The sequence below is a fragment of the Scardinius erythrophthalmus genome, assembly GCF_964197995.2.
Source record: "Scardinius erythrophthalmus genome assembly, chromosome: 16".
Lineage (NCBI taxonomy): Eukaryota > Metazoa > Chordata > Actinopteri > Cypriniformes > Leuciscidae > Scardinius > Scardinius erythrophthalmus.
Window position 1 is genome coordinate 27,602,684 of NC_138236.1, and position 132,500 is coordinate 27,735,183.

Below are 132,500 nucleotides of genomic sequence, written 5' to 3' on the forward strand. Positions count from 1 at the left end.
ATACTTATGTCACAGTTGAGCTGCACACGAAGGTGAAGATGAACGATGAATGCTATATTGGTAATAATTAAGTGTTGTTTAATTGCTCAGCTGGTAACTGCTCTTTCAGCCTTTATATTGTCTGTATTTTATATTTTTGTATTCTGTTCACTAAAAGCACATTATTAGGGGCCAAGCCCTGAAAGGGACAGAAAATCATAAATGTGGTATCTATGGATTCCTTGTGTCATGCCAAATCCGTGGATACCGATTTTGCCAGGATTGGATGTACCACATGTCCACCATTTTTAATTTTGTCATAAATTGCCATATCTTTTAAACTATTTGACATATATCTTCACAAAATTTGGTATGGATCATCAACAGCATGTCCTGAAGGTACATGAGAAATCTGAACAGAGCGCCACCTAGTGTGTTATAACTTTTGAAAACAGTGTTAGAAATTTGATGGCTTTATGTCATTATGTTCCTTGGTTTATGCCATTTCTGACGATATCTCATTTGTAATTTTCCAACAATGTGACTGTCCGCCATATTGAAGCAAATGAAAAACTTTTTTTTTTCGCTACTCCTCCTTCAAATTTTGCTCGATTGTGTCATGATCTTAATAAATAACTGAACGGATTTGTGATATTCGCTACCATTCCCGAGATATTCTTCTCCAAATATGACCTAGCCTGTATTTGTAGCCTTATGCTAGTTAGCTTGGCATATAATTTGTTAGCATGCAAACCAGATGCCATTCTTTCTAATGTGGCTCTTCAGCTATCAGGCTAATTATAAGCTACATTAGCATTAAGATAGTTTAGCATGCTAATAATTTTGTGTACTCATTCTTACACAGAAGCCTCTCCTCTGGAGCTTTGTAATTCAACGTCCTCTGAGTGGAGCAAGCTGCTAAACCACATGCCACGAATCCTGAACAAATTCTGGTCGTGGATTTGAATCCTGTGTGGCACATGCCCAGACCACAAGAGGTACTGTGGCCAGAAGTATTGCAGCAAATTACATAAAAATTCTTCATTTTGACTTGATTCTTGGGTTCCACCTAAAATTCTGGGCCGAAACAGAAAATTCTGGATGCATGGAAATTACTTTTTTTGTTAAAAATTATTAATTAGTCGTTTTAAATTATTTTTGTATAATTGTATTATTATTATTAAACTTTTTTTATTAAATTAAAAACAATTAAGCCATATATTGTAAAAATAAAATAACCACACTTTTAATTCAAGTAACACAAAAATTGGACAGAAAATAGGCCTATATTAAAATAATATTAAATGTAAATATATTAATATCAATATATTATTCTTCATCCAGTTCTATGTAGCAGATTTATTTTTTGACCTATTATCAAAATAAAGAATTCTTACAAAGCTATTATTATCAGAGCATGTGTATGGGATCAAATTCCCGCCAAATATATAGCGGTCGCGTATAAAAAAATAATAAGCGTGAATCAAAAATTTAAAAACACATGTAAAAATATATTGCACAAACTGAAAAAAAGAATGCAAAATGATCAGAATAGCAAACAACGTGGTCACGGATCAAAATATAATAAGCGTGAATAAAGAAATAACAAGCATGAATAAAAACTTTAAACACATTAAAAGTTATTTTGCACAAAACTTAAACTTATGGTCATGCTTTGTTAAAAAGTATGGTTTTATTACTGTGTACTTTGTGCTTTCTTGCATTTTCTGCTCATATTTTACTCTTTTGTACGCTTGTGATGTTTTTCTCTTCGCTCTTCTTTCTATGTTCTGCGCTTGCTCTTCCAAATGTTGCAGTTCGAGTTTCATGTAAATTAGGGCGGGCTTAAGCGTCACCATTGGTCCACTAGTTCTAGATTGACAGATACTCCTCTAGCCAATCAATCGAAGAGGGGAGTTGACGTCACACCAATGCGACTCGTGGCTACTGATGCTTACTTGTTATACAGGGGAAGACGACCATCAACAGGACACCTTTAAACTGCATGTGTGCCTGCAACTCAAACTGTTGCCGGTATACGTATACCTGGCAATATGGTATAGTTAAATTCGTCATCCTAACAACGACCTGTTACATTAATGCCTGTCTGATGATCCATCATTCACCTCTAATGCACTTGACCTGGCACCGCGAGCGTCGATCTTCTCCGAGCAGCCACCACCTACTGGCCGTTTTACTTTCATATTTAATCAATAACAAGGATGTGTAATGTCAGTCCTGGGTGCAGAGTTTAGCTCCTTCAACCCTAATCAAACACACCTGAACCAGCTAATCATCGTCTTTAGGATATTTAAGACAGGTGAGGTTTTTAATCGGAGTTGACGCTAAACTCTGCAGGACAGCGGCACTAGAGAAACAATGTTACCTATCGCTGATGGAGATGTTGCTGTATTCAAATTTTAAGCTATATTTAAAACATTAATTCTAAACAGAGACAATTTATATGAGACATGCCACTTCCTCAATCCTCAATACAACTATATAAGGAAAACCCGTAACGGCAAAGATGGCGGTTGTATGCACATGTCCCGCCCCTCCCGCTGGAAAGCCAATCATCTGCTTTTAACAGTCAGCAGCTGACCACTAAGGAGCGAATGTACAGTGACGTGACATAACTGCCATATTCAACCTGTGCTTTCGCGCTGTGGCTGGCGCTGAGCCAAAGACGGACGCGCTCAGCGCTTGTCATCTCTATCACAACTGTTCAGTGTTTTAACCACATAATGTTTATTTTAGGTTTCAGACATTTAAATACATATAATTGTTTAAGTGCTTGGCACAACACCGGCATTCTGGATAGAGACATAAATGAAGTTTGGTGTCCTGAACGTGAACCCTTGCGCATGCGTAGTAAAGGTATAACCTGTGGGGAAAAAGGCATTTTAAACCTTATTTTGGGGCAAAGTCATCAAACTTTTTCAGCGATTTTTATCATATTTTACTGCTGTTTCTATACATGCAGTTTTTATGTCCCAGTGACCAGTGAAAGTAAAGTTCTGACTCTCTGCCCATTCATTTAGATAGGAGCCTGGTCTTGTTAGTCCGAAATAGCTGCCCGCCAAGATGGCGGCCGAGTGGCACGACTTGCCTAAAAGGACTTTGATTCTAAAGTAATATGCAATTATGTAGCTATGTAAGTAAACACAGTAAGTTTGTAATAAATCACTGTATTAAATTCAACTGGTTTCTCTATATCTTCTCTGTAACACAATCATTTTAAATAATCTTGTCAAATTTGGCGAGGTTAATAAAAAAAAGGTAGGCAATGCGTAGCAGCGACAGGTCAAAGTCCTAAAGTCTTCAGACAATGGCCGTTTTTAACTTAGTTTTTGCAACGAATTGTAGTGTTTCATAATTGCAGGATGTTTCGCTTACAGCAGCCTTAACATATTGACATCATGAGCCAAGTAATATTGTTTAACACCAATTACCAGTGTGCACATTAACATTCTCATGTATCTAAAAAAAAAATGAATTTAATTATTTATGTCCAGAGTTCAGATAGCTTTACTGCTTGAAAGTCTTTGTAAAGTTAAATTGAACTGCCGTCTTCCCTTGTAAGTGTAGCACTCCTGAAAAGGAGTATAATGATTAAAGAAAAATGAAATAAAAAAGAGTGCAGCAGTGCTTCTTTGTTGTTATATTTACTCAGAATGAAGTGCTTCACGGGCGTGCACCACCCACTGAAGTGTGCGGTGACCTATTTTTTTACAGTCTATGGCGGTGACGCAATCACGCTGGTATGCCAAGCGAAAATAATTAATTTAATAAATGCACATATCAAAGCACAAATAAGAAATTGAACAGTATATAAAAGTATTAGAAAAATAACATTTTAAACATAAACAGCTTGTACCACGAGTCGCATTAGTGTGACGTCAACTCCCCTCTTCGATTGATTGGCTAGAGGAGTATCTGTCAATCTAGAACTAGTGGACCAATGGTGACGCTTAAGCCCGCCCTAATTTACATGAAACTCGAACTGCAACATTTGGAAGAGCAAGCGCAGAACATAGAAAGAAGAGCGAAGAGAAAAACATCACAAGCGTACAAAAGAGTAAAATATGAGCAGAAAATGCAAGAAAGCACAAAGTACACAGTAATAAAACCATACTTTTTAACAAAGCATGACCATAAGTTTAAGTTTTGTGCAAAATAACTTTTAATGTGTTTAAAGTTTTTATTCATGCTTGTTATTTCTTTATTCACGCTTATTATATTTTGATCCGTGACCACGTTGTTTGCTATTCTGATCATTTTGCATTCTTTTTTTCAGTTTGTGCAATATATTTTTACATGTGTTTTTAAATTTTTGATTCACGCTTATTATTTTTTTATACGCGACCGCTATATATTTGGCGGGAATTTGATCCCATACCCATGTGAGCAGATAGCAGGGAGAGGACCAGTGAACAAGAGGATAGCGTCATTTTATCAGTGTTGCCCAGCACAGCTATACACACCATGTTACAGCTCAGTAGAGCTATTGCAAACAGAAATAAGTCCAGAGAAATTTCATGTCAGCACTTTTCTTAGCTGAATTTGCCTTTCAGGTGAGCATGAACGGTACATGCATTTGGGCTGTGAGGGACTGAGCAGAGCGCGCAACACACAGCGGAACACGCTGCGAACACGGAAAGGAGAGCACAGCACACACAGACAGCGGAACACGCTTCAAAGTTGTGCATCTTCGAAAGTGGAGCGGCTCGCAAAGTCACAAAACATGCTGAGCCAGAGTCAAACCTGATCGCTGAACACGAAGGGGAGGGCCAGGGAGAGTTCATTCTGAAGCAGCTGTTTTTTCATGTACTGTATGTTCAATTTCTGATGTTTTTACTCTTCCTGCTCTTCACTGCTATTGCTGCTGCTTCAGGCGCTTGTCCCCGTATCACTGCTGGCAGCTATATTTTTTGTATTGTGTTTGATAGTTTCACTCTCATTTGAATATTGGAGTAAACATCAGGAGTTTTGGAAACTAGACCCTGGCTTCAGTCTTTATTTGAATGGAGTTTGGCTTGCTGCTGAATTGTGTTCATACATATGGAAACCCACAAGGAGAGCAGTACAGTGAAATTACATAAACTCAGCTGGATAAACATCCTGGCAGAAGCATACAGCAGCAAGTAGAGAGCATCATGGCTGAAAGGTCTCCAAAAGACACCACACCAGGAAAGATACAAAGTAAAAGTAACAGAACATCTGACACATCCTCTAATAGTTCCATAATAACTTCAAGATCTTCAAGATGTTCAGTTGGTGTTGCTGCAGCACTTGCTAGAGCTAAGGCAGAGGCTGCACGAGCACAAACTACTTTTGCAGAGAGAGAAATTGCAATTAGGGCGGACAAAACCAGACTAGAAGCTAACTTGGTCTTGGAAGACTTGCATCTAGAAAAAGAGGCTGCAGCTGCTAACGCAGAAGCAGATATATCAGAAGCAGCAGCAGAGCTTGCGGATAACGGATCAGAAAAAAACAGATCTTCTTTAGACGATGCCAACAAAAAGTTATGGAACTTAAGTCGATTCATCAAACTGTTCTCGAATACCGTGTACAAATGTCGAATACAATTTTCCCATATCGGCCATTTTCTGCTAAACCACATGCCATGAATCCTGAACCATTCTGGTCGTGGGTTCGAATCCTGTGTGGCACATGCCCAGACCACAAGAGGTACTGTGGTCAGAGGTGGTGCAAAAGTTGCTTCATTTCCAGAGTTGGTGTCTATCTGAGAAGGAACTCAATAAATAAGATATCAACTAGAAATATACTTGTAATAGTAATGTTTCAATACTACTTGGGACTAAATTGACAAACTTTTTAGTTTATAAAAGTATAGTTTTAGGTATACTTTAAGTGTAAAAGTAGTAAACTATTACTACTAAGGAGTACACAACAAGTTTGCAACTAAGTAATTTACTGCAGATTACTAAAATACTTATAGCACATTTTTATGAAAGTATACTTTTAAGTATGCTCTATGTAAACTAGCTTAGTAGTTTTAAACTGCAACTATAATTTTTCTTTAAGTGAACATTACACTATCATATTTCACTATTTATAAATTATTTTTGCCCTTTAGCAAAACCTTATTTTGCCAACATGTTCCTGGAACAACATTCCATTCAACCAATCAGATTTGAGGATCACTTTTACAGTTTATGTCAAGTTTAGGCTTACAAACAGGGTTAGGTGCTTCTACATCAGTATTATTCACCTTTCATTTACCTCTAATTTTAGACATAAGTTATGGTTAAGGTTAGATTTAGGGGTAGGGTTAAGATTACATTTTTGGTCAGGAATGTTGGTCCAGGATCAACAAAACATGTTGACACAGGAAAACGTTTAACTCGGCAAAATCATGGAAGGGGAAAAGGGATGGTAGTCAGGTTGATCTGGGCGTCTGGTGTTGGCGGCCAGGAGACTCAGAGTGGGGGCGTCATCTCAGTTAAATGTAGGCCAAGTGATTAGGAGCCCCAGATACAACCTGGAAGGGAAGAGAAGAGGGGATGATATGGATGGTTGAATGATTTAGAGAGGGTTGAGAAGGGAGGGTTCGAGAGAACGAGCCAATCAGCACCGAAAGGGGTGGCCCGATATAAGAAGGTTTTGAGAAGTCAGGTGACTGGTTAAGGCGTGGCCCTGCTCCCAAACCTTAGTTAACTGGTCAACTCCATATATACAACTATAAGACAGGTCGAGCTAAATAAAATAAAACGATGACATGATTATTAGATCCAATACTAAAAGATTTGTTACCTGTAGCAGAAGAGCCTCTTCTCAATATTAAATTAAAGAGAGAGAGAGAGAGAGAAAAAAAAGATATCTATGAAAAATGTCAATCAGGATTCAGACCCAAAGCACATAAACTGTGCTTGTTAAAATTATAAATAAATTAATAGTTTCTGACTTAGGCTGAACCATACTAGAAAACTCAAAGGGAAAAAAACAAAACACAACATACATAATCCAAGTTAACTTCAGTAAATTATGGAGTATGGTAAGGGTTGTCTGTTTTAGGCCCTCTGCTATTTTCAATATATGCTGCCCCTTGGTAATACACTGTAAAAACTAAAGGAGCCTCAAATACCCTGTCGGATACTCAAGGAACTTCAAAATGTAATTTTGGTGCCTCAAAGCTCTTTCTCCTATAGTAGGGTTACTGGAGGAGCATTGACAATCTTTGAGGTTCTTGCTGGAACTTATGGGATCCTTTAAGCACTTTGTATTTAGTTCAGAGGTTCTGGAGTCACCTTTTCATTACCATGAGACCTCGAAGTGCTTTGGGGGAAAATAGAGGAACTTAAATGCGATAAAAGGGTTATTGGAAGATCTTTTAACATTTAAGTGGTTCCTGGAAGATCTCTTATGTTAAAGCCAGCATCTGGAGGAACCCAATGGTTCAGTGAGGCCCGAATTAGATTATTATTCTATTATTATTATTATTATCCTATTATTATTTGATTCAGTTTGATTCAGTATACATACCCAGGTGAAAAAGACGTACTATTAAATGTATTAAAAATGTACTTGAGTGTGTTTTTAGTAGACCTACAATACAAATATACTTTAATGCATTTTTATTATTATTATTATTATAGGCAAGTTTGATTCAGTATACATACCCAGGTGAAAAAGATGTACTATTAAATGTATTTAAAATGTACTTGAGTGTGTTTTTAGTAGACCTACAATACAAATATTTAATGCATTTTTAATACATTTAACAGTAACCTAGTCTTTTTCACTTGGGTAGCTTACATATATTTAGTATAGGCCTATTTTATTAAGTAATTTAAACCTTAAACAACAACACTAAATAATAATAATATTATATGAAGAAGAAGAAGCAGGAGGAGAAAAGTATTATTCAGTCACGAAACTGCTGCTATCCCTCTGCTGTCGTCGCTTCAGTGATCCTCGCGCTGCTCGCGCGCAACAAAGCTCAGCTGATCGTCATCAGGAAACTAACGGCTCCTCTCATCAAAGCTTCCGCCGTTTATTCGGCTCTCCATTACAAGGTTTGTAAACTCGCCAAATAAATATAAATACAGAGTCTACTCACTATATATTTAAACACACACATATATAAACTAAATTTATTATACATTACTACGTTTTTACAGCGTTTACCACTCGTTTATTGCACAGTATCTGGTATGAAGGTTTTAGCCCCGATGCTAACTTCGTTGATCTAATGAACAAATGGAAATGATTGACTTATTGTCTTAGATAGATTTAGTCATTCAATTTAACATATTTTGTACAACTGTCTTCAAATTGCTGATATAGCCTAACTAATTTAGAAAATTCTCCGATTCTTGCGTTTGTTATGAATAACAAAAACAGGTTATAGTTTGGTCTTTTTTTGTTTAGCCTAACTTTACTTAACTACAGGTGCCCTCATTCTCTCAAATACCATTTTAAAGCCATTTACTGGTCAATAAATATTATGTTGTGAATAATCAGCTTTGTTCTTTTGTTTCCCCAGAACAACCATTACATTTCTAAAATAATCTGAACATTTCAGAGGCAACATTGAATTACAGTAAGTTACCTGCACCACATGCTGTACTTTATTACTATGAACTTTCTCTGTGTGCAATTGTATTGTTTGACTGTGTAGCAGCTACTTGTGTTTTTAATCAGTTATTCTCTGAAAATATTTTCTCATGATCTCAAATCTCATTCATGTTACTCAGAAAAATAATATCACAGGTTTGGTTCACAAATAATGCTATGCATTTTTTTCTGATATCTTTATCATTTGCATTTGAATATAAGACATTTTTAACTCTGAATTATAACTTCAAGTTTAGTCTTTTTCGACAAAAAAAAAAAAAAAAAGGAAAAAGCTATTATATGGCCTCAGAAGACTTACAACACAACCCAATCTTTTCTGGGACATTTTTGGAGCTTAACCATTTTTACATAAATTGTTGCATTGAATTGAACTAGACAAGTGTACATAAGAATGGTTTCATGAATGATTTACACATTTGTTTTCTGCTTGTGTTTCATGCAGTGAAATTGAATGGTGACTTGGGTTGCATTATGCCTGAGATCTGCTTTTGGGTTCCACAGACAGAAAGTCAAACAGGTTTGGAACGTCACAAGTCTGAGGAAATTATTTAAATTTCACAACTATCACTTTAATAACATTACTAACTGTAAATTTTGTACTTTGTAGGGATCTCGGTAAGCTGAAATACAAGTTTGAACAAGAATAAAAATCCTCCTGTAGACCTGAAAATCACTGAAGTGCCTGGACCATCCACCAGAGAAGAGGAAAAACAAACGGAAAACGATGCTGTACCTTTTCACTTTTCTAACTCTTTAAGTACCTCACACCAACTTGGTCCCATAGTGACATTTTTGACCACAAACGAAATTGCTGATCGTGTGGATTCTTATTGAAATGACTGGAATTCACCAGTGAACATTCACAGAACAACAGATAATTTTACTGCACCTTAATACTGTTTCCGGGTCGAAGCCTCTACTGCTACTTCCTCTATCTTGTTTCATGAGAATACTCAACAACCATTTATGAACACTGTTGATTCAAATCACACATTTAAGCTTTTCAAAAGCCATAGTATACATTACAGTCTCCAGTCTAACAGCATCCCAGACTTCAACATTTTATGATTCAAAATAGCTGAATATCTAACCATCTGAGATTTCTGTATAGAGATAAAGGTTACAGCACAATGAGTGTATATTAGCACTTGTTTGTTTTTGGCATCTGATCAGCTTTTGGACTTGGAAACAGTGATGTCAGACTCACCATCGGACTGAAACACAAATGTTTAAAGTTAAGTAAAGATGGACATTTTTAATTAGTTCAAATGTAATTTTTTTACATTGATTTATTTCGTGGAACATATGTGTTTCCATGCATTTTGTTGAGATGTCTTTTCTTGTTTATCTATTGTATATACATGGTTGATTATTCATGTTGCTTATGTATTATACTATTTTTTTGTGTATTCATTGATATTAAGCTATAGTTAGCTTTTTTCCCCATGTGCATGGAAGTGTATGTATAAAAATGAATATCAAATATGTAATAAACAATTCTTATTTTGTATTTGGTTCAATTTGTTTATTATAATAGAAGTCAAAGGTAACCATAGTAACAACATGAAATTAAATATTTAAAAAAAATGAAATTTGGTTCCTGGAGGCACCCAAAGTGGTTCCACACAGTGCCTAATATAAGAGTTCCTCAGGAAACTTGTGTGGTTCCTCAGAGAACCGGCCCTTTTTAAAGGGTGCCTAGAGGATCTACAGACGGTTCCGCCGGTGTGGCAAAGTGAAGAACCCCAAAAGGTTCCTCCAGGCACCTTTAATTTTTACAGTGTATTATTAGAAAATGCTGATAATACTAATAAATGCTGATAATACTAATAGTTCTTTATTTGGGCTAATCCCGACCAGATGTCCACCAGCCTCTAGAAATTCATATAACAAACCTTATATATATTGGCACTGTTCACAACCTAGTTTAAACATATTTTTCTTAATACGACGTGATTGACATTATTCAGTGGCATGGAGGTTAAATCCATATGCAACCAATGTTACTTCAGTCCTATAAAAAAAAAAACATCTCCTAACAACATCTATACATTACCTGCAGGTTGACTTCCACAACCCCTCTCATGGCACAGTGGACAGTGATGGAGCAATTGAACTTCTTTGATACTATCGGCATCTAGTGGTTTCTACAAGAATTTCAGAAAGGTTCAGACTCTCCATCCATTTCAATGCTCATAACAGGTGTTGTCTGTTTTTTTGTTTTTTTTTTGTTTTTTTGCTTAAATGGTGTTCGTCATTTGGTGCCACTCAGATTGCAAATTAGAATCATTAGATTGGATGCTACTAAGTAGAACTATGATTGTTCCTTAAAATAATAACGAGTCTTCTTTGAATAGAAGCATGACGCTGTGACACAATGCAAATAAACTTCTAACAGTTATATAGTGCATCTTAAAACTATACATAAATAATACTTTGCCTGTTTAAAAGCAAAGAGACAACATTGTTCATATAAGTCATAATATCATGTTGAAAAGTTAAGTTCTTTGTAAAGAAAAGTCAGTCTCAGTTTAACCATTAGCCAAACATTATACTGTGCTGCACTGATCGCATCATTTTGTCAGCTCGCCCTGGTTCCCTCCATTGGTTTTTTGATTATTGCAGAAAACACTCTGTTCTGTACACATTTTGTAGCCTACATCACTATAATATTCACAAATGAACAGCACTTTTTGAAGTCTAAATACAATTGCCTAAAGTAATCAGCTAAATAGGTTATAAATGAACTACACGACAGTTGCATTACTTCAGCATCACCACCATTTAGTATTTGACAACTCTTTCAGTCTAGATTTAAAAAACATTTTCCCTGTAAGTCTGAGTTAAAATAGTTTGCAAGAGCACAATTTTAAACACAATGATGCTGTGAAAGTGGACTCGTCGAGGTTATCTGTTTGGTGTGAGGGCGTTTATGTCCCCAACAACCTCTAGTATTATTTAGCCACTTTTTCAAGATAAGTAAAAGTGTTTTTTATATATATAAACACATGTATTTAATATATTTTATGGCAGAATAAAACATGAAAATATTTTGAGTAAAATATTTTAAATACTTTATATTTTAGTATAAACTACAGACCGTATTTCAGGCATTTAACGAAAACCCCATAGAAACCCATGACTTCAAGGCCTTACTGGACCGTAAGTGCTAAATTCTGGGTTTTGGCCTGCAAAAATATGTCATCCCTGCAGTCATCCTGCACAGTATTATGCTGACAGAACATAAATGAAGCGTGCATTAGGGATAAACATAACAGTATCGTCCGTTGTTGTTGTGAATGCTAGTTATCGTCATAGTTTTTAGTCTTGGTTAGAACGAGAGTAGAGATACAGACCTTTGGTTGTGCATAAATCCAAATTGCTATTCTAAAATCCCATAGGGAACTTACTGATGGAACTCATGGCAAAATATCCTAAAGCTACACTGCACATTTTTGATGTCTCTCTTCTAACACACATCTTTGAGGTCTTGGAATCAATAGCCTAGGCCTACTAGTGAGATGATGAGTTGAATCAGGTGTGTTTGGATTGGGGAGACATCTAAAATTATGTCTGGCCTGTAGCTTACTGACCTCAACATTGAACAAAAGCAATTCGGGTCTGAAATGGTTAAGCAACAATTAGCTTCAGTTCATCCTCCAAAACGATAGGTGGCGATAGCGTACATAAAACGCTGGTTTAAAAAAAAACCTCGCGCGGTGGTTGTGGGTAATATTCATGGCGGAGTTCTGAATCTGCTCTGGAGAGACACACCTTCCACTTTTTCTTTCTATATATTTAAATAGTGGATTTAACTTACATCTCTACCCGTTGTAAACGCGCATTAGCGTCCATACATTTGAAGTAATGGCTGAAACAGGCTCAGGTGAGCGGCGTTTATAATATTCAGTCAGTCTGATAAACACTGCAGCTGTTCTTGAGCGCTGTCCGGAATGTAAACAGATCTTTTTTTTTAGAAACAAATTCTTATTTTTATATTCTTATACATTTAGCGTAGTAGGTTTCAAATTTATAATTAGTGTTATAACGAGACCTAAACAGATAGTTAACTGCGTCATTGAACTGGCCTAATACTGTTTCTTCATGAAATGCAATGTTAATTATGCTTGTATAAGTAGTTTATTGTATGGAAATGATTTTAAGCATATTAACATTATGGTTTTCTGACAGTTAGGCTTTTGAATTTACCTTGTTTTGATAGCTTGCATTACGAAGATCAAATTATTTTTGTCTTAAAGGTTTAAATGGTAGTTTGCAGTCATATAACAGCAGTGAATGTTGTCAGTAGGAATTGCACGAGTTGATTCAATCATCTGTCACTTAACTGCATCTGTTTCCTCTCAAGATCAAGCTGGTGACATGAAACATGACAACATTTCATCCCCTGGGATCTCGGATCAAGAGAAAGAGATGGCAACCAATGCTTTTGAGGCTTTTAACGTAAATAACTATAATACAGTTGTCTGACCAAGTGGTTGTATGCATGGAAATTAGTTGATGTTATATTGTGATGGTGTCTCTTTAGGCTGGAAGCTATGATGAGTCCCTGAAAAACCTTGACAACCTTCAGGAGCTGAACAAAGATGACTACAAGATTACAATGAATAAAGCAATCACTGAGTTTTATAAAAGCGGGCAGACAACAACCAGCACCCTGAAGCAGATGTTAACGACCTTGAAAAATCAGGTATGGTATTACTTTAGTCTCTGTTTTATTGTCAAATGTTACTAAACAAATGTCATAAAAATGACCAGCAAATATTGTCAGGGCTTGACATTCACTTTTTTACTCTGGCTAGTGATTTTCCAAACTTACTAGCCACTCAGCAGTTTCACTGGCCACAATTTTGACATTGATACCATGGGAAAAACTGCTGTATAGATATTATTAATATTATCTAATATTAATAATAGCTGCTGTCATTTTAAGATCTGATACACAAATCCATTGTACTGTTACTGCGGTGGCTCTGAATCCACTTGTTGACAAGAATGGAGGAAAAAGCCACATTTGGAAATATTTTCGATTAGGCTAATGTCACGTTGCCATAAGGGGCCGTTCACATAGCGCAGTTTTTTGCGCGTGCAAATTCGCAACGATCATTTGTTGTTAAATTAGGGGCCGCTAAGACGACACCATTCCCTCTACACAGACTTTAAACACGAATCTGTGAGAAACGCTGATGGCGTTCACATGCGCATTAAGAATTGGTTCTATAGTTATGTGCGTTTGAATATATGTGCGCAGGTTTGAAATTCCCTACAAACCAAGCCTAAACAAAGTACTGGTGTTTCCTTATAATTTTTGATACAGAATTTTATTTTATTTTATCAATTCGGGGTAGGTACGCAAATTGAGTTTTCCCGGTGACGCTTTATCTGTAGAGTGGTAAAGGGATCCTCCATAGGGAGAGACTAGTTGGCACTTCAGCACTGCGTTGTCATCGGGTCCAGAGAGCAAGCTAGTGGAAAGGAAAAAGCAGTACGAACTGCGAAATTGGTACCGAGAACCGTGGATTTTCACTGGTATTGGTACCGAATACAGACATTTTTTAGTGAAAAAAAAAGTCCCTGAAAAAAACTTTTCAGAATAGGAAAAGGCTACAAGGACAGCATCTGGCCACGTGCATGCGTGTCCCCCCACTAAAGCTTTCAATTACCAAAGAGTCTTAGAGATCTTCTATGAAAAGCCCAGAAAAATTAAGTGCTCACAGATTGGGTGTGGCCTTTTCCATTAAGATAAAATTTTCAATAAATTGTAGCCTAAATAATCTTTTTCTGGGTTGTGCCATTTCATTTTTCCCCTATCAATTTCTACTTTATAGCTGAAAATTAACACAAACGAAAAACATGAATAATCCTGTCTAAAATTATAAAATGAAGGTTTCTGTTTGTGACCAGTTCAAGGTACGTGCTGCAATAATCATGCCTTGAATCTGTTGATGGTATGTCATATTTGTATGTCTCAATGTCCATTTCTATCCACAAAACTTGCCAGAAGTCATGGTTTAAGGGGTTATTTAAAAAAATTATATTCCGGAGGTGCATGCTCCCGGACCCCCCGTGCGCGGCTTGGTAACATCCTCTGGCATGTAACAGCACCGCTGCTGGAAAAATTTCTAGTGGAAACACTGAATACGCACAATCCCACACCGAAATTCAAGCCCTGTATCACCAACTATATTTATCCAGAGCAAAAGCAATGAGTGAGTGAAGGGAGGCGGGTTTGTGTGTCAACTCGCTGTTGGAGAGATGAGAGAGAGAGAGAAAGCGCAACTGGTATCGTGTATCTACTCTGCTGAACATGAGTATTGGGAGCATTTCAGATATTTCAGTATTGATCGAAAAATTTGTATTTTTGACACTACATTGCACATAGATTTATATTTCAGATGCCTTTTTAAAAGACTACAATTGAAAAATGTATATATTATATATAAAATTCAACCTGCCAAAGTGGCCAGCTGGAGTGACTGCGCTAGGACTGCACAATATATCGAAGTATCACAAATTTATATATCGCGATATGCATATCGCAACGGCTTGCAATAACTAGAGTCATGAACAAAAGACAAAGAGAAAATCACTCGCTGCTCTTGGCTGAATAACCTTTAGCTTTAATAAGAATCATACAGTACCAGTCAAAAGTTTGGAAATGTTACTATTTTTTATGTTTTTGAAAGAAGTCTCTTATGCTCATCAAGCCTGCAGTTAAAAAAAAAAAAAAAAAAAAAAAAAAAACTAATATTATGAAATATTATTACAATTTAAAATAATGGTTCTCTTTTTTAAAGGTCCCGTTCTTCGTGATCCCATGTTTCAAACTTTAGTTAGTGTGTAATGTTGTTGTTAGAGTATAAATAATATCTGTAAAATTATAAAGCTCAAAGTTCAATGCCAAGCGAGATATTTTATTTAACAGAAGTCGCCTACATCGAACGGCCCGTTTGGACTACATCCCTCTACTTCCTTCTTTAATGACGTCACTAGAACAGTTTTTTGACTAACCTCCGCCCACAGGAATGCTCCCTCAACTCTACCGAAATTCGTTTATGTACTTGCGCACTTCTTATAACTTACTGTGTTTACTCAGCTCTTACGGTGATTTTCTGAAGTAAAACTGACGCTTCATCTTTTGTGTGATGTACAATAAACTTTATTAAACTCATCAGTATATGTTTGATCATCATTCAGACAGCAGACTTGTAGGCTATTAATAAATAATGGATACATACAAGCAGATGACAAATATTCGTTATAATAACCGTAATTAAACTACTAAACTATACCTGTTTCATCTCTATAAAGCACTATGACTCTGTAGGCATTATTGTCCGACTCGAACTGAACACGTTACTGAGAGTTTCTGATATTATCATTATTCCGTGAGATGAAATTGTCATGAGAGACTGAGCACGAGCTCATGAAGCTCCGCCCCCTGGGTCGTCCAGCAGCAGCTCATTTGCATTTAAAGGGCACACACTAAAACAGCGCGTTTTTCTGAGCCCCAAAAAATGACAATTTAAACATGCTGTAAAAAATGATCTTTTGGGTATTTTGAGCTGAAACTTCACATACACACTCTGGGGACATCAGAGACTTATTTTACATCTTGTGAAAAGGGGCATAATACGGGACCTTTAATATACTTTAAAATTAGAGGTGGGCATAGATTAATTTTTTTAATCTAGATTAATCTAGATTAATTTTGAAATTAATCTAGATTAAAATGGCTCATTTGAATTCTGCCGAAGGCATTCAGAATATGTGTGCTACCCAAATAATGACTATAAAAGTAAGTCTTTGAGAACAGGTTTCTCAAGCCAGGTGGCGCATTAGACCAGGGGCTCATCTCCTGTTTCCACAATGCATCACAAACTGCTTGAGAAAGCTGTTCTACTCATAGACTTTAAAAGGTTACTACTGTACTGTTACTGTCCGTAGGCAACATTAGGTAGGCCCATGTTATTATCAACCACTATAGGCTATCAATTAGGGATGGGCGATATGGCCTAAAATCCATATTGTGATATACATTGCAGCCTCTTGCGATAACGATATATATTATAATAAAACCATTTTAGAACAGGTTACACAGACCCTGCTAAACAACAGCTAAATGTTTTTTTTTTGTTTTTGTTTTTTTTGAAAGGGTGTATGTAGTTTTGAGAACATATATTGTGCAAAACTGTAAGTATACAATATAATTTTGCAGATAAATAAAATTTAAGTACACTATAGCTGCAGAGACTTAAGTAGGTCTAATGTTTAATGTGGCTTGGAGCTTATGAAACCCCAACTTTAAAATTAGAATATTGTCTAACTGATGTCTTTTCAGTTAAAAAGAAACACAACAACGATTCTTAAAATCGGGCGCTTTTAATAAAAAGAGATTATGTTCTACACCACTCACTCAGATATATTGGGAATGATACGCGCGCGCTGGTATTCAGTGATATGTTTCGTTTTGAATTTGAGGTGGTAGAACGGATTAGTCAGGTGTTAATTTACCGAACTGTTACACCACACAGTCTACGTCGGACGGCTTAAATCCGAACCAAGTCCAAATAATGGATGTTGCACGGATCTTTTACACCAGCTTTCACTTTCAGCCGTGTTTACTTAAGATGACGACGAATATGATGCGTTGCAGCCGGGTGTTCCTCGCGGCCGCGGGTAGATTGCGTCATCATAGCTTGTGTAGCTTGAGCCAGCTCCCAACCCAACTTGGAGAATAGATTAACGGCGATATTTTTTTTATCGCGCGATAAGAGTCTCGCGTTAACGCCGATAACGGCCCACCACTATTTAAAATGTAATTTATTTTTGTGATGCAAAGCTGAATTTTCATCAGCAAGTACTCCAGTCTTTGGTGTCTTATGATCCTTCAGAAATCATTCTAATATGCTGATTTTAGATCAATGTTGGAAACAGTTGTGCTGCTTAATAATTTTTTTTTTATAACCTGAGATACTTTTTTCAGGATTATTTGATGAATAAAAAGTTAAAAAGAACTGTATTTATTTAGAATAGAAATCTTTGGTAACAATCTACACTACCGTTCAAACGTTTGGGAACAATAACTATTTTTTTTTTAAGAAATTAGTACTTTAATTCAACAAGGATGCGTTAAATTGATAAAAGGTGATGGTAACGATTTATATTGTTAGAAATGTTTTTATTTTGAATAAATGCTGTTTTTATGAATAAATGCTGTTAACGTTTTACTCATCAATGAATCCTGAAAAAAGTATTCCAAAAAATATATTAAACAGCACAACTGTTTCCATCATTGATAATAACTGAGTATCAAATCATCATATTATAATGATTTCTGAAGGATCATAAGACACCAAAGACTGGAGTACTTGCTGATGAAAATTCAGCTTTGCATCACAAAAATAAATTACATTTTAAAATATATTAAAAAAGAGAACCATTATTTTAAATTGTAATAATATTTCATAATATTACTGTTTTTTTTTTTTTTATTTATTTATTTTTTTTAACTGCAGGCTTGATGAGCATAAGAGACTTCTTTCAAAAACATTAAAAAATAGTAATGTTTCCAAACTTTTGACTGGTACTGTATATTTAATTCATACTGTGAAAACTAAGCAGTGTTTTAGTTTTTACATTTGATTATTCAGTTTCTGTTGTTAAATAAACCTAATGTACGCCTACCTGAAACCCTAAACCCAGTGGTTTACACTGATGTTAAAATACTGCTTATGCTACAGTAAAACACTGCTGTTCACTTTCAGAAGTTGTAGGGATGTTTTCTTGTCACAAAAAGAATGTAAAACACTTATGTAGGTTATATAATTTTGAATATATTTTAAAGATAATCTAAATTTATTTTACTAGGGGTGGGAATCTCTAGGCACCTCACGATTCGATTATGATTAAGGGGGCTGCGATGCTAAAACGATTATCGATGCATCTTTTTTTGTGTGTGTGTGACTATTTGGTACTTTTAAGGCAAAGTATTTATAATGACTCATAAAGAATTTACTTCCAATATCTTTTATTAATAAAACAAATGCTGATTTGGCAAGTCAACTGTAAGGTTACATTTGCCAGCATATGCCCCAACATTGCAAAGAACCAACAGGAAAAATAAATGAATACAAACTTCAGAATATTCTGAATCTCTAACATAAAATAGTAAACTTCTAACCAACATCCTCCTGCTTCAGACAAAAAATAAAAAAAATAAAACCCGAATTCACACAGAAAGCACAAACAGCTTTCGTACAAAAATATAGAATTATGTATTGCTTGTGTATTGTGTATTGCAAAAATAATGCTTGTGGACTTGCGCATATTCTGAATAATTAGTGACATACAAAGCTGCCCAATAAAAAAAAGAGTCTTAAGACTTATGACTTGACATTGTTGCTGTATACCACAATCAAAAAAAAAAAGTTTTTGAACATCTGCAGAGAGCACAGTCAAAATGTAACTTTTGTGACTGGCATTGCACTAATACACACTGTGACTGTGGAGGGCAGTACAGTAAACCTATGAATAACAGATATTTTTACAGCATGTTGATGTGAAAACTAGACAATAAAGAAAGCAGCTCTTATACAAAAATACAAAATGGGCCACTTCCGCGCTTCAGAGTTCCACCTTTTACGCTCCGTCAATATTAAGTTTTTTTTTTTTTTTTTTTTAGAAAATCGATTTTTGACTTTTGTGAATCGATTCAGGATCATCCACGTCCGCATCGCGATGCATCTAAAAATTCTACCCCCACCCCACCCCAGTAATTTACACACTTTACATTATCGTATCAAATCAAATATCACATTATTTAATGAGTTATCGCATATCGCATTTTTCTTCAATATTGGCAGCCCTAGACTGTGTTACATGCCACTGCTGAAATCCACCCGCATTTGGCGGTTTGGTGGGTGTTGTTATAGTTATTAGTTATTGTTATTATTATTGATAATTAATCGTTGTTTGCAGATGCATACAGCTGTGGAAGATATTGATGGTTTGGATGACGTCGAGAACAGTATCCTCTACTACAATCAAGCAGTGATCCATTACCACATGCGACAGTATTCAGAAGCTATATCCATTGGGGAGAAGCTCTACCAGTTTCTTGAACCGTTTGGTATGTTTCAGAATGCAAATAAAAACTGTTATGTAACTGCAGAGAGAGTTGAGTGGTACAGCAGTGAGTTCTTGCACCAGCACCAGAAGTGTTGGTATTTTAGCTGGTGCAGTAGTGTGGCATTGCTTGATGGGTCTCTCTGTCCTAGTAGAAAAGTTTGCTCAGGCCGTTTGTTTCCTGTTGGTGGATCTGTACCTGCTCACCTTCCAGCCAGAGAAGGCACTGCACCTGCTGGCTGTGCTGGAGAAACTCACCGTGAAGGAAGGGAACAGCAAAAATGGCAAAGGAGAGGTGAGAGATGTACGCCTCCTTCCAAATAATTTTGAGTTTTTGATAGTTTCTTCCTGTCTTACTAGTTCTTGTTGTTATATTTAAAGCGATAACATCTGTAAGAAAAACTTCCATTCTTCAAATAACATTACTGATAAACCAATGTTGGGTTCTGATGGCACAGGTTGTGCTACAAAATAATCATTATTTGTTGCTTTGACGGGCTTGTATATTTTCTGTCATGCTGTATTTTTGTCCATCATTTTTTTATTTTTTTTTTATTTATAAGCTTGAATGATCTTTTTTGGCATTGTTTACAATGAGAATGCTACTGTATGTAATAGACCAAATGCACTTCCTTTCAAAGTTTTTTTTTTTTAAATACAATTTAAAAAATATCCATTTTTTATATGTTATATTTAATATATTTTAAAATGTATTTATTTTCCTTTGATGGCAAATAAAAAAATAAAAACAACAGCACTTATTTGAAATAAAAGTAACACTTTAAAGGTTACAATAAGTTTCTATTTGTTAAGATTAGTTAACTATATTAATTAACATGAAATAATGATGAAAAAGTACTTTTAAAGCATTTATTAATTTCAATTGTTAATTTTAACATTTACTAATACATATTTAAAATCAAAAGTTGTATCTGTTAATATTATTTAATGGACCTTAGATAACATGAATAAGCAATGAACAATTGTAATTTTTATTAACTAATTAAAACAAAGATTAATACATATGAATGTATTGCTCATTGTCAATTAATCATAGTAAATGCATTAAATACTATTAACTAAGGAGAACTTATTGTAAAGTATTACCAAAATAAAAATGTAATACGTCTTTACTGTCACTTTTGATAAATTGAATGTGTCCTTAGTGAATAGAAGTATTCATTTATTTCAAAAATAAACCTTACTGCCCCCTAACTTTTGAACAGTAGTGTGCCTTATTATATTTATATCTGCCAAAGTGACAGAAAGCATTTTAAATGATTAATGTTTGTAAAATTTATTTGATGGAAGGAATGATGGAACGAATTTTCGCTTAACCAAACCTTTGACTGTAGCTCACCGGTTCCTGCCCTAGAAAATGAAGAATGGGTTAAAAACAGTGGCACTTTGTGAGATGCTAAATTTGTTGATCCAGATTCTGTCATCTCAACTTAAACTTTTTGGATCACGTGTCATTTCCAGAGCGCCAACAGCATGAATAAGGAATCTGCCGCTCTGAAAGCAGAGTTCACAGCTATGATTGAGGCAGCTAAATCAAAGATGCACCAGGTGAGAGCAGATTAATAATGAATGTTACAGCACTCCCATTAAACATAACCTGAAATGATAAAGGTTTGCAATAGAGTTGCACTGTTAATTAGTTCTAAACTAATATATAAAACAATATATGCTGATCAGCTTGCAACATTGTCTAAAAATCAAGTTGTTTTGGAAATGTTTGTGTGTGCAGTATAAAGTACGAGCCTATATCCAGATGAAGTCTCTGAAGGCCTGCAAACGGGAAATCAAATCTGTAATGAACACATCTGGAAATGTGAGGATTCACAGTCAACAGTTTCACACAATACATGTACTATACTGTAAATGTTGGTCAGGTACACCTGCACATGTTTCGTAATGCACTTGTAATGTTACTTTTGTTGATTGTCTGTATTTACACATTCATCCCTCAGTCTGCGCCCTCACTCTTCTTGAAGAGTAATTTTGAGTATTTGAGGGGAAATTATCGTAAAGCTGTGAAACTCCTCAACAGTTCAAATATTGCGGAGCATCCAGGACCCTTAAAAACAGGTACATGACTTCTGTAATGTGCACCATAGTTAAAAACCACCCATATGTGCTTTAAAAAATAAATAAAAAAGGATCCCATTCCATTCTCTTCCATTAAATCTGAGACGTGTACACCATAATCATTTAAATCTGTTTATTCCAAGAAGTGGTGTCAGACATGTAAAATACACTTTAGAAATTTCAGTAAATGTTCCAGTCAAAAGTTTTCTCTTCTGCAATGTTTTGGCTCAGATTTGTCCTTTTTTTCTCCCCATTGAAGGTGAATGTGTGAGGTGTATGTTCTGGAATAATCTTGGTTGTATCCATTTTGCCATGGGGAAGCACAACCTGGGTCTGTTTTACTTTAAAAAAGCACTTCAAGAAAATGACAATACATGCGCCCAGCTTGGTGATGGCGGTAATGGGCAGGGTAAGACAAAAATGAAAACCTTCTACATGCCTGATCATAATAGATTTAAATTTCATAATAGGAAAAAAAAATGTGTTGCCTTGTTAAATTAACGTTGTTTTATTATTATTTTTCCACAGCAGCTAAGATGTTCACGGGCATCCCCATGTGTGCTCTATTAGCTAATAAGCGCTATGAGTTGCTGTATAACTGTGGGATTCAGTTACTTCATATCGGGCGACCGCTGGCAGCGTTTGAGTGTCTGATGGAGGCGGTGCAGGTGTATCACTCCAGCCCTCGACTCTGGCTCAGGCTCGCAGAGTGTTGCATCACAGCTAATAAAGGGGTACATTAACACACACATTTTTTAAATGTAAAATGAAAGAACCCCTTGCTTTTCAACATGTGGCGGGAATATGTGTATACTTAAACTACCATTCAGAAGTTTGGGGTTGGTAAGATTGACAGAGATGTAAAGAGTACCTGAAAACTATACCCAAGTAAAAGTACAGAGTACAGTAAAAGTACAGTGGAAATGACTCGGTTACAAGTTAGGAGTCACTAATTCCAATACCACTTTTGAGTAAAAGTCTACCTGATTTTAACCGTATTTAGGTATTTTACTCACACTGAATGTAGGCTCAAAGATGCACTAGGCCTCAACAACGAGACATGCCAGTGAAAAAACAACCACAAAAAAAAACAGTTGATTTGTGAGGAGAGCAATCATGTTTATTTTCTAAAATTGAAATAAAACTGAACACCTCAAAATGGCAATCAATCAAGGTCGACACAACAGCTTCTTAAACGTCTGCACACACTCAATTGTCAGTTAAGCTCAAGTGCTTAGAAATGGCATAAGTAAACCAAAATCCTTCAATAGGGTCTCTTCAGTATAACAGATACATAAAATAATGTTTAGTCAAATGAAATAGTCAAAGCCTACTTTCACTGGACATGCTGGTTTCAGCCCCATCACCGGCTGCAGCCATGTCCTCATCTCACGTGAAACTTCCTTCTAATGCACTCATATTCACGTAAAGTAGCCTTGTTGACAAGTTTGGGCAAAACTCACAATATATAATACCTTTAATGCCCTGTAGATGGCGATATCACGTCTTTTGTAGCAGAAAAAGTTAGGTGCTATGCAAAATGTGACTAGTAATTGCATTACTCATCACAAATGTAATGTATTAAAATGTATTAAAGTAAAGATTACATAAACTTATTCAAAAATTGTATTATAATTACATTATAATTATCTTTGATACTTAAAGTACAAAGTAGCCAAAAAAGATTCTTGAATACAGGAACTTTAGTTAGTCAAATAAATGCTATTCATAAAAGAATCCTGAGGAAGAAAAAATGTATGTGTTTCGGTTTTCACACAAAATATTAAGCAGCACAATTATTTTGGTTGTGAAGTAATGACTGCTGAAAATACGGTTTTGCCATCACAGGAAAAAAATACATTGTAAATATAGTAGAAATCTGTTATTTCAAATGGTAAAAAAAACCTATTTCAAAATGTGCCTTTTTTATTGTATTTTCGATCAGATAAATGCAACTTTGTGAGCTTAATCTCTCAAAAACTTTTGAATGAAAAAAAAGTTACCAACCCCAAACTTTTGAACAGTACGGTACATTTGGTTTGCCTCGTTTAAAGGTCTGTTCACACCCAAATACTTGAATGACACCAAAGTATAATTTATATGCAAACAATATTTTCCACACTAAATTGCAGTTTAAGTATTTTATAGATGGTGATTTTTTTTTTTTTTTTTTCAGTTAACATCTTTTGCACACTGAAAACTAGTGTGGTCTCTAAAACTAGTGTGGTCTCCTAGGTCACTGGCATGACCAAGGCTGCGCAAAAGCATTGTAATCTAAGTAGATTGCAGAACCATTACCCACAATGGTCTCTAAGATCAACTTAGATCATGAGGCTTTTGAGAAACGCAGCCCAAGTCTGTAATTTAATTTTAAGTAAGAAGTTTGGTTAATGAGTAGAGGATTTTGAGAATCATTTGTGGTTTTATAACATCCAAGCCATTTTGAAGTTGTTACTTTGATAATAAACTTTTTGTTGTTTCCTTCAGAGCACGGAGCAGGAAACAAAAGGTTTACCCAGTAAAAAGGGGATTGTGCAGGCTGTTGTTGGGCAGGGCTACCATCGCAAGATTGTTCTAGCATCACAGTCCACACAAAACACCATCTACAGGTGAGGAAGATTGACTTAACTTAATGGGCCATGACATGTTCTAGTTATTAATGGTGTTAGAAAAGTAGCTTTGTGAGATTGTGTGCCTGATGTGTAACTAGATTTCAAATTGGCTGTAATGTCAGAGTCTCTCCAGAAGATGTCATCCTGTTGCACATCTTCACAAAAGTAGCATTCAAAGATATCAAGTGACTCCGTACAAATGTGTATCACACCTTTTAGGTTTCCATCTAATTAAAGTTCTTCCTGATGCACTTCCATGCTAAAATGTATTTGCAAACCTGTGTTTGTGTGCAGTGAAGGCCAGTCAGCAGCAATCCCAGTGGCCAGTATGGAGTTTGCTGCAATCTGTCTGCGTAACGCTTTGCTCCTTCTGCCTGAGCACCAGCAGCACGACAGCAAACCAGACAACGGCTCCAAGAGTTGCAGTCAGCCGGGCAGCACAGAGAGCGGCAGCGAGACCAGCGATGCCTGCAGGTACATGTACATGCATGCATGCAAACCCATTGCTGGCAAAAAAAACAGATCCCAGACTAGATTGAATACAGTTGAAGATTGGATTTGCTGAACGCATTTCAGAACTTGTCAGATACCCTCTTCTCACCCTTTGATGATAGAGATGATCTGGTGACTTGGATTTTTTCTTTGACTGACAGTGGGAAGACCCAAGAGGGAGACAAGTTCATTCCTGCTGCTCCCTCATCACCCTTGAGAAAGCAGGAGGTGGAGAATCTAAGGTGAGGTTACAGGAGACTTTTCTGGAATTCATTTCTCACTTCATATAAAAAGAGCCTGAAGATGATTTGAAAGACTGCTTTAACACAATTGATTTGGCTCAGCCCATTGTGTGACGAATGTTGTTAGCCAGTGCAAAAGAGATTTTCTTGCTCTGTTTTCCAGTACAAATATCTTAAATTCTTAAGTCAAGAAGCATTTACTTAAGCAAAATTACATCAGATATTAAGTCTTATGTTAAATCAAAATGAAGAGAGTTTATGCTTCTAAGTAAACATGAACATTGGCAGATTTCTTTTCTTGTTTTAAGCTTAAAACACTTAATTTTGATACTTTTTTCAGAAAACAATACTTAATATCTTATGTAATTTTGTTTTTCTGGTAAATGTTTCTTCATTTATGAGTGTTAAAGGTACATTATGTACGATTTTTGCATTAAAACATCCAAAAACCTTTAGAACAATTATGTTTGTTTGAATTGTGTTCTTATATTATCCCATATGTTCCCAACAATGTTTAAATCCAGTGAAATCCACAATTTTAACCAGTGACCTCTGACCTGGCCCATGACCTCTGACCTGGCCCATGCCATTGCTTCGCCTGTCCCTACCCTCAGCTGTCAGTAGAAACACAGTGCGCTTCCTGACAAAATGCAGAAAGTGGTAATTGTCGCGTCAAAGCCGGCGATCTCTGGTAGCTTCTAGCAAGCCACAGTTGTTTGTTTTGCACATTTGTGATGGACCACAATTATTCATTATCGTTTGCTGCTGGTTCTGTCGCCAAAGATAAACCATATAAAACGAAAACGGTTGTGGAGGTGAACACAACAACTCCCATGACTCCACTCTCTGTCACTGCGTCATCAAACTAAGTATTTTTTGATTGTTTTGAATTAGCGACGGTTTCACTAGCGGTGAACTTGTACTGGAAAACAAGACAGAAATAAGAATACACAAAGACGTCTTCCTCTAGGGCACTTGCCAGCACAGAAAGCCAAATCCTTCATTGGGCTGAATTTAAATCTCTCAATGTTTTTGTCATATTTACACACATTGTGCATCATTATGACCGCCGCTAGCGTAGCTAGCGAAAGCGGTCATATAGGGATTGTCAAAGTTTTTTTTTATTTTTTTTTTTCGTCACCTTACTGAATTTTTCGTCAACGATACCAGGGACACCGAAGCACCGGGGAACATGAAATTTGGTGGGCATGTAGCCCCACTAGACTTCTAAGGAAAAATTTCGTTTGGTCCCCGGGGGCCACTCCCCCCCCGCGCTGGGCCCCCCCAAACCCCAAAAAAGGCAGTTTTTCCTAAATAACTACCTGAACCGTGGCACCGAGGATGAAGAAATTTTTATGGTATGTTGGTCTACTAGACTTTTACGGAAAAATTTCGTTTGGTCCCCGGGGGCCACTTCCCCCCCCGCGCTGGGGCCCCCGTAAATTTTTCGTCAACGATACCAGGGACACCGAAACACCGGGGAACATGAAATTTGGTGGGCATGTAGCCCCACTAGACTTCTAAGGAAAAATTTCGTTTGGTCCCCGGGGGCCACTCCCCCCCCCCCCCGTGCTGGGCCCCCCCAAACCCCAAAAAATGCAGTTTTTCCTAAATAACTACCTGAACCGTGGCACCGAGGATGAAGAAATTTTTATGGTATGTTGGTCTACTAGACTTTTACGGAAAAATTTCGTTTGGTCCCCGGGGGCCACTTCCCCCCCCGCGCTGGGGCCCCCGTAAATTTTCCGTCAACGATACCAGGGACACCGAAGCACCGGGGAACATGAAATTTGGTGGGCATGTAGCCCCACTAGACTTCTAAGGAAAAATTTCGTTTGGTCCCCGGGGGCCACTCCCCCCCCGCGCTGGGCCCCCCCAAACCCCAAAAAATGCAGTTTTTCCTAAATAACTACCTGAACCGTGGCACCGAGGATGAAGAAATTTTTATGGTATGTTGGTCTACTAGACTTTTACGGAAAAATTTCGTTTGGTCCCCGGGGGCCACTTCCCCCCCCGCGCTGGGGCCCCCGTAAATTTTCCGTCAACGATACCAGGGACACCGAAGCACCGGGGAACATGAAATTTGGTGGGCATGTAGCCCCACTACACTTCTACGGAAAAATTTCTACGAATTTTCATGTGTGTCAAAATTCATTTATGTGCACATTTAGTGACTGTACACTCATCGGCCTGTAGATGGTGCTGTTGAGCGAAGGGTTGCTGGTTTAGGATGATACTGTCACACACACACATGCAGGAATACAAACAAATGCAAGCACGCACACACACTGACATCCACACGCACAGACACACACCCATACACACACATACAAATCCACATGCACAGACACACAAACACACACGCGCACACATACATACACGCACAGACACACACACATACACACACATACACAAACACACACACACACACACACACACACACACACACACACACACACACACACACACACACACACACACACACACAGACAGACATGCACATACTATTACTTTTTATAGGTATATACATAAACACGCAATACAGCCAAATTACTCCACGTCATTTATTTTTGTGGAAAGCCAGTGCAGGCCTGAGCGGCGGTCATATTTTGTACCGCGATGCGGTACATCTAGTTAGAAACATGTTCAGTATTTATTATATATAAAAATGAGTTTGTGAATGTTTCAAGCAATAGTATCCTACTACATTTTTGCCACATTACCTCAACGTGTTGCATGTTTAATTCTGTTACTTGGTTTCTGAAGGCCTTAAGTCTTAATTTGCCCTTACACAAATGAAGGCCTTATAAAAAGGCCTTAAATGAGAACAGAAAGTTCTTAAATTCATAAAGCCATGGCATTACATTTTGCTTGGATTGCACAAAAAAAGGTTCTTTTGTATTTCCCTGTTTTCCAAAACAGATATATAAACATCTTTAAATGAAGATGCATTTACTTGAGACTCAAATGTAAAATAAAATCTTGAAAAATTAAACAAAAGTATGTGAGTTCATGCTTAAAAGATGAACAAAAATGATGATGATAAATGATGATAAATTCCCTTTAAATTAAGGTGATTTTTCTGAGCCTATTGGTAGATATGTTTTTCTTGTTTTAATCAAACTTACTTCATTCTGATTTCATATTTTATGTCATTTTGTATCTCCAGTAAATACATCCTGATAAGACACAAAAAGTTCAAGCTTTTTTGTGAAATAAATTAAAGTAATTGATATCTGTTGGAAGTTGTATTCTCAAACTCAAACTGTTGCAAATACAACTCATTGTGTTTCCCCCTAAACATTTACATTTAGACGACATATTGACGTATTGAGTTCCCTTTTATTCCTTAAATTTTCTTTACTTAGTCTTAAAGGTGTTTCAAAAAGCCTTAAATTTTCCTTGATATAACCTGCAGAAACCCTTATAAACGGTTATATTTTACATCCAATTTTGAGGAACAACATCTTAAAGGATTAGTTCATCCCAAAATGAAAATTTCCTAATAATTTACTCACCCCAATGCCATCCAAGATATCCATGTCTTTCTTTCCTCAGTGGGAGAGAAATTATGTTTTTTGAGGAAAACATTTCTGGATTTTTCTTCTAACAATGGACTTCATTGGTTACTATCGTTTTTAAGTCCAAATCAATGCAGTTTCAAAAGTCTTTGAAGTGTTTAAACGGGCTGTACGCGATCACAGCTGAAGAAGAGGTTGTTATCTAGCGAAACGATAGATCATTTAAAAATATATATATATAATTTATAGACTTTTTACCTTCAATATTTCGGATTGAGCTGATCAACAAACGGACAGGGAACTACGTCATCACATTGAAAGGTCACGCCGGCGCTGGCAGAAGTACCGCCCCACTGTTTACAATGCGACCGTACGTAGGAGGATAGTTCAAATAGTATTGTTTGCTATTATATATATAGTAATAGTATTCAGTGAAAATGAATATGAATAGTATATGAATAACATTCAAATAGTATTGCCGGCGCCGGCGTGACCTTGTGGGATACATTATTCCAGGCAGATTTTATTCCGAAACGGTAGTATGCTATTTCAAACATGGCTAACATTAGCTCCCCTCATTTTGAATCGTTTAAAACCAAACGTTACATATTAATTAATTGTTTTATTGTTGTCTTCCATAGTGTTTTCACAATGGTTTAGAATTCTTTCGTTCACAGATGACATAAAATGCAACAATTGCTAGTTACATTAGTAATTGCAGTAAAGCCAGTTAACCTCAATTATTTTAACCAACTCTGTTAGACTCCTCTGGCAGCAAGCTTTGCTTCAGGCAGCGTACTTTTTTATACTTATAATTGTGAATACCCCTCCCCCGGCTAGCCCACAATACACCTCTCTTATTTTACACCCCCACTTCACAGTTCACTCTCGCATTACTCTGTCTTTTTGCCTCGGGAATTGATTAGATCCTCAACCCCACCTCCATCCCACTCTCTCCCCTTCCCCCTCATCTTTGATCCAGCGGGACAGTCTGCTCCAGAGGGCTGTCCGGACGTGGTTCGCTGTGAAGGGAAGGGGTGTGATGTGTGGATTGTGTTGACCCTGCACTGACACCCTGATACACTGACACTTTTATGAGCCCGAGCACCATTTACTCAAAGGGCTCTTCCTGGAATCCTGCTGGCTATTGTGTCACAGGCAGCCACTCAGTGCTTTGAGCATTTCTCTGTTTCCCCCTGTCAGCGAAGCTTGCCATTTAGGAAGCTAAGCAAAAATTATATTCAAATCATTTTTCATTAAAGTAAGTTTTAACGTACAGTAGTTCATGTGTGTCACAATTTTGTGGCCTGTTCACATTAAGACTTGCAAACAAAAGGACTTTTATGGAAAATAAAACTCTTCTATAAGGAAAATGGCCTAAAACTCACCAGGCAGTAAAGATTTCACTCACTTTAATTCAAAAGTTGATATAAATTTTACCTGTTTTAATGCACAGTTAATGTAAGTCATAATAGGACAGCTGTTAAAATGTAATAAATGAGTGCTGGATATAGTTAGGATGGCCTTTAGTGGAGCGCCTGGTCACCCCTAGGTACTAAAGAAATATATTTCCATCTGTAAACAATTGCATTCCTGTCATTGTATGCATTTTTAGTCCTTACTTTTTGGAATGCATTGTTTTAGTGCAAATTATTTTGTTCACAGCAAATATTGATCATTAGCTATGTTTGCATTCAATGAAATAGTAATAATTGCATTGATGGCTCAATCAGATTGAAAAGCCTTCATGTAAACACTGCAATTGATCCGATTTAGCTCAATCCAAATTAAATGTGATTGTGATTCTCAACAAGTCTTATATATTTAACGTGAAACTGAAACTACCAGTGTTGGAAATGCACTAAACAAATAAAATTGGGCTTACGCACCTCTTTCAATTAAACACAAATCCAAATGTGAGCGCTTGTTGCATGTTTCACATTGATTTGCGTTAATTGCATGGCATATTTCGCTTTCGAATATAAGTCACAGCATGTTTCGGTTGATAAAACAAAATGCAAGATATTCTGGAAAATGCGTTAAGTAGAGCTGCACGATTTATCGTTTAAAGCTTGATTCACCCATGCAATCTCATTCCTAAATGACGATTCTTTTGAAAGTAACTTGATGCTTCAAATAAATTTTTTATCAATTACATAGTTTCACCAGTAGGTGGCAACAAGGGACGGTTAAAAAAAAAAATCAGTCGTTGAATCATTAATTCATGAGATTCATTCAAAAGACGCTGATCCATCCAGTAATGAAACAAGTTGAAGTCTTTAAGTCATTGAATCATTCATTCAAATATATTTTTTTCCCCCCAAAATAATTCAAAATCATGAAATATTTTTTAAAGACTGCAGCAATTGTCATTTTGTCAGAACCTCTATTATATAGCATGTTATTGTTTAGTTACCTTTTCAGATTAGTGAGAGAATCAGAAAAAAATTGTGATTCTTCATTTATCCAAAATCATGCAGCTCTAGCGTCAAATACACTTATATGTTACAGATGCATAAGTTATTTTCAGATTGTATGTTTTTTTTTTTCTTCCCCTGTATGGACATATAGTATTTTATTTAAGTTTTAAAGTCTGATAAACTGACTACCTGGATGTGTTTTACTCACCTCATCACTAAATGAGATGACACATTGGTTGGTTAGTGTTTTTTTTTTTTTTTTTTTCTATCTGCTTACTTCTCTTTGGCCTGTCTCTCTTCACAGGTGCTCAATTCTAGCCTGCAGTGCATATGTGGCTCTTGCTCTTGGGGACAACTTAATGGCTCTTAACCACGCAGAAAAGCTCTTGCATCAGACGAAGCTGTCAGGATCGCTCAAGTGAGTGTCTCTCTTCTTCTGGCTGATCTTTTATGGGTCCTATACTCACAGCATTCAGCAAATATTTACCCTCCTAAAATGACCAGTCCTGAGTAATGGGATGTTTGTTGTGTGGTACAACCAGTTTTTTTATTTTATTTTATGTTTTTACTTGTAAAAAAAGTTACAAAATGCCTTATTCTTTTGCAGTGTTATTTTAGTATCATAGACTTTTTTTTTTAATAAGGTTTTTGTAAATTAGTAATTAAATTTTTATTCTGTTTTAATTTGAGTTAGTTTCAATAATTTTATGTTTTGTCATTTGTATATAGTTTTTATTAATTATTAAATCTTACGTTTAAATAAACGTTTAAAAGTTTTAGTTCAACTTCATCAACTTCATCTAAATTAAGATGAGATGTTTCCTCGGCAACTGATTACATTTTTAATTTGTTTGATTTTCTTTCTTTTTTTTAAAGATTTTTTTATGGTTTTATTTTTAGGGTGCTTTTACACTAGCACTTTTGGTGTGCACGCGGGTTCAATTGACGTCAGAGCTCGGTTATTTTGGATGATGTGAACTCTGTTTTCCAAACTTTCCAAAGTTCGCTAAAAATGGTGGTCTGGGGCACAATTCATGTGAAATCGCACTAAAACTCTGAAATGAACCACTGTTTATAACATGATTCGAAACAAAACCAAAGGCTCAAAAAACAAAATCGAAAAGTGAGGTGAGCAACGCTATGCATTTTGTCGCCTTCTCCTGTGTCGCCTTCAAAACAGCTGCTGCTTTGATGATGCAAACACACCGTGATTTGAACCCAAGTAATATTATTTAGCACAATCCAGCAGGGGCAAGGGGAGGGGGGAGCAATCAAACTCTGTTCTGGACCTGACATTTGAAGTGTGAACGTACCCTTAGTTAACTATATTAACCCTGCTCTTTTGCAGACCCTTTTTTCCCTATTTTTGTCCCCCTAAATTGACGCGCTGTTTTGTAAATGTCCCGGAATGTCCAGATTATGATATCGTAATCAGGTCAGGTTTGGTTTATTCCAGCTAGATTTCTCAGACACAGATGAAGCTAAGTGGGGAATCAGCACTCGCAATGTAAAGCAGTCAGTTTAGCATTAGTCTTTGTCTTGAGAAGTGGCTTTAAATTATGTATTTAGCTGATCAATAATACATTTTTGATGAGTTGTGTGGTGCGTGTGTTCTCAGGTTCCTGGGTCACCTATATGCTGCTGAAGCCCTGATCTCTCTGGACAGAATCTCTGACGCCATTGCACATCTCAATCCAGAGAACGTTACTGACGTTTCGTTAGGTGTGTCATCCACTGAACAAGACCAAGGTATGAAAATGAGCGCATGATCAAAACATACAAATGTCAAAGGATGTGATGTGTGGTTACTGACATGTTACCTGTGCTGTTAATGACAGGTTCTGATAAAGGAGATCTGGAGCCTGTGGAGTCCTGTAAGTGTTGTTTTTTATGTGTATTAATTTATTTAACAAAAATAATCCATACCTCTTGTTGTATGATAAATATTTTTTGAATTTCTGAATTAAAAATAATTTAGATATTTTGGGGGTGGTATAAAGTAAAATGTATCTGTGTTCTACAGTTGTCCTGGTATCATTAAAAAAGAAAGAAAAGCCTAATTTAAAAAGATATAATTCTTTAAAAGACAGCCTTAAGTAGTTTGGTAGTAGGGCTGCACGATATTGAAGAAAAATGCGATATGCGATAACTCATTAAATAATGTGATATTCGATATGCAATACGATAATGCTTAAAGTGTGTAAAATAAACGTAAATTATCTTTAAAATATATTTAAAGTTATATTCACATTCTTTTTGTGACAAGAAAACATCCCTACAACTTCTGAAAGTGAACAGCAGTGTTTTACTATAGCATAAGAAGTAAGTCAGTGTAAACCACTGGGTTTAGGGTTTCAGGTAGGCGTACATTCAGTTTATTTAACAGAAACTGAATAATCAAATGTAAAAATAAAACACTGCTTAGTTTTCACAATATGAATTAAATATATAATGATTCTTATTAAAGCTACAAAAGTTATTCAGTTATTCAGCAGTGAGTGATTTTCTCTGTCTTTTGTTCATGACTCCAGCTATTGCAAGCCGTTGCGATATACATTTCGATGATTTTGATATATTGTGCAGCCCTATTTGGTAGTAGATCTTTCATTATTCCAAAAAAAAATAAAAATAAAATTCTATTCATGGTAAATCATTGAAACAAATTTGTAAAAACATTATAAATATTTGATAAAACATTTCACCATGAAAAGTATATTTAAAGACATTTTGAAGCTAAATAATAAAGTGTGTACGCTCAATATATTGTTACCGTCTTTCAAAAACAGAAATATTAGAAATCTAAACTTTTTGTAATATTAGAAATCTAAACTTTTTGTAATCTATTAAACTAGATTTTTAGAAAACAATTCAGTAACACTTTATTTTAAGGTGTCCTTGTTACAGTGTAATTATACATTTAAGTGTAGAGTAATAATATTAATTAACAACATGTGCTTAATACATAATTAGTGTTTGCTTTAGGGTTAGTTGCATGTAATTATGCATAATTTCCTGTTATTACTACAGTAAGTACATGTAACAGGGACACTAAAATAGTGTTACCAATAATTCCTTTGAAAAGTGTAAAATAAGTTCTACAAAAGTGCACACAAGCAGAGAAAAATAACAATTTAACCGCATACTATCATTTGAATTATTTAGTTGTTAGTTTAGTTAAATATGATTATAAAATGTCATTTCAATCAGAATAACATGCACTGAATAATTGTCCTCAATTATACCCGAGATCATTAAGACAAAGGGTCAGAAAGTGTATAGTCTGGTTTGTTATGCATGCATTTATTTATTTTTGGTGTTCTGCAGCAGGGAAACAGACGCCTTTATGTTACCCCAGCTCAGTAAGTTCTGCCCGGGCCACAATGCTCTTCAACCTGGGCAGTGCGTATTGCTTGAGAAGCGAGTACGAGAAAGCTCGCAAGTGCCTCCATCAGGTAAACATTCATCTCATGTGAAGCACTCACATTTATGTATAGTTTACCACTGAAAACCCACAATAATGCAATTATCTATCTGGACACTACGTACATACAGTTTAAACACTCTCCAACCCATTTGTTTTCTGATTCCCGGTTATATAGGCTGCTTCAATGGTGAACACTAAGGAGATTCCTCCGGAAGCCATTTTACTTGGCGTCTACTTAGAACTGCAGAACGGTGAGTCACGCACACAGATTTTAATCACACAGTTCCTGCTGAGAAATGTCTCTATATTTCCAGAGGGGTGGCTGGTCACCTTTCCTTTCCTGGAATCATGTCACCTTTTTTTTTTTTTTTTTTTTTTTTTTTTGATTAATGGTTTAAAACTGTGATTGTTGCTTCCACAGGAAACACACAGCTGGCCCTACAGATCATCAAACGGAACCAGCTCCTCCCCTCCGTCATGCCCATCTCCTCCCCTGACCTCCGTAAGAAACCACTACCCTTCCAGTCATCACAGCCAGTACAGCCCATACAGACCCCCTCCTCCTTTACACAAGTACAGCGCAAGTGACACCACTGACACAAACCCCAAAAAACATGCACAAACACATCTTTTTTTGATGATTTTATTTATGATGCTGCAGCAACCAAGATGGCTGATGGAGGAAAAAAACAAGCAAGAGAGTTGTTAGACTGGTTGTCTGTTGCAGTCGGTTAGAAATATGTATGTGTTTTGGGGTCTATGAAATTATAAATAAATTTTATTTACACTTGTTAGTGGTGTGACATTAATGGGGTCAGTGACGAACTGCCATATATGAAATTATACAGATTATGAGTAAATTATTTCTGGAAAATCTGCATGGAGCCCTTATATTGCGATAACCGAGATCACGTGGATGTTAAAAATCGATGGACCAAAGGTCACTGTTAAGATGTAACTAGCATAAAATCATGGACACTTGTCTGACATCAGTCATGGCAAATAAAAAAAAAAAAAACAGTCCTTTAAAATGTAGAAGCTTTTAAATATCTCAATTGTATAACTTGATTCCTTCTCTACTGGTGCATATAAGACTCAAATAAATGTCCTGATTTCTAAAAGCTCGTCCCTGGCGTGGGTGGACAGATGTCGGCTTTCTTTCATGTGTGGTCTCTCCTTTTTTGCCTTTTTCCTTAGGGTGGCCCATCACCTTTCTCATGCAGGGTCTTTCTTATGCTAAATCCCTCTGCCCCCACACCCCCTCTTTTTCCACCCACATCTCTCCCCATTGTTTCTCTGATCTGACGTCCTGTCAATGATGCTTTGGGCTCGAGAAAGAGCTCTTCTTTAAGCCTTTATGGGTTTTTTCCAGCCAGATGCTAGTGCCAAAACGCAGCTCAATAGATTGGTCCCCAAGAGGCTTTTTCATGTTCGTAAAAACACATTTTGACTATTTTTACTGCATCATGGATAATGCAGGCACATTTCAGAGGTCAACTGTTGGTTTCTTATAATAAATACAGCCGAGGAAGTGTTCTTATTTATAGCCATGCTGTTTTATGCATCCTTAAAGGATAAACTGGGATTTGTAGGTGGGTGACCCCTTGGAGCGTCCGAAGATGAATGATATAGATGTGAAGCGTGAATCTGAGCTATGTGTACGGGTGTGGCAACATGTGCTGCCCAAAAAAAAAAAAAAAAATTTGACACGTTCCCGAGTTGGGCGAGCCATAAACTTTAAACATAGCGGAGGGGAGAAATATTGCTGCTGTGACTTGTATTTATTCGTTTATTCCACACCAGCTACATCGCCTTGTCTCGCTGTTAAAGTAGAGCATATTTACAAATATAAATAATCCTCTGAAGTGTATTGTATGTTTTTATACACAGCGAAAATAGCCTGTATTTGACCGAAATTCAAGAATCGTCAGCAAGCTGACTATAGATAGCGATTGAATGTTTATATGATTGTAAATGAATGGGACGCTTAATCTTATTTTGGCTTTAATAAGATTTTCCCAATAAATATGCAAGAATTAACCTGGTGTCCTCCATTCCTGTTCTTTCCAGCAACAAAGCACTTGAATGTGACGAGCTCGTAATCGCAGCTTCAGAAACAGGAAGTAGACATGTTCAGATTGCACGTAAAGGCAGCATTAGTGAGTGAGTGTCGCCTTTAGCATATGACAAGATTGCAAGCTGATGGGGAGTGTATTTTATATATACATAAAAATACATGTGCGAATGAAATACTTCAGCTGACAAAAAAGTTCAGGAACCCCTGCCCTTGGCAAACGCCTGTTGGTTATCCGTGGTCTGTGGCTGGCTAGAGGGAAGAAGAAGAATTTGCGAACTTAAGCTGTTCATAAGCGGTTTCACTCACTAAAAGCAGCCAGAATGTTTGTGAATGGATCTGAATCATGCAAATGGACTGATAACAAACTCCAAAAACTTTGAATTAAACATTCCAGCCCAATTGAACCCCTTATCGTTATTAATACACCTGGAATGGTCCCATCTGCCAGACGACAAACATTTTCCTGCAGGCTCAAGCTGACCTTCTGGGCTGCCCCGTTCTGACCTTTGACCTGTTGGTATGCAGGGACGCCCATTTCTCAAACAGCATTGGTGGCCTTAAGAGGCTTTTGTTAAGTAATTTAGACAAAACAAAGACTCCTTGTGATAGTACTCTTTAAACAAGATGACAAATATTTCACAGAGTGATTTAGAGTGCAGTTACCATTACCTTGTCTTTAAAGGCTATCAGAGAAAAGATCTTTTTCCGTAGTCTCTTTCATTTAAGGTAAACGAATGAAAGCTCAGATATGGGCTAAAATACCTCCCTTCCAGTCGTCAAATGTCGTATACAGCATCCTGGGGTTGCTTGCATCAATCACGAGCAAGAGGGGTGTTCCTTTGCTGTCAGCGAAATGCTCCACCGTCATTCAGAACAAAGAAAGCTCCTCAGACTGCACATTTCTAGACGACGTTGAAAAAGGTTTATTTGATTCGTCACTATATTTACAATAACAGTATATCTGCAGGAATAGAGTTTAATTGTTCACCTAATCAGTTTATTGCTTTGTTCAAAAACCGGTCTCCCTTTTGACACCCGTTTTTAAGGCCTGAGTAAACTTTATTTTCCACGTTCAAAGGCTGCAACCTTCGAAGGACTCGGACTTCAATGAATGTATGAATCGTTACCGGAAGGCAAGCCACTGTTTATAATTTATAAAGTGGATAATATGGATATTTTTCTTACTTCAGAAGGCTTTATTAACCTCCTGGAGCCATATGGATTACTTTTATGATGGATTTTTGGGCTTCAAAATCTAAAGTACTGTTCACTCCCATTTTAAAACTAGGAAGAGCCAAGATATTTTCTTAAATGACTCTGACTGTGTTTGGCTGAAATAAAGTCATATACACTTAGGATGGCTTGAGGGCGAGTAAATTATGGGATAATTTACATTGTTTGGTGAACTATCCCTTTAAGTGCACATCCAAAGGGCACTTTACTATCCCATAAGGTCTCAGGAGAGTATTTGTAAATGGCGGAGATACATCGCAACTGACACATGCTTTTCCCCAGTGCTGACTGCCTACACAAAACACTGAAATAAATACTAAATCCTAACCTTAACTATAGTAAACCATTGGTAGAACATCCAGACAGATGCATTTCTCTTTGTCGTGATCAGATCCATTCATAATTGAGTCCATGAAATCTGACCTTTTATTGACAGGAAGCTGCTTAATGAAGTTGACCAATGAAAGCAGTTGTAGGGCAGGGTTTGTGCTAAAATCTCACTCAATATGTCACATGACAATGCCAACCTGTGGATGTATTGGGCCTGTCCAAACACCCACTTTTATGTTTGTTTTTGCACTTGTCTAATCGTATTTCTGGAGTTTTTCCAAAGTGTTTAGGTGGGTGTGAAGACGATTTTTGTTTACTTCAATGCCTCTCACCACTGCACATTTTGTATGCCTCCATCTAACACACAACTCAGCTCATTAACACAGAACGCAAGACTTTAATTGTGTGTGTCTGATAAGGGAGACTTCAAAAATGTGTAATGGTGGGGGTTCCCCAGGACAGGTTTGAGAAGCACTGCTTTACTCAATGGGACACACTTCATCACTGCGTGATTGTGGTGCTTCATTTTCAAACGTAGTTTTACACTACATATAATCTCTCAGTTTCAAGGCACAATATGTAACTTTTTTGCTTTAAAAATAGCAAAAATCACTATATCTATGTTATATATTTTTTTTTTAGTTGTGTACTTACATTATCCCGACTGTTTCCAACAACTTTCAAACCAGGAGAAATTTGTAATTTAATTCGAAGACACGTCCCGTTTCTTTATTTCCGTTTTGTTGCCGTCAATGGCATCATATCCGCGTTGTCCCTGGTTTCCGCTCGTACTGCCATAGCAACCAGAGCTATGAACCAGAGCCCTCTGATAGTAACCAAAGCGACAGACGTGGACCACTGTGTAGTTCGTAATGTCTATCTGCACGCCGTTGTTTTTTCGTTCAAACGTTATGGACCATGGCAAGCAGACTTTGGATAAAAAAGGGGAACTAAAACGAGAATCAATATCAGCGCGGTGTTTTCGAGATGCCGAGAGCTCCCATAGACAGTATATAAACGAGAGCTCCACGTCCGAGACTTCGACTGCTCCTACATGTACTTTATTAAACAGGTGAGCACATTTACATAAAACTAATCAATGTTATATAGTTCAACAATGATAAAATGTCAGAATATGATCTGTATGTTATTCTAATGTTGATCTAGCTGCTAGTCTTATACAGACAAACTAACATACATTTCACATTCAAATGCAGTTTAGTGTGATAGTGTAATGTTGGACCAAGTGAAACAGCGCTGCGTTACCTCACAAGTTTAATTTGTCTAATAAACTGACCTGTCAGAAGTAATTCTGCATGTAGATCGGTAGAATGAAATGTCCATATTCCTTTTATATCCGCGGGACTCGCGTCGCGTGTGGAGCTGATAGCTGTCTCTTAGCAATCCCGAACTGCTTCATATCACAGTCATGATAAAAGCATCGATGTATTCAGTCATCCATAAACATTATTAGATCGGTCGGCTTGACGTTGACGACAAGATCCATAATTCTTAGCAAATGTTGCATCATCAAACTACGCCTTTGTTATTGTTAATAGGTTAGAGACCCCTAGTGGCGAAAAATTCCATACTGTACGTTTAAGCCTAGTAGTCCCTGAACAAAATACACGTTTGAGCTGTTTTAACTGAAAACAACTCGCACTGACGCATCTTAAAATATGTCAGTGCCATGGTTTTGTCGCAAGATGCACACCAGTAAATTAATGTTTTGTTTTTTCAAAGACATGTTTATGAAAGCTATTTAATAAAACGTTTATAAAGCTACTTTAGGCTGGTGTTATTGTACGATCCTCCACTCCAGTAAGGGTGGAAAGACAGTGGGTTGACTGTGCAAGTGTAAATCACAAACCAAGGCTCTCTGACTCTTTCATTCAGATAGGGGTACCCCGAACTTAGTCATTTTTTCTCTGTGTATTTCTCTTCTGTAAAACACTGTTTTAAAAGGTGCTATATAAATAAAGATTTACTTACTTAAATGCCATAAGCCTGGCTTAATCTAAGCCCTGTCTGTGAAACTGGGCCTAAATGTAACATCTAATTAAACTTACAATGAAAAGTTTTCATAGACGTGATGCAAAATCAGGCCCTGTAAATGAATGTGGATCTTTGGGGTTAAGCTTATCCTGTCATTCATCAAAGTGGATTTAGTGTGTGTTAAGTGCACTGTACTGCGCTTTGGCATTTCTCAGACCTGGGACAGTTTTGCACACGCACTTCCTGTTGCATGCATGCATGCGCTCTCAAGTGGCAAAGACCGCAAGTATTTGGAAAGGCCCATTATGTCCGGATTGTATTCATACTACGCTTACAGAATGTAATTCATGAATGGTCACCAAGTAAGCACTTCATCAAATGTAGCACCTACAAACTCTGGAGTTGAATCAACTGTCTAAGGAGACATACAAAATATGCAGAGTTAAGGCCCTTATATTCTTAAAGTGAATTTGGAAAACGAACTGGTGTGATGTCATTTTTAACAAAATCTGGCCAAAACGAAGTTTATTTTGGTGGTTTGAAACCTCTCACCAATGTGAAAATGAAATTGTTTGCTAGTAACAAATCAACATGATCTTTATAACAGTATAACAGATACTTAATGCATATAAATATAATTGTCACTCTGTATCACCCAATAAAATGTCTTAGTAAGGTGACATTTAAATGCTTAGTTGTCTAATCAAAGCGTGGGCAATGAAATAAGATAGTGAATACGATGTAAAGATAATAACTTATCTAAATTAGCATGGTTTTCATAAAGTAGGGTTTATGGGATTTAAAAAGCAGAGTTTAATGTTCATTAGCTTTGTTGTTCTTCCACTTTAATAAAAAAGTAAAAACACTCACCACAAATACAGGATCCAAAGTAGTACAACTTTATTCGTAAACAACCAAACATTTATAATAATAATAATAAAAAGGAAAGAAAAAAAACTGCATAGGAAATGTTTAAAGTCCACAAAGACAAAAGATCAAGACCGCAGACCACTAAATATTTCATATAGTCTCATCAGCCTTATTCAGAGTAATAAATGAATGTTCTGTTGCTTTGGTTGAGAGGGTGACCGATGGTGGGATGGCGAGTTATGAAACAGAAAGAGAAAGAGATGGAGAGAGTGGTGGGCCTCTTAGAGGGCTCCTAAGCCAATATCATCCAGGACAACTGACCTGGAATCAGCATTTGCTACTTTGATTCTACCCTAATCGTTGTATTTTAAAAGGCAAAACTGATTCCAGTTGAGAGCTTTGGGGCAGAATCTCCCTACACCTCTTTGCTTAGCCTGTCTCACAGCCAAGCCTCTTAAAAGCACTGTGACTTAAGGGAGTTTAGAAGGTCTTGATGTACATATCAAATTTCAGTGCCGGGAACACAGGGTCTAAATGTCTCCAGAGACAGACTGTTGCCCTCAAAGTTCTTGAAAACGAAATTTTCCAAGCCTTAAGGCATTTCTGATCATCTCAAGGCAATGAATTTTGTAGCAGCCTTTGAATGCAAACACATTTAATCATAGTATATCCATCCATCGTGGGGTTATATAGTTATAAAATCAAGATAGGACTGTGTAAAGAACACAAAATCAAGACATGCTAGTATTAAGGTTATGAATTGTTCACCCCCTCATTGACTTAACTGTGACATGGTTGAAAAGGATCCCATGGAATTCAATAACAGCATTTTTACCATCAAAACAACATACAAAAAGCTCATGAGGTACTAACAAAGGATTCACTATCAAACTGTAAGAAACAAATATTGAATTTTTAATCAAATCTCAAATCTCTACAAAGCTACCTGAGTTGTTTTAATGTGTATACACATCTCTCTTTTTTCCATAAGATAATACAATCATAAAAGGGTCTATGACCACACAATTCTGAACTTACATTTTCTGTTTTTCCCCAGTAAGGAAGAAGTCATAAGCTGGAATACACCAGAAATGGTGACAAAACCCGTACAATTAGAGACCAGAGGTCCAAAGAAAAAAAAAAAAAAAACCTGCAATGATCTGAAATTCAAAGACACCGACTGAGTTTGATAACAGCGACTCCTGTCCATTGAGGCAGAAAGTAGATGACAAACAGTATCAGTCATACAAAAGTGAATTGTATCTCCAAGTAGAACTTACACTTTCAATAGTATCCTAATCACTGCTAAAGGGGTTTTAAATAGTGGCTTACTGATCTCGCTTCCATCATGACAACCCACAAAATGGCTGCCTGATTCCTTCGCCAAATATAACGCTACCACCACACAGATGGAGATCAGTTTATCGGGAACTGTGGGAGATGGATTCAAACATTTTCCCATCTTTGGTCCTGTAGGGCACCTGCTCAAAAACTCGTGTTACACACAAAAGCCAACATCCAGGGACGTGTTCTGCGAGCGGTTCGCCTCCATGTTAAGATATTGACAGCGTGTTGAAATACAAGATTGATCGATGCCAAACATATTAATCTTTGGGCAAACGTGAAAAATCGATTTATAAATACATCCACACACTGAGGTTTCATTTGAACGAGGTCTTTGGCAGTTTTCCAGTTCTGATGCTAAAGCTAAGAAGCTGTGGTAAGGCATCTGAATGGAGCTCAATGAGGTACCTTACTCTGTAAAGCTATCTAGAAATAGTACAATCATATAGTCAACCATTCACCACGACCAAACAAATGATATTCACGTAATTTTTTTTTCTTTTCTTTTTCGGTACATTATAAAAGTGGCCATGTTTTCTTCCTCCCTCCCCTTGTTTTCCAACATCCACCTGTCTTCAAGGACCTTTACAGCATGCAAAAAAAAAGTTCCCTCTTAAAGAGAGAAGGGATTCAGGGAGAAAACTTTGCAGCTAAATACTAATCAGATCAAATGTGATAATACTGTAAGACAGGGAAGATCTGTGTTGGTGGAAGCAGCAAATCTTTCATTATTGCATAAGCTTCTTACATCCATCAAATGGGTTTCCGTTACCCACGCTGGTCCTTTTATTCCTTTATTATGGTCTAATGTGCAGATGTCCATCAATTTTCATAAATCGAACTGACTGCTTTCCACTCTTACCATGTGTAAAAAGCAACATCACCATAAAATTCACATCTCTCGTTTAAGCTGCAACAAATATGCCTGATGATTCACAATTTGAAGGTAATATTAAGTTCATAATGAGGTAAAATACATAAAGAAAAGACCAGTAAAGAAAGATCCACTTTATAAATGAAAAGCAAACGCTTAATGCTATCGTGACTTTCAGAATCATTTTTGGCACTTGCCTATTTCCTATAGTCACCCTTTGGCAAAGACATTCGATTTCGAATTATCTAGCATCACGAAAGGCACGGGCAACTACATGCAAGCACGTTAATACTTATGACAGGACACAAGATAACTGCAACCTACAGGAAAACACTGGGGCAAAACATCACGACCACTTTCCAATAGGTCATCCAGCTCTCCCACAATTTCTGATTTTAAATGTTACCTCAAGTGTAAAACAAAGCATCATGCAAATTAACCCCAAAGGTTCAAAAGGGTTGGTTCTGTAAGTGGACCTGCCATGCACGTACAGTCCAGACAACAAGTTGGTACCACACACACTCTTACAGTTCACTCACTTTCAAAATATCCAACACGCGCACATGATGCCCACGAGAACAGAAACATACAAATTACCAAGGAAACACTCTGAATTTAGTGGTTAATGATTCTCATTGCCTCTTTGCATAACTTCATATAACTTGCAATAACTGAGGTATGACAACATTGGTGAGAGATACTTTCCTGTCGTCATAAACTTTGATAAGTTCGGGCAGACTATAATGGGAGAGCCATGTGCTTTTGTTCCGCTGTATACCAGTGCTAAATATTTATATATTATTTTTCTTTCCTCCTAATGCTTTGCTTCCTCTTTTTTTCCTTTTAATCAATTGAACACAGAAGCAAACAACACTTTAAAGTGGTTACCCACAAGTCCTACTATCCGATTTCAAACTGGGTTCAATTGATTCTAAGTGTTTTCAAATGATGTTACACTGACAAAGTGAATGGTCTCCTTGGAGATCTTTCTCTAAACTGGCACAGGAAGCACTGTAGGCCATGTTGTAATCAATAGAACAACAAAAACCAACTTGTGATCTAATGCAGCTGTTTGTAATGAGACTTACGAACTCGGCCTCCAACATTGAAAAAACACAAAAAAGTTTCCCCAAGTATGAGAGGAACTGGATTATATCCTTGTTAGCCAGTTATGTCAATCATGTGCCTCTATTTGAACAAATTTTACCTTGCCTAAATTGTTCATATGAAGAGACAAAAATATATATATTAATAATAGAAACACAAAGATAAGGGCTAGGCCATTTTTACACTTAGATATTCCACTTAGTGTCTACATTCTTTCAATTTGTCCCACCCCCAAAATAAAATAGATCTGAAAATATTCTTTAAAGAACATCCTCCATTTCATTCTTTTTTTTTTTTTAATCATAACACATTTAAAATAATCATGGGTATCTGTTCTTCTGCAGTTGCATTTCTCTTGTTGCAAACTCTTGATTACATCATGAGGGTCCTATTAAATTACTAAATTCAGATAATTTGCCTAGTTTAGCAGTCTCTTTCATTAGTTATACAAAATACATTTTTGGTAACTGCTTGCATAATTTTCAAATGGAAAAGACCGTAAAGTGAGGTAAATGTGTAATGAGGCTCATGGACCCAGAGGTATAATACAGTAAATGAGGTAAGAGGTTTAGATGAGGTACAAGATAAAGAAGTCTGATTTAAAATGTACACGAAAATTCAAAAAAAGAAAACATAGCAGTAGATATATCAAAGTTATCCTTATGTTTCTGCCAAAACATGCAGCTCTGTTTTTGTCCATCGCTATGAGAAACATTCAGGGATATAACTTGCGTTCTTTGCACAGTAACAATCAGCAAAAAAATTGTGCGAACTGTGCAAATATCCAAACATTGCTTCATTTTTGTTTTTTTTGTTGTTTTTTTCCTCACATTTTACAAACAAAAAAAAACAAAACACTGAGGTAGACGTTTCTTTATAAAACTTCACGGACTAGGTCTCTGCACAAACGTGAGTACATTCATACATAAGCTAGATGAGGTAGGTGGGATGCAGAGAGAAAATATTTCAAGAATGCAAGAAATTCCCTGAGAAAAAAAAAAAGAAACAGGATTTGAAGACACATACCAAGAGCAAAACACTCTCAGCTTGCAGCAGTCAAACTGTGCTGTAACGGCAAGCATTTGGTGTTAAACAATCACTGAGAATCGTACAAAACTATCCACAACTGTTGTCACCTTGCAAAGACTCTCCAACTGCATTTGCTCATGATAGATGTGCAAAATCTCCTTTTCCATTTGTCCAAAACTACAGTTTCATATTTCAAACAATAAAAGGTCAGAACACGAGGATTCGGTTGTTTCCAAAGTCCACAGCCACAATCATTCCATCAGGGGTAACCGCTATACCAGAGGGGCGATCCATTTGGCCGAAGCCGCTCCCTTGTGTCCCAAACTTGCATAAAAAGTTGCCATTGGGTTCGAACACCTGAATGCGATGGTTGCGGGAGTCAGCAACGATAATACGATCCTCCTGGTCCACGGCTACGCCTTGTGGGCGCAAGAACTGGCCATTTCCGGTTCCCTCGGACCCAAGGAAGCGTGCTGACTGGCAATCGGGCCTGATGACAAGCAGCCGATGATTGTTGAAGTCGGTCACGACGAGGTGGCCTTCCTGATTAAAAGCTACACCGCGAGGTGAGTCAAAATGTTTCCAGAGGGCACCTTCGAATCCGTATTTGTTAAGGAAAGTCCCGTCAGGCCCGAAAAGTTGCACGCGGTGGTTGCGTGTATCCGAAACCAGGATCTTCCCCTCAGAGTTGACGGCAACATCCCATGGGTAGTTGAATTGCCCATTTTTGGTTCCCTTCTCGCCAAATTTGACAAGAAAATGGCCATCGAATGTGAAAATCTGGATGCGGTGATTGTCCTTATCTGCTACAATGATTCTCCTATGGCTGTCGCAGGCGACCCCAGCCGGGCGGTCAAACTGGCCTGGTCGTGAGCCCAAAGTGCCAAACCTGTGGTGGAACGTGCCACAAGGCTTGAAGATCTGCACACGGTTGTTGCTTCGGTCAGCGACCACCACGTAGCCCTCCTTATCTACGCAGATGCCCCAAGGCCGACACAGTTGCCCATCCCCATCGCCCTCTCCTCCGAAGGTTGCAATGGGCAAGCCAACACCGCCGTAACTGCGACCGGACTTGACCATCACTTTGAATGGACTTCCCTCAATGTGCTGATTGCATACAAGCACCGAGAGCAAATGCTCACCCTCGCTCTTGGGCAGATAGCTGACTGTGTACGTTCCATCTTGGTGATCAGAAACATCTGCGCTGGACAAATTACCATCCGGACTCATAAGCACAACTGAGACGCTGTCACCACCGGACAACCGAGGTTCACCATCATGATCATACCCTACAACAGTAAAGGAAGCTAGCTTTCCTTGCAGTGCTCTCTTGAGGCCTTCACCATGAGCTTTGGAAGCTGTGGCAAAGGCTCCACTGCTGATGAGGCCCATGGACTTGATGGCAATGAGAAGAGCCTGGTCTGGAGGGGTGAACATGATGCGATCGTCTTCTTGGGGCTGTAGGAAGCAGCGGAGGGATTTAAGCTCCTGTAGCTGATTTAACATGTGCTCGCGTACCAGCAGGACATCTATGCTACGGCCTTCTTCTAAAACCTGCGTCACTGTGGCTATAGTGCTGTCCAGCTTGGTGAGATTCTGGTGTAGTTTCTCAACCTGCAGGTAAAGGGATTTTGCCTTCACCTGGCGGATCTTCTCCACCTGTGCAGGAAACAAATTTGGTTGCTGATGCTTCAAAAAGTATTTCAAAGCAGAGTCAGGACTATATTTTATACTTAAATATGAAGACAGACTTTCAAAAGGTAGTTATTATACTCATTCACCTTCCAGAGCAGCTCACACTCGCGTTCCTCCAGAGCTTTCTTATGACGTAGAGTGATCGTTTTCACTTCTGACTGCACAACCTTAGCCTTCAGCTCCACCTGTTCAGCAATGGCTTGGGCTTTCTCGATGCTCAGCTGAAAGAATTGAAAAGAAAGGGATTAGATGCATGCACCCTTGTGGGGACATTACAATTCACTGAAAAACAGGAGTTATTCCATTCATGAGAAAAATATTAAGTACTAATATATTATATATAATAATATAATTATATATGATACTAATATATAAAATGTATTAAGTTTATGTAAAATTATTGTACTGATTGTACAATATCACTGCTTCTATAAATAGCTCGAGGACCACAGACTGTAACTAACTTTTCGGGAAGGGCAAAGTTACAAATTTGCAATAATTTAACAGTAAGAAGTGAACCCAAAAACTTGATGATTCATGGATTCATTAAATTTCTTCAGGTAATTAGCTGTTAGTTGATTACATCTTTAGAATGTCGATCTTCAACAGTCTTCGACAAAAAGCACACAGAGACAAAGGAACTATGAAGAAAGACCTATGCTGGACGATGGTGAACCTTAATGTCTAAATCAGGTGTTCTCAACTCTGACCCCCTTTCCTGCAGAGTTTAGCTCCAACCTGGATTAAACTCACCTGCCTGTACCTTTCTAGTAAGACCTTGATTAGCTTGTTCATGTGTGTTTCATTAGGGTTGGAGCAAAACTCCGCAGGAAAGTAGATATTGATGGCCTGGTCTAAATCAATGAATGAATTAATCCATCAACGTATTTGAACGGCATTTCAGAAGTTTGGGTTCTTTAGGTTGTCATGGTTTACAAACTGCAACATTTGAATTTGGATCTTGACAACTGAAGTCATTTCACTTCTAGAGCATAGTTTTAGGAGCCAATAGCTCCCAAGTAATTTCTTTTTTCTGCAATTTAATTTACCACCTAAAAGAACAACATGAAAATAGATATAAAATGACTGCAAAAAGGAATCAAAATTACAAACTCTCCTCCACCAAACAAAACAGCTAAAATGTCTTCATTTGAAAGGCTCCAAGAAAGAATAAAGGTGTCCTTTGTGATAAACACAAAATTGGATAAAAACTCTATCCCGCAGTGTTGGTCTCTTTTCACACTCACTTGATTCCATCGAACCCTGGCACGTGTTCAATCTTACGTAATCACAAACGTGCATGGCGGATGATTGAAAACAGAACGCAGGTGAATGTACTGAGTTGTTTTTGTTTATTAATTTGTGAACGACAGCGTTCACTGTATGTGCATCACATGAAGGCTTGCAAACGGTCTCTTTTGAGGAGAAAGCTGGTTCCGAGCCATTCATTTGATTGCACTCTCTACACTCACTCGCTGGCATCTGAGGCAAATCATCGCCACTGTCATGCCCTACATGATTTTTGAGTGCCTTACATGCTCTAAAACATCCCCTAAAACAACTGCGCACCCAAGTCCAAGTTGCTTTCACATTCATGCAAATAGAGCTACAGTTCCATTGCAGCCACATAACAGCTTTTACGTTACGTTTTCATGTAAACGTCGTCCTGTTTCAAACTAAACTGCCAGTGTGAAAGCACCACTTTATCTTTTTGGTCACTATCAACTCTCAAGCAGTGTCATTTCAAAGATTATGGATGACTGATCATACAAAATCCAATCTATAGCTGCGTTTCCACCGCATGAACTTTCCCCAGGAACTAGAAACTTTGGGGTGGTACTCGGTGTGTTTACACCGCAGGAACCAGGGTCTAAATGAAGTTCCGGGTAAATATGTCCCCGCTCTGTGAGTCCCTGCTCACGAGGTAGTACTTTTTCCAAGTTCAGGAACTTTCAGGGGTGGGACTTGGGCGCTTAACATGCTGATTGGTTGGGTTCATGCCGCATTTTGATTGGTTGACTCCAGTCCAAACAGCATTTTTTTTTTCAACCACCATCTGTTGCGGTGCGTGCAGTAACAGTCGTCTGCTATTCGAATCAACAATGGAGTTTAAAAAATACTACCGATGGACAGATGACGAGGTTCAGGCTTTATTAAGGTTAAATTCAGAGGATAAAATCCAGTGGGAACTGTAAAGTCGCACGCAGTCCTACGTCACCGGACTATTTGCCAAATCTTCACGGTACTTTAGACCGTAGTGGAAACGCGGCTAGCAACAGGTCTGTGAGAAAGATTTTAATTTACTGTGGAGCAGAAGACCAGATTACCTAATCTGAACCAAACCAAAAGGTTCAAAGAGGGTCCGGGGGATCTAATACATACCGCAAAACCATAACAGCTTTAAATTCAAATCAATTTCAGGCTTTCTGCACACAAATGTAACAATAATGCTGCTCCTTGCACTGAAATATTCGTCTGGCATTATACCTCTTTTGTGTTGCAAAAATATTCGGCAGCGTCAGAGAGAGAGAGATAGAGAGATAGATAGAGAGATAGATAGTTAGATAGATAGAGAATATATATTATATTATATTATATATAGAATATATATTATATATAGAATATATATTATATTATATATAGAATATATATATATATATATATATATATATATATATATATATATATATATATATATATATATATATATATATATCCCCCATTCCATATTTGCAATTGTCTTCCAAGATATCCCATTTTCTAAGATTGAGCTGTCAAATCGTAGAATGCAAACCAATCAAGGGTCAGATACGGAATGGGGGCAAAGGAATAAGCAGCTGCAAAATAACAGGCTAAAATCCAGTAAATGAGATTATACAGCGCTAAGGAAGACTAAGCTGTCAAGGGTCGGTTATGGAGCGGGCCCTTCATGGGCAGCGTGCTCCCAGAATAGAGATTACGACCCTCGGGCCGAAGCCATTGTTAAACTCTGCATGCGCTTTCAAACCTATAAACGTTTAGAGGCTTCCTATTTAACACCATCCAGTAACAGGATTAGAGGCACACTAGAACAAGCAGCCAATCAAGTGCATGAACACACAGGTCAGGCTCTTTCAGCTGATGCTATAAGGCTGAGCCTGATAAAGCTTTAGGAGAGGTTTAGGTAATTGTAAAAGCATGGGCTATCTTCAGAATGGAATACTAGCTTACTACTTTCCAAATATACTACTAGGGATGGACAATATGACAATACAATCCTTGATCTTATCACGATTCTTTTTCACGTTGGTTTTGAAGACTATTTTGCAACTCACTGAGCAGTTAAACTAATTTCCCCATTTTAAAAATTTTGCCTTACAATGTAACAAAAGAAAAAAAGAGCGACAGACCATTTAGTTCAAAGAAGGGGTGGGCGATACAACCAAAATTGTATTATTTTAACTTACGAAATAAGACAAATGAAATAGTGCATTAATATTTGCATCTACAGTTGGTGTATTTACTGTAAATAACATTCAAGTAAGACATTTTAAAACGTAAAAATAAAACACTACATCGACGTCACTGTACGAATTAAATATACACTGATTCTTATTAAAGCTTAAGTTAAGTCATGAGCAGTGAGTGATTTTCTCGTTTGAGTTGTTTGAATAACATTATGACACGGACAGCAGCAGGTTTATTAGGCTGCTTTCCCTTTAAGACCAAATACATGGATTCAATATACTGACACACATCCGAATGGTTTACATTCACTGAAGATATGACCGTGTTGATGTAAACCTTGTGTGTATCTAAGTTTAAGTGCAATAAAATGTGAAAAGAAATTAATTTCAGTACTCACTTGGTGTGACAGGCTTTTATTGCGCTTCAGGTGTACTCACTGAGAAAGCTTATGTCAGAACAGCGTGCGAATAAAAAGTTGAACAGGCAAGGCTTTATAACTCAAAGTTATAAAAATAAATATAGAAGTATTATTCGAGATGGCGAAGAACTGCAAGCGTGACCCTACCGCTTGATGTGAATATCCGTGATGTGAATATCCGTCATGTGAATATCCATCATAGTATGTTGGGATGTAAGCACCAGAACTGCAAATGATAGGTCGTAGTGTCTTGCTACAGAGCACATCCTCTCTTAAAAGGCAGATCATGGAAACATTTTATTCACTCACGATTCTGAAATCATAACACACCCTATACTACTTGCACTACGCACTAATTCAAAAACAAAATGGTAATACAACCGAATACAATATCCCGCGATAAACGCTTAGACCTTTACTATGCTACATTGTCACAGTCCATATTAAAGCGATCATTCCCCCAAAAATGTAATTTCTTTAATAATTGATTCAATCTCATGTCATTTAACCCTTAAAGACTGAGACATCTGTCTGCGGCTAAAAATAACTATTGTTTTTAAATGTTTAATAACTTTTGAACCACAAATCCAATTTGTATGCCTTGAAAATGATTTTTCTGGCTTTTCAGTTGTATCACATTTGTCTCGGTTGGATCGAATCAGAGGCTCCGTAGTGAACGTGATTATGTCATCAAATTTTGATCAGCATTGATACGTCAAAGAAACCCATGCAGTTTTTTTTTTCTCTCTTGACCAAACAGGAACGATTATTGATGCTTAGTCCCACCCCTGGGCCCAATTGGTTGAACAGTCATCTACTCAACCAATAAACATAGGTTTTGGTCTTTTGAACCACCAATTAGCATGTTTCTTTGGAAATTGGAACTAACGCAAAGTGAAAGTATTTGCGTGCGTGCGTATTTGCATGCATGCATAAAAAAAAAAAAAAAAAAAATTTGCATGAGAGCACTCTCTGACATAGCATAACTTTGGCAAAACACAAACCAAAAACAACCAGCGGTAAACATCGGATAAGGCATTGAAATTTATGTTTTCAAATGAGTCGCTACACAATTTCCACATGGAATCGATTTCAACAGAGATAACTGCCACAGCCAAGAGATCAGTTGTGTTTTTGTAATTACTTGTAAAGCTTGTGAAAATCATTTGCACTATTTGTATTTGTTGCACAATTTTCACAATTGTTTTTACTACCTGCTGCACTATGTGTTTGTTGTTTGTGTTCAGACTGAATGTATGTGTGTGTGTGTGTGTGTGTGTGTGTGTGTGTGTGCGTGTGCGTGTGCGTGTGCGTGTGCGTGTGTGTGTGTGTGTGTGTGTGTGTGTGTGTTTTTATGTTGCATGTGATTGGCAACCAGTTATCACTGAAATCAAGAAAATGTATTTTGCATTTTAAAATAACATTGTGTCAAAATGTACTGCATTAAATGATGTAATATCAGCTGGACACAGGACATGGGGAATATTTCCCAACTGCCCGTCCACAACTTAAAGGACCCAAAGTAAAGCTGTGGTCACACTAAGGCTTTAAACATTCTCTGCAGCGTATTTTTTATAAACATGAATTCAACATATGGTAATGCACTCAAAATGTAAAAAAAAAATAAAAATACAATCTATTCTTCTGCAAAAAAAAGATACGCCGTGACGTATCGATCTGCTACTGGTCACACGTGTTCACGTGATGTGAATTCGCAGCTCAAAATTCACCAAACTTGAAATTTGGAACGCAGCAAAATGCTAAACTTTTTGCATTAGCTTGCGTTTCCGATCTGACACATTCGCATTCGTTTGAATGGAAGTCAATGAAACGAAAAGTGTAGTGCGACCGCCCCTTTAGTGATATTTTGTATAAACTAGATAAAGGGGAAAAAGTCAAGTATAGGTAAACTGTCGGGGGAAGTATTCAAATGTAAATGGCACGTTTGAAAAGCAGAAACTGCCATTGGAATTCATTCTCTTTAGTGCCTTTAACTGAAACCCATCTCTTCTGCCTTTCACTTTCAAATTCACTTTAGGTTTCCTTGCCAACCGACTCCATGTCCCTGGAGAGGGATGGGTTTGAACAGTCCTAATGGGTGCCGTTCTCTCCCCCACCCGCAGCGCTACTTTTGAGAGAAATGGAAACATTTCCTCTGTGTGCGACTAATGATCCGCCCTGTAAGGGCCATCAGGGTGTGAATAGAGGCAGTGACCGAGCACTGGGCCAGTGTCCCTCCCTCGCGCTCTTCTATTCTCTTCATTCAGGCCGAGTGGGGGTGACGCGCACAGTGATGCTAATAGAAAGTCAGCTTGATTCTACAGCCTCTTTTTAAAAACAGGGAAGGACCCTCACTCACGGTCATGTAGATGCAAGTGTGTTTGTGTGTATCCAAAAACCACACAGTGACATGACCACTACCACTGAAAATAATTAACATCGAAAGGAAAATTAGAGACTAAATACCACTTTAATCAAATAAAAATGGACAATTTTACATTTACAATAGTACATTTACTGTTGACATCTATAGGGAAGTTACACAAGAAGCTTTTAAAGCAGAATTAATAACTTGCATTACTATTAAAGCACTTAAATGAAATCAATTTAAAAATAAAAAGTTTATTGGTCAGTAAATTTAACAAAATATTTTTAGGTATTGGTACAACTTTTCTAGATAGATGAATTATATGATTAAGCTATATTTTCAGCATCATAACTCCAGTCTTCAGTGTCACATGATCCTTCAGAATTTGGGGCTCAAGAAACATTTCTTATTCTTATCATCAATATCGAAAGCATTTGTGCTGCTTAATATTTTTGTGAGAACCATGATCAGGATTTATTTATTTATTTTTTAATGTCAAGTAAAAAATAAATGCGAAAGAAAATTTGTAACAATGCAAAATACGTTACTGACACTTTTAATCAATTTAATGATTGTGAATAAAAATGTTACCTTCTTACAAAAAAAAAATCTTACTGACCCCACATTAATGTAAATTGTACCAAAGACAACAGCTCAACATGACACTGAAGCAATCACAATGACAGCGAACTGTAAAGGCACCACACTAAACAACACTCAATGCATTCTATTTGTCAATCTATTTATTGCCCTTTTTTATTACTTTTGGTAATCAGAGTAAAGAAAGAAAAGCGAGTGGAAGTCTTGTTGCACCTGGTAAAAAGACACTGAGGTTCAAGTAAAACAGCAGGAATGATAAACAAAGGAAAAAAACACCCAGCAGGTTTGTGCTGATGTCCGTTTACTAGAGACTGTTGGTCCACTGACCTGTATGGCCTGTCTGCCCTGCTGTGCGTCTGCGAGCAGCTGGATTGTCAGTGCTCTGGAGTCCTGCAGTGCTTCCTGAAGGTAGGTGAAACTGTGACCTGCGTGTCTGCCCAAGCTGCACTCCCTACAGATCGGCACAGAGCAGCTGTCGCAGAAAAAACGCAGCACCTGTGAAAGGAAACAATACAAATGGTGTGAAATGAACGAATTTGCAGCACAATTTATTGAGTGTTCGACTGCAGGGAATGAATTTCTTTCGAAGACTCGAGCAATGATAATGACGACAATAATCCTTTAATGTGTTTTTTGGCAGGAGACTGACTGGATACAAACATCCTGACGTTTATGAATCTTGTTTTAAGATCACTTTTTAGAAAATCTTTCATTTCCATATTACATGTAAACTTTATAACCTGTATGTTGATGAAAACGTAACGCGATGCACTTACTGCCGTTCTAATGACAAAACACTTTTGTCCAAATATAACACACCAAGTGTCTCACATCAACTTTGATTATGCAGTGTTTAATAAAAAAAAAAAAACATTTCCTGAAAAATAACATTTTTAGAGATGCAAGGTTTCTGCCTAACAGCAACAACATTTAAATATGTTTCCATATTATAATACTACTTTTAAGGATGCTGGAATTTTTCTAATTACTAAAATGGGAATAAAAAATAAAAAAAAAATCGACTTGCTCGGAAGACTTTCATTTGAATCCAAAACGGTCAGCAATGTATTCCGCAGGCAAGACTGACATGCAGTGTGATCCAAATTGTATATGTGTTCCTCTAGGTTTTATAGTACAAATAAAAAAAGTAAAGGTTAATTCCACAAGTGTGAAAAGCAAGCAGGCAGATTGTGAGATGTCAGTGTATGTGAAAGCAAAGGCCATGCTTACACTAAAACCACTCTATAATATAGAGCTCATAAACAGTTACATTGGTCAACTGCCAAGACTATAAATGTTTACATGTAACAGGGAGATGTGTTTATCACATATATGGTTATAGAAGCACACTCAAACCAGCACATTTAACTCAAGAGCAAAAAAAAAATTTTTTTTTTTATAAACTTACGTTCATTACCATGCATTAAATGTATTTTATATCTACTAGGGATAAGTCACAATCGTCCAACAACCAACTAGTCAATTACTGGTAACTAGTTTACCTAGAGTTCTTTTTAGATAAAAAAAAAGGAGTGTATATATTTTAATCTAAAATTAGCCTGTTGACATGCTGTACTTTAGCTGTTGTGTTTTGTAAAGGTTTTGCCATCTAATCGTTCAGAGAGCTTGTCAATAAATAGGTTTCATATAAAATATGTTGAGAATCTCGCAAAATGCTACTTCCATTAATGCATAGTTACAATAACCAAGACTACTTTAATTCTGCCACAAACTTAACATTTTATTTAAACAGAAAGAATGCCATGACAAGCAACAAAGAATCTGAAGTCTCAAATAACTTGACAAAGTAAAAGATCTCCCCCAAAACAGGAACTCAGCCCTGCTTTGGGTTTCCTGTGTTCCGACAGCCTGCTGATGGATTGCTTGAAGTCTATTGTTCTGTCAATCCTCTTATCCATTTGGGAGTCACTTCATTGTTGTTTTAAGATATTTGACACATTAAATAAACAAGACTTTCAATCAAAAGACGAACCTTCTAATTACCTTTAGGAAAATAAATGAATAAAAATAATCTCAAATCCAAATTAAAAAAATAATCTAAAAAAATGTAATATAGTATGTTTAAGATAATGCATTGGATAATCAATTCAGGATAATTTTCCTGAGGTTAACAACTAAAAGCCAAAACCGTGTAATTGACCTGAACTCCATCTCACCCAAACAAATTCTTCACCTTCCTTAGGGTCAAGCTCGGTGTCAGGTACAGTATTCCTTTTCAAACCCCACTAGACCGCCTTCCTGCAACCCAATGACTTTACCAAAGACCAGATCAAACGCTAATTATATCTCACTTGGCTATACGGCTGCAGCAGCTGCATGTAAATCTAGAGTCGTGATTCCACTCGAGTTACCTGCCCGTAAAAAGCGGGTCCCCTCTCTGTGGACCAGATGCTACAACTGCACTAGTGCGCACAGAGGGCACATGGAAGCACTTTTTGGGAAGAGGCTTTTCAGAGTGACTGGAATTAGCAGGAAGCAACAGAGAGGTGGTGGGAGGAAACCTAGCACCCAGGATTCCCATGTTCCAATGTCTTTTCTCACAGGCACAATGTGTAGCATAACTATATTAGCAGCAGCTGATGGATCCAGCGACTTTGCATTAAGGCCCCAATATAGTCACAGGGAAGTTCTACTACTATTTCTACTATAAAGCAGCTCTCCAGTGTGTTCATATTTTACTTGCGTCTGACCTCGACGGACTGAATAAAAAAAAAAAATGAACCTGAGAAGATTTCCATGTCAAAGAATGTGGAGCCGCAGAGCACACCTACCTACTACACAATCGGCACGGACCAAATGGTAGTTTGAAAGTTTACTTTGGAAAGCAGTTTCGAACTCCAAAAATGACTCCACACAAACTCTGTTTTGGCCTGATTTTGTTCAAAATAACTTCACACCAACTGTTAAGTCCAAAGTATAAAATATAAACAGTTTTAATGGCGACCGTTTAGCGTGGCATGATACTTTTTTTGCCATATTAACTTATTTGCATCTTTAAAGGGAAATTGTTGTCCCCGGTGATGTGGAAAACAGCATGAGGGAATGGGATTTTCAATGGCTATGTGGCTGATGCATTTTTTCCTCTGGTGTTCAAAATCCACTGTAAAACACGGCTTCGAGGGGCTTATTGTTTTTTATAAAACGGTTACTCCACAAAAATACTAATTTTAATATTTATTTTATTCATAAAATACACCAGCAACAAAAAATATAATGTTGTAACACATTTATTCCTCCGCCAAGCAATGTAGTTCCAAAGAGGTTGCTAAGCAACATGCAGCAACAAAGAATCACAAACGGCAGTTGCGCAGTAATACTAATGTAATGCGGTCGGTCACGGTGTATGTTTGTTGAGTAATTTACAACAGCTTTGAACGCGGCTCAACCAATCAGAATCAAGGACCGCAACTATCTGTGTTATAAGTAAGGGATAATGTATAGCGAGGCGGTTGTTATAGTGAATAACAACCCCGACAGGCTGAACTGGACTGGTCTTGAATCAGCCTGAAGGGGTTGTAATAATAAAACAGTATAATAAAACTGTAAGGACTGGTGAATCTTTGACAAAGTACTCATGCTTCTTTTCCTGCCTATGCATTGACATCTATTATCTTCCATACTGGAACTCAACTTTTTATCTTCCCCACCCCCATTGACTCTCTCTCAGGATTGGGGCCTCTTGTTGTGCCTGTGGCAACCACCAGTTTTCCTTTAAAACAGGTGTGGAAAGATAGAGTTTCCCTTCTCTGAGGTAAAAAAAAAAGAGCAAGTTAATTCCTCAGAAACAGAGAAGTGTCCTGCTGAATGTAGGCTCTGATGAAGCTCCAATTTTGGTGAGCTTCATACATAAAACATACATAATACATGAATTGTCTTTTTTTCTCCCTCAATAACTACTGTTTTTGTTGAGGAACAAAGAATCAGGATCCCCTGACATCGTAAATAAATCAAATTTTGACAACAAGGTGGGGGGTAATCTCAACACAAAGATTATGTTGGATATTGGGTGGGCCTTCAGGTCAAAAAGGTTCACCACCAAATCTCCAGTTTTGACATTCTAGTCCTGTGATATGGCTTCGGTCCCTCTTTAAATGTAATTTGTCTCCATTTTATTGCACACGAAGACAAAATAAAAAAATAAAAATCACAAGTCAGAATCTCTTATGTAATACAACAGTCGCAATGCTGTAAGACAAAGTATCTGCTGAATAGTGACCTTTTTTTTTTCTATGACTAAGATCATAAGAGGAGAACGATGAGACTACACTAAAGTCACTAAATAATAACTGTGACTATCAATATGCAATATCGTTGACAAAAAAGACAAGCCTTAAAATGTAGTTAAAAAATAAAAACTTACTACCAAAAACTCTTAGTTTTGCTGTATGCTGTATATTTGCAACTACGAGCTTTCATTTATTCTTTTTCTGCCTGGTGTTTTACTTAATCTTTGCGATCTGGCAACCATGTGCTCGCGCTCTCTCTACAATGCGGAAGCGCCATTGATATTCTGAAAACAAAGACAAACAAGTGAGCTGGAGTTTAGCTTCATTTAAAGTGTCATTCAGTCAGTCTGCATGTTCGTGACTAAATCTGCAAACAAACCTTTAACCATTTTAAGGAAAAAAAAAACTGAAGGCGCATCTTTTGTAAAAATACATCTCAAAAAGAGTTGAAAATGACAGTTGTGATTATAATTTGAGCAAAATAATCTTGATTATCAATTTAACCATTATGCAACAATGTTTTAATTGACTAAAACTAGGCTAAAATACTCATTTAGGCCCGGTTTCACAGACAGGGTTTAGACTAAGCCAGGATTAGACCTTAGTTTAATTAGGACATTTAAGTAGATTTTATAAACGTGCCTTAGAAAAAAAAAACATTACTGGTCTACTGGTCAATTGTAATCATGATGCATGCATTAGAAACTACAAAAGTAAACAGTTGCAAAATGCATAAAGATCCCTATGAAGAAAATAAATGTATCTGACCAGATTCGCAATGCCTTGACCACATTGGAGCACACATGTGGGTTCACTTTAGCTTTATGGCATAACAGAGAACATGCCTGATCTGATTTTTTTTTAAGTGATGCCACGTTACTGCAGTATAATAAAAGACATTTATTGAGGTGTATCTTAATACTTTATGCATCACAAAATAAAAATACTATGTAGCAGATCATGGTCCAAGTATCATAATTTTGGATTGTGAATCTTAGTGATTTACACCCTCATCATGACCGAGCAACGTTCTTCGGTTGCAAAAAAGGTTTGCAAGAAACTAAATCCAATTTTCCTTTGTTCATCACCATGACAAAGTCCAGCTAAGGAAGAGGGATTACCCATGACGGACCTGTTTGACAGAACTACCATCATATCAAAAGCTAAAAACAAAGAAAAGCAGATGCATATGCTGTAAGAATGACAATATAACTTTCAAGATCAACAATTTCATAATAATGCATTTTCAAATTATAACCACAATGTTTCCCATCTAAATATTTTTAGTTAAATTATATACACCAGCATTAAATCTAGAATGACAGGCAATGGTAGGTTTAAAGTCAAGGCTAAAGGGCAAAACTTTTGTTTAAAGCCCACAGAGGACCACTCTAATTCAAGCACTATGAAGTAACCGTCAGGCAAACTTAAACTGCCCTCTGCTTTCCAATCTTTTTTTCTGGGAAGTCACACATCCCCTTTGAGGTTCTCTCTTTTCCCAAAACACACGGACAAAATTTTCTCTCTCTCTCTACACACACAGAACCACATGGCCCTCCACCCTTCCACCCGCTGTGGGAGGTGTCTGCCCATTTAAATGACCTTACTCGCTGCTCATGAGGGGCAAAAACAAAATCAGCTGGGCCTCTGGCACATTGGATTCCGGAGTACGCGTGTGAAGTGTTTTAGTGAAGCGTGAATGAGTTTGTACAGACATGCCGTGCAGGTGGCTGAGGCATGGTCTGGTTTTACTAAATGAAGAGTTGTATTTCCTTTGCACTTTTAGTTGCCCATAAGAGAGACTGGCACAACAATATATACCATTAGCATTGGCTGCGTCAACAGTTGAGCTTTGCTAACACGCAACCTCACATATAAACTAAATAATGAAAGCACTGTATCAGGAATAGTGGTCACGCTATAATGGCACTGGAATTGGATTACATCAATGAGATTATACTTTGAGTGACAAGCCTCAATCCTTTGTTGATGTTGGCCTTTCCACTTGTTTAGGTTTTAAGAGTGGAAGCATTAAACTGAAAATAACTTGCTAGCAGCTGATCTCCAAAACAAAACTGATTTGAACAGTGGGTCTCATGTAAAAAAAAAAAAACTGCATTCAAACATAGTCTGTATAAAAGGTGTATTGTGTTTGAACTGCTTTTGAGGATGGCTCAGGTACATGATGCTGTCTGTTCCTGTCACAATTGTCAGCTCAACGACAAAACTGTTAAGTCACACACATCCTGCTCCTCTCTAGCCGGTGCCGCTGCCAGATGGACCATGGCCATTTGACACTTCTACATCCACATGCAGGTTTGCTATAACCTGAACTATTACAGCAAATAGCCTGAGGTCTCCTTTACTCACTCTGCCACTACAGATTCTGTGGTTTAGTTTCGGTCATCAGTGTTCAGCTGCTATGGAAATCCTTTGAGTATTGTTACTGATAACGGTGTTAAGTTTACATCTGCTTTTCTGGAAGGAATATTTGTCACCTGTAAGGTTTCCATGGCTTGCATACCACAGGTTACTGAATTCTTCCAGGTGTACCGTGCATGCACTCCTTGTTTTCAGGAGGAGGATAAAGGTAAGGAACACCTTGAATGTTCCTAAGGGACACAGAATGTTTACTGATCCACTCAAGGTTGCCAAAAGACATACGTTCTAAGTGATGGAAAGACATGGCCTGCTTCTATCACACTGCATTTCCATGCACAACAACAACTCCGGCTGAGAACACTGCTCACTAACACATACACGCACTCATATCATAGACCTAAACGTGATGTCCGGAAGCTAGTTGGTTAAAATAACCCTGTAGTCAATAACTTATTCATGCCTTAGAATAGCTTGAATGTAACTCTTACTCTTGCTTCATTTCGTATATATGGGGATACATGAATATGCAAATTAGCTCCGCCTCCACTCGGTCAACTTTATAGTAAACGCTGCACAATGGCAAGTGGAAATACTGGTTTAAATCAGCCATATATGTTTGAATCAGAAACTGATTCAGAAGAAGAGGAGGAAGAGTGAATTATACAGGCTCGTATACAAGTCGATGTGTCAGAAGGGTAATGCCTTTTATGTATCGCTTTCTACAACGTTGGACACATAATAGTAATTAATATGAGGCTTTTGCTTGTTGCTATTGTGTTGCTAATAATACACACACCATGTTCCCGTTCGCCATCTCAGAGGCTGCCTTCTAAAAATCATCAGAAACACATTGAACAACTCAAAGTCAGTGGAGAAAGGCATATAGTTCATTATAACATAATATATACATAATCCAACCCCTATATTGCTAAATGTACCTGATTTTTCATATTTTCATAACCTGGCATCTCTTGAGACTCCCCTGCTTCAGAGCATAGTAATGATGATATGCTAAAGCTCGCCCGCACGTTGACCTGATTGGTTACAAGGTAGTTTGTGACGTAAGAAACTCCAGCAATTTCAAACAGCGTTTTTGAGACCGTCTTTGGTTCACTGCTGTTTTAAGGTGAAAACACTCAGCAATGGTGTTGACTTATGAATGTGCCGTGTATCAGCTGTTTTGACGCGATTATCAGATTAACGTGTGCATATGGCTCCACGGCCTCCCGAGAGTCTGACCTTGCATAGTGTACGAGTGTATGTCACTAAGATCTGATGTGCTGTTCTGGATCTGATGAGTGGATGTGTTTGCATTGGTGATGTAACTTCTTTAAAAAAGGGGAAAATGTGTTCATGAGTAAATTGCATTGTTGACTACTATTGTGAAACAGTAAGTATGAACAGTTAAAGTGTTGTGTAATGACAATGTGTGGAGAACTGAAGTGATCAGTGAACGAGATGGATTAAGTTCGCTACTCCGGTCTCGCGTGCTTCATTGCTTAACATTCTCCTATGTGTACAAATATGAAATAGTGAATGAGACCCAATGAGCTGTCTTCAATTGCTGTGCTGCCACTGGTGAATGGAAAACATAACATAGGCCAATAAATTCACAAATCAACTCCAAGTACAGGTTTTCTATTGACATTCATTGCCCTTTCTACACACTTCCTAAATATTTATTATAATTAGCCTTAATATTAGGTTTGTTTTATTTATTCCTGTATTTTTTGTTACATTTCTTTACTTAAAAACGAATTATATTATACATTATAAATTATTATACATTATAAATATTATACATTTATTTTGCCTTTATTATGAGAGGACAGTTTGACAGTACACAACTGGATAAACGTTCTCAGATGGACAGCAGTAAGCATTAATAAGCAGTAATTTAAGTTTTATTGAGGCAAAAGTCATAGTTAATAGTGAGAATTGGACCCGAATCTAAAGTGTATATAATATACACAATTGTATTTGTTCTCCCTGTGGCAGTATGCAGATCATAAAATGAATCAAAGTTGAAGTCCTGTACCCACAAATAACAAAAAGACCTCTAGACCCATCACTATCTCAAAACATAGTCGGCATGCCATAACAGCTTCTTTGATGAGCTGCCAGAGGTTTCTTATTGAAAATTATGAAAGTGCTTCCATGTGGCATTGCTGGTACGTATTCTATGGAAATGGGGAGAAGAAACTCCATCTGGATAGACGTCTAACCCCTCAAAGCTCACGCCGGCACACACAAATCCAAGCAGACCTACTTTTCACATACGCAAGTAGAAATGTCAGAGGTGAAGGGTGAACAGCTGTAATGATGATGTCAGACTTGGAAAGGCCCTTGAATTGCTTGCGTTAGAATGCATCACTGTCCAGTGCCACGCGCTACTGTATTTCAGGATGGCATTTCCAGCGTCTCCATGAATGAAGCAATAAATTCAACGAGCTCACATACAGGCCAATACCATCCCAGGCTCATAAAATTCATCTGCTGCCCAATGGATGGACTGGCCATGACACCAAAAGGTCTGTTTGTTGTCTCAACATGACAAATGGCCTGCTACATAACTCTTAATAAAAAATATTGCTGTTTGAGCCTTGAAATAAAACAGCTGAAGTCTAGACGGAGAAGTGGGTCGTCTGGTAAAATTTGCTGCGGACTGTTTTGAATGGTGGAATTACTAAAAGTTTCCACTGTGGGTCCTACTGAGTGCACTCCCTTTCTCCATCCTGACTGGCTACATCTGTCTTTCTTCCTTTAACAGCATTAAATGTTCAGACATATGTTGCTCTTTCACTGCATCCTGCTTTACAGCTCTGGGCAGAGCCTCTGGCCAGACACTTTTAAAATGCTTTCATGAAGGGCTTGGGGGAGGATGGAACGTAGTAAGCCATGTTAAAACCATGTGTGAAGCTCTTTCTCTTAAAGATGCTCTTTATTAAACTGTACGGACTAGAAACGCGAGAGTGTTTTTGACTACAAATGGGAAAATATATAGAGGAAGTCTTATAGATACCTAGATGTTGTATCAGTGAGGGATCTACTGCATAATGTGCTGACACACATTCCTCTTAAGTGTTGTCTCAATAGTGGGAAAACCCACTCTGCAAACTCCTCTTAACCCCTGAAAGACTCTTGCATATGGCTTACGTCTTGGTTCCCGAGAGTCCAGTTCGTCTAAGGAGTGGACCACCAGATTCTATAGCAAAGCACTGAGATGAGTTCAAATGAAAATGGTTAAAAAAATAATAAGGTAATGGAGTTCCTGAGACAGGAATTAAACACAACGTGTTCTAGATCAGTGCAATAAAACATTGATGGGTTACATATGGGCCTTTCTGTATCACAGTTAAATTTGGTCATTTTTACAGCTGAGAGAGTCAGTCATAATTTGTGTAAAACCTGATAAATTGGCAATTTTTCCATTGCCTTGGTTACTAGTTAAAAAAAAATCTTATTACCATCAATGATAAAAACAATTGTGCTTAAACCGCGATACATTTCCTTTACGAATGGAACAGATTTTTTTTTTTACTGAAATAGAAAACTTTAGTTTACACTTTCACTTTACAGAAACTTTACTGTCACTTTCGATTCATTTAATGCATCCTTGCTGAATAAAAGTATTCATTTAAATTAACTTTTGAACATACATCAAAAAAGAAAAAGTTTGAAGAGTGTTGCTCAGCTAAGAGACACGTTAGTTTTACACAACCAGACTTTTGACTATAATATTTTCTCATTGATCAACTTTCAGCACAGGCCAAAAGCAAGAATGATCCCATATTATGGAAACATGAAAGATGCCCAGCCAATCAACTCATCCTTAGCTCCAGTGACCCAAGTGTTGGGATCTAAACTAAAGGGAAAGGAATCTGCATTCATGTCACAAAAATGATGGATAGTTCACATAAGAGGAGCAGGGAAGGGGTTGGTCTCTATGGTACTTCATTGACCCAGCTAATCCCACATAGAATCCATTTTGGCTATTTGGGATGACCCCTAACCTAGAGCCTTAAGCAAAAGAAGACAACAAGCTTTCAGATATGCTGTCCCAGGCTTACCATGCTTCCGCTAACCAAGAGCAGGCAGTCAACATATAGCACAAACTAGTGCACTATTCTGAACATCCTATGATTTAAAGCCTCAATTTTGACCCTGACACTACGAAAATGCCAATGAGGAAAGTCAAAACAAAAAGTATCAGTACTTCATCACCAAGCTGATAGAAAAACAAAGTATCAAAACCCAACTGACAAGCGGCTTCTTTTGAATGCTTTCACAACGGCTGGATCTACTGGTGACATCCTAACTACGACTTCGGAACGTGCTTCAAAACCCCTCCACTTACATTAATTTACATGCAACATCAACAACATTGGGATATATATTTGCACATACTGACTTCACCGTAGGCTGGCAGATTATGTATTGTGCTTTTTTCAGTAATAAGTTTGTTTTTGTGGCATGAATAAAAAAATATATGAAAAATAATACAGATCACCCTCACTCTTTCCATTTACACAGTTTTTTCCCCCACCTAAACAACTAAAATCAAACTCACTGACCGCAATTTGTTTATTCTGGAAGTGAACTTTTGCCTGTATACAAGTAATTCGATTTTAGACGACAGCCTTGAATGAGATCCTGTGTTCATTACCTATAAGATGTCCGTGGCTACTTTTTTATGGATGTCAATGAGAAGCTTCAAGCTTCAATACACTGAATTCTGTTCACTGACTTAAAAAAAAAAAACAGCTGATCACTTTAAGAAATGACAGTCTGTCCAGATCTTCAATGCGTTTATCGTTAAACATTCACTTTGGAGTGAGCTATATTCAGAAATTAGAATGAAATAAATGTTTTGTCAGAGAAGTCACAAGAAATTGTTTTTATTACAATTCTATTTTACACGGTAATTTACACCGCAAATAACGATTGACTGTTGTAAACCTGAAAGTCTTTCAATGATTCCATTTCAGATTTAATACTACTAATATTTAAATCCAAGCAGCAATTTTGATAATCTGGTTTATTTTCTGATTTTTTTGTTCTGGTTAGTTGAAGTTCTGTATGGCCATTAACTTAATTTAGTGGCCAAACTGGCTGGTGAGTGAAAAAGTTAACTGTAACAGGCATTTAATTATTGGGTCATAATTTTCATGGAAAATTATCAGAATGAAATACAAACATTTAAATATGTTCTTACAATCAACATATTTTGTTCATTTTCACTACTTAAAACATTTTTATCTGATTGAGATGAATGGGACATGCTGACAGCTTTCTCCAGATATATTAGACATTGTTAAAAGATTTGAAAAATTTGAAAAAGTTTGAAACCTGTACGAGTTTCTTTGTTCTGTTGAACACAAAAGATGATAATTATTTTGAAGAATGTTGGTAACAAAATGGTTTCTTTCCATACTATGAAAGTCAATGGGGTCCAGCAGCTGTTTGGTTACCAACATTATTCAAAATATCTTTTGCGTTCAACAGAACAAAGCAACTCATACAGGTTTAAAACAACATCATGGTATGTAGGCCTAAATGATAACGGATTTCTCATTTAGTCGTTTATGCCTTGAGTGAATGTAAATGGTTGAGACAAAAAAAAGACATGAAATGTAGCCTATAGCATCTGGGGCATTAGGCTTGCAGTGTAAATGCATCCTAATAGACCAGTACTTTACGCAACAAAAGGAGTCGATAGTGCAAACTGGACAGTGCATGAATAATGCAAAGGCAATTACTTTCAAACAAAGAGATGGACACCATTAGTCCTTCCATTAATTAAAGAGGTGAACATGAGGATTTTAGATCGGGTTTCAGCATATTCAGCATATGAGTGCAAAATGTTTCACATCTGCAGACTTACGATTCAAAAATATTAAAAAGCCTTCCTATTTCATTGTAAAAGTAAAGTAAAAGAGCAGATGTCATGATGGCTGAAGGTGCTTTTAAATGTAAACTCTAAATCGCTTCAGGAGAAGGATGGGGCTGGGTGTTACCCACCAGCCCAGTGCGCTTACACACACTACTGTTTGACCTTTGACCAGGAGGATTTCTTCATCGTAAAACACACACACGCACAGAAACAGGAATGTAAAAAGCATCTAATGGCCAGGTCGGTTCACTCTAACCAAACCAACCAGACAGAGATGTAGACAATGATTAAGAATCCCACTGGTCTCCCAGGTGGCTTCTGGGAACTGATGTCATAGCATTCCATAGACAGCCTCAGAACAAGAGCTTTAACTCAACTCTCTACAGAAATCATTACTACACATACTGCTCTATATTCCTCTTCCATAAACACAGCACATATGCATCTATGAAGCCAACAACATGCCACATAAATCTATAGCTTCTATCTCAATTTTGCATTTAAATTTGTCCTAAGAGAAATTATTGCTGGAAAATATGGCCTTGGCCAGCGAGATCACTTCATGCTCAGTAGGCTACGGATAAAACACTGAATTAAGTCATGTTATTAGTCATGAGTTAGGCACTAAATCACAGTTAATTTGATCACAACGTCAGAGGAACATGAATAAGCTGTGCTGTTTACAGCTCAGCGAAACCAGAGTCCTGCTGTGTGGACGCGGATATGGAGGCTGAAGGACGGTGTGGTGTGTTTCTAGTGCAGTGCATTGTGGACTATATGTGAGGAAAGCAGGATCAACACACAGCTGATGTCACCGGCATATAACATACAATAAAAACTCCCAGCACATGGAGAAAATACACGTGTGATGAATTTATGTAGGCTTATTTTGCAGACAAACAAACAAAAGAAATAAAAGAAAGTTGAATAATAATCTATGACGTACGAAATATTTTCAATGAGAAACATGGCATATTGAATATTAATAATATTATTTTGTCAATATTGTAATTTCTTTGTAATTAACTGAAAACAAGGAACTCCAGCACACTATCAGTACTTGCAAATGAGTATCAATTTTTATTAGCAACTTCTCACGACCTTCATCAGGCATATCAAAAATGCTGGCAGTGGCTAGCAACTTTTAAAAAATTAAAAAAACGCTGGCGGGGACAGAGTTAATTAGATAAAAAAAAAAACATTCATATGTGTGCACGGATATTAATTTGAGACCAATTAGATCAGAAATGAACACTGCATTAATATAATAACATGTACTATTCATATAAATTAAATTAAATTCATAATGATAATTTTTATTATTGTAATCTTATAATTAGTTTTTTAAATAAAAAAGCTGCATTAATAATATAACGTGTTAATCATTTAAATTGGCCATTTAAATTCATCATAATTATGTTTTTATTATTGATAAAACAATATATAATTTTAATCTTATGATGAAATTATATTATCTAAAAAAATCTAAACTTAAAATTACATTCTACATATTTCTGTATACTGGAAACAAATCTTTCAGTGGTAAAAAAAATGAATTCAGCATGAAACATACATATATATATATATATATATATATATATATATATATATATATATATATATATATATATATATATATATATATATATATATACACACACACACACACACACACACATACAGCATTATATATGTATGCTAAATTATTACTACATGATACATCCCTTCATTGAAAACGCCTGTATTACCTAACAAAACACTTGTGAAAAATTATTTCCAAATTCAAATAGGTATGTTTCTCATTGAATTATTGTTGACAACGCCAGGACTCTACTAGCTAAACACTCTGGGTTCTCTAGGCCAATGTGAAGTCCAGTGCAAAGGCCACAGGTAAAAACAGTGAGAATTGATATGCCTGTGTCATGTGACGTTCGTGCAGCACTGGGCAACTACACTGCTCAAACAGAGACCATGTCCTATATAAAAAATATCTGGAGAAAAAAAAAAAACTATGAAACAGCAGAGAGAGCTCTCACATCAATCTAGAAAACATATGGACGTCTGAAGCTATAATATACGCAGCTGCTCTTCATATTGCTTAGGAATCCATACCACTGGTAAGAAATATAAAGTGCTGCGATTTCTAGAAAGCATTATGACAGGGTGATCAAAGTCTGAAAGACTAACTTCCAACATAAGAAAGGGCCTGTTATTTAAAACCTTCAAACAGATGCATGGTCAGGAATTCTTGAAATGACAAGGACCTTTTAAAAACAGATATGAAGCCTTTGAGTTTGAACTGATACATATATGGAGATGATCAGTGTTTGAAGTGATATATTCACAAGCGTGTACTTCAATACCGTTTAGACTCGTGGTTATAGGCCTAAAGAAAGTTAATCATAAGTAACTTATGACACAACAGCTTTTCACTATCAAGTTAGAAATACACATTTTATGCTTAACACCCAACAACCCTAGATATACATTTGAAACCATTTAGATCAGAAAATAACTCTGCATAAATAAATGTAAAAGCGTAAATGAATCAGTAACACTTTAAAACAAGGTCTCATGTATAACATTAATGTATTAACATGAACTAACAATGAGCAATGCATGTTACAGCATTTATTAATCTCAGTTAACATTAATAAAAATACAGCTGATCATTGTTCAAATCAGTTCACAGTGCATTAAAGTTAACAAATATATATATATATATAATATTTCTTTTAAATGTGTACTAATGAAACCTTATTGTAAAGTGTTACCAATTAATCATTGACATTAATAATTTGAAATTATTTAAATTCATAATGATTTTGTTTTTATTATTATTAATTATCTAGCCTAATTAGCCTACATATTTAAAAAAATTGAGATTATACTAAAATCTAAATTTAAACGTTTCCAGTATGCAGAAATGAATTGAATTTAAATCAGCTTTAAGATATAAGCAACTTAAAGCTGATTTAAATTCAATTCATTTCTTCATACTAGATCGAAACACTTACATTTTTAGTGGTAAAAATAAATAAATTGGCTGACCTACTCTCTATAACAATTTTAGCAATAAGCTCCACAAAACATGCTTGTTACCTCCAAAGAAATTTTAGATGACATAACCCCCAGATTAGTGGTCAACCAATATGAGGTTTTTTTTTTATTAAACGGTTCATTTTAAATTATTCCATATGATCTCCTAAATCTTGAATAAATCATTGACCGCAAAGTTGTGCATCAATGACAACATTTTAGTAGATCTGACTGTTAATATTAAAAGAACCAATATAGCAGATAATTTTATCCAACGCACTTATACAGTGAATGTGTGGAAACATCAGTGATGGTTCTTGGTCCAACCCTTGCGAGGTTCGAACCTACAACCGTCCAGTGAGCAGATCTTTAACAACTAGACAAAATAATCGGAACGTGCAGTGAATTGTAGATCAAACTCACCGCGTTTTCATGTTGCTGGCAGAACTCCACCCTCTCCTGGAACACATTCAGCATGGAGAAGCTGTTATGGAAGGACTGGGAGATGTTGACGGGGGTGTTGGAGTTGATGGTGCGGTTGGCCAGGTGTAAGCTCTCCATCAGCCCCTCGATGAAGTGGTCTTTGGTGAGTCGGACCCTCTGGTGGGCCCGCACGCAGTTATCGCACAGGTACTCCTGGCAGTCCAGGCAGTGAGAGGTAGCGGGGTTCCCCTCATCACACGAGCTGCACTGAGGGTCCGAGAGGTGCTGGGGTCTCAGAAGACCACCATGATGGACCACCGATGAAGACCGCCCGTTCTTGCCCTGTTCCTCAGAAGAGACCACCACATCCAGAAGGTTGCTGAACAGAAAGTTGGAGGAGGGCAGCGCGTCCACGCCTGATTCCGACAAAGACACTTTTTGGTCGCATGTGGGGCATCTGAGCTTCAGGGGGTCACCGGGGCTCCGGTGGCCCTCCAGGCATTGCCTGCAGAAGGCGTGCAGACAGGGCAGGACGTGCAGTCTCCTGGTGGATGAGGTAGATGAGGAGTTGGAGGTCTGTGAGGAAGAGGAGGAGGTAGATGAATTGGAGGAGATCGGAGCAGAGCAGCCGCACAGCTCCTTGCACAGCGGACATGTTTGCAGGTCGGAGTCTGGGAAAGACGCCATTTGTGCAGAGGACCACAGAATAACTTCACACATAAAGACGCGTTAAGACACACGAAGGCTGCCGAAATGGTTCCCTGATCAATTCAAAGCAAGTAATGCAGATCATAGAGTGTACATGCCGCACTGTGAGCTACATTCAACGACACTTGATATATACATTCCCGTTTGATACATTTAGATTGAATTGGGCGCTCTGGTTTTGTTTCCACTCGCAGACGCAGAACAAACTCTATACGCAACTTCTCGAGTGCACTTTAACCATTTGGAAAGCAAGTGTCATTCTGAGGCCTTATAATCCCTCGTTGTGGGGCATTAACATTGTTGCGAAACATGAAATCCGCTGCGAAGTCCCTGCTCCGATCCTCCCCCACCGCCGCATGACGAGGGGCCAAACGCGCTCGATACACTGTCAGTTTTTCTCTTTCCAAACGCAAATATGTCCGTTTTCCATGAACGCGCTTTAGTCTACCATATGCGCGTCATTATTCTCGATTCGCGCTTGCGCGAGCCGCAATTAAATAATTCAAAGTATGTCCCATGTAGCTCGTTAGCACGGAGCGCCCCTCAAAATCCTGTTACTGTGATGAGGCTAAAGGTGAAAAAGCCCCTTTAACTTCTCCGAGTCCGCTAACAGTAACAGTTTGGCGAGGGGAATAAAGTAACCATTCAACCTTTGGTTTCCACTCGTTCCCGAGGTTTCAAATGCAAATGCCCATATTCGTCTCGCGTTTGCAGCGCAAAACAAACGCTCTCTCCCCGCGTGCCGCTTCAATCCGCATTCTTTTTCTTTGAGAATGACGCTCGCGCGTACGACAATTCTACAGCGCGTGACCATCAAGAGAACGCGTCCGTACTAAAAAAGCCCAGCGGGCACTTCCGCCTGAGAGCAGTTTAGAGGGGCGGGGTTTGTGTTACGAGGGGGCGGGGTTAGGTACGGCATTGACTAATAAAATAGTAGCCTACTGACCAAAAAAAAATATTATTATTTTTTTAATGGCCAGCAGAATACCTGGTGCTCAAAGAGACTAATTCTAAGATCTTATTTAGGATTTATCCTGTAGTGTTTTGTTTTGTTTGTTGTTGCTTTTATAGAAGAGTCAGAGAATGTCTAATAAGGGAAGAGATTTCGTTTTTTACATGGATCCTTGCGTCTGTTGCTGTAGTTTTATGTATCTGCGCATGCGGAAAAACGCCGACCCTCTTTCTCTTTCCTCTTTTTTTTTTGTATTACGTATTTTAAGAAACATCAGAAATACCAAAGCTTATGTTTCTCTGTGTCAAAATATCTATTGTATTCTATTGCAGCCATGTTTGTCATCTCATATGTTCCTGCATGTGTCTTGCCCCTTTGCCTTTAAAAACGTGAATAGGTTCCTTTGCTAAATGTAACTGTTTGACTGTTGGTAATTTCAGATAGTTGTCAAGACAACATTTTAAATTAGGTAAATTTGATATAGGCTTCTAAAATAACTAAAACTGATAAAAAAAAATATCAATACAAGGCAACTACTAAAAATGACAATAAACACAACAAAATTACTAAAAATACTAATTAAAGGCTATGTGAATGTTTATTTCATTTGAATATTTTCCATATTTTGATTGTTTTTAGCAACATCACTGGCATATGTTTTTATTATTATTATTCTCTTTTTGTTGATTCAAAACAAAACAATGATTCATGATTTTTCAGCTAATTATTGCGATGACATGGAGCGTAATGATATTTAAAAGGAACACAGTTCTGTTTCGGTGTCGACGGAGGGCTGATGGGCATTATTGATGGGGCCGTGGGCAAAAAGGTTGGTAAACACGTTCTAGGACATGAAGATCCCTTTGTTCTCTCGTTATTTTTCATTAAATCTCCCAGCAACAATCTCTCAACAGTACATGCTAATTTCCCACCCACACCTGAACCTATGAAATCAATCTCAACCTTTTTGTAATCGATGCTATACGCCTCCTGAGGGCCCCTCCTGTAATAGATAGCTACCACATGTAGGACTGGCTTTTGTGTGCATTTATGGGCACTTAGGACGGGGTGCTGGGGTGGCTCTTGTGACAAGGGAGGAAGCTTCTCGGTGGGGCTTAGGCTCCAGATGCAGGCTGCCCAATAAAGCAGTGGGATGCCAGGCTGAAAGACAGGGCTTTGGGAGGGACCTTTTGACCCCATTATTATAGCTGGGATTAGGGGTAGTGGAGGCTGCCCACACTCAGCTGCAGCGCTCTGGCCATCCCAAGGACATTCCATTGATCTACATGAGGAAAACGGGGGGTTGGGTGAGGGCAGAGGCTCAGCAAATCCAAGCAAAGCAAGGAAAGGGTCATGTCACATGGTGGAAATGACCACAGGCAATGTGGCTCGGGGTTATGTGTACGTGCGAGGGTGGGTCTGTGTAATGAAGCGCTGGTTCCTTCTCAAGACCAGGAAATAGCTAGTCCTATTATCCCTTTGACGCTGATTTCTAAATTATTAACATTATTAAAACTTTGCTGTTGTACACAATCTACTACATGCCTTCTTTTTTTTCTGAATTAGTCACTGTTAAAAAATAAATTAAACGATCAATAAGTCATGGCAACTTGGTGTTTTTACGTTACTTTAACTCGTCAAAATAATTAAAGCAATTTAAGTTGAAATGACTTGTAAAACCAAGTTGATTATACATACAAATTTAAGGCAGGAACTAAACTTTTAAAGTTTTTAGATGGAATTTTTTTACAGTGTACTTTTTAGTAAGTAAAAGGCCTTTTAGTATAAATCTAAAGACCTTTGATCATTAAAGCATTTAAATGTAATCTTGCTAAGACACATTATTGGGAGATAAAGAGTGACAAATGATATTTATATGCATTTTGTGTAAGTAGTCTGCAATACTGTTATAAAGAGCCCACTGACTTACATTATACAAGCTATCAGAATTTCATACTTTTTTGCTCATATAAATAGCAGAAACTGCATCAAATTGCATATTTTTACTTCATTTGGGAGGTTTTTTGTTCCATATTCTCCTATATTGGCAATAAAAGCCTGATGTATCAAATATGATACTATGAACATTGAATGTAGCTCATGATATACATGTAGGCTATCATGTATCAACATGTTATGGATTGTTTTATTAAAGTCCAAATCATCTTTGGGGTCAGAAGTGAATGTTCCTTTGTGACTGTTTCGTGAGGTAGCCCAATGTAACTATCTGTATGTGATTGTCCATTTTTGATTGGCTTAATGTGCTTCCACCTCAACAATGCAATTGATAGATTCGTTATCAGCAGGGGTTTCCTGCAGGTCCGTCTTAATCACGGGATTACATTTATATCCACTTACCTAACAAAGAGTCCTGTCCTGTCGTACCCTGTCGGATCACTGTTGTCCTGACTAATTGATAATTAGTCTCTTGTTTAGCGTGTGAAAGTCTCCGAGATAGCTTTCACTATTGCTTTGAAAAACACAGCTGAAAATACATGGAATGTTGGCAGAAAGATATATTATTGCGTATATTTCATTCACACGACTCATCTGCCATATTTATGACCTTTGGGGCAAAGTATTGGTACTGAATACAAAAACACATGAAGCCTTCAAAAAAGACTACAAAATTGGTTAAAATGTTTTTGAAAGAAATATCTTATGCTCACCAAGGCTGCATTTATTTGATCAAAAGTAATATTGAGAAATATTATTATAATTTACTCCTGTGATGATAAAGCTACATTTTCAGCATCATTACTCCAGTCTTCAGAGTCACACGATCCTTCAGAAATCATTCTAATATTCTGATTTATCAATTATTATTGGTGATCAAGTATTTATAATGGTTAATATTGTAAACAGTTTTGCTGCATAATATTAATGGGGAAACCGTGAAACATCTTTTTTGTCTTTCTGGATTCTTTGATGAATAGAAAGTTCAAACGAACAGCCTTTATTTGAATTTAAAACTATAAATGTCTTTACGGTTTCTTTTGATCAATTTAATGCATCCTTGCTGAATAAAAGTATGAATTATATATATATATATATATATATATATATATATATATATATATATATATATATATATATATATATATATATATATATTTGTTTTTTTCTTTTTAATAAATCTAATAAAAAAAAACAAAAAAAAAACTTATGACCCCAAACTTTTGAATGGTAGTGTTATTCAAAATAGAAAACTACATTTTTAAATTTCACAATATCATCAAATAAGATTTCTATCTATCTATCTATCTATCTATCTATCTATCTATCTATCTATCTATCTATCTATCTATCTATCTATCTATCTATCTATCTATCTATCTATCTATCTATCTATCTATCTATCTATCTATCTATCTATCTATCTATCTATCTATCTATCTATCTATCTATCTATCTATCTATCTATCTATCTATCTATCTATCTATCTATCTATCTATCTATCTATCTATCTATCTATCTATCTATCTATCTACAATATGTAATTGGTTGTTTGTTTGCAGCCCCAACAACAACGGTTGATTAATAGATATTCAAGAATTTTCAAATAGTTTCATTCTTAATGATAATTACAGACTTCAGGCAGTTTTTGATGATTAATGACTAGAATTAGAAGAAAGCAGAAAATCCTCCCTGCCCACAGGGAAGCAAATACTTTTGGCTGGACTGTGATGTGCTTGCCGATAACCTCTGTCTCAATCCTCCATGTGTAAACCTGTCTGAAAGCAGACAGTACAGCGACGCAGACCATGAACACACTCACAGGTGACAGTTGAAAGTGATGATTCACGTTCAGTCATGCAGGGATGAGGTCATTCTCTAAAATGTTCAAGTTCAGCTTTGAGACGCTTTAAATAACTACACTAACAGTTGAAGGTTTGGATTAACTGACATTTATTAATCTTTTGAAAGAAGTTTCAAAGACTGGGCTGTACCAAGCCTGTATTTATTTGATGAAAAAGAAAGAAAAGAAAGAAAAAACAAAAATCTGAAACATTATTACACTTTAAAATAGCTTTTATTTTTTATATATATAATTTATTTCTCTGATGGCAAAGCTGAACAGTCTTCAGTGTCACATGATCCTTCAGAAATCATTCTAATATGCTGATTTGGTAATATTTGTTATTATTATCAATGTTGACAACCATTTTTGTTGCTTAACATTTTTGTGGAAACTCTCATGCACCAAACGTTTGGGGTCAGTATGAAAAAGAAAAAAGATTGATATTGAAAAATCCTTTAAAAAAAAGTTTTATTGTGGTATTCACAAAAACATTAAGCAGAAAGGTTGTTTTCAACATTAATAAGAATAAAAATGTGATACGATAATTTTAGTATTATACACATTCATATTGACAACTGAATTATTACATTTCATATCTGTTAGAGTGGGAAATTCATGGACTGTCACAATGAACAAACTTCAAAAGCATTGTATAACAATAGTAACCATGAACACTTGAACCATTGTTTGAACTTTGTGGTTACACAGCTGGATATTTATTATACATACAGATGTCACATTATAAAGCTTTAAAATGCAATAGCAGCAAACAATATAGATACACTGTACACTACATCTCAAAACAGACAGTATTACAGCATTTAGGATTGATAATGTACAGACACTACATCTGATGAGAACACTTTTCCATTTCTGAATACTGTGAATATAGACACTCAGCATTTCGAAAAACAAACCATTTTTCCAAACACTTTGTTTGAATTTTGACTGTGCATTTTAGATTGTGGCAGCATTACATATATACTTAAATGAGTTTATCTCCTGTGAATCAGGAAAAAAAATGATAAATGAAATAATAAAGACTCAAGCGGTCCCTCATATGGAGCATCAATCCAGCACCACAGTGAAAACCGGAATCAATATATATATATATATATATATATAATAACTCAAAGTTGCATGTTAAAATACAGCAATTGATTGTTTCAAGGCAAAAAAGAGCCTTATCAGTCCACGATGCTTTAAAAGTTTATGACCATGTTTTTTTTCTAAGCGTTATGCTCATGAGTAATGTATATGGTTGGCAGTGAAAATAATAATCAATTTTCTGTGCTAAGTTATAACATCACATTACTGTGAAAAGCACAACACCATGTGCAGGTATTTTAGAACCATGTGCATTTATAATTACGCCTACACAATAGGCCATTTCCAAAATCTCAAAATCTTATAGTGACTACACGAGTAATACAGTCTGAAATACAGTTCAGCGTTCTTCAGCCTTTCCAGTCCCAGGGAATACACAGATCCCCGTCCTGCATGACTGAATAGAAGTGAGAGACGCAGAGATGAAGGCCCTGCATCTGAGGGGATCTCTCTTCCATCAGACGCCTGCAGCAGGGGATCATCTGACTGCTCGACACGCTGGGCTCTTTAGACAGACTGCGCAGAGACAGATCCTGCAGACAGCTCCAGATGAGGTCTTCTTCCTCCGCCTCCAACCTGCATGCACGGGATATTTTACATTTTAATGAAGGACGGTTTTAAACAGTGGCTACATTACAAAAATAGGTAACACTTTATTTTTCACTGTCCCTGTTACATTTTTAACATGTACTTACCATAGTAATAACAGTGTATTATGCATTACTACAAGTAACGGTAATTTTATTTTACAGTGTCATTGTTACATATGTAGTTACTATAGTAATAACTATAAATTATGCATAATTACATGCAACTAACCCTCAATCCTACCCTAACCCTATCGTAAGTACATGTAGTTAATTATTATTACTCAGTATTTAAATGTCTAATTACACTGTAACAACAACACCTTAAAATAAAGTGTAACCCAACTAACTTAACATTAAACAAACACTAATCCTAAACCTATAGTAACTACAAGTTGTTATTACTCAGTACATAACTGTATAATTACACTGTAACAAGGACCCCTTAAAGTAAAGGGTTACATTTTATGGTAACACTTTATTAGTGTCCTTGTTACATACACTGTAAAAAATGATCGTAATTTTAACGGTAAAAGACTGTAAAAATGCTACAGTGAAAAACTGTTAATTGGTTAACAGAGTTTCTGTACTATATACGGTAAATAACTGTGATAGATCTAATGGTACATTTAATGTAATTTTACTGTAAAATACCATTAAATTGACAGTTTTTGAAAGTGAAAAAGAACAACTCATTGTATAATTTACAGTGAAAAACCGTAAATTGACATTCCCACAATTCCCTGTGTGACACTTCACATTTGATGTATTTTTGTTGAAATAACTATGTTTCTTCATAGTTTTCTTCGTTTTTTTCTAATCAGTTAAGTACATTAGGGTTTTATGTTACATTTAATGTTGTTAAATTAATGTTTATTGCATTTTTAAAATTTCATGTGTGTTACCGTGATGGTGTTTAATGTTTGTGTGAATCATACTGTGCAGCTTCTTTACATTAATAATAATTTTCTCGTGGGAGAACTGCTTTTGATGAGTTTTGATTGATCATGTGACTCTCATTACCGCTGTGATTGGTGATTATCAGTGTATTACAATGGTACAAAACAGATATTAATACTTCAATACGACGGTAAATTCACGTTATATCAGATAATAAAATACGGTTTATTACTGTAAATTTTAAGTTAAGTCTGTAAAACCATTAACGTTCCTATCCGTATTTTTGACGGTAAAGTTCTGGCAACCACAGCTGCCGGTTTTGTACCGTAAAAATCACGGTTTAATTTTTTACAGTGTATATTACATGTGCTTACAATAGTATTAACAGTAAATTATGCATAATTACATGCAAATAACCCTCAACCAAAGCCTAAACCTACCCTAACCCTATTGTAAGTATATGCTGTTAATTACTATTACTCAGTACTTAAATATATAATTACACTGTAACAATGACACTTTAAATAAAGTGTAACCAAATAAAGTAACCCACTATATTTTAAGGTACCATTGTTACAGTGTAATTATATATTTAAGTACAGAGTAACAGTGTTGAGGGTAATGCATTACAAGTAACACAAGTTACTTTGTTTTCCCATTTATCGACTGACACCTCTCCTGTCCCCATGCTGAGAGAAACTGAGAGTAAGTGCAGTGCGCTGTGTAACCATGATGGTTACTGTAGACTAAATGTAAGCAGGCATTTACTCATCTCGTTTGCACAAAAACAGATTCAGTATTCCTCAAAATGAATAAAAACGGTGAAATGCAAACTCAGACTATTACCCAAACCTGCAATAATTAAATGTTAAATAACACAAATATACTTTATGTATTTAATCTAATTTTATTAACCAATGTCTTTGCTGCTGACCCTCGATTATCCAATTCAACCATACCAATAAGCAAAAATTACTTTAGATAACATTACATTTGTGTTTAATTTGTTTTTCATTTACTTTACTATTCATTTACTTCTGCGATCCAGAATGACAGCACAGCTGAAAGGTTTGTTTGAGCTGCGCCCTCTACTGTACATTTGCATTCCCTTCAGTCTGAGGCTTATTCATTTCAATTTTGGTGTGAAAGGGCCCAAAAATAGAACCAGCCCAGATAAGAAAAAGACAAAATTAATGTAATGCATTACTTTCCATAAAAAGTATATTATATATATATATATATATATATATATATATATATATATATATATATATATATATATATATATATATATATATATATATATATATATATCTTATGTTAAGTCTCTTATACTCACCAAGGTCTTATTTATTTGATAAAAAACACAATATTGTGAAATATTATAACAATTTTAAATATATTTTTAAAATGTAATTTATTCTTAAGCTGGCAAAGCTGAATTTTCAGCAGCCATTTCTTCTACTATCTTCAGTGTCATATGACTCTTCAGAAATCATTCTAATATGCTGATTTGCTGCTCAAGCAACATTTCTTCTCATTATCAATGTTATGCAGTCTAATACTTTTTGGAAACGTGATACAATTTCTTTTCGGTATTCTTTGATGAATAGAAGGTTCAAGAGAACAGCTCTTATTTGAAACAGAAAACATTTCTAGCATTATAAATGTCCTTTTACTGTCAATTTAATGTGTCCTTGAAAGTATTAATTTCTTTTAAACAAAAAATATATACATATATATATATATATATTTTGAGTAGGGCTGTCAAAAGATTAATCGCGATTAATCGAATCCAAAATAAAAGTTTGTGTTTAAATAATATATGTGTGTGTACTGTGTATAATTCAATTTGTATATATAAATACACACACATGTTTGTATATATTTAAGAAAAATGTGTAATTTATATATAAAAAAAATATATTTATATATAATATAAATTATATATAAATATATACAGTATATGTATGCAAATATTTCTTAAATATATACATGCATGTGTGTGTATTTATATATACAAAATAATTATACAGAGTACACACACATATATTATGTAAACACAAACTTTTATTTTGGATTCGATTAATCGCGATTAATCTTTTGACAGCCCTAATTTTGAGCAAATGGTGGAGTGAATTTCAAAGACAATAATTCTAGTGACTAAAAACAATCATTATGCTATCCTAAATTAAGTGTTGCAACAGCTGTTTTATATTTTATTTGAATAAAATATATTGAGATGTTTTTCTAAGTGTAACAGGACATTATAGTTCAAATAATGTAGTTCAGTTTTATCCATTGGGACTTGGTATTGGATTGTTAAAAATGTAAGAATCAAGAATGTATTAAATGCAGCAATAATAGCGGTTAATATTGTTTTCCCTGCCCTCACATCCCTGGTTTGGTTTATAAAATAATTTACTGATGATTCATGCACAATAAAAGGACAGTTCACCCAAAAATGAAAATTCTGTCATCATTTACTCACCCTCAAGTTGTTCCAAACCTGTATGAATTTCTTTGTTCTGTTGAACACAAAAGAAGATATTTTGAAGAATATGGGCAACCAAACAGTTGATGGACCCCATTGACTTCCATAGTGTAAAAAAAAAACAAAAAAACATGGAAGTCAATGGGGCCTATTCAGGTTTGGAACAACTTGAGGGTGTGTAAATGATGACAGAATTTTCCTTTTTGGATGAACTATCCCTTTAACATGGTAAATGGTGAATTTCGATGTCATGTTAATGAGCACCGATAGGTCAAGCACTCACTTGTCTTTCCGCTGCAAGCGTCTCCGGGCCTCCTGGGCCTGGCTCTGGAGGAAGTTCTGCAGCTGGAGGGTGTCACACATAGTGGGGATGATGAAGTGGCCCATCTCATGCAGGCAGGGGGTGGAGCGGTCACTATGGCAACAGAACAGAATAGTAAAAACAATGATTGACGGGACATTAAGCAGCACAAAGCCTTCTCAGTGAACAGTGAGGATGTATCAGTCAGAAATACGACAGAAATGAATAGAACAGAGGGAACCGCAGGAGTTAAGATGATGCCATTCAGCTACAATCTGTTGTTAACAGTCCAGTATGGTCTCTCTTCTGTTTCATTTTTATCTTGTCCTTTCAGTGGAATACTATTCTGTACAATAAATATTTCCAATAGCAATCTATTTAAAGCTACAATAATTAATTTCTTGTAATGTTACTTGTAATGAGACAAATGCCTCATGAATCTAAAGGCCTTTTCACATCAATAATTATTACTACTATGATAACTATGTAAGCGGCCACACAAACGGACAATACGTTCTGTTAACTCTAAGCGCATACTGTAATTATTTTTGCAGTCATTATAAGTCGGGTGGTTTCTGATTGGCTGATGGCACTAGAAAAAAATAGCTAATTAAATAAATAACCGGGAGGACACAAATAAAACATCTACTACATTATATCTGCAATTTTTGTCAGATCACACAGCTACTTTAAAGCCTGTCAATCGAGAATTGGCTTTTTGGCCACATAATTTTATGGTAGTTAGATTTTACCCATACAGATTTCATTGGACTGTCGTCGGCTATGACATTATTGACTTTTTATTTTATTTATTTTTTTTAAAATATCTTATATTTATATATTTTTTTATTATAATATGCCACAGTTTAAAGGTTGTTTTTGCTTGCTTGTTTAAAAAAAAAGAAATGAATACTTTTATTCAGCAAGGATGCATTAAATTGAGATGACAGTAAAGACAATGTTACAACAGATTTCCATTTTAACACTGTTACTAAACAAATTTGTTTTAAATAACTGGTGTTCTCTTGAGGTTTCTATTAATCAAAGAATCATGAAAAAATGCATCACAATTTCTACAAAAATATTAAGCAGTACAACTGTTTTCAACACAAAAATAATAAGAAATGTTTCTTGAGAAACAAATTCTGGAGTAATGGTAGACTGGTGTAATGATGCTGAAATTTTAGCTTTACCATCACAGGGATAAATTTGTTTTAAATAGTTTTGAAATGTAATAATATTTTACTATATATATACAGTGCAATGCATAAGTGAATACACCCATGCTAAAGTTGACTAAAAAGAGGAATAAAAAATCATATTTTGGAAATTGAACTTAATGCCTTAATTTAAAAAATTAGGAAAAATCCAACCTTTAAGGACACAAATTTTCTTTGTGAATGAATAATGTATCGTAAATAAATAAATGTTCTTCCTTAAAATACATGGTGCATAAGTGAGTACACCCCTATGTTAAATTCCCATAGAGGGAGGCAGATTTTTATTTTTAAAGGCCAGTTACTTCATGGATCCAGGATACTATGCATCCTGATAAAGTTCCCTTGGCCTTTGGAATTAAAATAGCCCCACATCATCACATGGCCTTCACCATACCTAGAGATTGGCATAGGGTACTTTCCATAAGATCATCTCTCAATGCAAATCAAACTAGCTATTAGGCTAACTGAAATCAAACCATGCCAGTCTCTAGGTAATATATATATATATATATATATATATATATATATATATATATATATATTTTTTTTTTTTTTACTTTATTTTGATCAAATAAATGCAGCCTTGCTGAGCATAAAGACTTTTTTTACATAAAAAAAAAATATACCCAAAATTTGAGTAAGTTAAATTTTTTCTCCTGAATAAAAAAAAGTTGGTTCAGAGGTGGAGAAAATATTTCCTGATCCAACAATCTGATACAAGAATTTTTGGTAATTCATTTTGGTGCAGTTGCTGATACAATGCGTTATTTTGATGGTCCACTTTAAATATTCTGTTGACTATCAGTAACGTTGCACCTACATGTCTACTAACTGTGATCAGAGTATAAGACTATTGCATAAGAGCATGTGCAAATGAAGATTGATAGACTGTTTGGGTTAGTAGATTAAGATGACGTGTACTTGCAAAGTTAGTCAGGAGCGCACGGTTAAAGTCTGCTCAAAAATAATTGGACTCCCTATTAGGGCTCTTTCTACTATAAGTGATCAGAAAACATTGAGATTGGCTGGGAGGATTTTACAAGACACTTCACGTCATGTTCTCTGTTTTTGAGTGGCTTCCTTCAGGGCGACGGCTTCGTTGTCCATGTTGCAGGACTCAAAGGAGGAAGGCAACCTTTGTTCTGTAGGTTTTTTTTTGTACTCTGTTATGTACATACATATTTACGTACTTATTCATTCTTATATATGGTATGGACTAGTTGTTGTTTTTTAGGTATCCACTGGAAGTGGATTTTTATTAATATGTATTCCGTGCACACTGTTATTATTCATTTAATGTATGATGTTTTATGTATATTGTTTACGTGACTCTACATGGCCTCATTAATTGCCCCTTGGGGACAAATAAAGTGTTTTGAAATTTAGAATGTCTGTTGGGGGGAACATTAACATAAAGTGTGAGCAGACAGTCTACTAATATTCTAATGAGAGTTAATTGACATGTAGTTGCAAAGTTACTTATGACTAGTAAAATGTCTAAAGGGGACCATCAAAAAAAGTGTTACCGAATATTTTTCTTTTGAAAAACATACCCTCATAAAACATGGACAAAACCAGGGACATTTATTATAAAAGTAACTACTTTGATTTCACGTTAACTAAGATTTGTGTAAGCACTGCTCAAGCCTGCTATCACTGAGGCTCAATCGTGCTTTTAGTGATAAGATCTAGTGCATTTCTGAGCGCCCTGCCCCACATAGTTGAAGGTTGTAAACAAAGGAACTACACATGAGCAAATGGCTGGACTGAAAGTATACGAGTATTTACTTTTCCAAGGTCATCGTGAGGCCTTGCAGGCTGCGGGGGTGCAGGTAGAGGCGCTGAGGCAACAGTCTCTTGTGGAAGGTGTTGAGGGTCCTGTAGTGTTCCTCCAGAGGCAGAGCTGGACCCAACCGCTTGATGTGGATCACCTGAATCCCTCCCAGAAGGTGACTGATGCGCTCCTTCAGCCAATCCGACTGCTGGAACAGGCTTCTGTAACTCTGTAATCTTTCAAAGAGCTGAACGTACACATGGACAAGCCTCACAGTCAGCATAAATGTTTGCCATGATATTTTAAAGGGTTAGTTCACCCAAAAATGAAAATTCTGTCATTAATTACTCACCCTCATGTCGTTCCAAACCTGTATGACTTTCGTTCATCTTCGGAACACAAATGAAGATCTTTTTGATGAAATCTGAGCATTTTGACATTTCAAAAAGTTCATAAAGAGATTGTAAAACTAATCCATATGAATTGAGCTTTAGTCCAAGTTTTCCGAAGAGACACAATCGCTTTATTATATGATGAACAAATTGAATTAAGGCTTTTATTCACATTTAAACATTCATCAATTCACACATCAGTTGTGGTAAACGGAAGCTCAAGCATGTTTGCTTGACGTGCAATAACCAATGAGGTTCATTCTTGCATGTCAAACAGGTTTGGTTGAGCTTCTGTTTATGTTTGCTGATCAATGTTTAAATGTGAATAAAAAGCTTAAATTCACTCTGTTCATCATAAAAAAGTGATCGAGTCTCTTCAGAATATTTGAACTAAACCGCTCAATTCATATAGTTCAATTCATAACTTTTTGAAGCGTCAAACTGGTAGTGGCGTAGCTGTCAATGGAGGGACAGAAAGCTCTCAGATTTCATCAAAAAGATCTTCATTTGTGTTCTGAAGATGAACGAAAGTTTTATGGGTTTGGAACGACATGGGGGGGGGGGGGGGAGTAATTAATGACAGAATTTTCATTATGGGGTGAACTATCCCTTTAAGCTTTTTTAAAAGTAAATATTACCCTGACACTGGTTAATAAAAAAGCTGTACCTTTGACCATTGATGGTGGACATCCATTGTTCCTAACATCACATGCCCTGAGGCATTCATCCCTGATTGGTCAGTAAAAACTATTATGTGTCCTGTTTTGGGAAAGAGAAGAAATTGAGTAAACATTTAATCCATCTGATCCCATTTCATGAATTCTATTTCCATGGTTACCTCTCAGGTGGTGCAGAGCCTCAGGGTTTTGTGTGGACAGACGAATCAGACTCTGCAGCTGACAGCATTTGTGTGAAACTCCCCATTTGCGCTGCCATCTACAGGACAGAGAATCACATGATGATTAAACATGGTGAACATACTGACAGCAGGATGTAAGAACACAACACAAGATACTTTGTCCAACAGGTCAACGACTAGTTTTACACATACCTGCATTAGCAGACATAAACTACTGTTTTAAAGTATAGGGTTGTTTTTTATGTTTTTAAGCTGCATTTAATTTTCAATTTGAAAATGATAGTGAAAATGTCTGTGTTAGTATATTTTAAAATGTAATTTCTTTCTTCCTGTGATGGCAAAGCCGAATTTTTAGCAGCCATTTCTTCAGTGTCACAGGATCCTTCATTTGGTGCTCAAGAAAGATTTTTTTATTATTATCATAAAAGTTAAAAACAGGTGCGCTACTCAATATTTTTGTGAAAAGCATAATTTGTTTTCAGGATTCTTTGATGAATGGAAAGTTTCAAAGAACAGTCAAGTCAAGTCAAGTTTATTTATATAGCGCTTTTCACAATACAGATTGTATCAAAGCAGCTTTACAGTATTAAATTAAAATAATACATCAATGTTTGTTTCTAGTGGAATTGATTTATTAAATTAACAGCATTAATTTGAAATAGAAATCTTGTGTAGCATTTTAATTTACCATCACTTTTGATCAACTGAATGCATCCTTGCACAATAAAAGGATTAAAAAACACAAATGTTTAATGTTAGTGTATATTTGAGAGGTTTTCCATATCATGATGAATATACCATTAATTATATGGGCGCAGTTGCTTGGATGATTTTAAAGAAAACAAAATCAAGATAGCTTTAATTTAAGTGTGTGTGTGTGTCTGTCTTTTTACATTACCCTAATTTTAAAAATCATTTTCAGAATTTTTTCATTTCTTTCCAATTTTAATCTCTTTGTTAAATCATTTCTATAATAGATTTAAAGTAAAAATAAATAAAAATAAACTAAAGAACTTCTTAAAAATTCAATTTTCAACCCATTTAGTACTTTCAGTTTGTAAATAATGTTGTCACTTTTTTATTTTTATTTGTATTTTACTTCATCATCTGAGAGTAGTTTTAAGTTTTTAATCTTATAAATTCAAAGTTAATTGACTACTTGGTAGCTAACTCCAAAAAAGAAAAAATCTTTATAAAAACATAAGCAAGCCACACCACCAGACATTATGTCCAAAATGTCACTTTAAAGGTTGATTAATGCAATGATTGTACTCTTTTCAGGACATGTGATAAATGTTTTAACATTGATTAAACGGTTTTAAGGAATTCAAGTTCAACATTAAGTGAAGAATTACCGATTAAAGGGCTGCTAGTCTTGAGCATTAACATTAAACTAAAATATACTTGGTGATTAAAAATGACCAAGCACACTTTACAGACTATAAGAGCACCTTAGTCTGAGTTAGAGCTGACCTGATATCCAACAAACCAAGTTTCTGAATCAGCAGTCTTTTCAATCTTTTCAGCTCCTCACGGCGTGGAAGACTGGCATTCTGTTTTTTTGTGGCCTCCGGCTCATTGTTTCTCAGCCAGAAACTGAAGATAAACAAAAAGAAAGAAAGTGAAACAACGTTTCAGCATGAGTTCAATGAAACATTATATACAGTATCCCAGACTCATTAAAGAATATTGACAATGAACTTTTTGACAATAGATCTTTGTTCATATATTACATGTAGTATTTGACAATACTATTCAGGTTTCCAAAGTGTCCAAAACCCTTTCTTAAAGTTGTCACAAAGCTCAAAGTTCCTCCTCTCAAATGGGTCAGAGAGAAGATTTAGCCAATTCCATTATCACTGCCTCATGCAAAACTAGAGCGAATGATAATCAAGTTCAGGTTTAACCCTGTAAAGCTTCACATATAAAATAATAACCAGGAAAATAACATGTTTTGAAATGGAACTGTTTATTGAATCTTATCTTATCTGTTTTTTGTTGAGTATCATATTTGATACATCAGGCTTTTATGGCTTATATAGTATGATATAGTGAGAATATGGAGCACATACTTGAGGGAAAGAAACACCTCAGTTTTATTCAGAGGCCCAAACATAAAATATGGTGCAGTTGCTGATATTTACATGGCCACAAAGCAAGATGAAATTCTGATAGCTTATGTAAATCGATGAGACCTTCGTAACAGTGAAGCTACTTACTATTCACACATAATGCAAAAATATGTTAAGTATGATGTTATTTAAATGCTTAGTTTTATGACTGAAGCTCAGTAGTTTTTACTGTGGGAGGCAAAACCACCGCTGGATGGCGCGATTGACCAATCAGAATCAAGTATTCCAAAGAGCCGTGTAATAAGTATAGATAATAGAAGTAAACCCAAGTTACTTCAGTCCAGTAAGTGTTCGTATTGAAATATTAGTAACAATATAAAAGTTATTCTTGTGTTTACTAAATAAAAATCATTAAAAATTTCACAGCAGAAAGACACAGAAACCACAACTTGAAAGAGGAATTCTTTTGAATTATACTAAAAGGCCCTTGACTATCAATTAGAAGACAGAAGGCATGTAGTAGACTGAGTACAACCAGTTTTGATCACGTGGATGATCCTTTAACCATTGAAAGGATACTATGACAAAGATATCGCTTTCCTTATTCAAACTGATTTTTTTTCTCCCATTAATATATGATTGACTTGAAGAATAAAAGCATCAAATACTTGGATATTTATAAGAGCAATATCACGCTCATAGTCATGCAAAATGCCTCTATATCTATATCAGACGGACTGCAGCTTTAATTTTCTGTGAAAGATCGTTTTATCAATAAAATGTTATTTCTCATATACTGTCTTATCAATAAACTTATCAATTCACAAAATTAACGGAATGCATAGCGGATATAAAAAATTGGATGACTTGTAATTTCCTACTTCTAAATTCTGAAAAAACAGAGTTTCTAATTATTGGACAAAAAACTTCCTCACGTAATAACCTAGAATACTGTCTAACACTTGATGGCTGCTCTGTTAAGTCTTCGTCGTCGGTTAGGAACCTGGGTGTGCTCTTTGATACCAATCTTTCATTTGAAAGTCACGTGTCTAGTATCTGTAAAACTGCATTTTTCCATCTTAAAAATATATCTAAATTACGTCATATGCTCTCATTGACAAATGCGGAACAATTAGTTCATGCGTTCATGACCTCAAGGCTAGATTATTGTAATGCTCTACTGGGTGGTTGCCCTGCACGCTTAATAAACAAACTACAGCTATTTCAAAACGCAGCAGCTCGAGTTCTTACCAGAACCAGGAAGTATGAACATATTAGCCCAGTTCTGTCAAAACTGCATTGGCTCCCTATTAAACATCGCATAAATTTTAAAATATTGCTGATTACTAACAAAGCACTGAATGGTTTAGCTCCGCAGTGCTTGAGCGAGCTCTTAACGCATTATAGTTCTTCACGTCTATTACGATCTCAAAATTCCGGCCAGTTGATAATACCTAGAATATCAAAATCGACTGCTGGCGGTAGATCCTTTTCCTATTTAGCACCAAAACTTTGGAACAGTCTTCCTACCATTGTCCGGGAAGCAGACACACTCTGTCAGTTCAAAGCCAGATTAAAGACACATCTCTTTGACCTAGCATTCACATAATACATTATAGACTTCTATAATTTAATGTTATGCTGCATAGATTAGGTCAGCCGGAACCGGGAACACTTCCCAAAAATCCTGATGTACTCGTTACATCATGAGAAGAATGGCATCTACGCTAATTTTAGTGTCTGTGTTTATCCCGAGGTTTTCCTGCAGCCTGCCGGATCCAGGCCGTATCCAGATCTGACGAAGGACCTACACCTGGACCCGATGACAACGCAGTGCTGAAGTGCCAACTAGTCTCTCCCTATGGAGGATCCCACTACCACTCTACAGATAAGGCGTTGTCGGGAAAATTCGTCTCGCGGTCCTACCCCAAAGCAACAAATAAAATAAAATTCCTTATCAAAATTTATAAGGAAAGACAAGTATTTTGTTTAGGCTTGGCTTGTAGGGAATTCCAAACCTGCGTATATTCTAACGCACATAACTATAGAACCCATTCTAAATGCGCATGTGAACGCCATCAGCGTTTCTCACAGGTTCGCGTTTAAAGTCTGTGTAGAGAGAATGGTGTCGTCTTAGCGGCCCCTAATTTAATAACAAATGATCATTGCGACGGAACCAAATCAATTAAAACTAACTTTAGATGGAAATAACTTAACTCTGCTGTAAAGCCGAAACAATCTCTGTTACCTTAAATTATACGCTTATCTCTGTAAAGCTGCTTTGAGACAATCTACATTGTTAAAAGCGCTATATAAATGAAGATGACTTGACTTGACTTGTCTTTCAATAATTCAAGCACTTTTCAAGTACTTCTTCATAAAAATGGCAGTTTTTAAGGGTTTTCCAGGACTTAAATTTCAAAAAGTCAAATTCAAGTACTTAAAGTACTTTAAACACCTTGTATGAACCCTGAGTCTTGATTTTGCTTTTGGGGTGTACTAGAATATATTTTCATGCTTGATAAAAAAAAAAAAAAAAAAAACATTATTTTTCACATATTTTACATTATTATAGCACCTCTCTCCCCAGTCTGGCTCCAACACAGCAATTTCGATGAAGACCCTCCTTCCATAATACGAAATCGGTTACCTGGCCTAGTGTGTTAATATTGGCATCACTTCAGGAAATCTCCAGCCTCTCCATAACTGCAAGTTCTTCTCTAGTGTAAATATGAATAAGGATAGCGTCAATTTCAAACCAATTCGAGCCCGATTCAGACCCTGACAATGTTAACGAACAAGAGGATCGTGCAGAACGGATTTCATGCACAGACTTTGCAAGCACGGATTACACAGGACGTTTCAGAGTGGTATGTTTTTTGGTATTTTCTTATACATTATAGATACAATGTTATCCACCATTTAATCATGATATTTGTCGGAAAACTAAGGGAATACAAACAGTTATCGATCATAAAAACATGGTTAATATTCCTAAGGAGCGGTGAACCGTCTTATAAAAGCGAGAGCTTGCAAAGCAACAGAAAACAAAGTGTTCTCCATAAAATGTGCAGCGCAGAGATAAACGTTGTGTTTATAATTTTCAAGAACAGTGTTAACCACTCTAAGTAAGTAACTTGACTCTAAATAAGTTAACCACTCTAAGTTTGTCAGCCTTAGGAACGTCAAACAAATGAGTTTTGTAAACACTGAAAAACAGTGTCTCTTTGACATAGCCTTCTCTAATGCAGCTCAACCAGGCTTCACACCTTTTTTGCTTATTCTGTGGGTGCGGATTATACAAATGAGGAATATTGTGACTTCATAAGATTTGGAAATATCACGTTGTTGTCCAAACGTTCATTGTAGTTCTTGAAAAGGGGATTATGTTAAATAAAATATCTCCCTTTGGAGTGGACTTTGAGCTTTGTAGTCTTGCAGATCTTTTTTACGATCAAACAGCAACATTACACACTAACTAAAGTTAAAAAAGTGGGAAGGCATAATAGGACCCCTTTAACAGAGGCTGCAGGAGCACTCGTCTAGCAGTGACACATTAAAGGAACAGCTCATCCAAAAATAGCCATGTGGTAGTGCTAAGAGTGAATAAGCAACCTAAACTAACTTAAAAAAGAAAGATTAATGTGAATTGGCACGAAGGAAAGGTCTCTCTCTCTCTCAATACCTCAGTGTGGGCTCCACTCTCTTGGCTTGCTCTAACTCCTGCTCTGGGTCCCTGAAGCCAGTGAAAGTGTAATAAGTCTTGTCCCATTTGATGGGCCGATAGAAAGCTGTTTCAGGCTGTTGTGTTGAGCTCTTCTTGGTCTCAGCCTTGACCACATCCTGCATGTGTTCAACCGAGAGGCTACAGGACCTCAGGACATCCAGCACTGTGCTCAGAACATCCTTAGACTGCAGGGTGAAACTCACCGACCGGAATCCTGGGAAGTGTAGGGTTCTTCAATTAAAATCATGCATTGGAAACAGAACATTACCATTTAAACATTGAAAAGAGTAATGTTGTAAAATATTGCTACAATATATTTAAAATGTAATTTATTCCTGTGATGGCAAAGCTGATTTGTTAGCAGCCATTAGGCTGAGTGTCAACGAAAGGATTCTTTTCCTAAGGCCAGCGTATTTTTTCAATTGTTTCCTATTTAAAAACGCCATGCGACGAGGCGCTGAGCTATGGAAGCTTGTTTCTGTGACTTTTAGGGTGTGTTCACACTTGTAGTTTGGTTTGCTTGGTTTGTTTGGTCCGGACCAAAAGAAAGTCAAAACATTCAGTCCTGGTCCGTTGGCATTTTAACACCGAACCTAAATGCACAAGGATATGTTTACAACCTGATTGGTCTGCTTTTATTGCATATATTTCATGACGGAACTTACTGAACATCCAAAACAATGCTGCGTACTGGGATAAATGCGCTCGCTGTATGTGCGTAGCCTACATGTGATGGTATTTTGACCAGCTGAGAACCCGTGAAGAGCTTATAAAATGTGTAAAGGAGTCAAAACAGCGGCAGGAATCACTCCGTCACACACACAAGCAAAGATCTGTTGTGAGGAGACGTGGTTCTGATGCCTGTACCGAAATGTGATGTGTAACATCGCGACTATGACGAGAAAAAACAGGTATGCTTGAGCATTTCTTCCTTTTTAGGGTTGTATCTTGTGACGTCATGTCCTGTTTTTGGTTCGTTTACATGTCTTTGATCCATGTTGCGTTCATATTTCACTCAAACTGCACAAGAGTTCATTTGGAACCTTTTGATGGGTGTCTCGGTCCGCTTGTTCGGTGTGCACCAGGGCTCGGATGGCAGCGTTCAGTTATTCAAATGAACCGCACTAACAGAGCAATCACACCAGAGTTCGCTTTAATCAAACCAAACATGCCAAGTGTGAAAAACCCCTTAATCTCACAATTTTTTTTCTTGCAATTGCGAATTTACATCTAGCAATTCAGATTTTTTTTTTTCTCAGAATTGGATCTCGCAAGTTTTGAGTTAACATCTTGCAATTCTGACTTTTTTTCCTCACATTTGTGAGAAATTAACTTGCAAATGCAAGAAATAAACTATCTGTGAATTCAGAATCTAGTAACACTTTCACAGATTATAGCAACCAAACCACTGTGCCACCGAAGCACTGACCCACTGTGCCCGCAGCTAGGCGTTTTCAGAAGAGCGTCTGCCATTTTCAGTTGGCTAAAAACACTTTGGTGGCTCTGCCTTACTCCAGTCTTTAGTGGCATTCAAATATGCCAATGTAGTGTTTAAGGAACCTTTCTTGTTATTATCAATGTTGAAAACTGCTGTGCTTTTTTTGTTATTTTGTTATTATTATTTTGTTATTTTAAATTAATTTAAAAAAAATTTAAATTAAAAAAATATTTTGTAACATTCTGTCACTTTTTATCAATTCATTGTATCCTTGCAGAATAAAAGCATTAACATTTAAAAACATTAGACACCAAACGTTTGAATGATAACTTTGCTTAATACTGTCAAAACTGTTCAAAATAGGGAATTAAAGACTTTAGTTAGGAAAACAAACAATTACAATCTGTTCCTCATACAATGTTATCACATGGCTTCAGGAGACTACTTTTGATTGTGAATCAGAGGAGAACTAGTGTTACCTGAGGCTATCAGACTACCGCTGGAGTCTGCTGTTTCTTTTGTGTCCCTGACATAAAAAGTGAGGTTTGTGGGTTTGGGGGATCTCGCTCCAGGCTTTTGAAGATTTTCCAGATAACCATTTAGCCTTTGGAGGGAGTTTTCATTCACTTCCTATAACACAGAAAACAAAAACTCCTTAAAACTGCTCTGCAGAGAAATGAGGGAAACAAATATTTACGGTAACACTTTACAATAAGGATTCATTAGTTTACATGAACTAAGAATGAACAATACTTCTACAGCATTTATTAATCTTAGTTAATGCTAATTTAATTTACTAATAGTTTATTAAAATAAAAAGTTGTATAAGTTAACATTAGTTAATGACATTGTGAACCAACATAAACAAAAAATGTAATTTTATGAACTAATTTTAACAAAAATGAATAAATACTGTAACAAATGTATTGCTCATGGTTAGTTCATGTTAGTTAATACATAAACTAACTAATGTTAACAAATGAAACCTTATTGTAAAGTGTTACCATATTTACATATAACAAGCATTATTATCATGCATTTTAAATTAACATGTTTGTGTATATATCATTATTTAAATATTATTACTCTCTCTCTTGGATGCTGGCCAAAGAAATCAGGATGTACAGCGAAGTAAAAGGGCCGCAGGGCATTAATGGCATCCGCTCCTGAGAGACTCCTCCTCTGAATGACATGAGCAGAAACGCACCTACCACCAAGCCTGTAAGAATGAGAATGATATTGGTTGGATGCATGAGGACAGGAATAATAAAACAGCAGCTGTCTATAAGGATTATAATATGATAGTGTATAGGTTTTTTGTTTAATTTGGATAAAACGTACCTAACATAACGCAGGAAGGTGGTCACATACATCACGTTACTTACTTCTGGCAAGAGAAATCAAGGCACATGAGAAAGGAAAAGCATGACAGACTTTAGCCTCTTCAACAGGTCAAAATCAGAAGAGAAACATTATATGCATGTCTGCAGAATCAATTAATCATTCCCCCATGATGTAAAAGAAACAAGTAAAAAGTGTGTCTAAATGCAGTGCTGCTTAAACGTTTGTGAACCCCTTGCAGAATCTATGAAAATGTGAATCATTTTAACAAAATAAGAGGGATCATACAAAATGCATGTTATTTTTTATTTAGTACTGTCCTAAATAAGATATTTTACATAAAAGATATCCACAAGACAAAAAATAACTGAATTGATAAAAATGACCCTGTTCAAAAGTTTACATATACCCTTGATTCTTAATACTGTGTCGTTACCTGATGATTTTTTGTTTTGTGATGGTTGTTCTTGCAATTCTGTTTTCCAGCATCTTTTGTATATTTTAACCCTTTCCAGCAGTGACTGTATGATTTTGAGATCCATCTTTGCATACTGAGAACAATTGAGGGACTCAAGCTCAACTATTAAAAAAAAGGTTCAAACCTTCACTGATGCACCAGAAGGAAACACGATGCATTAAGAGCACGGGGGTGAAAACTTTTGAACAGGATGAAAATGTTAAATGTTTAAATATCTTCTTTTTTTTCATTTAGTACTGCCCTTCGGAAGCAACAGAAGATACATGTTTCCCAGAAGACAAATTAAGTACAATTTATCTTGATCTTCAAATTCAAAAAGTTTTCACCCCCCTGTGCATCGTGTTTCCTTCTGGAGCATCAGCATGTTTGAACCTTTTTTAATAGTTGTGTTTGAGTCCCTCAATTGTCCTCAGTTTGAAAATATGGATTTCAAAATCATAGTCACTGTTGGAAAGGGTTCAAATATGCAAAAGATGCTGGAAAACTGACGAATTTATTTCATTCATAAACATACCAAAAATCCAAACTCTGTGGGGCCAATTAGACTTATTTGATGTAGGCATCCTTGCATGGATTAAACTTCTATTTTATTTATATTTCTTATTCTGAAAGACCAGGTACACACCACCATAATCACAATGACAGTGCAACTAATTAGTTGAATGCATTTTATATTAGGATATATGAATGAACAACAGTAAAGGCTTGACTGAACTTAGCAGAGACGGTTAACTCAGGTCAGGTGCAGATATGTGTGTTCTTGACCTACATACTGTAAGTAGTGTAATCACACTCACAGTCCTCTTATTGTGACAAACAACACGACGAGAAATGGTTCCACCCTAAGACAGCATACTATACACACTTTAGAGACATTAGATTTAATCAGCATTCAATACACTCAAGTCAACACATAAACACTGAACAACACTGTAAACAAGGACAAACACAAACTCTGTGCGCTCTTAAAATACACACAACTGTCCAAGACTTAATCAGCCATACACAATTCATGTCAGCATGAGATAAAAATGTCCAAAACACCATAAAATTACCTGTGATTATGCAATCTTACATGTTCGCTGTGGTTAAAACTCAGCTTGAACTCTTGTACTCCGTTATGGCCAATCATCCCGACAGGAGTAATCAACTGCCTATCTTTGGAAAACAAGTGCAGCTAGCGAGAGCTGCTCACATGAACCAGGCAGAACTAATCGTCAGTCCATCTTTTCCTGTGTATTCAGTGAGCAATCAGACAGTCCTGGTGCCATCTATAGGTTATTTTGCGATATTTCTTTCTTTCTTTCTTAGAAAATCAAAAACATTTAACATCAAGTCAATTGAACACATTTAAAATGGAGTAATGTTTTTTTGATGTTGCACTGACTGCAGGCTACTCACTTATGGGATTAATATTATTTGTTTTTCTATTGTTGTATTATTTGATTTGTACACTCTAAAAAACACTTGGTTGAAAACAACCCAAATTGTTTTCAGCCCAAGGGCTGTGTAAATATGGGACAGAACACATGTTGGGTTAATTTTTACGTAGCAAATTGGGTTGTTTATTTAACCCAGCATAATGGGTGGATTTAATCCATCATACTGGGTTGACTCATTTTTACTAAAGTACTATCTATTTGTTTATCTTTTCTTTTTTACGTCATACATGCATTAATGTTTACAGATTAACTTAAATCCTCTAAACTTAAAAAATAAAAAACTCCACACAACCACTGTTTGCCAGATAATTCCTTTATTTTTTTATCATATTTTACAGTGTAGCATATTTTATAGTTTTGAATACATATTGCATACATTTAAGTTTGTTTAACAAATATTATATGTAAAAATGAAACATTTAAAAGTAATTCAAGTGTAATCGACCAGTATTATATTGTCCCGTTTCCACCGCAACGCCGCTGGATCTCGTGCCAGCACTTATCATGTTTAGCGGGGGAACTTCTAACTTCAGACCGTCGTCCCTTGCGTTTCACTAGTAGCCGAAATATGCTGTGACTGACTCCATAACCTGTCCATAAACAATCAGTGTACAGTTCTGAGAACTGTTCCATACAGTTCCAAGCATTTATATTCTGTATCTTTTTTTGAATAAAATCATAACATTTTATGCAAGGCATCAGGCATTTCAGATACAAAACTGTACACAAACCTGTATTTTACTAGCCAAAACTACCTAAACGCAGAAAAAATAACCCCAAAAAAATACATGGCGCAGATACAACAAGAGAAGTAGTCAGCACTCAAATTGGACTTTCCGGGAACATGCTGTAAACCGGAAAGCCAGAGACCATCGTGTGATCCTCCCATTGATATCTTTCATCTTTTCCAAAGACTGGAGAGCTTTATGGTCCGTTTCTAATTTGAACTCCCTTCCCAGTAGGTAATATCTCAAGTAGTCTAGGGCCCATTTAACTGCCAAACATTCTTTCTCTAATGTAGAATAGCGAACTTCCCTTGGAGTTTGCGGCTAATGAAAGCCACAGGCCGTCATACCTGATCTATAAGCCTCTGAAAGGTGGCTGGTGCAGGCCAAAGGGTAAAACACGGAAATGGAATAGCCCCCATGGTGTCCTGAATGCTCGTCAGAATCAATGGTCATCAGGTATTTGGCTTTGCCCAGTCGATCAATTAAAGGTGTAGGATGAATCAAACTGTGATACAGAGTTCAAGTACTAGAAGTCAATACAAAATCAGATACTCCCATCCTTTTTCGGTACTAGGACCACCGGATGACACCACTCGCTTTTAGAGGGTTCAATAATTCCTAATCTCAGCATAAAGTTCACTTCCTCCTTCAAGGCCTATTGGAGTCTCTCAGGTATTCTGTAACTCAAATGTCTAACAGCTGAATCAGGCTTTAATATCAAGTCAAGTCACATTTATTTACAGCGGGGGAAATAAGTATTGAACACGTCATCATTTTTCTCAGTAAATATATTTCCAAAGGTGCTATTGACATGAAATTTTCACCAGATGTTGGTAACAACCCAAGTAAGCCATACATACAAGAAACAAACAAAAATAAGTTCAGAAATTAAGTTATGTGTAATAATGTGAAATGACACAGGGAAAAACTATTGAACACATGAAGAAAGGGAGGCGCAAAAAGGCATGGAAAGCCAAGACAACTGCTGAAAACTTACAGTAATTAAAAAGCAATCCAGCCCCCTGTCAGTGGAAATTAATAACAGCTGGTTCAGTCCCAAATGATGGCCTACAAAAAGGTCTCATTGCCAAGGTGTCACACAAGACACATCTCATGATGGGTAAAAGCAAAGAGCTGTCTCGAGACCTTCGCAACCTAATTGTTGCAAATCATAATGATGGCATTGGTTATAGGCGCCATTCTAAGCTTCTGAATGGTCCAGTGAGCACTTTTGGGGCCATAATATGGAAGTGGAAAGACAATAATTTCACCATAAATTTGCCTCGACCAGTGCTCCTCGCACGATTTCTGATAGAGGAGTGAAAAGAATAATCAGAAGAGTTGTCCAAGAGCCAAGGATCCCTTTTATATATATTTATATATATATTTACTGAGAAAAATGATGACGTGTTCAATACTTATTTCCCCCGCTGTATATAGCGCAGTGGTTCTCAAACTTTTTACGTCAAGTACCACCTCAGAAAATATGTGGCTCTCCAAGTACCACCATAATAACCCATATGAAAATACAGTAGTGTAGTAGGCCTAACTATTCAGCTACAGTTATGCACAGCTCAAAAATGAGGCAGTTTTATTTCTATTAAGACTATTTATTATTGCCAGCCACTTTAAACATTGTAAAAACACAGTTTGAATATTAACACTGCACTGTGCTGTTTACATGCAGGTAAATAAAAATTAAATAATGATTAAATTAAAATGTATTTTACCTAAAAGTGAAATAAAAACTGTAGCCTAGTTAAAGATTATATTAAAAGTTAAATAAAAACTGTACTGTACTTAAATATTAAGTTAAAAAAGTACTGTAATTAATAAAAAAATTAGCACTGGCTGTGTATTCATATTTAACCTTTTTACACGTCCATTTAAAATATTCTGGCTGACCCCTGTGAGTTTTTCAAGGCGACCATTATTTAGCACCCACCTCCCCATGAAGTCTAATGGGCGTGATGGAAACTAAACAATCAAATTACACTTCAAATAAAAAATTTTCAAAGATATTTTCTGTCATTTTAGGTCATTTTTATCACGCTGATTTAAGTTTAAGTGTTCGGGTTTTTTTAATAAGTTTGGTCTAAGTTAGTTATTTGATGCTATAAAAACAGAAATGTGACGTCATGATTGACAGCTGTGATTGACAGCTTCTCTAAACAAAGTAGTCACTGAGGCACCAACGGACCCTTTTTTTGGATTTTTTTTTTTTTGGAAGAGATTGGAACTTCAGCTTTAATATATACATGTCCATAACTATTTCACAAAGTAAATTTTGTATTAACCGTTTCTGTGGGATTGAGGGCGGGACTACTGCGCAGAAGCAGGTCCCAAATCTGTGCAAGATGTCAGCGCCTTATTAGGACTTTGGCAGCTTCACTTTTCACCAATGGAAGAGAGTGAAGGGGCGTCATCCATCCATTTTTACAGTCTATGTTTAGAACTTATCACTTTATTGTTTCCATGGTTCCATTTCCTTCATTGCTTGTCACGTGACACACCGTAGCCACAGTAGCGCTGAATGACTGATGATCTGCTTTTATTTTCTTTTTTATTCAAAATATTCACAAATTTGTTAGCTATAGCATGAAATATCTGATATTCCAATTGTCAAACATGTGCAAGTGGAAGTGTGTTATTGTTTAAACACGTTTATAACGATCACATTAGTTGAGCTAAATGCGCAATTGGCGGCGCCATGTTAGTTTGTGCCGCAGACGCAGTTCAGAGAATCAGATCTGTTGGATTTACAGAACCCATGCTCAGTCAGGGGGCCAGTTCTTCTCTGGCCATGATATCACATCTTGAGGATATTTAGAGAAGATTTCAGGGGTACATAGAGCTCTCACCTGGGATTGCTGATTTTCAGGCAGATGCTCCAGATTGATATCTCCAGCTACTGGTTGATGCAAGTACTGGTCCTCCCACTGCTCTTCCTCCTTCACCTGGCGAATCATCATAACTTGTGCTCTCTGTTCAGGTCGAGATACCCACTTATTTAAATGGTTTACATGAAGTACTTGACAAGCACGATCTTGCCCTGGAGAGACCACTTCACACGTGCTGGGGCCTAGCTAGTTCTTGATCTCAAAGGGGCCCTGCCACTTGCTTACCACTTGCTAACCCTAACCAAGTAGTTCTAGGAGGAACTTAGTTCTAGGAACTGTCCACTTCTAAACAGTTCTAAGAACTACTCTACCCCAAACTCGGTTTTGCTGTTTGCGTTCGCACTGGCCAAGTGACCATAGGAACTGGTAGGAGGGGTAAGGGAGTGACGCAAGCACGGTGACTTTTATTTTGACGGCGCGACGGACCTTTATTTTGGCGGCGCTGAGAAGACCAGAGCAAACAATGCTCGCATTCTCTGTGTTTATTAGTTAGCGATCTGTCTAACAGTACTGTTTAATATCTTATTAGATAGAACTGTTATAGAAAGTAGACAGTATATGAAAAAAGGTTATTAGCCTACATAATCATGTTTGGCTTGGACCCCTCAAAGTTGCGTTGGATTTTCTCTTCAGCATTTAAGGTTTAGAGACCCATCTATCACTGTTTTCCATGTTTGTATAGTTAGTTTATGGAGTAAATATATAGGCTATAATGTGTTTACATTCTAGCTGTTTTAAAAATGGCGGGTGCTGGTGTTCCGCGTGCGTTCGGTCAATCAGCGTACACTAACGTCACGGATAGTTCCTATAGTGCTGGTTTAGACCCTACTCTGAAGTAGGACCTAAATTAGTTCCTCCAAATGGAGTTCCTAGAACTAAAATCGTTCCTAGTTCCTGCGGTGCGAACACGCCGACATCCGGGTACTATAGCCAATAGGTCTAGGAACTGTGAAAAGGTTCCTCCGGTCGGAAAGCGGCTTATGTTAGTAGGCTCACTCTTACCGTGGTATCCTTCCCAGACTTCTTTAAGTAATGTCAGAGGTCCCCGGACTTTAGCATTTGTTTTAACGTCTGATTAAATCGTTTGGTGAGTCCATCAGTTTGAGGTTGGTAGGTTGTCGTACGCAAACTCTCGATACTCAGCAACTGGTAGACCTGCTTCAGGATATTGGACATAAAATTGGTCCCTTAGTCAGTGGGAATTTTGGCAGGCAACCCGACTCTGGAAAAAAACTGGACTAAACAAGTTGCGACATATTTGGCTTTGATAGACTTTAAAGGAAATACTTCTGGGTACTTCGTAGCATAATCGGTGATCACCAGTAGAAACCAGTTACCTGCATGGTTCTTTTCCACCAGGCCAACGATATCCATGCCCAGCCTTTCGAACAGTGTACTGATTACAAGAAAGGGGCTGGAGGGGCACTCTTGATGGACACTTGATAGATACTTTGACAATAAGGGCAGCTTTACAGTACTGGGCAACATCTGTTTCCAGGCCGGGCCAGTAAGTGTATTTTGATTCTTGCTGTGGTTTTCTTTTTCCCTAGGTGGCATGCCCAGGGAACTGAATGGCTCAGGTGAAGGACAACCTCCCAAGCATCCTGTGGGACCAGCAGCTGTTTCACCGATCCAAAGGTAGAGTATGCCCTACTCAAATAAATAACACTCACCCTTGTCATTAGTGAGTCCCCTCTCCAGCATTTTCCTGGTTTGCATTCTCTAGGAATTTTGGGGAGCATATCTCTAAGTCTGCATCATAAAATGGCAGTTGAAAGAATCTGTATTGGTTCCTCTGGGTGCTTTGCCATAGCTCTTGATACCACCACATTGCACTGTTGCGAGGGCTGGACTAAATGTTAGGAGTATTGGTAAATCACGACCAAAAGCTACGGGATACAGAAGATTATCTGCTACCCCTACCTCTAACAGGTAGGTTTGATCTTCTACCCCAATAGGTTTGCAGTGGGCACCAATCTTTCCTTCCCACACTGTAAAAAATTTCTAACCCTCCCAAATAAAAAATTTCAAGTGACCGATAACATCTAAATTTTTCATTTGGCCCAAGTGAAATTCTGTAAATTTAATTTTATAATTTACAGAATTTCACTTGGGCCAATTGAAAAATTTAGATGTTATCGGTCACTTGAAATTTTTGATTTGGGAGGGTTAGAATGTTTTTACAGTGCATGAATTCAGCAGATGGGTAATTTATTAGAGGACGTCATTAAAGATGGAGCCACAGATTTCCTGTTCACCAGGGTCTGGTCACTCCCAGTATCGACTAGGGCCGTTAGTTCTTTACCATTTACTGTCACTGTAATTGTCTGTAGCAGTATATTTAGCTTGTTTCCTTTTGCTGCCCCACCACTAAGAACATAGCATAAGTAAGTTTAGCTGCATTTTGTGTCGCGCTCTTGTCTGCACTGGAAACAAACGGCTGGTCCTCTTAAAATTTTATGAGGTTTAATTTCTGGAAAATCTCCCTTGGGAGACTTACCCGATCCAGCCACCAGTTTCTGATGGAACTGGGCCCTTCGAGACTCACTACCAGTTTTCCAGCCCCAAGGTTGATTCTTCCTCCTTGCAGCCATGAATAGATCAACAAATGACACGGTTTCTGCTGCAGTCCTAGGGTCCCGTTCCCAGACCAAGACCTGGAGTTCAGGATAGAGCATGTGAAGATACTAAAATGATCATTTAACCCAACTCCTCGACGGTTTTCTCCCCGGGTCTAATCCACTTAACATAGAGTTCCTTAAGTCTTATATATAGTTCTTTTGGGCTCTCGGATGGATGAACATCTAAGGAGTGAAACCTCTGTCTATAGGCCTCTGCACTGATATCGTATTTCATGAGGATGCAGTGCCGGCCCGAGCCTTTTGGGGGCCCTAAGCAGAATTTGGTTTGGGGGCCCCCTCCCACCACGCGGAGTCACCTGTGCTTGACGATTATTGACACGTCACTCTATAATGTTACATTATAAATTAATACAATGAGGTTATGTATTAATACAAAATAAATACTTAATAAAAAATAGATACTTAAAAATGTTTTAACTTTTTCTTTACTCTTTTACTAACTCTTTGAAACTTCTGAAAACAAATTGTCACAAAACATATTAAAAAAACTTATTTGAAAAATATCCTCCAACGTTTTGCAACACTTTGCAGTTTGAATGATGTCTTGTATGAACATGACGGAGTATGTTTTTATGTTTCCACTGTTCGATCGCGCCCGCGCCTCACACACACACACACACACACACACAACATATTCAAGCATTGCAATCTTGACATCGCAGCCTGTTCGTTATAGCCGTAATAAAATATATTAATAAAATAGTCAACCTAACATATAAAAATTGCACTGCTCTGTTTAAATAAGCCTACAATTCGTATTCAGCGCTGCGTAGCCTAAGCACCGCTCCACTGTGATGTTTCCAAGCACATTTTTGCGCATGTGAAGATAATGATTTTTTTCCCCTCGATATTGAAACGTGGGTGAAGTACAAAGAAGCCTATAATAAAGAATAGTTTACCATCCAAATCCATCGCGAATGTTAAAACATTTTGATTCTAATCAGAGAGATACGTGAGCCCAACGTCGCTTTCACTTTCGCTTTAAATTATTTCGTTTTGGCTTGTTTTTAGTTATTTTTTTATTCTTGTTCTGTTCTGAATATCATTAAATTTAAAGGATAAATCATTGATCAAATCAAATTTTTGTGACATGGCTTAACATTACCGTGACTTTGCGCACGAATTGTCTATGCACGCGAGGTTATGCGCATCACTCAAACACTTGCAGACACAGCAGCAGTTGTAGGCAGGTATATTGATCATGAAATCAGAATTTTCTTGTCTTGAATTATTAATCCATTCATTCATTTATGTCACTTGTTTAATTTAATTAATATGTAAAAAAAAAAAAAATAATAATAATAATAATCGCTTGGGGGCCCCCTGGTGGCGAGGGGGCCCCAAGCAGCCGCTTAGTTCGCTTATGCCTCGGGCCGGCCCTGTGAGGATGGCTGCCTTGAGCTTATTATACTTGATACAATCATCCAAGTCCATATTAACAAACGCAGCCCTTGCTTTGCCAGTCAATAATGGAAACAAATGAAAAGCCCAATCAGTCTTGGGCCAGCGACAAGTTGTGGCAATTAGCTCAAAAGTTGCTCTATATCAGATTAGTAGGTCATCCTGGTATTTTTCGCCTACTGTTTTATGAATACTATCAATTTGGACATACTATGCTGTAACGACTGAGACAAATCAGACAGAAGTATTTGTTATAGTTAACAAATAATATTCAAAACTCACTCTGGGATCTGTGGTCCCATCACCCCAACAAGGGCAAGAAGGTCTTACCATGACTATGATCAGATAAGTTGGTTTTATTGCTGTTAAAAATGTGGTCACGTAGTCAAGACAGAGACGATAGGGAAGACAGAAACAGCTTTTAATACAGACTTTGTTGCATTTATCATAGACAAACTGATCTAGCTCGATGTGCTGTAGAGACGAAATGGCAGGAAAGACGAGAAGCTCAGTCTTTGCCAGGTTGAGCGGCAGGTGATGTTCCTTCATCCATGCCGAGATGTCTGCCAGACAGCTTGAGATACGTGCAGCTACTGTGGGATCATCTGGTTGAAATGAGAGGAAGAGCTGTGTCATTAGCATAGCAATGGTAAGAGAAAACATGTGCCTGTATGATGGGTCCCAGTCAAGTGGTGTAAATGAAGAAGAGGAGGGGATCAAGAACCGAACCCTGAGGAACCCCTGTGGTCAGTTGATGTGCTTTGGATACCTCGCCTCTCCATGCGACCCTGAAGGACGTGAGATAGGACTCAAACCAGTGGAGAGGAGTACCTGTGATACCCAGTGATGAGAGGGTGGACAGAAGGATCTGATGATTCACAGTGTCGAAAGCACCAGACAGATCCAGGAGAATGAGGACTGATGATTTGGAAGCAGCTTTCGCAATCCACAGGGCTTCTGTGACTGACAGTAATGCAGTCTCGGTTGAATGCCCTTTCATTTGCTTACGCAAATATAAAATAATGCAATCATCATACATTGAACAGCATACAATTTCAAAACTGCCAAACGTTACTGGAAACGACTATGAAGCTTTGGTGGTGTTGATGGACTCGATCTACTCCATCTGTGTTTTGATCATCGTTTTGAATCCCATTCAGAGGAAGTCTTTGACAAAAATATGATTTTCTCAGCTTTTTGTTTAAAATGTTGCTTTTTTATTAATCTTACCCACATTCAAATGTAGATAAAAAAAAAATGCATGAAGCTAAAATAAAAGTTTTTAAAATGGAAAGAGTTAAAATACAGTTAAAGGTATATTTCACATATAAAATATATTTAGTATTTAAACAGTACACTTACAAGTATATTTCTAGATATTAGTATTGTGATGGATTTTTTAATTAATCAACTTTAACTAATCAACTACCACTTGTTTTTCTTGCTTGTGACTTTGAGTGTGTGTGTGTGTGTGTGTGTGTGTGTGTGTGTGTGTGTGTATATATAAATAACAATTAGGGAAGTGAAACTAGACAGATGACTAGTTCCCAAACCTTGTGATAAGTAATCACAAAAACAGTTTGCTTGTGCCAGTGACAGGAAAAAGGTTGGGGCTTTTGAACCAATTGAACCAATCATATTGAAGGTGACATGTTAGTCTTATTTGTTTTCTCGATTCTATAAAAACTGTTGTATCCGTGTTATCTGGTGGGATTCTCAATGGAATTTGTCTGAGATCCTCTGGCCTTGCTTCTTGGGAGAGATTCCCAGAGAACTGCTCGGGAAGATCTCCTGGCCGTGATTAAAGCATTTAAATGACATTTGCAGGTCTGTTTATCGATTATTCCTGCGCAGGAAGCTAGTTTAGGAAGCTAGTTTAGGAAGTAAGCTAGTTTAGGGGAACAAGTTAGTTAGGTGACTATTATTGAATGGGGACATCGATTTGTAGACGAGACCCAGATAGACTAAACGTCGACAGTAGACGTTCGGGGACGTCGATTTGTAGATGAGACCCAGATAGTTAGGTTTAGGGAAAAATCTACCACAGTATACTTACTACATAAATTATACTTGAACTTAACTCCACCCTGTGATGAAAATCAAGTTAAGTAGGAGAATGCAGAACTTGACGTTGTTGCTAAGATGTTCTTCCCTGTGTATGTAAATTGCTTATATTTTAGATTTGCAAATAATACAGAAAATAGTTTTGAAATGAACGACTACATCAGTAATGTTAGCCAGCACCCCCTGCTTTTGAAAAATACCAAAAAAAATGGCATACCCAAACTAAAACAGATACAGTTCATGATCCCTTTGCACTAAAAGCACAAGTATGGTCTCATTTGAAGGCAGACACTTGACAGTTTATTGTAAATTCAGAATGAATTATTGTCATTATGAAATATGTTATAAATAGCTTCAACGTTTTGTAAAGTTATTAGAAATTTATTTTAAAATAAAATTGAAGCTGCCATTGTTTTAATCTAGAAATGCACAGCTTAAGCCACATGTCTGACCATGTCATATTTCAAATCTGAAGATTAAAATAAGTCTAAAACTCTGAATTGAATTAAATGTTTTTGAAGATCATGCCATATGACTATATTTAAAGAAGACTCAAAAATGCTAAATGATGTTTATTGTCATTTTCTAAGCATCCATTCAGTCAATTGTCTATATTGTTTTGTGGTGCAAATTGACCCATTCAGTTTCAGTTTTCACACCTCTCTGGTCTGGTTATGGTTCTAATTATTAGATTCGTTTGTCTTCATTATATTTACTGACAACTTAATATTCACACTGTTTTAATCCTAATTTCTTTGATCAAACTTCTCATTTCACCTTCTTTGAAACTCTATCAAATGCCCTTACTGAAAAAAAAAGAAACATTTCAGTTTTTCTATTCAAAATTATTCATAAAAATGGTGGCAGGTGCATCTTAGGGCTAGCTAGCATGTTAGCTTAGCACATCATCAAAACACAACAATTTATAAGATTAAAACCATGTGTTTGGTTAAAACTAGCTTTATAACGCAAGTCAAGTTTTTTTAAATAACCTTCTGTAATCGGATGTGGCTTAAAACAGAATTTTTTTTTATAGTATTCTGCACAATGATAAAGGCTATGTCAATTAGCAATGCATTATAAATATAATCTAATATGAAAATAGCAAACATGGCATGAAGAACATATAAACCATACACCATATTTCAAAAGTGTCTATCTGAATGTTATAGCGATCTCTGGAAGCTTTGTTTATGTCAGGGAGTTCCTGGAATGTCGTAAATACGAGTGGGAAGCTCTGGATTTTTTAATTCCTGATATTTACGAGTTGGGGATGTGTCTGTGAGAAATATGGCTAATACCACAATACTTATCGGTATTTAGCTGTGATATTGTCAGGCTTTTCTATTTACAGCAAAGTAAGCTAAATGCCTGCACAGAATATGATGGCATTATAATATAACAGTGTATTATGAAACAATTAAGATTGCAGTGGCTTCATAAACTAATTAAAAACATTAAAAACAAAGTACACATTATGCACATTTCTTTGTTCTTCATTTTCTAGAAATAGAGTTTAAGAACCTTGCTGTATTTTTGTGTAATTAATTAAGAGAATGTACACCACCATCTTACTCCATATAGAAATCTGACATAAACATATGAGTATGAAACATGAGAATCTATCAATATGTCTCAAAAATGTCTCCAGCATTTTCATGACAATCGTACAGGAGATTTTTTTCTAAATGGGAGCAGATGACGCTCATATTTCAAACAAAAATATCGACTCTGTTTTTCATATTCATAATTCCTGACACATATGAACAACTGTAACTTTGAGCTAATTTAAACAAAAAATGCCTTTCAGTGCGTTGGCGTCCTTGTGAAGGTTGACAAACATCATTATTGTCAAACAAAAGTGTCAAAAAATAGAACAAGGACAACTTTCAAGATAAACTCGATACATTCAGTAAAAAGGGGAACTTGGGGATGATAAAAATATAAGCTACTCAGAATGAAAACAACTCTCTGGAGGAAAAAGTTTGCGCTATGCAATTTGTGTCGAGGAATACTCAGAAGATCTGGAGAAGACTGAGCTTCTGCGTTCAGATAACTGTGGAGACAAATTTGTGCAATGGCTGAAGCAAAATGGAAACTGATCTTTTAGGACTTTAAGAACTGCTCTTCTGAACTTCTGTCCAGCAAAGGCGTAGATAATAGGGTTGAGGCAACAGTGGCTTAAGGCGATAGTTTCCACCCACTGCATGGCAAGGCTCAAATTAGTATGCCAGTCGCAAGAAAGCAAGTAGCCTTTCCTCTGCAGGAACATGAGAAACATGACAATGTTGTATGGAGTCCAGAAGAGGAAATAAACTGCCACCACAGCCAGGATGAGTTTGATGACTTTGTGTCTTTTTTGTGATTTTATGCTGAGCAGAATGGGGATGATCCGGGAATAGCAAAAGCTCATAATAATCAGGGGAATAATCAAGCTCAAGAGGTTCATCTGAAGGTAAGTAAATGACATCCAGGCTGAACCTTCAGGAAAATCGGTTCCACAGGATGTTTTGATGCCTGAATCATTTTTCTCTTTGGCAAAAATAATATTAGGGAGGGATGAAAACAGACTGAGCATCCATACAAATGAGGCCAGAATCAAACCCATTTTTGCAGACCGATTTCTGGAAAAGATACTGTGGGCATGGACGATGACGACATAGCGATCCAAAGTCATTAGGACCATGAAGAAGATGCTGCCATAGAGGCCTATCATGAAGAAACCTGTTATGGTATGACACATGAATTTGCCGAAAACCCACTCATCTATGGCACTGTGAGCCCAAAAAGGGATTGACACAAGAAAGAGCAGGTCAGATAGGGCTAGGTTGAAGAGGCACACGTCTGTCATATTGGATTTCTGATGGTATCTGATCAGGACCCACACTACCAGGCTGTTTCCGATTAAGCCAACAATGAAAACTATGCTGTACAGGGTGGGAAGGAAAACCTCACTGAAGGCCTTCGGGTTGCCATTGTTGCATGGGGTTCCAGCAATATCTTCTCCTTGGTCATAGTAGTCAGCATAGCTTTCTGTCACTGTAGCTAGGAGGGCACACAAAGAACACAATGATAAGTCATATAATATAATATAATATAATATAATATAATATAATATAATATAATATAATATAATATAATATAATATAATATAATATAATATATACACTATATTGCCAAAAGTATTGGGACACCCCTCCAAATTGTTGAATTCAGGTGTTCCAATCACTTCCATGGCCACAGTTGTATAAATTCAAGCACCTAGGCATGCAGACTGCGTCTACAAACGTGTGAAATAATCGGTCGCTCTCAGGACCTCAGAGAATTCAAGTGTGATACCGTGATAGGTTGCCACCTGTGCAATAAGTTCATTCGTGAAGTTTCCTCGCTACTAAATATTCCATGGTCAACTGTTAGTGGTATTATAACAAAGTGGGAGCAATTGGGAACAACAGCAACTCTGCCACGAAGTGGTAGACCACTTAAAATCACAGAGTGGGGTCAGTGCATGCTGAGGCGCACAGTGCATATATATACATATATATTCATATATTCAACATTACAGTGCTTTTTTAACATTTATTAGGCTTCAAAAATTTAACAACTTTTAATTTAAGTGAACTTAACACAACTCTCATAAACCTATAATAAATGTCATATTTACCTGTGCCCTTCCTACCCGTCTAACATTCACAGAGCAATATAGTCTACAGAAATTAAATAAATTATCAAGCAGTCTGCACTGCATAAATTATTAATTAAATATAGATTAATCCTTATTAAAGCTACAAAAGTTCTTTAGTCAAGAGCAGTGAGTAATTTTCTCTATTCCCTTTGTTCTTTAGGGGCTTTCGCACCGGAAAGTTCTAGGAACTTAGTTCTAGGAACTAGCCACCAGGGTGGTTCTCTGAGAACTAATGGTGCCCCTACGAACGTTTTCCCAGTTGCATTCGCAACTCCATTAGGAACTCCGAAGTGACGTAAGCTGCACTTGTTGTTGTGACTTTTATTTTGAAGGCGCTGAGAACGCCAGCCAGAGCCTGAGCACACATGCTGAGTCCCAATTCGCCTACTTATACTACGACCTAAAAGTATGTACTTTTTTTGTGATGAAAAAGTACATACTTTTGAGTGTGTAGCAAAAAAGTACGCACGTTCTGGGACATACTTCGATGACGTCATGCAACGTGAACTTGAACGTGGTTGCCTAGTTACGCACACCGCGACTGTTAACAAAACATTTAACATTTCATTCATTCTTATATATGCAATATAATTTTATTTACTATTCCCATCTTTTTTTCCACAATACATTTACAATGTGTTTACCAAATTGAGGAGTGAAGCAGGGCGTCGTCGTAGATCAACCAAACGCAGGTCGTTTGTGAGGCGGCTGGTTCTGACGTTCATGTGCAAATGTGTGTAACGAAAGCTAGCGCTACTTATTTTCTGAGTTAAAATATTTAAAGTTTATAGTATAACTATTGTTTAACGTATTTTATACTTAATCTTATACTTATGTATAATACTTAAAAATACCCCGATGAAAATGAACCATGCTTTTACTATAGTAAAAGTGTAGTAACCATGTTTCTTTGGTTGGACTGATAAAGTTAACATATGTACAGCTATTACTACAAATAAGTCAGACAGAAACATCAAAAGAAATACATAAAAAAAGACACTTGCATGACACTGTACTAGAGCCTTTTTATTTATTGTTTTGTAGCCTGCAATGAGGCGCTCGGTATCTTCATCGGACCCTACAAGATAAACACGGTACTTTTTTGGCACAACATAAACCCATTAATATTACGAGACAATAAAATATAACTTTAATTAGGGTTAAACATTTGAATTCTTACACTTAAAAACTGAGGGCGCATCTCCGTTGCTGCATCCGACTGCCAGGTTTACATCACCATCATCACCGCAAAGCTCCTCCCTCCCGCACGCAATGGGTTGTGGGCAATATTAGCCGTTAGAGTGTGCATTGATCTGCACTTCGAATTCTAACCGGAAATAGTAGACCATCCGGGTATCTTTGGAATACTCATTTCAACATGCTACGATTTGGGACGTACTAATTCTAGTTTCGCATACTATTTAGGACGGATAGTATGCGAATTGGGACTCAGCAACAGTGTTCGCATTCATCAGTTTACGATCTGTATGCTGTTCCCTGCAGCAGTTTGCAATTTAGCGACCCCTAGAGGCAATGTGCCTCTATTTAAGTAGAGCATGTGCTGTTCAGCCATTTTGTTATCAGGCATTTGAGAGAGCACACGGATGAATTCCATCTCCATTCATGTTTTACCCTTGAAAAGGCATTGTCTGTAAGTGTTTTCTAAAATCAATCTTATGAAAGTTCTTTGGTGTTTTGTCATATAACGTAGTGTTGTATTTGAATATGTTAGATGTGTGTACAAATTTAACTATGGATGTTGTCTATGCTATTATGTATGCTATGCTATCTATGTTTAGAAGATGTTTATGCTCAAAGTGTCTTGTAAAGTTAATGTATTTCTATTGTTGTTTTTTGCAGTTTTACACCGCTTCCATTAAATGAAATTCAAGTCAACTCTGTCTTGGGTACTTTTTGGAGGAGTGTTAAGCTTGCTGCATAGCTATGTATCAATACACATAGTCAGGACAGTAGAGTAAACACAAAAGGTCCTGTAAAATTAAACGAATAAATGGGCCTAATAATATAAATAAAAATTATATAAACAAAAAAATACATACATTTTTTTAAAGTATAGCCAGTATAGCCTACACAAAAGGTCCTGTAAAATTAAACGAATAAATGGGCCTAATAATATAAATAAAAATTATATAAACAAAAATATACATACATTTTTTAAAAGTAAATTAACTATAAGGCCAGATAAGTGAACCTTTGATTCAAATTTAAATTGGCTTCCATACACACAAACTGCTGTAAAATTAAACGAATAAATGGGCCTAATAATATAAATATTATTACGGACGACACAAATTCGGCTAAATAAAACAAACCATTAGGTCTACTTGAATGAAAAAACGAATTTGTTTGAATATTACGCTATATTTAATTTACACTTTGTTACAAGTTACCGTATTCAATTTGCTAACCTTTTGTTTTCTTCCCAGCGTGTTCGCGTAGCTCACGTTAATGTTTTTCGAGAGATGTGTCTTTTGAGATTCCAAAATGAATCTTTGCTGACTGAAACGATGTCTCCACATTCGTTTTCTTGTACCACATTATCATTGTTAGTTAGTTATATTAATAGTACACCTGACCTGTATGACTTCTCATTTTCCTTTTTGAAGTAGCCTTTTTGAACTCCATTATTGAGCCGAGTTTTGACTGAAAATAGTCTACTGTTGATGACTGTGCAAGACAGATGGATCCTGGTTTAGGTTTGACTGAGCATGCTTCAGACTCGTGGTGTGAGCGGAGCGAAATTGGAGCGGGAAATAAGGCGACGCTCCGTCCTTTTAAAAATGGCGCTCTGTCCAAGATCCGCCCGCTCCCGCTCCCCGCTCGCTCCCGCTCCACTCCGCTCACATGCTCTGTTCCAAGCACAGCAAAAGTTAATTCCACAGATGTTTCAGAACTGGCTGCTTATTTAACACGTAGAGATCTTATTACTACGGGACTTAAAGTGTTTGATGATCTGTCATGGAAATCCAGCTTCAACAATGCAGTAGAGGGGTTGAATCTCAAACCTAGTGAAGAGTTAGATCTCATAATAAAGTGGATTGGTGGGGAGTCACTACAGCATGTCAAACGTATCCGAGCTGTTCATGTAAATAATCCAGCTGCGGGCCTGGATATGGTCTGGCAGAGGCTAGACAGAAGTTATGGTTCTCCTGAAGCATTGAAGCTTTCCTGTTCTCCAGACTTCACAATTTCCCCAAACTTTCAATCAAAGACAGCAAGAAGCTGCAAGAGCTCAGTGACTTACTTTTTGAAATATTAGTAGCAAAGAAAGAAGGTTATCTCCCTGGGCTCAACTTTCTTGACACAGCGAGAGGAATTAATCCAATTTTAGAGAAATTACCTCACATCATTCAAGAGCAATGGATGAGTAAGGGGTCTTACTACAAAAGAGAGCATTGTGTTTCATATCCTCCTTTTTCGTTTTTTGTCGACTTTGTCTCTCAACAGGCAGAGATGCGGAACGATCCCAGTTTTTTCCTCTACACTCCCAGCACCTGCCCTCTCAGAGTTGAGAAGCAACATCTCACCAAAGTATGAAAACCGAAGGCCTCCTTCTCAGTGAACAGAACAGAGGTAGAAAACTCTGGAAAATTCTCTCTAGAGCACTTAAATGAGGATTTATTTGAATGCTTTCAGAAGTAAACCCCAAGTAGAACGAAAGCGTTTTTTGTCACAGCATTTTATATGCTTTAGATGTTGTTCTTCAAGAGCCCATCAAGCAAAGGACTGTAGAGCTGTAGTGCATTGTGAGGAATGAAATAGTGATCGACACATCTCAGCTCTTCATGCAGGACCAGCACCTTGGATTATGGAAGATTCTTCTACACCAGTGGATGATCATGGTGGGGAGCAAAGTGAAAGTGCAGCAGTTGCCACTACCTCCATGTGTACTGAAGTGTGTGGAGTCAATGGTAAATCCTGCTCTAAAATCTGTCTTGTAAATGTCAATCCAAGGGGTCATCCCGAAAAGAAAGTAAGAATGTATGTGCTATTGGATGACCAGAGTAATGTGTCGCTGGCTAGATCAGCTTTCTTCGATGTTTTTAAAATCCAAGGCGCTGCTTGTCCATATACACTTAAGACTTGCTCTGGAACGGCAGATGCTGCAGGGAGGAGAGCAAGTGGTTTCATTGTGGAGTCGGGAGATGGAGAAGTCCGCTTATCACTACCAACTCTCAACGAATGTGACTTAATTCCTAACAACAGGGATGAAATCCCAACTCCAGAAGCTGCACGCAGTTATACCCATCTTAAAGTTGTAGCTGACAAGATATCGCCCCTTGACCATGATGCAGAGATTCTCTTGTTGTTTGGCAGAGATATCATTCGTGTGCATAAGGTACGAGGTCAGTACAAAGGTCATCACAATGAACCCTTTGCTCAACGTTTGAACTTAGGATGGGTTATAATTGGTAACGTTTGTCTTAATGGTGTTCATAGACCCACTGTTTGTTCTTATAAAACTAACCTCCTCTGGAAAAGACGTCCCAGTTACCTGACACCATGTGAGAACAGCATCTACATGAAAGTACGATTGTCAGGTGAACAAAACAAGTCTCCTGTCAGATCCACACGCACCAATGTGGGCAAATTGATTTTCAGTCAGGCGGACAATGACTATAAGCTTGCTGCTTCATTTGAGGATGAACTCTTCTTAGAGATCATGAATCGGGAATTCTGCAAAGATGGTGCAAACAGTTGGGTAGCTCCTCTGCCATTTCGCACACCAAGACAACGCTTACCCAACAACAGACAGCATGCTTTGACTCGACTCCTGTCACTCAGTCGCACTCTGAAGAAGAACACCAAGATGAAGGATCATTTTATAGATTTCATGGAAAAGATTTTTGAAAACAATCATGCTGAAGTAGCACCTCCCATTGACCGAGATAAGGAATGTTGGTACTTACCAAGTTTTGGAGTCTACCACCCTCAAAAACCAGGGCAAATTAGAATCGTGTTCGATTCAAGTGCACGGTTCAATGGCGTGTCGTTGAATTATGTTCTCCTTCGAGGTCCAGACCTTATTAATAGCTTGCTTGGAGTCCTCATGCGCTTCAGAACTGAGCCAGTTGCGGTGATTACAGACATCAAGCAGATGTTTCATAGTTTCCTTGTGAAAGAGGATTATCGCAACTACCTCCGTTTCTTGTAGTTCCATAACCACCAAATTGACGGTGAGATCATGGAGTATCGCATGAGAGTTCATGTGTTTGGCAACTGCCCCTCACCTGCCGTGGCCATTTATGGTCTGAAAAGGACAGCCATGGAGGGGGAAAGAGAGTTTGGAAAAGAGGTGAGAAAGTTTGTAGAAAGACACTTTTATGTGGATGATGGCCTCAAATCATTCCCCATAGTGGAGGAAGCTGTAAGTGTGCTGAAATCAGCTCAAGAGATGGTGGCCCAATCTAATCTTAAGTTGCATAAAATTGCATCCAATAAACTGGAGGTAATGAAAGCCTTCCCTGCTGCAGATCTTGCCAAGGGCTTACAGGATCTTGATATTGGCCAAGACCTTTACACTGTGCAGAGAAGTCTAAGCCTAAAATGGGACCTTGTCGCAGATACACTCACTTTTCAAGTGGTTGATGTTGAAAAGCCATATACTCGACGTGGTGTGTTATTTGCTATAAATAGCCTGTTCGACCCACTTGGGTTTGCTGCTCCTGTGAGTGTTCGAGGTCGAAAAATTCTAAGAGATCTGACCAGTGACATCTGCGATTGGGATGCACCTCTTCCTGATCACAAGTTCGAGGAATGGCGGAAATGGTGTACTTCTCTACAACATCTGAAAGAGGTGACGATTCCAAGAATATACACATCAATTCCTTATTCACAAGCTGAGGAAAGAGAAGTTTGTATATTTTCTGATGCATCAACTAAAGCCATTGCCGCTGTTGGCTATGTAAAGGTTACAGATGCTCATGGACAGACTGAGGTTGGGTTCATCTTTGGTAAAACACAAATAAAAACTGGTGCCAAAACCTGACCTAACCATTCCCAGACTTGAATTATGCGCTGCTGTTCTCGCAGTGGAAATAGCAGAAGTAATCTCTGAAGAGCTGGACCTGGAACTGAAGAACATGAAATTCTATACCGACAGCAAGGTGGTTCTTGGTTACATCTTCAATGAATCAAAACGCTTCTTTGTACATGTTAATAACCGAGTGCAACGAATTAGACGTTCAACTCAGAAACATCAGTGGCACCATGTTCAAACTGATCTTAACCCAGCCGACTGTGGGACAAGAGCCGTTTCAGCAAACCAGCTTACTGTCTCTGCATGGCTTACTGGGCCAAAATTCCTGTCGCAAACCTGCCAACCAGTCGTGTAAGCCTTTGACCTCATCCATCCTGAATCTGATGCAGAATTGCGACCTGAGGTAATGACATGTATAACCAACTTTCTCCATGCCTTGGAAGTGCACGTTTTGAAAGGTTTTCAAGCTGGACGTCAGCTTCAAGAGCTGTAGCACGACTCTCACATATAGCTCATTCCTTCTCAAAAGAAGTCAATCAGGATTCCTGCCATGGCTGGCATATGTGTAAGGAACCTTTGAGTGCAGTCCAATTGGATGAGGCAAAGACTAAAATCATTCTTGCTGTTCAAATTGAGACCTATCCAGAGGAAATGCAGAGCATCAGAAAGGGAAAACCTGTTAATAAACGAAGTCCCCTTGTCAAACTTTGTCCATTTATTGATGGTCAAGGAATACTTCGAGTTGGAGAAAGATTGTCGAACGCACAAATTCCATCAAATGAGGCTCATCCAATTATAATTCCAGGTAAACACCACGTTGCTTCTCTACTCATTAGATATTACCATGAAAGAGTTTGCCACCAAGGCCGCCATTTCACTGAAGGAGCTGTCAGGGCAGCTGGATTCTGGATCGTCGCCAGCAAGAGACGTATCAGCAGTTTAATACACAGTTGTGTAACATGTCGTAAGTTACGGGGTAGGTCTGAAGAGCAGAAGATGGCAGACCTACCAGTCGATCGCTTGAGCACCTATCCTCCGTTCACTTATGTAGGTCTAGATGTGTTCGGTCCATGGTCTGTCACTGCCAGAAGAACACATGGAGGACAGAGTAATAGCAAGCGCTGGGCAGTCATCTTCACGTGTATGAGTATACGAGCTATTCACATTGAAATTATTGAATCACTTGATACATCTAGTTTTATCAATGCCCTTAGACGATTCTTTGCAATCAGAGGACCTGTGAAACAACTGAGGTCTGATTGTGGGACAAACTTCATGGGGGCCAGCAAAGAACTACAGGTTGGTTCTATGCATGCCAACAAACCTGTAGAAAGCTACCTCTCAGAGCAAGGTTGTACTTGGTTGTTCAATCCGCCACATTCCTCACACATGGGAGGTAGTTGGGAGAGAATGATTGGAGTGTCTCATCATATTCTTGATGCCATGCTTCTCAAACTTGGATCTGCTAGACTTTCACATGAAGTTTTAACAACTTTTATGGCCGAAGTTACTGCCATCGTAAATTCAAGACCATTAACTTCTGTGTCCTCCGATCCAGAACAACCTCTCATTCTTACTCCTGCTATGCTCCTTGCGCAAAAGATTGGAGCACATTCTGTACCACCAGGGCAGTTTGACGATAGTAATCTCTATAAACAGCAGTGGAGACAAGTCCAGCATCTGGCCAATGGATTCTGGAAAAGGTGGAGAAGTGAGTATATCTGTGGTCTCCAGAAAAGACAAAAGTGGACGGATGAGAAAACAAATGTGAAAGGAGATCTTGTCCTACTAAAGGATATTCAAGCCAAAAGACACGACAGGCCTATTGGCTTAATCACTCAAACTTTCCCAAGTGATGACGGGAAAGTAAGGAAGGTCGAAGTGAAAATTGTCAGAGAAGGTGGCTCTAAGCTGTTTTTGCGACCAATCTCTGAAATTATTATTCTCTTGAGTAAGGACGGTAAAGGACTCTGTGGTTAGTTCTATAGAATGGACACTAAAGGTTTATTTGCTTGTAGGGTTTGGCATCTTAAAGATGCCAAGTGGGGAGTATGCTGTTCCCTGCTGCAGTTTGCAATTTAGTGACCCCTAGAGGCAATGTGCCTCTACTTAAGTAGAGCATGTGCTGTTCAGGCATTTGAGAGAGCACATGGATGAATTCCATCTCCATTCATGTTTTACCCTTGAAAAGGCATTGTCTGTAAGTGTTTTCTAAAATCAATCTTATGAAAGGTCGTTGCTGTTTTGTCATATAACGTAGTGTTGTATTTGAATATGTTAGATGTGTGTACAAATTTAACTTTGGATGTTGTCTATGCTATTATGTATGCTATGCTATCTATGTTTAGAAGGGATGTTTTAGAAGATGTTTATGCTGAAAGTGTCTTGTAAAGTTAATGTATTTCTATTGTTGTTTTTTTGCAGTTTTACACCGCTTCCATTAAATGAAATTCAAGTCAACTCTGTCTTGGGTACTTTTTGGAGGAATGTTAAGCTTGCTGCATAGCTATGTATCAATACACATAGTGAGGACAGTAAAATCTGTCTAACAGTCCTGTCTAATACGTTATTAGATAGAACTGTTAGACATAGAAAGTAGACAGTATAGGAAAAGGTATAACGTATGCCGTGTGGTTGATGCCCAGTGTTGCTAGCTGAGCAGAAACACATACTCACATCACTGTCTTTAGTGATTTTGCCTTCAAAAGTATAAGTATGAGAACGTTTTTGCAGCAATGTTTTATTTTGAGATGAATTGATAGCTTTTAATTTGAAAAAATCTGAAAGACATTCAAAAGAGTCTGTGGATCGTTAGACACACCTCTAAAATAGATGTCATGAAATGTCTAATATTCTATTCTTTGCAAACAGCGACAACTTCGTTGCAGATAAGACACACCGGCTTTGCACCCTTACGAAAAAGTTTATTAAAGTGTTCTATCAGTATACTTCTTTTTTTAACTAAAAATAAAGTATACTTTCAGTCTACATTTTATATACTTCTCAGAAATATACTTTATGTCAGGGGTCGGCAACCTTTTTGTCATAAAGTGCCATTTTTAAGTTTCCGAGTTCATCACTGTGCCACAACACACACATAGCCTATATATATATATATATATATATATATATATATATATATATACACTCACCTAAAGGATTATTAGGAACACCATACTAATTCTGTGTTTGACTGCCTTAATTCTACGTGGCATTGATTCAACAAGGTGCTGAAAGCATTCTTTAGAAATGTTGGCCCATATTGATAGGATAGCATCTTGCAGTTGATGGAGATTTGTGGGATGCACATCCAGGGCACGAAGCTCCCGTTCCACCACATCCCAAAGATGCTCTATTGGGTTGAGATCTGGTGACTGTGGGGGCCATTTTAGTACAGTGAACTCATTGTCATGTCCAAGAAACCAATTTGAAATGATTCGAGCTTTGTGACATGGTGCATTATCCTGCTGGAAGTAGCCATCAGAGGATGGGTTCATGGTGGTCATAAAGGGATGGACATGGTCAGAAACAATGCTCAGGTAGGCCGTGGCATTTAAACGATGCCCAATTGGCACTAAGGGGCCTAAAGTGTGCCAAGAAAACATCCCCCACACCATTACACCACCACCACCACCAGCCTGCACAGTGGTAACAAGGCATGATGGATCCATGTTCTCATTCTGTTTACGCCAAATTCTGACTCTACCATCTGAATGTCTCAACAGAAATCGAGACTCATCAGACCAGGCAACATTTTTCCAGTCTTCAACTGTCCAATTTTGGTGAGCTCGTGCAAATTGTAGCCTCTTTTTCCTATTTGTAGTGGAGATGAGTGGTACCCGGTGGGGTCTTCTGCTGTTGTAGCCCATCTGCCTCAAGGTTGTGCGTGTTGTGGCTTCACAAATGCTTTGCTGCATACCTCGGTTGTAACGAGTGATTATTTCAGTCAAAGTTGCTCTTCTATCAGCTTGAATCAGTCGGCCCATTCTCCTCTGACCTCTAGCATCAACAAGGTATTTTCACCCACAGGACTGCCGCATACTGGATGTTTTTCCCTTTTCACACCATTCTTTGTAAACCGTAGAAATGGTTGTGCGTGAAAATCCCAGTAACTGAGCAGATTGTGAAATACTCAGACCGGCCCATCTGGCACCAACAACCATGCCACGCTCAAAATTGCTTAAATCACCTTTCTTTCCCATTCTGACATTCAGTTTGGAGTTCAGGAGATTGTCTTGACCAGGACCACACCCCTACATGCATTGAAGCAACTGCCATGTGATTGGTTGATTAGATAATTGCATTAATGAGAAATTGAACAGGTGTTCCTAATAATCCTTTAGGTGAGTGTATATATATATATGTATATATATATATATATATATATATATATATATATATATACATATATACATATATACATATATATATATATATATATATATATATATACATATATATATATATATATATATACATATATATATATATATATATATATACATATATACATATATATATATTTAATATATATACATATATATATATATATATACATATATATATATACATATATATATATATATATATATATATATATACATATATATATATATATATATATACATACACACACACACTCATATAAATACACAAACATTTTACATTTTCATAATGGCTTACACAGAAATAGTACAGAAATTTAAATATTTCTCTTGAAATTTTTTTTAGATAGACAATTTAATAGTATTTATAACTCCTAGATGCACCGATTACAATTTTCTAGGCCGATTCCGATTTCCGATTTTTCATTGAGTTTGACCTGGCGATACTGATTTTTAGCCGATTCCGATTTATTTTTTTCTAACCACTTTACAACACACAGATATATATATATATATATATATATATAAATTTTTATTTATTTATTTATTTTTATAAAATATATCTTTTTACCCAAACTGAATAATAAAAACAAGTTTAAATGGGTACATTTTATATAAATATTTTTGAGTCTTCATTTTCTTTTCTGACATAACCTAATCCAGTTCTTCCAGATGTATTGTTTTAATTTATTACTGTGAAGCTGCTTTGATACAACCTATGTTGTGAAAAGCGCTATATAGGCCTAAATAAACTTGACTTGACTTCTTGTTAAAACACACTAGACATGCACATTCTGAGCATTTTGGGCACTTTTGTTTGAAATCATATTTATTTTGTCCATCAAATGTGTGCTTTCACTTTAATTGAGCGTGTAATGGAACATTTTGATTTTCATTGATTTACAGTGTTGATTTTCATTATTTTCATTATTAAGACATTGAAATGATCTTTGCTGGACTGTACGTAGTCTGCCAACATATGACTAATGTGTGTGTGTTTTTAAACACTGGGAAACAGGTGAGACATCAGGAGGAGGCAGATTGAAAAGGGGCTCTGACCCCTAGGATCAGAGGCCGTCCAATTTAGAACTTGTGAATTTGTAAGAATAAACTCAGCAGGATTAGAAAACTAGCAGGGAAGCCTCTCCTTGTTTAGATAAGGGCCTGTAAGCAGAAGACCTTGAAAGCAGTATAAAGACTCCTCTACCCTCCCTCTCGTGGTCGCACTTGTTTCACAGACTGTACTGGTGACTTCTGTGTGGCAACTGGGCCTTCTTGCAAGAATAAATACTTTTAAAAGACAGTTTGACTCAAATGTCTCTTACGCAGTGATTGATTGTTTAATGAATATTTTTGCCACAACAATTGGTGTCAGAAGTTTGGGATTCCTTGGATGTGCCCTTCGGACCCGAGAGCGGACGGTGAATTGGCCTCCATTGGCCTTCTGTTAACATAACGGTTGCAAATAAATATATTTATATCTCTTTACAAAAAAGCTTTTAAAATAGGCGTTATATATACATGTGTGTGTGAGTGTCTTAACTTTAAAAGTTTGGATCCTACATTACCTAACATTTCTTATGAAACTTTTCTTTATGCAAATGTATACATAACATGAAAAAATTTGCACAGTGTAACTGATGTATAGACTAATATCTTTCCCTCATGTTCTTTTTCTCTATCTTATTTATTTATTTATTTTAGTTTTCAGCTCATTGTTCTTTTCTCATTTGTATTCTGATGACATTGAACATATTAAAACATTTTGTATAATGTATACAAGTTGTATGTTATAAAAATGTAATCTCTGTATGTTTTGCAACAACAACAACAAAAAAGTTAAAGCTACACTGTGTATGATTTTCTCCCATCTAGCGGTGAAATTGTTTATGACTACCAACTGAATATTACTTTCTAGCCCCTCCCATTCCGAGAACGTTTTAACTCCTACGGTGGCCGTATTATTTCAAATCTGCCGGCAGTCGCGAGTAATCTCCCCCTCGCATTCGTCACGGTGGCACTGAGTGTAAAAACGCAAAAGGTGAAGCTTGAATTTCCAGGTAGTATGTCCCTCTTTGGCTAATGTATTTTCAAGATGGATGCGCAACATGGCTGCCGCCATTCGAGCGACTCACTCGTATGTATTCTAAATGGCAGATTATACACTTACGAGAATACTTGATTAGTTGGTAGAAGTAATTACACATTAATGAGCACATATCATTTTGAAAGAAAAAAACCCATGCCAGCCAGGTTTGTCACTTATTTGGTTCCCCTGGAAACATTTCCGTTGTGGTCTGTGTTATTTGCAGCGCGTTTCTGTATTTGGAGCACACGTGTGTTGTGAAACTGATGAAGATGTTTTCTTAATTTGTGGGTGTTTTTTTTCTATTTGCATGTGTTTTTTGCATGTGCACCGTAGTAAATGCATCTAAATGGCACTTCAAATACAGCTTCTGTTTCCTCTCCATTGCAAAATACATTTTGTTGATACTATTTTAACAGCCCTTGTCAAGATAAGGACCCAAGAGCGAATGCAGGTACAAAGTTTTAATTGTAAAGAGAACAAAGGCAGTCAGCCACCAGGCGGGCACAGAACAGGTTAACACAATTATAATTGACATGGCTTAATGAAACAGAAACAGCAGGGATCCCCAAGCTGGATAGCAGCGGTCAGCGAGGATAACACAGTCTTAGACCAGTTGCAGAATGGCAGGTTGAGGAGTAGTCGAAGGCCACGAGCAGCAGGATGGCTGGGCAGAGCACAGTATCATCAGACGAGACAGTACAAGACAAGTATCCAGTAGTGGAATGGCCTTACAACGCAACAATAATCTGGCACGGAAACAGGGAGAACGGAAACTAGAAGTAGCAGGCAAAATCAGGTTAGAGAGAGAGAGAGAGAGAGAGGGAAACAGGGAGAATGGAAACTAGAAGTAGCAGGCAAAATCAGGTTAGAGAGAGAGAGAGAGAGAGAGAGATATTTAACACATTTATTAACTACACAACCTCAAACAAACAAAACCAAAAAACACTAGGCTACATTTACAAGAAATCACATTGAGTTAGGCCTACTCAAATTCTTCAACAAAGTGCAAGGTGTCATTTTCAATCCAGCACAACATTCTTTGCACACTCCAAACCTCTTCAAAGTTTTCCATTTTTCTCATATGAGAAAAAAAAAAATCATGTTTTATTCTTGCTTTTATGAGCCCCTTAAACAATTCAACATTTTTACTACTACCAGCAATTTCATATTTCCTACTAATATAAACTGGCATTTTGGCTTGACCCAAGATAAAATTTAACAACCGTCCTTTCTTCATTTTTCCTTTACAATATTTAAAACCAAAAATAAACACAATCATTGTAAACATTTCATTAACATTAGTAAATAAAACCTCCAATAAACCAAATAAAGGTCTTAGTCTCTCACAATGCATAAAACAATGAAATATGGTTTCTCTTTCACCACAAAAAGGACAACTATCTTGCACATTTGGATTCAACAATGAGATAAAAGCATTTATAGCAACAATTCCATGTAAAATTCTCCATTGAAGATCACCCACATTTTTAGTCAATGGTGGTTTGTAACAAGAGCCCCAACAAGGTTTGACATCAAAATCAACACTTAAATGATCTCTCCATGGGGTATCCATATGTTTTAATTTCTCTTGATTTATCACCTTCACACAAACTTTATACAAACTCTTTCCCCCTATTGTATCAAACATTATGTCTCTCAAATTCTCTGGGGTCATTACAACATTTTCATTTTCTATTACACTTTTAGATATCACCATACAAGGAAAATTATCCGTTTTATGAGGAAGAGCTTGACTTGACAAAAAGTTCCAGTCTTCTTCACTCAAATTTTCTCGGCACTTCTTTAATAAGAAATAGACTGTCCTTGTTGATTTCATTTCAAGTCTCTGTGCAAGTGCATCAGCATTGTCCAACGCGATACCAGCAACTCCTATTAAGTCTTTCATTTTAACAATTTTGGCTTTTGTTAAAATTGGCATCAACCACAAAGTTGTATTTCCACATAAATCGAGTCGAGCACCATTAATCAATGGCTCTTCCAAAAACCAATACAGAGACTGATATGACAATGATCTTTTGACCTGTACCATACACCATGCTTTTCTTAAGCTTTCATAAAAGGAAGAAATAAACTTCAGATTAAAACTCCTACAATCTGTCCAAAAGATATTTCTTCTAAAACCCCACCCTCCAACCTTACTTAAAAGGCAACAGGCTGGTCCAAACCATGAGACACTAGGACTGTATAAAAACTTTTGAACAAACTGTAGCCTAAAGGCTACTTTCCTGCTTACAAGGTCAACAACCCCTTGACCACCCTTCTTCCTTTGGAAGGTACAGAACATTCCGTGGTAACCAATGTAATCTATCCCAAAAGAAATTGATCATCTTGACCTGTATTTTTCCAAGAACCCCTTCAGGAGGCTCTAAAACTGTTTATCTGTGCCATAATGAGGAGGCTACTAAATTATTAATAATCAATGCTCTCCCCTTAAAGGACATTTTAGGTAAAAGCCATTTCCACCTTTCAAATCTTCCATCTACATTTTCAAGAATATTTTCTCAGTTTCTTTGCATTATTATTTCATCACCCAAAAATATTCCAAGATATTTCAGACCTCTTTGTGACCAAACCATTTCACCTGGTAATACCAGTTCTCCTTCATTCCATTTTCCAACTCTATACGCTGAACTTTTGGCCCAATTTACTTTTGCAGATGAGATTTTTGCATAGGCCTAGTACATGTTAACAATATCAACCAGCTTGTCAATATCATCCTGTCCACTGGTTAAAACTAAAACATCATCTGCATATGCTGATAGCTTTATAGGTGGAAAGGTACTCATGTAAAACCATCTAAATGAGTCCTAATTTGATTTAACATAGGTTCTATTGCTATTGAGTAAAGCATACCTCACAAGGCGCAACCTTGTCTAATCCCCCTTTGTATTTTAAAAGGGCAACTCAAACCACCATTGATTTTCAGTACACTTTCAATATTTTCATAAAGCACTTTAATCAAGGCAGTGAAAGCAGGTGGAAAACCAAAGGTTTCTAACGTGTACCATAAAAACTGATGATCCACCCGATCAAACGCCTTCTCTTGATCTAGGGAAATTAGGACACATTTTTTCCCGAACAGTCTAGAGACTTCCAAAACATCTCGAATTAGAGATATATTATCCACAATTGACCCTTTGCTAAGCCCCGCCCTCCTTGGTTACTGTTGCTACGCCTGTCAAGCTTTTGCGCCTGGCACGTCTATTACAGTATGTATGCACCGGTTTCAGACATTCCTAAGGAGATAATAAGTCATTTTTGGCGAACAGGTGAAAATATGAGAGAGCAAGACTGCAGTATGCATTCGAGGGCTATATCCACGACATAATATGCAAACGATTAGAGAATAATTTCATCAAAATTTAAGCTAAAGCCTATAACGTTAGGTCCCAGCGCAAGCAGCAACCGCCTCGTACGCTGACCACACAAATTGAGGAACAGCTTTGTGCATGCACAGCAGCGTAAGTGAAATTGAAAAATATTCTAATATTTATAAATCAAACAGCTTATCCATAAGTATTGTGGAATAAACACAAGACATTAGCCTGACCACTTTGCAATTATAACATTCTCCCGCTTATATTTGTAGTGCGCCAGGCTAACGTTACTGCTCACACGTTGTGGGTCACATAAGTGACTAACTTACTGTTATGAACTGATTAAGTTTGCATACCAACCTTTTCCTTGGAGATCTCCGGCAAGTGATGTTCCCTCCTTTTACTAACTACCTTTTACTTTTACTAGAACTAACACCGGGAGAGTCGCGATGGGATTGGGGTAACGTTACTAGTTTGGCCATCGATTAACAAAATGCTGAAATATATTTTTAAGTAACGTTAAGTTATGTCAGTGAGCCTCCGTCTTGCCTTTAATCACACTGCTTAATCTGGACAATAACTTTATTCTAGAGCTGCTATAAAGCCAAAACACTTTACTTTTAATTTCCTATTATCAATGTAAAGCTACTTTGGAACAATCCACATTGATAAAAGCGCTATATAAATGAAGATGACGCCCGGCAATTCTCCCCTTGGGTTTTAGGTTTCGGGAAGGGAACAAAATCCATCACGCCGTCCAAACTTTTACGATACCGGGTATCAGATTTGCACAATCCATACGCACAACGCTTCGGCATGTTTCTGTCACAAGTTTGTCCTGTCTTGTTTTGCACTTGGGTGTTTGTTGTGTTGAGCCATGTGCTCGTGTTCATTGTTAGCCCCGCCCTTCTTGTTATCTTGTTATTGGTTTAATTCTTTCCACCTGTTGTCATCGTTACCCTCTTTTGTTTGCCTCCCTATTTAGTCTCCTTGTGTCTGTTGTACTGTGCTGTTTCGTTGTCTAATGTTCTTGTGTTTGTTTCCCAGTGTTTTGGTTTGTTTATATTATTCTAGTGTTTTCCCCCGCGTGGGAGTTTTGTTTATCATTGTATTTTGCTTCTATTTTATTAAAATCCCATTTTGGTTTTCTGCAATTGAGTCCTCAGTTTTGTTTTTGAACCCAGTCGTGACAGAACGAAACAGCCCATTTTGAGGACTCAGCAGAATGAGCATTCGTGTGGTTCCCCGCGCTACAGCTCAAGAGAGACTAGAACTCCAGCATGCGTTGGCATCGCAACGCCAGCAGGGCTGGGAGATAGGATGCTTCGCCCAGTTCTTCTGGACAATGGCTAGGGGATTGAATTACCATGATGAAGCTCTTAAAGAGGCATTCAACCACTGTTTGGATGATCCCCTTCCTCAGTGGGAGATGGATGGTTTAAGGATCCTGGACTTTTGGAAATTCACCGATTACCTGCGGCATCGCAAGGATTGGAGGATCCTGCCACCATTAGAGACTGACGTTATTGACCAACTTACCTATCCTTCTTCGCCGAGTCAAGTTTTTCCGAATTTAACTAAAAAACGAAGGTTGAGAAGGAGGAGAGCAGCTAAGACTGCTGCATCAGTCTTTGTCTCCATCGAGCCAGTTTTTGTCACTCCAGAGCCTGCAGAGACTGTTCATGTCACGTCTGCCCAGCCAGAGACGGTTCACGTCACGTCTGCCCAGTCAGAGACGGTTCATGTCGCATCTGCCCAGTCAGAGACTGTTCATGTCACGTCTGCCCAGCCAGAGACTGTTCACGTCACGCCTGCCCAGTCAGAGACTGTTCACGTCACGCCTGCCCAGTCAGAGACTGTTCACGTCACGCCTGCCCAGTCAGAGACTGTTCACGTCACGCCTGCCCAGTCAGAGACTGTTCACGTCCCGTCTGCCCAGTCTGAGACTGTTCAGATCACATCTGCCCAGCCAGAGATGGTTCTAGCCACGTCTGCCCAGTTGGAGACAGATCGGGAAATTCCCATTCTCATGGCCGGGGGGGCACTGACCGGCTATTTAGAGCGTTTAGCTCGGATCCTGGAGACGCCTTTCAAACCTTCAGTGTTTGTTCCTGAGCCGGTGGTGTCTGTTCCTGAGCCGGAGCCGGTGGTGTCTGTTCCTGAGCCGGAGCCGGTGGTGTCTGTTTCTGAGCCGGAGCCGGTGGTGTCTGTTCCTGAGCCGGAGCCGGTGGTGTCTGTTCCTGAGCCGGAGCCGGTGTCTGTTCCTGAGCCGGAGCCGGTGTCTGTTCCTGAGCCGGAGCCGGTGTCTGTTCCTGAGCCGGAGCCGGTGTCTGTTCCTGAGCCGGAGCCGGTGTCTGTTCCTGAGCCGGAGCCGGTGTCTGTTCCTGAGCCAGTGTCTGTTCCTGAGCCGGAGCCAGTGTCTGTTCCTGAGCCGGAGCCAGTGTCTGTTCCTGAGCCGGAGCCAGTGTCTGTTCCAGGGACTGGGACTGGCACCGCCGGCTCAGGCGCTGGAACTGGCACCGCCGGCTCAGGCACTGGAACAGACTCCCCCGGCTCAGGAACCAGTTCCTGAGTGGTGCCAGTTCCAGCGCCTAAGCCGGAGGTGCCAGTTCCAGCGTGGGAGTTTTGTTTATCATTGTATTTTGCTTCTATTTTATTAAAATCCCATTTTGGTTTTCTGCAATTGAGTCCTCAGTTTTGTTTTTGAACCCAGTCGTGACAGTTTCCCTCGCTCGAAAGCTTGCCAGACCTCCCGCGCCTAGTTACGGTTGCTAAGCCACGATTGGCCAGTGGCGGTTTTCGGGCGTGGCTTAGCGAAGGGTCAATTGATCTATTAGGTACACAATAGGATTGGTCTAAATGTATAACCTGTCCAATTACTTTCTTCAGTCTATTTGCCAAAACTTTTGATAAAATCTTATAATCAGTGCATAACAAAGAAACTTTTTTTATCTCTTTGAGATCACCTTTCTTAGGGAGCAACGTTAAAACAGCTCTTCTGCAGCTTAGTAGCAGTTGTCCCTTATCCAGACTATCACTTAACACTGCAAGTAGATCCTCTCCCAACAAATGCCAATATGCCTTATAAAAGTCAACAGGCAACCCATCCAATCCTGGTGCTTTACCATTCTTCATACACTGCAAAGCTTTAAACAGTTTGTCTACTGTTAAGGGACATATCAGCTCTGCATAAGAATCTTCATTTATTTTTGGTAGATTGGACACAAATTCAGCCATCAACTGGCCATCCACAACACTGTTAGAATACAGTTCCTTATAAAAACCGACAGCCATTTTTCGAATATCAGAATCCTCAGTCAGAACTTTTCCATCTGCTGCCCGTAAACACTGAATACTTTTTCTTTGGCCATTTTTCCTTTCTAGACTGAAGAAGAACTTGGACGGGTCATCCATTTCAGAAAGACTCTGAAACCTGGATCTAACCAACGCCCCCTGAGACCTTGTACCTAATAGATCTGCTAAGGCTACTTTTTTTTCCTTTAAGAGCCCGCAATTGGTTTTGATTTGCAGAGGCTCCATTTAGAGCCTGGAGTTCAACAATATCCATCTCTAAACTTCTCATGGATTGAACCATGTCTCTAGTAACATTAAAAGTGTACTGATTACAAAGTTTTTGTACTTGCACTTTCCCAATCTCCCACCACTGTTGTATTGATGCAAAAGAAGACTTTTTAGATTTCCACCCCAACCAAAAATAAGAAAAACATTTACAAAAGTGAGCATCTTCAAGTAAAGCACTATTAAAATGCCAGTAGGCACTCTTATGTTTAACAGATTTAATAAAAACACATGCTACTACCATTGAGTGGTCAGAGAAACCAACAGGACAAATATCACAAGATTTAAAATATTGTTTCTGATGTTTAAAACAATAAAAAAGATCCAATCTTGCTAAAGAAATGCAATTTTCTTTCACATGAGCCCATGTATACTGTCTTTCATCAGAATGAAAAATTCTCCACACATCACAGAGTTGACAAGTTAATCACATTTACTAATTTATTTCTTGAAGCCATATGAGGCTCAATGTGATTTCGGTCTAAATCATTACTTGTACAATTAAAATCTCCACCCAGTACTAAAAAACTGTCTGTATTACATTGTTTTAGACTATCACATAAAGTTTCAAGAAACAACATTCTTTCAATTGGCTTTACAGGCGCATAGACATTTACGAATTCCACACTAACATTTTCAAACTTTGCTATTATCTTAATTAATCTACCTTGTATTACTTCTGTAACATCATACGATAGTGGTAGACAAGTTTTTGAAAACAAAACAGCCACCCCAGCACTGAGAGCAGTCTTATGACTCAAAACAATGTTCCTTCCCACTCTTTCATCCATTCGACTTCATTTTCCTTTGTACTGTGAGTTTCTTGCAAAAACATGACATCTATATTTTTTAATTTCATTAACTCATAAATCTGCGCTCTTTTTTTTGCATCCCTCACCCCATTTACGTTCAGGGAAGATATTTTAAAATTACTCATTATGAGGGATGAAAAAAAACACAAAAAGCCAGGCCCATATCACGCCATTATTCTTGTGACATATCATTATTCAATGCTTGAGGACGAACTTTTTGTACAATCTTTTTTAGACGATACACCTCAGGATTTGACAGACATCCTTCACCTTTTTGTTTCATTAAACTTTTTACTGAGTCAACAAATAAGGAAAGATCAGGAAAATAGTCTATAACCTCAACATTCATCATTCCCTTTGTTCGCTGGAGAAAATTTTTCATTCTTTCCAAACTGTAACCACTATAGTCTTGTCTCACCTCTTCCTCAACCTGAACTTCAGACAATTCTTGCTCACTTTCTGAGCCAGACAAATCACTTGCATTCAACACCACCCTAGAACTTTTAGTAATGGTCTCATCTTGTGCATTTTTCTTTAATGGAGTTACAATCTCCCCACGATTAGACTTCCTTTTCACTGATGGCACTTTAAATACTGCTTCGTCCTCTTTGAGTAATTCACCCACGATCTCATCAAGCTCAATATCCATTATCTCATCATCATTTTGAATTCGTTTCTCACTACTCTTCACTCTACTACATCCTGGTTCTTCATTGTCCACACTCAACTCCGAAACTTCACCAACTTCACTTTCTTCTTCCACCCTCTGACTTTCATTATGACTTTGAGACCCACTTTCATCTTCTGTACCATTTGACACATCTTTGTCTGGACAAGCGCGTACCAAGTGCCCCACTTTCCCGCATCCAAAGCATTTCATACTCTCAGTTGTTGCAAAAACTACATAATCAAAGCTATCAACTTTGAATTTAAAAGCAATATTCAATTCATCAATATCACTCCTCAAAATCATATATACTTGTCTGCGGAAAGACACAACATGCTTCAACAACGGGGATTTGCAGCCTAACGGAATTTTCTTAATCGCCGAAACCAACTGTCCATATCGAGCTAACTCACGTCGCAGCGCTTCGTCACTAATAAATGGAGGCACATTGGAACAAAACCTTTCTCGCAGGATTAACAAGAGGAAAGATCTTTATCAAACTATCATTGAGGACTATTCCATTTTCAACTGCCGCGTTTACTTTTTCAATTTTATCTAAAAATAACACCACAGCACCATTCATTCTCGACGCCGAACGAACACTACTGTGACCAACCACCGCTCCCACCGCTAACACACATTCTTCGACTGAGCACTCAACTCCAACCGGCACTTTTATTCCATGCTGCCGGGTGAGTTGCTCATAACTCGCCGTCTCCGCGTTCGCCATGGTAGCCAGTTTAAAAACTGGCTAACCCAACCTCCCCGTTCTCACCACAATATCTTTGTGACCATACACAGTAAAAACAGCAAACAACACTTAAGTAAACAGACCTTTGAAAATGAAGAAAAGGACTCCAGAGTCGCGCTCCGATTCACACTCCGCACTCACTCAGCAAACGCCCACGCATGCGCACGAGAGAGAGAGAGAGAGAGAGAGAGAGAGAGAGAGAGAGAGAGAGAGAGAGAGAGAGAGAGAGAGAGAGAGAGAGAGAGAGAGATCGAGATCAACCCCGGTTCATGACAGCCCTATTGTGTCTTATTATTATAAATCAATTTGAATTAATTTATAAAAAAATGACACAAAAGATGTTGCGTGCATATAATTAGGTTTTAAAAATGGATTTCTAAAGGTAAAAATGTCCATAAAAGGTAGGCTACAAATCTAGGCCAAGGTACCAGCACAATAACAAAATGTTGTCTAATCATCGGAAAAAAATCTCAGAAAATATCGATATATACGTTCGGCCATTTTTGTAGTCTGGTAGCAGAGATAGGATTATCTAGCGGCACAGAAACTTTTATACACACGTTATTAACAAAATGTCAACAACGGAAGACTTGTCCAGCCAGCCTTACATGTTCGAGCCAGAGTCGGAGCCGGAGCGAGATGAAAATGAAGACGACGAACCTGCAGAACAACGTCTTCATATGGATGTATCGCAATGGTATGTTACTGTATTTACATATGAAACTTTGGTCTTCCGACCTTTTACCACCGTGTCGATTTATTTTGATTAATATGTCCGAGGGAGAGAGAGCAAGACAGCGTCTAGTTTGGAGACGGTGATGTCTTGTTTACACTTTCGCCTGGCTCTGAAGAGAGAGAGTGAGCGCGCGCGCGACCGGGTCTCTCTCTCTGCTCGTTCTTTCAGTCAAACATGCTCCTGTCACAAGCGCGGCAGTTCATCTAAATTAGACGGTGTAATGAAGCGTGTGGGTTACTACATCCAACAACCGAACATTTTAACTTACCCTCTCATAACTTCTGCACCCTTTAGCTTGGACTACAAAATTGCAGCGAGAAATAATAATGGCGGATTGCTCGAAGTGTTGGGCCGGAAGTCAATGTCCTTATTTGGCAGTTCCACTGCAAATACTGTGACGTATTAGTTCAAAAAACGTCATAGATAACAGAAAAATCTGAATTTGTATATATATATATATTTATTTTTTATTGTGTACTATTTGTTTACGAACTGTGATGTTTGTATGTTTGTTAATTGAATTCTAAAAAAAAAAAAAAAAAAAAAAAAAAAAGATATCTAACCAGAAGACAGAAAAAAAAAAACAAAAAAAAAAAAAACAGAAAAATCTGAACCGGTTGAAAAATATGACCAAAACAGAATATAAAGATATCAACGAAGCACCTGAAGAGAATAATTTCATCTTTTCTGTACTTCTAAACACTCCAAATATACAACAAAATGCATTTAAGGGCTAAAAAAGTGCATTTAGCATGATATGTCCCCTTTAAGTGAACGTAAACAGTTGAGAAATAAAATGTATGCAACATATTGAATCCGTGCATTAGTATATTGGATCCATGGTCTTCAAGGGACAGCAGCTTAACATTGTGCTGCTGTGTTTTTAATGTTAATCAACCACTCACTGCTCTTGATTGAATTACTTAAGTAACTTTAGTAACAAATGTGTCTATATTTATACAGTGAAGACTACAGTGTTAATTTACATTTGATTACCCTACTTTATTCAAATTTATTCAAAATGTTTACTTGTCTTTAATAATGTTTTAAATTTATATTAATTAGGCTAGTATTTTTGCTGTATCAAAACTGTAATAGAGAATTGCGATATTTCACTAGTAGTAGCCTATCTAAACATTTGAACCACTGCCGCGACCACAGTAAATATGTGATGTTCTATTAGCCTAAATAAAGGTTAAAATAATGATAGAGCAATAGAATGAACAGTG

The 132,500-nt window shown here is 37.3% G+C and overlaps 4 protein-coding genes across 9 annotated transcripts in view; 1 reads left to right on the top strand and 3 right to left on the bottom strand.

The window, feature by feature from the left end:
* The first annotated feature begins 12,294 nt into the window (after positions 1-12,294).
* cnot10 (CCR4-NOT transcription complex, subunit 10) lies at positions 12,295-36,566 on the top strand. 6 transcript variants are annotated; one of them, XM_081389554.1, is made up of 19 exons: positions 12,295-12,466; positions 12,947-13,041; positions 13,127-13,288; positions 19,579-19,729; positions 19,881-20,029; positions 21,208-21,294; positions 21,476-21,559; positions 21,699-21,816; positions 22,076-22,225; positions 22,345-22,550; positions 24,304-24,425; positions 24,723-24,902; positions 25,082-25,162; positions 31,408-31,521; positions 32,722-32,852; positions 32,942-32,977; positions 34,428-34,555; positions 34,703-34,778; positions 34,949-36,566. In XM_081389554.1, the coding sequence occupies exons 1-19, from the start codon at positions 12,448-12,450 to the stop codon at positions 35,113-35,115; spliced, it is 2,256 nt and encodes a 751-aa protein (XP_081245680.1). In that variant the 5' UTR covers positions 12,295-12,447; the 3' UTR covers positions 35,116-36,566. The 6 variants fall into 6 exon arrangements, with proteins under 6 accessions (XP_081245680.1, XP_081245679.1, XP_081245682.1 ...); XM_081389553.1 differs by having other exon boundaries at positions 19,881-20,020; positions 25,043-25,162; XM_081389556.1 differs by having other exon boundaries at positions 19,881-20,020.
* Positions 36,567-42,885: 6,319 nt separating this feature from the next.
* On the bottom strand, positions 42,886-71,440 carry trim71 (tripartite motif containing 71, E3 ubiquitin protein ligase). The gene is made up of 4 exons (XM_081389095.1): positions 69,899-71,440; positions 54,242-54,409; positions 47,168-47,302; positions 42,886-47,045 (listed from the first exon to the last, which is right to left on the bottom strand). Exons 1-4 carry the CDS (start codon positions 70,616-70,618, stop codon positions 45,594-45,596), a joined length of 2,475 nt encoding a protein of 824 aa, XP_081245221.1. The 5' UTR covers positions 70,619-71,440; the 3' UTR covers positions 42,886-45,593.
* A 5,094-nt stretch (positions 71,441-76,534) lies between these two features.
* On the bottom strand, positions 76,535-95,255 carry tcaim (T cell activation inhibitor, mitochondrial). Its single transcript, XM_081388374.1, has 11 exons — positions 95,107-95,255; positions 93,574-93,619; positions 93,319-93,451; positions 92,712-92,862; positions 90,753-91,008; positions 86,469-86,591; positions 84,975-85,072; positions 84,804-84,895; positions 83,759-83,991; positions 80,733-80,864; positions 76,535-77,044 (listed from the first exon to the last, which is right to left on the bottom strand). Exons 2-11 carry the CDS (start codon positions 93,603-93,605, stop codon positions 76,819-76,821), a joined length of 1,476 nt encoding a protein of 491 aa, XP_081244500.1. The 5' UTR covers positions 93,606-93,619; positions 95,107-95,255; the 3' UTR covers positions 76,535-76,818.
* Positions 95,256-105,788: 10,533 nt separating this feature from the next.
* LOC308704382 (C-C chemokine receptor type 5-like) overlaps positions 105,789-132,500 on the bottom strand; it is a 27,352-nt gene continuing 640 nt past the window's right edge. The window contains exon 2 of the mRNA XM_081388614.1: positions 105,789-108,273. Within this exon, the coding sequence (XP_081244740.1) occupies positions 107,219-108,273 (1,055 nt within the window). The 3' untranslated portion in view covers positions 105,789-107,218. The remainder of the gene's footprint in view (positions 108,274-132,500) is intronic.

Excerpts from the sequence above, each read along its gene's own strand:
- trim71 (XM_081389095.1), bottom strand. The coding sequence starts at position 70,618 with ATGTGTGAAGTTATTCTGTGGTCCTCTGCACAAATGGCGTCTTTCCCA. Across the intron at positions 54,410-69,898 it reads GCCAGCAACATGAAAACGCG|GTGCTGCGTTTTTTCTGCGA; the intron begins GTGAGTTTGATC and ends TTCCTTTCACAG. Across the intron at positions 47,303-54,241 it reads AGGGCAGACAGGCCATACAG|CTGAGCATCGAGAAAGCCCA; the intron begins GTCAGTGGACCA and ends CAATTCTTTCAG.
- cnot10 (XM_081389553.1), top strand. Across the intron at positions 32,978-34,427 it reads TCTGGAGCCTGTGGAGTCCT|CAGGGAAACAGACGCCTTTA; the intron begins GTAAGTGTTGTT and ends GGTGTTCTGCAG. Across the intron at positions 34,779-34,948 it reads CTACTTAGAACTGCAGAACG|GAAACACACAGCTGGCCCTA; the intron begins GTGAGTCACGCA and ends TTGCTTCCACAG.
- tcaim (XM_081388374.1), bottom strand. The coding sequence starts at position 93,605 with ATGTATGTGACCACCTTCCTGCGTTATGTTAG. Across the intron at positions 91,009-92,711 it reads CGGTAGTCTGATAGCCTCAG|GATTCCGGTCGGTGAGTTTC; the intron begins GTAACACTAGTT and ends TACACTTCCCAG. Across the intron at positions 84,896-84,974 it reads GGCTCTGCACCACCTGAGAG|GACACATAATAGTTTTTACT; the intron begins GTAACCATGGAA and ends TTCCCAAAACAG.